The following is a 144,179-nucleotide window of genomic DNA, read 5'->3' as shown; positions in this document are numbered from 1 at the left end:
CAAACAAACTAAAACGTGTGCACCATACTTAGTCCTATTGTTTGTAAATCACTTGAGTACTGGGCTCCTTACTTCTCAACTGACAGAATTTGGAAGACTTCAGGTTGCCGGTACTTTGTGTCTGACTATTGCCACTAATAATAATAAAATAATATCTATATATAAAAGGCAATGTCCTGTCGGACTGACTCACCATCGCCCAGCCCAAAAGCGCTAAGGACAGAAACCTGAAGTTTGCAGAGGAAGTGCATCTTATACCGTAGGTAACGTTTAAGAAGGGATTGTCCGAAATTCCACTCCTAAGGGGACGAAAGGCTTTCTGAAAATATGTCGCTATTAGTAGGTGAAAGCTTTTTTGAAAATAAATAATTACTAAAGAACTACTAAAGGATTTTAAGGCTACCTCTGACAGTTAATATTTGACTTCTCTGTTAGAAATAAAAAAAAATACTTGTTTCAGTGTTTCTGGAAATTCAACCCCTAAGGGAGTGCAATAGAAGTTGAAAATCTTGAAGAAAATATTTCGTAACATTAGCTAAATTTATTAAAACCGGTATTCACTTCTCGGTTAGATGTAAAGAAATGAAAGTTGCTATGGAAATAACTCCACAAGAACGCAAAAAGCGTGATTAACAAATACTATGGACTACGGGTAGCAGAATCGCTTTTTGGGCAGAAGTACTTTCGAAACTGACCATCCTTATATGGCCTTAATTAGCGTGAAAAGGTTAGAAGGTGTTGCAAGTTGTGAAAAACACAAAGATCTGATTAAATAAAAACAGAAAAATCTTTGCAGGCCATACAGTCTACGCGATCGAAGCAGTGGGTGCTAAGCTAGTAATAATAATGTTAATAATACAGTGTAGATCCCAGAGCAGTGTTGTAACCATTGGAAAGTTACCTGCTGTCAGTTAGTTATGAAGTGAAAAGTTGCGAAGTGAAAAATGAAGCAGTTTCTAGTCTATAGAAAGCACTACCTTCATCTCGCAGAAGACATTTTCATGAGATATTTAACCATGTGAGATGAAAGTGTCTCAGTTTTACTGTCAAAAGCGCATGGTATAGAGTACGAAGTATGTGACTAGTAGGTGGAATATCTGAAGGAGATTCGTTTCACAAGCTGTAACCTCCACCCCATAGTGTTACGCATTAATATTAGAATTCGAAAATAAATGTAATTACTGGTAACCTATGTGACGAGTATTAAATCTTACGAAATAGTGGCAGTAATAATACTCTTCTAAAAATAATGTAATTTCGCTACTGAAACACAACTGAACCCTTGCGCTTTTATCCCTCAGAAAACATTTTACCCCTCAGGGGGCGATAATCCTGGGTCTAGAACTACGTTAGTCCTTGCGATGTATCTGATCGCGAAAATAATTTTGCTACATGCGTTATTCACTTGTAAGCTGGGCTGAGAATAGTCAGCGCTACATTAAAAATTTCTGTTAAGTCTCTTTCACCTCTTCGCATCGACAGCATTATTATTTCCCATGACAATGAGTTCTTCAGCTGTGGTTCTATGGCTTCGTTGAGTGCATAGATTGCAATAAAAAACTAAAACATCATCGTCTTTGCATAGTTGGAACTTCTAGGCCTACAGTATTTTGATAACCATCTGTATAAATACATGTATTCCGCGGCAAATGTTTCTTCTAGGATTATAATATCAACTTATACAAACACGTAGTGTCACACTTTGTAGGGAATGCTCGCATAGGATCAGTCGAGGGTAAAACAGGTTTTAGACTTAGGTTTACGTGTAGAATACTGGGGAAGTGCAATCAATCTACAAAGGAGGTTGCTTACAAATCACTCGTGCGACCATTTCTAGAATATTGCTGAAGTGTTTTGGATCTGTACCAAATAGGAATAACAGGGGTTGTTGAACGTATACAGAGAAGGGCAGCACGAATGCTCACAGGTTTTTTTCATCTATGGAAGAATCTCACGGAGATACTGAAGAAACTGAACTGGCAAACTCTTGAAGATAGATGAAAACTATCCCGAGAATTTCTATTAACAAAAGTTCAAGAACCAGTTTTAAATGATGACTCTAGGAATATGCTCTAACCCCTAGGTATCGCTCACCTAGAGATCGTGAGGATAAAATTAGAATAATTGCAACACGTGCAGAGACATTCAAACAATCATTCTTCCCGCGCTCCATACGTGAATGGAACGGGAAGAAACCCTTCGACAGAAGAAGAAACCCTAATAACTGGTGCAGTAGGACGCACACACTGCTAGGCACTTCCCGGTGGTTTGCGGAGTAGAGATGCAGGTATAACACTTTCTGAGACTTGTAACGATTTTTTTTTTCTGTCAATATTTTGGCTGAACTGCGTTTAGTAATCCAGAGGTAAGAAATATTTGATTCTGAAATTGCTAGTTCACGTCGTCTTCTCGTTAACTTCAGTTAGTTAATAAACTTATTCAGAGTCATTATGAGAAATCTTTGTTTGTTATCTTACAGACCACTGGATATTTACTTTAAGTTTCGATAATTCTTGTTTCAAAACTCCTCGTACTTAAGTGGCATTGCGCTCAGTATCTTAAGTGCCAGGCAATTTTTTAAGACATTTGTTTTGAAGATCAACGTTGATAATTCGTGGGTCTCTCAGATAGGTGTCGCTATTGAGTAAACATTTTCGAAGTTGTCAGTAAACGTAATTATATTTTACCAGCGAGTACAGCCGATCTAGATCAAGGCTGTTTGTGATTCAAAGACTTGTCGAGGCGACAGAAGACCCGGTTACGTAAGACTCTTTTGGAGGGAGCCACCTTTCTATCGAACTATTTGAGGCAACCACGGAAAGCGTAAAACTGCATGGCCCAACGAGGATTTGAACCCAACTCTTCGCAAACGTCAGCCCAAAGCCTTAGCCACTGAACCACAGCGTTCGGACCGAACTACAACTACCGATCGTCGAAACTGTCGACATAATAATTTCAAAATCATGTTTCGTTTCGTTCATGTTTTCTGAGAACACATGGAATCGCTAACGAAAAGAGCTTGCGTATTATTTCTGGCAGCTGCTAGGATGATTTCTACATCCCTGTCGCCATTCTCCTCGAACTGAACTGAAACCTTGCTAGGAGTATATTCATTTTTTTTATTTTATTTTATTTTTTTTGGGGGGGGGGGGGGAGATATTGAAGGATAGTAATATATCATTAATCGTTTTACCCATAAAAGTTACAATAAAATTTACAGTTCAGATATTGTGACAGCTAGGGGAGGCATATTTCATCCTTATGCTTCCCAGATGGGGCATTAAATTCGTTGTGGGGAACATTGCTTGCTCTGCTGGATGTGCACAGTCAAATAAACCGTTTTCTTAGACTTTGTGTAATTACGATTCCAAAAACACTGCTAAGTCAGATCGTTTTATTCGTTACATTACGCTTATTTCGGCAAATAGCTGTCGTCAGGTTATGTCAGATGGGTTTGACGTTCATCCGTTATCGTCGTTGGGTGGCAGTCTCTTAGTTTTAATTACACCCCATTAGCGTTCTTGGAGTAACAATCGTTGTCTATACTATATATGAATTGTTATCTAATTTTCAGATTGTCTTCCTTTTCTTTACAACAATAATTATGTGAGATCTTATTTGACGGATGTACCAGGTATCTTGGTTTATAGATATTATTCCTACGGTCTCTCCACGATGTTTCTCTCTCAGAAGATACCCAGAATTGTTGGTTCCCAGTTATTTATCTTATTTTATTCTCTTCATTGGGTTCGTAGGACCATCTGAGTCATAGCTATTCGGTCACAGAAAAATTCACTGCATGTTTAAATCACAGAATCCACACTTTCCCGTCTGATCAGGCCTCAGAAAACCCAACAATACCAACCGACGGCCGTATCACCTCAGCCCATTGGCTTCACTGGATGCAGATATTGAAGGACATGTGGTCAGCACACCGCTCTCTCGGCCGTTATCAGTTTTCGTGACCGCCACTTCTCAGTCAAGTACACTACTGGCCATTAAAATTGCTACACCACGAAGATGACGTGCTACAGACGCGAAAATTAACCACGAAGAAGATACTGTGATATGCAAACGATTAGTTTGTCAGAGCATTCACACAAGGTTGGCGCCAGCGGCGACACCTACAACTTGCTGACATGAGGAAAGTTTCCAACCGATTTCTCATACACAAACAGCGGTTGACCGGTGTTGCCTGGTGAAACGTTGTTGTGATGCCTCGTGTAAGGAGGAGAAATGCGTACCATCACGTTTCCGACTTTGGTAAAGGTCGGATTGTAGCCTATCGTGATTGCGGTTTATCGTATCTACATCTACATTGATACTCCGCAAGCCACCCAACGGTGTGTGGCGGAGGGCACTTTACGTGCCACTGTCATTACCTCCCTTTCCTGTTCCAGTCGCGTATGGTTCGCGGGAAGAACGACTGTCTGAAAGCCTCCGTGCGCGCTCTAATCTCTCTAATTTTACATTCGTGATCTCCTCGGGAAGTATAAGTAGGGGGAAGCAATATACTCGATACCTCATCCAGAAACGCACCCTCTCGAAACCTGGCGAGCAAGCTACACCGCGATGCAGAGCGCCTCTCTTGCAGAGTCTGCCACTTGAGTTTATTAAACATCTCCGTAACGCTATCACGGTTACCAAATAACCCAGTGACGAAACGCGCCGCTCTTCTTTGGATCTTCTCTATCTCCTCCGTCAACCCGACCTGGTACGGATCCCACACTGATGAGCAATACTCAAGTATAGGTCGAACGAGTGTTTTGTAAGCCACCTCCTTTGTTGATGGACTACATTTTCTAAGCACTCTCCCAATGAATCTCAACCTGGTACCCGCCTTACCAACAATTAATTTTATATGATCATTCCACTTCAAATCGTTCCGTACGCATACTCCCAGATATTTTACAGAAGTAACTGCTATCAGTGTTTGTTCCGCTATCATATAATCATGTATCGCGACATTGCTACTCACGTTGGTCGAGATCCAATGACTGTTAGCAGAATATAGAATTGGTGGCTTCAGTAGGGTAATATGGAACGCAGTGCTGGATCCCAACGGCCTCGTGTCACTAGCAGTCGAGATGACAGGCATCTTATCCACATGGCTGTAACGGATCGTGCAGCCACGTCTCGATCCCTGAGTCAACAGCCGGCCGCAGTGGTCTAGCGGTTCTAGGCGCTCAGTCCGGAACCGCGCGACTGCTACGGTCGCAGGTTCGAATCCTGCCTCGGGCATGGATGTGTGTGATGTCCTTAGGTTAGTTAGGTTTCAGTAGTTCTAAGTTCTAGGGGACTGGTAACCACAGATGTTAAGTCCCATAGTGCTCAGAGCCATTTGAACCAACCCTGAGTCAACAGATGGGGACGTTTGCAAGACGACAACCATCTGCACGAACAGTTCGACGACGTTTGCAGCAGCATAGACTATTAGCTCGGAGACCATGGCTGCGGTTACTCTTGACGCTGTATCACAGACAACAGCGCCTGCGATGGTGTACTCAACGACGAACCTGGGTGCACGAATGGCAAAACGTCATTTTTTCGGATGAATCCAGGTTCTGTTTACAACATCATGATGGTCGCATCCGTGTTTGGTGACATCGCGGTGAATGCACATTGGAAGCGTGTATTCGTCATTGCCATACTGGCGTATCACCCTGCGTGATGATACGGGGTGCCATTGGTTGCACGTCTCGGTCACCTCTTGTTCGTATTGACGGCACTTTGAACAGTGGACGTTACATTTCAGATGTGTTACGACCCGTAGCTCTACCCTTTATTCGATCCCTGCGAAACCCTACATTTCAGCAGGATAATGCATGACCGCATGTTGCAGGTCCTGTACGGGCCTTTCTGGATACAGAAAATGTTCGACTGCTGCCCTGGCTAGCACATTCTCCAGATCGCTCGGCCAATTGAAAACGTCTGGTCAATGGGGGCCGAGCAACTGGCTCATCACAATACGGTAGTCACTACTCTTGGTGAACTGTGGTATCGTGTTGAAGCTGCATGGGCAGCTGTACCTGTACGCACCATCCAAGCTCTGTTCGACTCAATGCCCAGGCGTATCAAGGCCGTTATTACGGCCAGAGGTGGTTGCCCTGGGTACTGATTTCCCAGGATCTATGCACCCAAATTGCGTGAAAACGTAATCACATGTCAGTTCTAGTATAACATGTTTGTCCAATTAATATCCGTTTATCATCTGCATTTCTTCTTGGTGAAGCAATTTTAATGGCCAATACCGTAGTTTGCACGGCAAGACAAGTATTACTGTGTACGAGTAATACACCTTGAGGCAGCATAACTCACGGCGGGTAAATTACCCAGATTATATTCACTCAGTATTTGTGAATCTGAGCACTTAGCGACATCCAACAGACTTTGCACGTAACTTCAAATTCTTATGAAATCTTTTCTCGCTGACACTTCCCACCAAACGATGGAAGGAAAAAATGTATCGCTTATTACATTTTTTGCTGTCCATACATTAAGCTTCAGCATCAGGCATAGCGTATTAATTTAGTTATTCTACTACTAATGAAGATTCACACAACACATTTTGCAAACAGTATCCTCGTATAACACTGAAGTTACCTGCAAAATTATGTCATTGTACGACATAGTTAAAGAGATATGACGTCATGAACACTGAGATGCGTGAAAATTGAGCTTTCGCTTAAAATGGAGCACTCATCTGGTGCTTCATAATGAAAGCTCTGCTAACAAACTTTAAACGTGTAATTTCAGATCTGTTCTGAACTTTCTCTCGTTTACATGTTTAACGTCAAATTAATAATCAGACATCTGAAGCTATTTCATAAGTGGGAATTCGATAATTTAAAGAATCGGGTGGTGCTGGTTTGGTTGATTGATTTGGAATAAGACACCAAACAGCGAGTTCATCGGTCCCACTCGGAGTAGGGAAGGATGGGGAAGGAAGTCGGCAGTGCCCTGTCAAAGGAACCATCCCGGCATTTGCCTGAAGCAATTTATGGAAATCACAGAAAACCTGAATCAGGATGGCCGGACAAGGGTGTGAACTGGATGGTGGTTTACTGGTGTGTTGCTGTTAGGTCGTAATAGTACACTACTGGCCATTAAAATTGCTACACCAAGAATAAATGCAGATGATAAACGGGTATTCATTGAACAAATATATTATACTAGAACTGAGATGTGATTACATTTTCACGCAATTTGGGTGCATAGATCCTGAGAAATCAGTACCCAGGGCAACCACCTCTGGCCGTAATAACGGCCTTGATACGCCTGGGCATTGAGTCAAACAGAGCATGGATGGCGTGTACAGGTACAGCTGTCCACGCAGCTTCAACACGGTACCACAGTTCACCAAGAGTAGTGACTACCGTATTGTGACGAGCCAGTTGCTCGGCCACCATTGACCAGACGTTTTCAATTGGTGAGCGATCTGGAGAATGTGCTAGCCAGGGCAGCAGTCGAACATTTTCTGTATCCAGAAAGGCCCGTACAGGAACTGCAACATGCGGTCGTGCATTATTCTGCTGAAATGCAGGGTTTTGCAGGGATCAAATGAAGGGTAGAGCCACGGGTGGTAACACATCGGAAATGTAACGTCCACTGTTCAAAGTGCCGTCAATGCGAACAACAGGTGACCGAGACGTGTAACCAATGGCACCCCATACCATCACGCCGGGTGATACGCCAGTATGGCGACGACGAATACACCCTTGCAATGTGCGTTCACCGTGATGTCGCCAAACACGGATGCGATCATCGTGATGCTGTAAACAGAACCTGGATTCATCCGAAAAAATGACGTTTTGCCATTCGTGCACCCAGGTTCGCGTTGAGTACACCATCGCAGGCGCTCCTGTCTGTGATGCAGCGTCAAGGGTAACCGCAGCCATGGTCTCCGAGCTGATAGTCCATGCTGCTGCAAACGTCGTCGAACTGTTCGTGCAAATGGTTGTTGTCTTGCAAACGTCCCCATCTGTTGACTCAGGGATCGAGACGTGGCTGCACGATCCGTTACAGCCATGCGGATAAGATTCCTGTCACCTCGACTGCTAGTGATACGAGGCCGTTGGGATCCAGCACGGCGTTCCATATTACCCTCCTGAACCCACCGGTACCATATTCTGCTAACAGTCATAGCATCTCGACCAACGCGAGCGGCAATGTCGCAATACGATAAACCGCAATCGCGATAGGCTAGAGTCCGATCTTTATAAAAGTCGGAAACGTGATGGTACGCATTTCTCCTCCTTACATGAGGCATCACAACAACGTTTCACCAGGCAACGCCGGTCAACTGTTGTTTGTGTATGAGAAATCGGTTGGAAACTTTCCTCATGTCATCACGTTGTAGGTGTTGCCACCGGCGCCAACCTTGAGTGAATGCTTTGAAAAGCTAATCATTTGCATACCACAGCATCTTCTTCCTGTCGGTTAAATTTCGCGTCTGTAGCACGTCATCTTCGTGGTGTAGCAATTTTAATGGCCAGTAGTGTATGTTCTCATATGATTGTCCATATTTGTTTTAATATTTTTCCATCGATTGTTTACAATCGATTGCCAACATTTACTGTTGTGGGGATTGATGCATGGCAATAATAAAAAAGATCAGGCTACAGTTCACCACTCTCATTTCAGAAATTACAAAATTCGTTTTCCTACCACGAGCGCTAACTAAAATCACTATTAATAAAACTACTTACCACTGTACCCTGCATCTGAAAGGTTTATTTTTGTTTGGATACAGTAAAACTGTTGTTTTGACATCGAATACGACGCCCTGTAGATTGTTACATGATATTAGTTACGTATCTACAAAGGGGATTGTCGATAACTACATCACAGTTGCACAGTTAACGTATATTTGCCTTACATTTAAATTAATATTTTAATTGTTACAGCAATTGCTTGTGTTAAATCTAGTGGAAAGGACAGTTAGAATGAAATCTTCATTTTTGAGACAACCAGCGACCCGCCAAGCCATACAGTTGTCGCTGTCGTAACACTTGACAAAATAGTGGGCAGTCGGAGATCAGTGGTGCTCCGTGGCCTCCAGCGATTCGTTACAGAGAGAGTAAAGCTCGAACCATCTAGTCTGTTCCCCTGAGGAATGTGTGCTTCTGGTACCGGTCCAGCAAGCTGACTCTTTATGTGATCTGTGGACCGATATATAAATTTTCTCCGGAGAACAGCATGTGTTGAGACATTTCGAAAATTGAGACCCGCAGCTAGGGACACGCGCTAGAGCGGTCCCTTGTTTTAAACAGCTAGTCCGCCAGGTTGGAAAGGCGAAACGTGTGACGAATAGAACTCAAGTGCTGCGATTTGATGATGCCAGCCAGCACAAGTGTGGGTTTTAGATGAGTCCTGTCTTCATCCAAGCGAAGTTTGGGCTGATTGGCGACTTTTGTTTTGGTTAAACTTTTGAAGATTAGGAACAACAGGAAAAATTCAAAAAATGGTTCAAATGGCTCTGAGCACTATGGGACTTAACATCGGAGTTCATCAGTCCCCTAGAACTTAGAACTACTTAAACCTAACTAACCTAAGGATATCACACACATCCATGCCCGAGGCAGGATCCGAACCTGCAACCGTAGCAGTCGTGCGGCTCCAGACTGAAGCGCCTAGAACCGCTCGGCCACCGCGGCTAGCAGGAAAAATTGAACTCGCTCTTAGAGAACGACTTTTAAACACAACACATAACTTGGTGCGCATATACATTTATCTCTCTCTCTCTCTCTCTCTCTCTCTCTCTCTCTCGCTCGCTCGCTCGCTCTCCCTAGTCGTTTAGACGTTACCGACCGTCCGCAATACCAGTCCTGCGCTGTCACCCGCAGCCATTGCTGGTTGGAATCCATTACCTCTGTGATGCCGTGGATCCATCTTATCCTTTGCTGCCCTTTTCTCCTTTTGCCTCCCATGTTCCCCAGCATAAACGTCTGTTCCAGCGAATCGTGTCTTCTCAAGATGTTCCCAAAGTAGTTCATTGTTTAAGTTTCAGACATTCCAAGGAGCACACTGGTTTTATTTACTGTAATACGGACCTATTCATGCTCTTTGCCGTCTGTGGAGCTCTAAGGAGTTTCCTCCAACATCACAACTCGGAACAATGCATACAGACAGAATCATTTTAATACCGATAAAGGAATATGCTAACGCGTTTCTTGTCATCTTCCTCTGAATATATTGTCTTCGGTAGCTTAGCGACGAATTGGATGTCAGTATTCTCTGTTTGACCTGATCAAGGTAACAGAAATTTTGCAGCACTGGTGACTGTCGATAGTTCGCTTACCGTCATCTAATTTACGGAATTCTATGTGATGTAAGCACAGTCTCATTCCATTGTGTTTGGAACGTGCCCAACTGCAACATTTCAAATGCACGCGACGAATTTTGTTATCACTGACTTTGATACCTGTAGATGACTATTTTTCTTCCACGTGCTACAGCAGAAGAAAACTACCCCTTTCGTTAACTTGTTTTTGCTTAAAATACTTTTTATTACCTCCTAACGATGGTCCACTTGCATCACTATTTGATTCTTGTTACGTCAACTTGCGTAATGACAATGTGTTGGTAGCACTGTCTCTCCTTACCTGTTGTGCTGTGCAACGGACAGTCCAGCTTTGCAGATCAGTACTACAAAATGCGAGGAGTTTCACGAACTCTCTCCACGACCGTGCTTCTCTTTTCACGACCATATGGAATTCCTTTAAGAGAAGTCATCATCACATTAGAAAAAATATCACTTACTGCTGTAACTCGATAAATAAATAAGTTTCGAGTATTGTCTTTACGACAAAATATTCACCCCCTTTGCTTTCTTCTATCTGTCAGAAACCATGTTCAGTATCTTAAAAATTTTATGAAATATAACTTAAGCTATCTTTTTCGTGGCGTGAGACAACAGAGGCGCCAAATCGCATCGCTAATTTTAGTTACTCGATATGGGTAAGAGGTATGTATAATCCCGCTGCCTTGTTGAAAAACTTTTTCGATGTGTAATTTCCGTTTCGTACATTGCAATGCATGCCTAAAACAAAGGTGGCCCTGCCCAGGGTTGCAAAAGATTCATGGAATCTGCTACCGGCCCTAGGGGGACGCTAAAAGAGAAGCGCATGTTCCGTCATCAAGCTAATTATTCAATTGTACTCAGGGCTACTACATAACTAAGTCTACATAATGTAAGGAAGGGCGATAGATCCGTTTCCTACGACTGACTGTCTGCTAAAGACTTGTGACACATGCATAATTGTGCCCTTCTTTACGCCGAACCGATAATAGTGACACTACCGTAGGCTTGCGAATAGTGGAGATCAGAAAGTAGTTTCCCTGTAAACATTTTTATTATTTTTAAAATGGAATGACTAATTATATGTTTTAGTGTTGTATCTGTGATAATAAATGGTATCCTACAAAATGCGAATTTGTTTAAACCCTGAAACATAATTAATATTCCAATAAAGGTTTGAACACTATGGCTCGATTAATTATTCAAGCTAACTTCAACAGCAGTCGGGGGCGCTAAAGTAGTGCTCACAGCCCGTCGGTGGCTAGGCTAGTGCCGATTCCGAATTAGGATCACACAAAAGTAGCCAGCGACTTCGTGATTCACAGGAAAATCATAAAATTATGTATGGTGGGTTTCTCAATTTAGAAGCCGGTTCATCGTCAAGCTATGATATGACACTATAAAAAAAAGATCCGAAAGCATTATTTTTTGTAGTGAAAAGTTTTCTTTAAAATGCGTGAGCAAGACGACATAGAAAAACTCGCGAATCCGAAAGCAGAAATAATTCAAGAAGTCGTTAATTTTTTAAACAAAAATAAAAAGGTTTCCCAAAGTACTAACTTCATTTACGGATGTAACTTTATTTACATATAAAAAAAACAATTTTTGGAAATCGTGGTTCATAATATGAGAGCAGTTTTCTGTGTTTCTTCTGCCCAGCCTCAACCATGCTCGTATGGACGAGCCCTTGATCTCTTCTCGGACTGCCTGTTCTCATTTACTAGTTTCGATTACTACCTTCCGTAGTACAGGTAAATTAACGTTTGTTGGTGAAACCGCATCTGTTATTTTATCTAATCTACGGTAATTTCCAATGATTTTCTCGAGTGGCTGTTGACAGTATAATCTGCGAAATATTGCTGGCCATTTCTTATACAAAACTGTCAAGTAAGCTCCAAGTGCTTCCTCACCACCTGAAAGTGTTTTTGGACGACGTCATGATACGTGGTGTCGAAGTAGCGAAATATTCCGCTATTTGATGATATGTCACACACTTGGATCATATTCCGTGTAATTCTGCGCAAAATATGAGGTCGGGCATTTTACAGGACGAAATCCCTTCTCCAAAATTCCTCACGCAATTTGGGTATTGAACTAATCACAGGACAACTGTCTCATAATGCAGGATATGTTACCTTCAAAAACTTTTTAACGCCCAAATAAAACGCAAAGTAGTGGCGCAAAATTCTTCTACATCTACTCCCGAACTCTGCAAACCTCTGTGAAGTGTGTTTACAGTAGTGCGTGCCATTGTACCATATTCCGTTCGTGTAAGGAGTGAGAAATGAATGACTGCTTAAGTGCTTCTAAGTTTGCCGAAATTATTCTAATCTTGAATCCGCGGTCCTTATGGGAGTGACGCATAGGATGCTGTAGCATACAACATGTTTCGTGGCTAATTTTTCGAGGTGGTAGTGCACACCAATTCGAACAAAACATTCCATACAATACATGTCCATTTTTGTTGGTTACGGAGATAAGCAGTTAGAATGGGACCCAAAGAAGTATTCACGAAGGCGTCTACTGACAATGCGACACCCTTGTTGCGCAACGGTCTTACTGTAACTCCCTCATAATTTCTATACTACGGGGTGATTACGAGGTGCGGCTAGAAAAAAACCGGACTGATGCTGGAAAAAAACATTTATTTACAATTATTTACAATTTCATGTTATCTCCTTCAATTTACTCTCCTCCTCGGTCTCTACACCGCTCCATACGAATTTTCCACTGTTCATAGCAATGCTGCAGATCATTTTCGGTAAGTCCACACATTACTTCCGTCGCTTTTTCTTTTACTGCTTCAACAGTCTCAAATCTAGTTCCTTTCAAAGCTGACTTGACTTTAGGGAAAAGAAAAAAGTCACAGGGGGCCAAATCAGGTGAGTAGGGTGGATGATCTAAGATGGGAATGTTGTGTTTTGCCGAAAACGTCTTCACTGACAACGCACTGTGAGCTGGGGCATTGTCTTGGTGAAGGATCCATGGCTTTTTTCTCCACAAATCGTTCCTTTTTCTCCGTACTCGCTCACGTAGGGTAGCCAGGACGCTAATGTAGTAATGCTGATTCACTGTTTGTCCCTCTGGTACCCAATCAATGTGCACAATCCCTTTGATGTCAAAAAAAAAAAAAACAATCATCATTGCCTTGAATTTCGATTTTGACATTCGTGCTTTTTTTTGTCGTGGAGAACCAGGAGTTATCCAATGCATCGATTGGCGTTTAGTTTCGGGATCGTAAGTAAAAAACCACGATTCATCGCAAGTAATAACATTTTGTAAGAAGGTGGGATCACTTTTAATGTTTTCCAGGATGTCAGAACAAATCATTCTTCGGCGTTCCTTCTGTTCAATTGTGAGACACTTTGGAACCATTTTTGAACACACTTTGTTCATGTTGAAACTTTCATGAGGAATCTGCCTAACACTTTCCTTGTCAACTCCTGTTAACTCAGACACTGCTCTGATTGTTAAACGGCGATCTTGTCGAACAAGTTTACCGATTTTTTCAATGTTTGCATCAGTTTTTGCTGACAATGGTCTGCCAGTGCGAGTGTCATCACTGGTGTCTTGGCGGCCATCTTTAAATCGTTTAAACCACTCAAACACTTGTGTTCGCGATAAACAATCATCGCCGTACACTTGTTGTAACATTGCAAACGTTTCACTTGCAGATTTTCCTAGTTTGAAACAAAATTTGATGTTAACACGCTGTTCTTTCTGTACACTCAACATTTTTCCGACGCACAGACAAAACGTCAACTACTTAAAATAGACGCCACGGGCAGACTGAGTGCAGGAGGCAGATGAAACTCGAGCAGTAGGCGGAGCGAGAGTCACGTGATAGGCCACGCGACTTTCAGCCTTATTGCATTCGTTTTATTGTTTCACCAGTACTAGTCCGGTTTTTTTCTAGCCACACCTCGTATAATTAAAGTTCAACTTTCAAAACGTCGTAGAAATAACACCACTGGTCAGAATGACGTCAAATTGCAACGGAATACTATTGGAGTAGAGGGAAAACGTATGGCAAAAGAAAAAAAATAGTGTGAAAATTTTTCAATAGATGTCGCTGTATGTGCCAGAATATGTAAATGAAAGATCTGTCACGCACACGACCCATTGAAGGTGGTATAAACACGCCGGGTACACAACTTTTCCTCGTTTCGCGCCTGCGACGTTCGCCATGACTGTCGGTGCAGGATCGCACTCTGCTTGTAAAGCTGTATTACAAGAATGATGACTGTGCACACGTCGCTCTGCAGAAGTTCCAGACACTGAAAGGGTTTGAAAAAAAAAAAAAAAAAAAGGCGTTGGTCCGATGACTGCCGTGGGTCTGGAGAAAATGATTTGGAAACTCGAGAAGACGGGTTCTTTTGGCGTGCAGCCTGGTAGAGGGAGGAAACGAATTGATTCGACGTCAGTGGAAGCAGTGCAGGAGGAGACGAGTGTTGGCGTGCAAACGTGTGGTGCACGAGAATTATCGGAACATTGGACATAGCATACCCGTGAGCACAGTGCGTAAAATCCTACGAAACATCCTTCTTTGCTACCCATTCAAAATTACCCATGTGCACGAGTTGCTTCCTGTTGACCTACCAGCAAGAGAGACCTTTCCTTCAGAATTTCTTGCTTGCATGGAAGTGGACAATGATTGGCCGTGGAAGATTTTGTGGACGGACGAAGCTCACTTCCATCTGGCAGAATATGTTAATACACAGAATTGTCAAATATGAGCAGCGGAAAATCCACAAGCAATTCAACTAGTACCACTTCATCCTGAAAAGTTCACTGTGTGGTGAGGGTTTACTGGTTCATTTATCGTAGGGTTATATATTTTCAAAGAGACAGGTGCTTCCGGTCGGGTTACCTGTACCGTCACTGGTAAGCGCTATGAGTTTCGTTTGCGCAGCCACGTCATTCCAGCTCTCCAACAGCGTGTGTGTGTGGATGGGATCATTTTTATGCAAGAAGGTGCACCTTCTCACATTGCAAATCCAGTTAAGCAGCTGCCATTTCGGAAATGGTAGAATTATCAGCCGCCATTTCCCTACAGCCTGGCCGTCCCTATCACCTGGTCTTAATCCGTATGACCTTTGGTTATGGGGCTATCTGAAAGATATTGTGTTCAGTGTTCCAATTGCAATGTTAGCTGCATTGAAGGCACGCATTGCGCAACACATTCTGAACGTGACACTTCGGTCAGTTGCGGAACACCTCTCTCTCGATTTCAGATTGTTGCAGAAAACGGTGGACAGGATATTGAACATGTTTTGTCCAAATTAATAATCCAATTTGATTTTGATTGATGCTTTTTATGTGATTTTTGGGCTCAGGACAATTAAAAACCGATTTTTCCCATTCGATGCCGTGGTGGATCGGCTTACGTAACTAACAGCATCACACCTGTACACCCACGCAAACTCAGTAACACAGGTAGCCGGCCGAAGTGGCCGCGCGGTTCTGGCGCTGCAGTCTGGAACCGCGAGACCGCTACGGTCGCAGGTTCGAATCCTGCCTCGGGCATGGATGTGTGTGATGTCCTTAGGTTAGTTAGGTTTAACTAGTTCTAAGTTCTAGGGGACTAATGACCTCAGCAGTTGAGTCCCATAGTGCTCAGAGCCATTTGAACCATTTTTTTTTTTTTGAGTAACACAGATAGTTTAACGTCAAACGTACACCTTAGGCATTGTTGTATGATTCATTTCTCATTTGTCGTCGACCATTATTAAATTGTCTTTTGCTACATTTTTTAACTGTTTATTTTTCTTCTGCTACACGTTTTCCCTCTTACACTATAATATTCCGTTGCAATTTGACGTAATTCTAACCAGTGGTGTTGTTTCTACAGAGGTTTGAAAGTTTAAATATACTCACCCTGTACTTACATCTTTATGTCCATGCAACTATTACACTTGTTGATTATTTCAGTCTGTTCCTCTGTACCGTTTATTGTTGTTATTGTGTTCTTCAGTCCGAAGACTGGTTTGATGCAGCTCTCCAAGCTAGGCTTTCCTGTTATAGGCTCTTTATTTCACTTTAACTATTGCAACCGACATCGATCTGAACCTGCTTAAGTGGCAGCATTGGTCCCCCTCTACAAATTTTAATCTCCACATTTTGCTCCATTACCAAATTAACCATGCCTTGAAGACTGTGGGTGTGTTCTATCAAGTGCTCCTTTCTTCTACTGAAGTTGTGCCAAAAATTCCTTTTCCGCCCGATTCAGTTCAGTGCCATTTCATTAGTTTCCCACCTGCCTGTTTTTATAGTACCACCTTTCAAAACCTGCTAGTCTCTTCTTGTCTCTACTGCTTATCGTCCTCGTTTCGCTTCCCGTATAACGTAAACACCCCAGACAAATACTTTAAGAAAGAGACTGCTAGCTGACTCCCGGCATTTCCTTTGTTCAAAATTGGCTCTGAGCACTATGGGACTTAACATCTGAGGTCATCAGTCCCCTAGAACTTAGAACTACTTAACCTAACTAACCTAAGGACATCACACACATCCATGCAGGATTCGAACCTGTGACCGTAGCGGTCGCACGGTTCCAGATTGAAGCGCCTAGAACCGCTCGGCCACACCGGCCGGCCGTAGTTCCTTTGTCTTCGAGTAAAATCACATAAATTCATTCTGAAAATTTATGTACAAAATCTTTATGTAAAATTTAAAAGTGTTTGGTAAAATTTATACGCCTTTTTCGTACTGATTTTTATCAAAACACAAGCTCTGTGAAACGTCACACCAGATGAGGAAATTGCCCATTACTTGTTTCAGTTGCGCTCCTGTCGTTTGCTGTAAGTCCTCATCCATTTGTTGTGCCATAACCAGCTGGGTTAGATCCGCTCTTACAGAGAGCGTGGTTGATTCTTGAGAAGTTGTCGGCAACTATGTTGTTAGATCCCCGCAGGTGAGGGCAACCGGCAGTGAACTGTGAAATGAATTCCAAGTGGCGAAACTGCCAAGGGGACCAGTAACTGCAAGGATTGTTAAACACCAAACAAACAGATTTATGGTATGTAAAGACAGTGAAATGTCGTGTCTCAGCTTGGATGTCATGATGTGTTGTGTAGTATTAAATCATGAATCTTAAACATAACTAATGCCCTTCAGGAACATGATATATTGCGTAGTTAACTAAACTGTGCTTTTCAAAGATATGAGCGAGCCACAGTATCCTCAATCCTGATCAACAGTTACAAAATTTCATTACATATTTATGTGAAAAACATACATTTTTGAGAAGTTTCGGATACTTGCAAGGATTTTCGTAATTTACGATGCTTTGCACAGTCTTGTCGGAACTATAAACTATAACTGAATACTGATGTAGTAAATATTATAACTTTATTACTTTGATGAAGAGCGAAAATCAAAGAACAAAATACTCTGGAGCGTAAACAGAGAGATCTTAAAAAATTATGGAGAATACTTAAACAAAAATGCTGTTAACTCGTCTGTCACGTAGAAACAAAGATAGTACACACTTTCAGCTACTTGTTCAACTGCTAGTGTCGCCACACAGCCCCCCCCCCCCCCCCCTGTAGTGCAGAATTCCTGAAATGAAAAGATTCTTCTGCTGAATTATCCTGCCCGCTGTTATGCGAACTGCGCTAGCATCGGTTGGTGAGAGTGCTTGTGGAGAAGAGAAGTGCTTGTCGACACGTGAGCGTCTGCAGCGGCTTACTCTATTGACGATGACAGCATGGCGACAGTTGGAATCGGCAGTGTAGGGGCCTCCTCAGTAGGGAAATATCTAAGAGCAGACGTCGGCTGAAGGAGAGCCTGCCGCTGCGGTGTCATCTGACAGAAGGAGGTATGCTGGTTTTATCTGTTCAATGGAAATCCTGTTTGCCTGGTGTTAACTAAGACATCATCGTGTGAGCGTCTGTTTCTAATACTTCCGGGCTGGTGTAAGGTGGTTGCAAATATGCTCTAACTACATCCATATAGAGCATGACTTGGGCACACTGAGTAAGGTCCTTATGCACAAAAATGGGTGGGTTCGTATGGCGAGACATTGTTGAAGGTCGGAAATTTGCAATGCAGTTCTTCATTTGTAGCACTAATGAGTAAAGATCCTGAAGTTGATTTCCTTGTTCCGTGGGGAAAAAAAATCCAACGAAAGTCTCAGAGTTTCGCTGTACATCATTTCTACTGCTGAAGCACCAAAGGTTGGTCTTGAATAATACCAGTGACAATGCTGTCAGCCAGTAAGACTTGTGACACATCAACGGAAATTTGAGTGTTCTGTAGCAGCGGTCCTCCATGCTGTTTGGCAGATAGCAGCTGGCAGGGTGACGGCAAGTGAAAAACGGTTCAAATGGCTCTGAGCACTATGGGACTTAACATCTGAGGTCATCAGTCCCCTAGAACTTAGAACTACTTAAACCTAGCTAACCTAAGGACGACACACACATCCATGCCCAAGGCAGGATTCGAACCTGCGACTGTAGTGGTCGCGCGGTTCCAGACTGAAGCGCCTAGAACTGCTTGGCCACTCTGGCCGGCACGGCAAGTGAACTCACATAAAGCATCTATTCTGTTGAACAGAGAAGGCTCAAGTTGTCAGCCTTGATCTGTTATCAAATCTGTCTTGAAACCCATTTTGTCAAAAAGCCCACGCAATCTCCACTGCAGAAATATCCATAAATAGATGTGGTTTTGAGCCGGCAAATAGACCTGTCAATGATCATGAGAACATATTTGAATCCTTGCATTGGCGCTAGTGGCCTTCTGCAGTCTATGTGGACATGAGAAAAACGGCCTGTTGATTCTTCTTGAAAGAAACTGAGAGACTTTTGGACATGCCGTCGGCCGACTTTGGCTGACTGACAAAGCAAGCACGTCTTATCTCACAAACAACAATCTTGTTGTACTCCAGCCAAAACATATCTGCCTATTACCATGTGAACTGCATCAAACACCTGCTCCCTATAATGGAAGGGAATGAAAGTTCGAAGTCACCTCTGTGAAATGTCACACCAGATGAGGAGGTTGCCCATAGATACTTGTTCCAGTTGAATTCCTATCGTTTGCTTTGAAAGGAACTTCTGTAAATCGTCATTGGTTTGTTGGGCCATAGCCAGCTGGGTTGGATCCATTTTTGCAGGGAGCGCATTGGTAACTATGTAGTCAACTCCTCGCAGGTGAGAGAAATTGGTAGTGAATTGTGTGATAAATTCTAACTGTCGATACTTCCAAGGAGAGCAGCAACTGCAAGGTTTGTTAAACGTCAAAGAAACAGATTTATGGTCTGCTAAGATAGTGAAATGGCGTTCCTCAGCTTCTGGTTGAAAATGTCTAATTGCTTTGTAGACTGCTAACAGTTTGCAGTTGGAGGCACTCCAATTAGTGTGTGCATCAGACAACTTGTGGGGAAAAATACATGGTGTTTGAAAAAATAAAAAAACTCCCTAGTGTTAAGTATAAATCTAATGAGGAAATTATTGAAAAATTTCATCAATGAGTACATATCATGAAAGAGAATACCTTCAAGTTTTGTTTAATGTTAGTAGACGTCAATGTGAGATCCATTTGTGACCCTGCACACGTCGAGATGTTATTTCACTTCTCGCCACGTTTTCACCAACATTTCAGGTGTAACTGACCCAACTGCCACGATGAGTCTTTCCCGTAATGATTGATGTCTCGTCTCCCATGGGGTTAAGTCTGGGCTTGGTGCTGGCCAAGGTATTGGCCAGCCCTGCCTATCCACTTTCCTGGAAAGCAAGTGTCAAGAGCCGCACGCACATGGCTCCTGTAATGAGGTGGTGCGCCTTCTTGTTGGAAGAACACAAGGCCCTTTTCTGCCTCAATATCGCCCATTTGGGGAAAGACGTACTCTGTCCACATGTCACAGTAAACATCCCTGTTTTTTGTACAAAAATGAAAGGACCACTAACACGATCTTCCATCAAACTGCACCAGACGTTAACTTTGGGAGAGTCATGTTGGTGAATAACTTTGTTTGGATGCTCTGCCCCCCAAATTCTGCAGTTGTGATGATTAACTGTTCCACTGACATGAAATATAGCCTCATCAGAAAAGAGAATCTTTCTTAAAAAAAAATTTACATCATCATCAATTCTGTGTAGAAAGTCAACGGCAAACTCATACCTTTCGATTTTAGCGGTAGCTTTTATTTCATGTAACAGCTGCAATTTGGAGGTGCACAACAAAAGTCTTTTACACACAACTTCATACACAGAACCTTTAGGCACTCCTAATTGTTGACTACGTCTGGCCAATGACTTCTTCAGGCTCTGTACACGTGAAACATGGATCTGTTCAACAACACCTTCAGAAGTTGTCGGTCTACCTGGTGATTTTGCTTTTAAAACACTACCAGTCTCCTTGAAAGACATTAACCAATGATGGATAGTTTTTTCTGTAGGTGGTTCACCACCTCACTGATGTCTAAAATTATGCTGCACTGTTATAACTGACTCAATTTTCACAAGCCAAATAACACACTGTGATTTCTGTTGCAGAGTACACATTGTTGCTGAGTTGTTCTGCACTGCACTGCACTGCATGCATGTCTGGACTGAACTGAGAGAACAAAGGAAAAATATAGCGCTGGTGCCATCTCAAGGTCAAGCAGACCTGCCAACTGCAGGGGAGCCAAACTTGGAGAGTTATTGAATCAAACACCATAAACTAGAAAAGTGTGTGTCATTTTGTACAGATTCTAGGACACATTAAAACTAGGGAGTTCTCTTCCAAACACTGTATATCGAGGGACTCCTATGGCCCTTTTACCAGCTGATGCAGCACTGCTCCTATTGCTGTCTGACTAGTGCCTATGGCCACAGCCATTGGCACTGAAGGAAGAGGGTTATCAAAACCATTGCCTCTCACATGGATGATTTCAGTTTGTGGAATTCAGACAACATTTCAAATGTCAACACAATGTGGCATTTTTGTCGTGAAGTGTTGCCGTTAAGCAATGCTGTGAGTGGTGCTTGGACTGCGAGTACTTTTGGTAGACGATGCATGTAGAAATTAGCTGTGTTCAAAAAACAGCGTAATTGCTGGTATGTTTTGGGTAGGGAAACTGGCTGAAACAAATCCACCTTGTTGTTGATATAGTTTAGTATTCTATAATTAACCATCTGGTTTCAGTGTCATGCTTTAAAAAAAGATGATCGTACATCTATCTCTGCTTATACTATTGCTATTCCTTTACTTTCAAACAGTGAATTCTGAGTTCACTAGTCTTCATTGGATGGATTTCACATTAACCACACATACTGAAAAGACCTAGAAGACAAATATTTCTTCTATAGTTAGAGGTTTCCAGTAACGAATACTAGACCCACTTGTCTTTTCACTTAGAAATATATTCCCAGTATTGTCATTCATTCATATCATTATTACAAATCCACAGTGCATCATCTATTAGTAATAGCATAAAGAAATCCATTGGTGTATTGCTAGTAGGATGAATATACAAACTACCTTGTTTTGTAAGTAGATGATACTGCATGTCATGTAGTGCTTTACACCAAATTTCTCATCATTTCTTTACTTCTGTCAGTGAGTATTCTTGATCATTTTCAATTTCATCACCACTACTGCTCATATATTTTGAATTCAAAATCCACAAATGTGTGAAAGTTTTTCTTTCAGTCTATCATTAGTAATCCAAGTTTCACAGCCATCCTCCTCTGATTCATTATCTCTGTAATCTGTCACTGCTCTCTGATACATTCAGTAATTTATAGTCATTAAATTTTTCATTCTTTCTACTGTTTTTAATATTAGAAGGTGCTGGTGTCAGTTTATTAGCTGCTATATGAAACCAAGCACAAGACGAAATTGGACAGAAAAATTTCACCTGAGAGTTTGTTACTTGCACAAATGTGTGCCCTGGTGTAAAACTAGACTGAACAATACACCTGTGCACAAGCATTCTTATAAGTATCTGTCATACTAGGCTCATGACAGTTGTTGATGCTTGTGAGTGTCAGCTGCAGCAAACATGTAAATTTCATCTTCTCATTTGTAGTGCTGTATATCATTATGAATTTGGCTAGGCAAAAAAGTGTTAGTAATAATCTGATAGAACCCTTAATTTTAAATAAAGTTGAATGGCCAGTTTGTCATGTCAGACATTTACAATATTTTGACAATACAGATTTTCAGCTGAGAATATTTTCTTTATTTATTTATTCATTCATTCGTCCAAACAATCTTTCCAGACTGTGAGACACAGAACAAATGCAAAACAAAACAAAACAGTAATAGAATACAACACAGCAAAAATACAATATTATTTAAGCAGATACATAAATCTTAGCTTTATCTACAAAAGAGCTTGCACTACTTACAGTAGCTGCACTATCTTGGTCCAAGTCTCTTGTATCTCAAATGTTCTAAAAATTCTGCCACTGAGTAGAAGCAGTAATCTAATAAGATGATATGATTTTTACTAATGAGGAAGACTGTTGTAAATTTGTATACTATTGTTTATTGTGGAAGTTTTATAGGCTTATGTCCTTACTGAATGGACCTGAAGCTCTTCCTATTGTCTTTCACCAAGCTCACAGATACCAAAATTTTCATTTACGTCCTTAAATTCTTTCTACCATACTTAAAAGTTTCTGTATGTACATACAGTAAGGTGGGAGATATACAGTCAAAATAAGTGAAGAATTGCAAAGTTACATGGTCTTTCTGTGTACAGCCTGATTCAAACTTCCTGGCAGATTAAAACTGTGTGCCCGACCGAGACTCGAACTCCCCCCAGGCTGTGGCTAAGCCATGTCTCCGCAATATCCTTTCTTTCAGGAGTGCTAGTTCTGCAAGGTTCGCAGGAGAGCTTCTGTAGAGTTTGGAAGGTAGGAGATGAGATACTGGCAGAAGTAAAGCTGTGAGTACCGGGCGTGAGTTGTGCTTCGGTAGCTCAGTTGGTAGAGCACTTGCCCGCGAAAGGCGAAGGTCCCGAGTTCGAGTCTTAGTCGGGCACACAGTTTTAATCTGCCAGGAAGTTTCAAATCAGCACACACTCCGCTGCAGAGTGAAAATTTCATTCTGGAAGCATCCCCCAGGCTGTGGCTAAGCCATGTCTCCGCAATATCCTTTCATTCAGGAGTGCTAGTTCTGCAAGGTTTGCAGGAGAGCTTCTGTAAAGTTTGGAAGGTAGGAGACGAGATACTGGCAGAAGTAAAGCTGTGAGTACCGGGCGTGAGTCGTGCTTCGGTAGCTCAGTTGGTAGAGCACTTGCCCGCGAAAGGCAAAGGTCCCGAGTTCGAGTCTCGGTCGGGCACACAGTTTTAATCTGCCAGGAAGTTTCAAATCAGCACACACTCCACTGCAGAGTGAAAATTTCATTCTGGAGCCTGATTCAAATTTGAAATCAGGAGTGTCGCACCAGCCTTAGAAGTGTAGGATGCATAATAATTATGTATAATAATTACATATAATAACTATGAGTTATTTATGATTGTTCAAAGCAGAAAAATACTTAAAGGCTTTCCAAAGGTTAAGTGAACATTTTAGAGACTTTTATACTTTAAGCCACAATATTCAGAAGTGGCATTAGTCGAACAAGGAGAGCCGCCATGTGTGTAGGCAATGGTCACATTTCTGCCCAATGTGAGAAGGCCGATGAACAGTGAAGTTTGTGCAGCACCAGTTAACACTTTCACAGATCAATGACCAAGCAGACAGGCAATGCTTCAAAGGAAAACAAAGACCAGTGCTGTTCACACATCAGTGGCCAATGCTCCAGGAACTGTCAGCATACTGAACTCATGTGTGTGACATATCCAGCAATGTGGAGGAGGATGGCAGGGCAATGCCTGACCACTTCAGTATAGAGGTAAAACAGTGGAAAGCCAGCGCACGTGTCGACATTGGTCATGTTTCAGCCCTACGTGAGAAGCATATATCAAAGACCGAAGAGTCAGTCACCATCCTAAAAACTCTGCAACATTGACAAAAACACAGAATAAATACATCTGATGAAAGGGCGTGAGGTGGTCTTTTGAGAAGGACCTTCAAGGGGAGAAAGAAGACACAAAGCAACATTGCTTGGATGGACAGACCAATGGTTAGGCAGTGGTTGTTATGCTTCACTAAAAAAACTTAGCCGCTATGCTGCTCGACAGAGGATGATGTCGGTACCACGCCAGTAGGTCGTTGCACAAGGTGCCATTCCAGATGTTAGCAGGAAGAAATTCATGTGGTACTTACCCAGGTGAATGGTGAGAACGAAGGGACTGTGGCCTCGCCAAATGGGTCACATGTGAACCTAGAGGTTGATGAACTCCTCCAGAAGATGCTGAACCTGAGAGCTGCATACCATAGCCACTTTTTAATAATGCAGTGAGTGAATTCACAAGGAGAAGACTGCACTGCCATCACAGTGAGTCATGGGTATGGTACTAAATGGAAGATTATGCCGCCGGTGCGCTGATACAACACCATCCATCACTGCATCATCAGTCACCAGAACCTGCATGCTATGACTCTGCTGCTCTGCTGCCGTGACGAATTGAGCAAGTTAAAACATATTGTATTACACTGTTTGTTTAAAGAGTCTTATGTCTCAATAAATGACTGTTAATGGAACCACCAATGTTTCTCTCAAACCTCACCTTCTGAGCCAAGGAAAGAGCCCACTCCACCACCCACAAAGTTTCATTTTCCCTCCCATCATCCCTGACAAAATAGTGAACTTTGTTCCTCTCTGTCGCTGGCACTCACTTTCTAGTGTCACTAAACCCCAACCCACTACAGAAGTGCTCAAAATGTGATTGAATATTTCATTCTGCCACGTGTATTGAAACTTTGTGCCAGATTAAAACTACATGCTGGACAGGGAGCTGATCTCTGAACTTTGCCTCACAGTAGGAGAGGGCGAGATACTGGCTCAATTGAGGCTGTAAGTGTGGGTCATGAGTTGTGCATGAATTGCTCAGTCTTAAGGGCCCTGCTCATAAAAAGGAAAGATTTGAGTTTTGAGTTCAGTTTGGCACACAATTTTGATTTACAAGTAATCTGACAGTCAGTATGTTCAAAGTTAGACTTTTCACTGAAAGGAAATGGGAACCTTACAAAAACATGGAAGTGCAATTTGTATACTGATATACTAAATAGGCCAACAAATTTTCCTATAACAAAAAGATTTGAAGTACTCAGTGATGACAGTGACAATGATGCTCTTTTAGGACACACTGAGCATATCTGAATTGCAATAAGTGCTCTTGGGAATACAACAGTTCTACACATCAACATGAAGATATAAAAATTCTGCATGGTACTGTTCCTGCTCCTGAAAACATCTGCCAGCAGATTCAAGTTGTAATTGCCTGAGAAACCTTGTGATTCGTGCTGATAGCCACAGTTGGGGGATTGCTCCTTCAGTAAATGAAGTGGCAGAAACTGTGAAAGCAACAGGTTTCATCAAGCCTTGGGCATCGCTGTCTCAAGTAACAAAATATGTTCATATGGAGGAAATTAGTAAGCTATTATCAGAGGATTATATTGTACTATTTGGTGGCTCAAACAACATTGTTCCAGAATGAAACTTCAGTAGCCTGAACTACGTTAAGTGCTTGAATTATCTGGGACACACAAATATTGTCATTCTGCACCGATATGATTTACGGCATTGGTCATGTGTGAATAAAGAGATCAGTGATGCAAATGAACAGCTCTCAAACATATGCAGTCAGTTTGAAAATGTGAATGTTCTGGACATCAATAGTATTGACCAGAGATTCCATACCACATATGACCTTCATCTAAATGGCCTTGGGAAAAAGTTCATAACTCAACAAATAGTTGAAACAGTCAAATGTAATTCTTTCATGTAAGATGCAAGAGAAGTTACTAAAAAAATGGATTGGATTGATTTGGAGGAGCCTTTTTTAGGATAGGGAAAAATCACAGTATAAATGTTGTACCCTCTAATAATAATTTAGCTCACGCCAAAATATAAGAAGCCCCTTAAATAAAGAAGAGGAACTTCTGCTTTCTCTTCAAGAAAAAGCTGAGTCTGATGAAACTATTGCGTATATGCTCTGCCTAACTGAATGCCACCTAGAAGCTACAGAAATCAATCAAATACATTTAAATAGTTATTGAATTGTTTCTCACTACTGGAGGACTAACTTAAGGCAAGGTGGGGTAGCAATTTATATGCACAATACTCTTAGATCACAAACCATATACATAACTCAGTACTGTACTGAACAACATTTCGAATGCTGTGCTGTCAAATTAGAACTGGAACTTGCCAGTATAAAAACAGTAAATGATCACATCCAGGTTAAACATATTAGAATAACAAGTACAGAATCCACTACCTTGTTTAGAACCAGTTTACTCCATGAACAATGGGAGGAAGTGTACCAGACAGTTACAATGAATGAGAAATTCAATTCATTCCTTGACTTATTTCCCAAACATTTTGAAGCCTGCTTTCCCAAAAGACAGATTAAAATGAAATCAATCTGTTGTGAAAGGGAAGAGTGGATGACAGCTGGCATCAAAATATCATGAGCTACAAGGAGAGACCTGTATATAGAACAAAGGTCTGGTACAAACCTAGCAGTGAAACTACATTACAAAAAATACTGTAAAATACTGACATGTGTAATCAGAAACACCAAACAAATGCATTATGCAGAAAAACTCAACACATCAAACAATAAAGTAAAAACCATATGGAACACCAGAGAAAGTGATACAAATAGGAACATAAAATCTGAACAAGCAGGGACTTCACAGTCCTCTGGTAGTGGTTCAGACAAGAATAATCAAAAAGTTGCAGCCTCCGATTTTAATAACTCATGTCTCACTGTGGGTGAAAGAATAGGGAACCATAATAAACAGTCCCCCACAGAAGTCATAGAGCTACTAAATCACATACATCACAGCAAATACAGCACTTCATTTCAAAACCACAACTCCTAAAGAGAGTGAAAAAATCATAAAATTACTTAAAAGCACTTGATCTCCTGAATATGATGGAATATCAAGTAGGATTCTAAAATCATGTGCAGACTTAATCAGTTACATATTACACTGTGTATATAACCAGTCGATGAAAGCTTGGATATTTCCAGACAGACTGAAACATGCAATAGTGATGCCCATCTACAAAAGTGGGGCCAGGAATGTACCATCCAATTATCAGCCCATCTCTTAGCTGCCATTGTTCTCAAAGGTATTTTAGAGAGTAATTTATGATAGGATTTATGGCTATGTGACACAAATGGCTTACTGATATCTGCGCAGTTTGGCTTTTGTGGAGGATTCTCCACAGAGAGAGCTATATTTAGTGTGACAGATGAAACTCTATATGAATTAAATCTCAAAATGTATCCAATGGAGATCTTTTGTGACCTTGCTAAAGCTTTTGACTGTGTAGATCACAACACATGGCTAAAAAAGCTACCACACTGTGTTTTCAAAGACAAATCTTTGATGTGACTACAATCTTATCTACTCAACATGAAGCGACGGGTTATCTTAATGGAGGCAGGAGTAACAGTAAACTCATATTGGGGAAATGTAAAATACAGAGTCCCCCAGGACTCGATGCTTGGGCTATTGATTTTCCTGATCTAAATTAATGATCTACCAGTTACAATTAATGACAGAGCAAAATAGTCATGTTTTTTGATGATATGAGTATTCTAATCAAGTTTCTTGACCATGCAATGCAGGATACAGCCCTGATAGTCATTAACTAAGTACACAATAGTTCACTGCAAATAGCCTAACCCCAAATTTTTCAAAAACTGACATTATACAGTTTCAGACAATAAACAAAAAATTTCTCATTCCTCAAATGGAAATTAACAATAAAAAAAAAGGTGAAGCCACACATTCAAAATTCCTAGGCATCCAGATAGACAATCAGTTAAGACAGAAAGAGCAAATTGATCAACTGGTCAAAAAACTTAGCACATTGTTTTTTGCCCTGAGAGCTATTTCTCACCTTGTTGACAGAGAAAAATTGCTTTTGTTACATTTTGCATATTTCCATTCTGTTCTCTCTTATCGATTATCTTCTGGGGAAATGCGACAGGAGCTGAAAAATTCTTCAAAACTACAAAAACGAGCAGTGAGGTTAATATGTGGTGTCACTAACAGAACATCCTGCAGAGGTCTCTTTAAGACTCTCACTATATTTACTGTTAAAAATCAGTGTATGTAGTCACTGATGATGTTTGTAGCCAGCAACAAGGAATTATTCCAGAAAAACTGTGACATTCACAAGCATAACATAAGACAGGGGAAAAATTTCCACCTAGGCTCTGCAACTCTCAAAAAAATCTGTAGAGGAGTAACTGAGACAGAAATAAAAGTATGCAGTCAACTTCCCATCAATATAACAAATGAAATTAATAACATACAGATGTTCAAAAGAAAATTAAAAACATTCATCAGAGGACAAACTCTTTATAAAAAGAATGTATTCCTGGAGTAATAAGGCAACCTTTTGAGTAAAATAGAGAATATCACTTAGATAAAAAAACCATTCTTAAAAGAAAATCTTTATTTACGTTAGGAAGACAAAATTGTGTATTTCTAACATACACTGAAGCACCAAAGAAGCTGGTATAGACATGCAAATTCAAATACAGAGATATGTAAACAGGCAGAATACAGCACTGCGGTCGGCAGTGCCTGTATAAGACAAAAGTGTCTGGTGCAGATGTTAGATTGGTTGTTACTGCTACAATGGCAGGTTATCAAGATTTAAGTGCAACCCTTCCGCAAATTGCTGCAGATTTCAGTGATGGACCATGAACAAGTGTCACCGTGTGAACCATTGAATGAAACATCATCAATATGTCCACTCATGTAGTCTTGGTGACTGCACGACACCAAGCTTTATGCCTTGCCTGGGCCCATCAATGCTGACATTGGACTGTTGATGACTGGAAACATGTGGCCTGGTCGGACGAGTCTCGTTTCAAATTGTGTCAAGCAGATGGACATGTACAGGTTTGGAGACAACCTCATGAATCCATGAACGCTGCATGTCAGCAGGGGACTGTTGAAGCTGGTGAAGGCTATGTAATGGTGTGGGGCACGTGCAGTTGCAGTGGTATGGGGCCCCTAATACATCTAGATATGACTCTGACAGGTGACACATACATACGCATCCTGTCTGATCACCTGTGTCCATTCATGTCCATAGTGCATTCCGATGGACTTGGGCAATTCCAGCAGGACAATGCAACACACCACACGACCAGAATTGCTACAAATTGGATCCAGGAATACTCTTCTTAGTTTAAACACTTCTGCTGCCCACCGAACTCCACAGACATGAACATCATTGAGCATATCTGGGATGCCTTGCGACATGCTGTTCAGAAGATCTCCACCTCCTTGTACCCTTACGGATTTATGGACAGCCCTGCAGGATTCACAGTGTCAGTTCCCTCCAGCACTACTTCAGACATTAGTTGAGTCCATGCCACGTCATGCTGCAGCACTTCTGTGTGCTTGCGGAGGCCCAACACGATATTATGCAGATGTACCAGTTTCTTCGGCTCTTCAGTCTAAATTATAATGATAAAATGTAAATTTATGTGTCTTACAGCTTAAAATATGTAAATACTATTAAGTATTCACTTATCTTACTTATGTGATAAAGATAAAAATTTTGTGTTTTAATTTAAATTATAATGACAAAATGTAAATTTGTTTATTTATTTGTGGTACTGGGATAAAAATGTGTACTTTCATTCATTCTGCTATTTTAAGCGTACACTTCAACTTATACCAGTAAAATGTAGGCTGTAATTTTTACATAACATATTGTTCATAGAAAATAAGTATTTGTAAGGTAAATAAAATACTCACATAATTTTGTATTATTTCACTTGACTTGTTCTGTATTAGAAGTACACCCTTTTTAGGGCTACAATATGTAATTAAAAGGACCAAATAAAAAAATCAAATCAAATCATCTGAAATGCTATAGGCCTTGAAGGAAAGCTCAAGAAGCTGGAAGCAAAGATTAGGCTGCTGTGAACTGTACAGAGGTGCGATGAATTTATCATGCAGCACAGAAGGTGCAATGCAGCTTGACGATGAACTGACTGCAAACTGCATACAACTTTAAGTATCTCACACTTGCTCAGAAGTTAATACCAGTTGTGGAGTAGTCTGAAAGTCTTTTGAAACACTCAGTAGGTATCTTGGACATGTAGTGCCCATGTTAGTAGGTGAAATGATCTTGTTATTGATTAGGTTATCATCTGCTACTGTTGTGGTCACCACCTGTGGGAACTATAATCCACAACTGAATACCTACTTCATAAATATTTTAACTTTATTACTTTAATGAAGAGTGAAAATCACAGAACAAAATACTCTGGAGCAAAAATGTAGAGCTCTTACAAAAGCAAGGAGAATGCATAAACAAAGATGCTGTTAACTCCTCTGTTACATAGACACAATGATAATCCAGCAACAGGCCAACTCTGGTTTACACTAAACCAAGTTAACCCAGTTTAAAGTATGCATCAACCAAGTTCAAACCAAACTGGGACATAAAACCTGAGATAACTTTCAATGCCATTCTCTCTTTCATGTTGGTGCAGATTACCATTCAGTTCAGTTAACTAACATGAGCTTCGTGGTTCCCCAATCAGTGATTACATAATTATGTAGCCATGAGCATGATGAATGCTACATAGGGTGCAATTTTTGGCCTTTCATCTGGAAAGTTTGTTAATGGACTTAGGAAAAACCTGAAACATGCTGTATAGAATTTGAAGGCTATCAGGCAATCTTATGGTAGCCATATGGCTATTCATGATCATTAATGGTTACTGCACTACAGGCCATGATATTGGTTCTATTGGTATGAAACTTTGAAAACAGACTTGTGAAACATCCAAATGCAGTATAAAATTTGACATCCACTGGTCGATTGTAAGGTAGTCATATGGCTGTTCACGAGTTTAACTGTGTACCACGCTATTGCTCTGAAATTTTGAAAATAATCTTGTGAACCACCTGAAACTTGCTGTATAGATTTTAAGTCATCAGACGATCTTCAGATAGCTAAATGGAGTGTCACAAGCATAAATGTATATCATACCATGGAGTGCAATTTTTTTTTATTTTTTATTTTTTTTTTTTTTTAATTTTGGAGAGGGCATCGAAATGTACTGTATCCTCGTCATAACAATGAGTGCCTAACTAGCACAAAACAAAGCATAACTCAATGCCTCCCACCATGCTACACAGCCAGCTCAGGTTAGCAATAATCCAATCCAAGTTAGCCTATCCATAAACTGAGTTGACCCTAAGCTTGTTCAAACCGAGTTGGCAGGAAAAACTAAATTAATATTCAATGTTGTTTGCCACGTACATATCTACTCCGGTTGTAACCGGATATGGTAACCAATGGTGATATTCTGATAGCATTCGTTTCTATCGTTAGAGCCTGCACAGTTTGTGAACCAGTTTCATTGAATTTTGTTTCTTATATCAATTCAGTGATCAAACTGAAAACTCTATTTTTACTGTTTGACATTCAAATATCAAGTGTCAAAGCTATATTTTCCATCTATTGCATTTTTTTTTCTTACAAGCTACATATTCAATATTAACCTTCCAACACATCAGTCAATTTTTTTCTGTGGGCAGTTCATAATCGATGCTTTAGCAGCCAAATGCCTTGGCACAAGCCCGAATGGCTACAGTTCTGCAGGTCCCAGTTTCAAGGCTTTTGAAATTAAATTTTGAAGATAGTGATACAACTGGAATTTGCTGTAATGGTTTGCTGGTGGTATGATGATCTTAAGCTAGCCCAAATGCCTCATCATGAGCATCAATGAGTGCCAGACTACAGGCTGAAATTTGAAAATACACTCATGAGAGACTGAATTTGCTGTAAGATTGGAACAGTGATTGACTGAACATGCAGTCAAATGCCCCATTATGGTTGCCGTGCTATAGGCCTCATTTTGAAAACAGATTCATGAGACACCTTGAATTTACAGTAAGAATTTTGATGACAAATGGATGATCTTAAGGTAGGCGAATGCTATGGCTTGCCATGCTTCATGTATTTTGATCAAACAAAATTAATAATAATAATAAGCTACTGCACCTTAAAAGATCCCAGTCAGTGATGTCTCAATTGGTAAGCACAGACTCAACTTCATTCAACTCAGGTTTGGTCAGGACGACGGCAGTAAACTCAGCCTCGCATGATACCATCATTAATAGGACGGTGCCGCACACCACATAAACACAGTGCACCACGTGAACACAACTTGAGTTAGTGAAGAGTCTAACTCACGTTGACCTAAAATCCCCTCAATCCAAGTTAACCCAGTTTGGTAACTCAACTTGACCTGTAAAACGCTTCAAACAAACAGTAAAACTTGTACCAAGTTTTCTATTGTCATAATTGACATCTCACTTTTGGCTGTAATCATTCAAGTTCCAAGAGGCTACTGATAACATTTGCAGCATATCAAACTCATAAATTAAAAGAGAATCAGCAAGCTTAGTATAAAGTTATTTGTTTACTATTCTGTGCCTAAAGTACTGCACAAGGAATAAGTTATTTGTTTACTGGTTTGGAAAATATTGCACCAGGCATAGTGTGGCCCCACTGTGTTTGCTGCTCTGTGGGAGGGGATGACTTGGCTGCTGTTCATAAGCAACTGGAAATCACTCCGACTACTGTCAAGCAATTAGAAGCTGCTGTGAAGGGTGTCCTGCGAGGGCTGCTAAGTGTCATGACCAAAGATGCCAAAGGTATCTCAGCTACTATCCTTTACTCTGGATACTTGCTCTCCTACAAGAAATACAAGGCCCATCATTACCCGTTCACCAGACTGTGAGTGGCTAGTCAATGGTGGGTCTAAGTGTACTTAACAGGGATGACAGAGATCAGGGAGAACTATGTACGTTGCACCCATCCATCTGATCAACACCTTTGATGTGCTGTCTTCCACTGAAACCAAAACTGAGCTAGTGAGACTCGCTTCATCTGTTGGCAAACCTGATGTGTCCTGTGTCAAGGAGCAGCGAGGAATGGGTAGAAAAACCAGGGGTTCGCAATACATAGACCTGGAGACCTTATTCAGCGTGTTGAAGATACTATCCCAGAAACCATTAAGGGGGTAGTATGCAACTAGGTGCAGGTTGCAGTGCATGTAGGGACAAACAGGGCCTGTCCTCTGGGCTCCAAAGTCATACTTGGGTCATTCCAGCGACTAGCAGAGAGCATTGAAACTACCAGCTATGCTCACAGAATTTCAGTGAAGCTCGTAATCTGCAACATGGACCCCAGGACAGAATGTGGCCTTCAGAGTTAAGTGGAAGTCTTGAACCAGAGACTCCGAAAGTTCTGTGACAAGCTAGGCTGTGAAATCCTGGACTTGCCTCATAAAGTTGAGAGCTGTAGTGTCGCACTAAATGAGTCAGGTGTGCACAACACCTAAGAAGCAATTACCCACGTAGCTGACTGTGTGTGGAGTGCACACAAGGGACTTTTTTAGATTAGGTGACTCCCCATACAATCAAGATAAAGATAGCAGTAAGAAACCCACAAGTATTAATGTAAGATCCATTGTAATGCCTCCCACAGGTGAGAGTATTAAAATCCTAGTGGTTAACTGCCAAAGTATTCGCAACATAGTGCCAAAGTTTGAAATGCTCCTAAAAATTCCTGAAGCTCACATAATACTAAGCACAAAAATCTGGTTAAAACACAAAGTTGACAGCAGTGAGACTTCTGGGGAAAAATTAAGCAAGGATAGGTTAATGGGAAACGGAGATGGTGTATTTGTCACAGTATACAAGAAACTCAGTTCACTGAAATAGAACTTGAAGCTGCATGTGAGATTGTTCAGGCAAGATTCTGGATCAAGGATGGGCATAACATTATAATAGGTTCCTTCCATCAATCACCAGATTCATCTCCTGATGTAATCAAAAACTTCATTGCAATCACTGGAGGAGACCTTAATCATTCAACCATCACCTTGGGTAATTATAGCTTTGTTAGTGATGAGCATGACAAGACATCCTGTACAATGTCAGTAAATGCCTTCTACGAAAACTATATAGAACAGAAAGTTCAGAACCCCACTACTGATGGAAATATGTTATATCTAATGGCAAAAATGGATGAAATTCCTCATATGGCACCTTACCATGACTTGGACGTCATGCCTAGTATGGAGGAGCTTCAACGAGCAATTGCACAGCTTAAATGTGGGAAGTGCCCTGGCAAAGACATCTCCACAGAAACTGTAAAACCTAAGCCAGTTTTTCCGGTGCTTTTCAACCTCTTACTGAAATGTTGGGCTGAGGGTATTATGCTGCAAGACATGTGTGATGTCAATATTGTTACTTTATAAAAAGTAAAGGTGATCACAGTGATTGCAACTGTCATCGTGGAATCTCACTTCTGAGTATATCTGGAAAAAACATTTGCCCATGTGGTGTTGGGCAGACTTCAGAAGCTTGCCAAATGCATATACCCTGAGGGACAATATGGTTTTCATCCCCAACAATCTACAGTTGATATGATCTTCACACTCCAGCAAATTCAGGAAAAGTGCCGTGAGCAGAAAACCCCTCTGTTCATTGCCTTTATTGACTTAAACAAGGCTTTTGACACAGTCAGCAGAGAAGAACTGTATGCAGTACTTTTGAAGATAGGGTGTCCTCCAAAGCTCTTATAGATGACAATCGCTTATCACGAAGATATGGAAGGTGCAAGCTCTTCTGCATCTCTATAAACATAAAGAAGATGGTTCTCATCGCACAAGGATACACAGATCCGCCTGTCATCAAACTGGATGGTTCCTTGTTGAAGGTAGTTGATAAATTCTGCTATCTTGGTTCAATAATGACAGAAGATCTCTCCCTGGATGACGAGATAAATGCATGAATAGGAAAGGCTGCCAGCACTTTTGGAAAGTTCCGCACATGAGCATGGGACAACAAACATCTTACATTGTCAGCAAAAATACTTGCGTATCAATCATGTATGCTAGGTACTCTCCTGTATGGAGCTGAGACTTGGACGTCATATGCCAAACAGGAACAAAAGCTCAATGCCTTTCACCTGCGGTGGTTACAGAGCATTTTGGGAATATCATGGAAGTATCATGTGACAAATGATATGGCTCTGAAAACGACAGAGTATCTCTGCCACACTCAAGCAACACTGTCTGCGGCGGTTAGGACATCTGCATCATATGGACCACTCCCGTCTGCCCCCGGTGCACATCACTCAGTGAAATAGCAGGAGCAAAGACATCTCATGGAAGACCTTCACTTGACTTTAGGGATTGTTCAAAATGGTTCAAATGGCTCTGAGCACTATGGGACTTAACATCTGTGGTCATCAGGCCCCTAGAACTCAGAACTACTTAAACCTAACTAACCTAAGGACATCACACACATCCATGCCTGAGGCAGGATTCGAACCTGCGACCATAGCGGTCACGCGGTTCCAGACTGAAGCGCCTAGAACTGCACAGCCACACCGGCCAGCTTAGGGATTGTGTCAAGCATGATATATCCACATCTAGTATTGACAGTGACAAGCGGGAGCAACTCACTGATGATCGCAGCAAATGGAGGAAACTGACTGCAGGTGGAAGCAAGATGCATGACCAAGTATGGTTTAACAACTTAGCTGCAAAATGATCGCACAGACATGGGCCTATGACTAACTCTCCTGCTGGAGTGACTCATATTTGTCTTGCTTGTGGGCACCATTTCTGAGACACCACCAAAAATGTCTCCAGGATGCCACTTGAAACTTCTGACAGGAAGCACCAGGCCATTATAATGGCAACAAACAGATCTGACCTCTTTGAGGAACTCCACATTGAAACTGAGGCAGTTATAGCAACAATAAATACTAGAGTACCAATGGTAACTAAAACAAGCAGAAGGATTTACATGCTCAGCAAACTAGACAGACAAGCAGCAGTGTCATATCTTAATGAGGAACTTGAAACTTTTAGCTTAGGACATGAGCATCTACAAGGTGTTTCAAAAATGACCGGTATATTTGAAACAGCAATAAAAACTAAACGAGCAGCGATAGAAATACACCGTTTGTTGCAATATGCTTGGGACAACAGTACATTTTCAGGCAGACAAACTTTCGAAATTACAGTAGTTACAATTTTCAACAACAGATGGCGCTGCGGTCTGGGAAACTCTATAGTACGATATTTTCCACATATCCACCATGCGTAGCAATAATATGGCGTAGTCTCTGAATGAAATTACCCGAAACCTTTGACAACGTGTCTGGCGGAATGGCTTCACATGCAGATGAGATGTACTGCTTCAGCTGTTCAATTGTTTCTGGATTCTGGCGGTACACCTGGTCTTTCAAGTGTCCCCACAGAAAGAAGTCACAGAGGTTCATGTCTGGCGAATAGGGAGGCCAATCCACATCGCCTCCTGTATGTTTCGGATAGACCAAAGCAATCACACGATCATCAAAATATTCATTCAGGAAATTAAAGACGTCGGCCGTGCGATGTGGCCGGGCACCATCTTGCATAAACCACGAGGTGTTCGCAGTGTTGTCTAAGGCAGTTTGTACCGCCACAAATTCACGAAGAATGTCCAGATAGCGTGATGCAGTAATCGTTTCGGATCTGAAAAATGGGCCAATGATTCCTTTGGAAGAAATGGCGGCCCAGACCAGTACTTTTTGAGGATGCAGGGACGATGGGACTGCAACATGGGGCTTTTCGGTTCCCCATATGCGCCAGTTCTGTTTATTGACGAAGCCGTCCAGGTAAAAATAAGCTTCGTCAGTAAACCAAATGCTGCCCACATGCATATCGCCGTCATCAATCCTGTGCACTATATCGTTAGCGAATGTCTCTCGTGCAGCAATGGTAGCGGCGCTGAGGGGTTGCCGCGTTTGAATTTTGTATGGATAGAGGTGTAAACTCTGGCGCATGAGACGATACGTGGACGTTGGCGTCATTTGGACCGCAGCTGCAACACGGAGAATGGAAACCCGAGGCCGCTGTTGGATCACCTGCTGCAATAGCTGCGCGTTGCCCTCTGTGGTTGCCGTACGCGGTCGCCCTACCTTTCCAGCACGTTCATCCGTCACGTTCCCAGTCCGTTGAAATTTTTCAAACAGATTTTTGTATTGTATCACTTTTCGGTCCTTTGGTTACATTAAACCTCCGTTGTAAACTTCGTCTTGTTGCAACAACACTGTGTTCTAGGCGGTGGAATTCCAACACCAGAAAAATCCTCTGTTCTAAGGAATAAACCATGTTGTCTACAGCACACTTGCACGTTGTGAACAGCTCACGCTTACAGCATAAAGACGACGTACAGAATGGTGCACCCACAGACTGCGTTGTCTTCTATATCTTTCACATCACTTGCAGCGCCATCTGTTGTTGAAAATTGTAACTACTGTAATTTCGAAAGTTTGTCCGCCTGAAAATGTACTGTTGTCCCAAGCATATTGCAACAAACGGTGTATTTCTATCGCTGCTCATTTAGTTTTTATTGCCGTTTCAAATATACCGGTCATTTTTGAAACACCCTGTAGATGAAATACGGCTCAAATTTTAAAAAAAGTAGTTGACCATGCACTGGATAGATGTGTACCAAGTAGAACAATTTATGATGGGAGAGATCCTTCACGGTATACAGTCAATGTAAATAAACGTCCATAGAAACAAAGCGTAGCACTATAGATAGAGAGATCTGAGGGAAACGCATTTGGAAGTCAAGACAGCAATGCATCAAGTCTTGAATGGCTACAGTAGCAGAGTATTATCAAAAACTCTTTAACAAATCCCACAGAAATTCTGGACATATGTAAAGGCTACATCCAGTTACTCATGGGCAAGACAGGAACTAAAACTGAGGGTAGCGAAGCAAAAGAATATATGCTTAACTCTGTTTTCAAATGCTCCTTTACAAAGGAAAAACCAGGAGCATTCAACCAATTTAATTTGTGTACCACTGAAAACATGAGCCAAATAGGTATTATTGTCAGTAGTGTTGAGAAACAACTGAAATCATTAAAACTGAAGAAAGCCCTAGGGCCTGTATCAATCCCTATCAGATTCTACACAAGTTTTCAGCAGAGTTAGCCCCTCTGTTAACTACTGTTCATCAAATATACCTCAGATGAAAAATAGTGCCCAGTAGCTGGAAGAAACCACAGGTCACACCTGTCTGCACAAATGGCAGCTGAAGGGATCCACAAAACTATAATCCAGTATGCCTGACATCCATTTGCTGTAGAATCTTAGAACATATTCTGAGCTGAAACATAATGAGGTATCACAAACAGAATGACTTCCTTCATGCAGACCAACACAGATTTCGAAAACATATATCATGTGAAAACCAAGTCACACATGTAGATGCAGATGTTATCAGTTTCTGAAAATTATTTGCCCCACTACCACATTTTTGCTTATTATGAAAAGTACAATCATATGCGGTATCAGACAAAATTTGTGACTGGATTGTGGATTTCTTGACAGGTAGGGCGCAGCATGTTATCTTGAATGGCGAGTTGTCGACAGATGTAGAAGTAACTTCTGGTCTACCAGTACTCTAACGTTCTGACAACTTAAAGTGTGAGTGTGGATCTGGGTTATATCAGCTTACTCCCCCAAACCACCTTCCAATTCTTTACGAGGTGACTTACTTGGAATTTGCAGCACTCTTCTTTACTGAATAGCCAGCTGCTGGAAACCCTCTTGACTTCTTCTCCATTGAATAATGCTAGGTACAGGAATTTTTAGACTCTTTCTACTTATGAAATAAGCAGACATACAAACTTCACTTTTCGTCAACTAATGACGTATTTGACCTCCGTACACAATAAAAATTTCACTTTCCACATGAATATGTAACTTCCTGCAAGTCTCTCATACAGTCAGATGTTGGAAACAAAATGAGTTACAGTTGAAAGAAAGTTGGCTTGGATACCATGACCTTTCTTAACATGAATCATAAAAACGAGTCTTGCCTCTAACAAGGTTGCGTCAAGAGTCTACAAGAGTACTTTTTTCAACTGTTCTTGTTTTAATAACAATAGTCAATGACACAATAAGCACAGAGCTGCATATAAACTCCATGGTTCTTCCTTACACATCCACTAAAACATCTATGGATTGCCCAAAAGGTACTTGTTGGTGCCGTCCAACTGGCACGTCTACTTTCTTCCTGCGGCTGATTTTAAACCACCACACACAAACATGTGATGCACAGTAGGTAGGATTCTACCATCCCACAATCATATCCAGAGTATCATGTGTTCGAGATGATAGAAGGCTGAGTGGTTCTAGAATTTACACAGAAATTCTTGAATCACTACAGTACCCCAGGGAAGTGTGTTGGATCCCATGCTGTTCATGTTATATATTAACGATTTTGTGGACAATATTAAAAGTAACCTAAGACTTCCCACAGATAATGCAGTCTGAATGCAGCTACAGAAATATGCGGCCAGTGCTTGATAAGATTTCAAATTGGTGCAAAAGTTGGCAGCTTCCTTTAAATGTTCATAAATGTAAAACTGTGCACTTCAAAAAACGAAAAAACACAGTTTCCTCTGAATACATAAATGTGTATTGAGATGCAATGGTTCAAAAATTTTTATGTGAAAACTCTTCAAGCTTAAAACACACTTTATCAACATTCTACATCCTTATTCTCCATGTTTACACATTTATTTCTCAACCTAGACACACTGGCAGTGAACACACTTCTCCCAGCAAGAAACCAGTTTGTTGATACCATCACTGTAGGCTGTTTGACTTTGTTGATGGAGCCACAGCCTCTCCTCTGCTTGCAATGCTTCACCCCTATCAAAGTGAAATCCTCGGAGGTGTTCTTTAGGTTTTTGAAACAGATGAAAATTGGATGGGGCCAAGGAGGGTGGGGTGGGGCAGAGGGGTGGGAGGGGGGGCTGTATAGAAGAAGATGACTGAAGACAGTGAACCCAAGGCGTCATGCAAATGTTGCAACGCTCATGTGTGGTCTGACATTGCCATGCTGAAGGAAAGGGTGCTCCATCTGTGAACAAAGTTTTCCATGGTTAAAAATGATTACAGCACACCATTACTCATGCAGCAACATAGTTATGTTACACCCTGGCGTATTACCTGCACCAATACAAAACTTCAGGGACCACAAGACAAAGAAAGAAAAAGAGATCAGAATCAATTGTTGTTGTCTTTTATAAATCACCACAAGAAATAATCACATACAGTCAGGTCTGGTTGTGATGTTCTCCTGCTTTATTTCTTCATTGATAGTCCTCAGTGTTGACGTACTGCATTGTTGTACTGGCTGAAAACGGGGAGGGGGAGAGGAAGTTCAACACTGACTACTGTAAATGATGTAGTCAACAGTTGCACAGATGCATTTCACAATTCTTTACTTTCACTGTTCACAACCCCACAATATTACACAGTTATATGGCCAGTTCCCTATTTGTAAATTTTGATAAGCCTCATTAATAGGTTGCAGGCAAACATCAGCACACTGCTACAATAGTTTGCTGTTGAACATCTATGAGCACTAAATACCTAACCACACAGTTCACAGTTCTTGCCCAATAATAAGGTACATGTGACACTATTTCTCAAATAAATTGAACAAACACTGTCATTGTTTTAATCCATGGCCTATTTGTGTTACACTAATTCCACTGTTAAGTTGATGCATTTTTGCTACTTGAAGCAGTACATAATCCCCCCTCTGAAAATTCACCGTGGACTGTCTGTCTTGGGACCAAAAATCAGGCCTTTATATATCCTCACAATAATAGGCACTGCAACTATACATCATTCATTGTTTAATGTACAGAAATTAAAATTAAAACATAACTCATTTAATTAACTGAAAACATCAAAAAATTCCTTCTTTTTAACAGTTTCTTCTACCTCAAAGGTTGGGTCAAATTATTTGTTTAAATAATAAAATTAACAGATATAGTTGCACAAACAATACTTTTGACAAACCTGGTGATTATATTGGAATTAATTAAGGGCTGGCTTTGCTAATATGTTTTAAAATAGAGCCAAATAAATACTTTAAGAATCCTTGCAGTTCTTCTTCCAAATGTTTATAATTATTACAGAATTTATGTTTGTTTATAAGTCAACAATACCATTTAAGTCACGAAACAATTACTGATTTCACCCTATAACAAAAGATATTTACTAGGAATGGTCAAAATAAATTAAGAAATTGACTACATACACAAAACTAAGCACATAATTAGATCTGGTGCCATATTTCTTAAGACTGAGGTGCCAACCTTTCTCTTTTATGAAAATCCAGATTATACTCATGGATGTTAATGGAAATTAGGCAAAAATGAAAATAAAATTAATTTAAGGAGGTGGATGGCAAAACAAGAAAGGAAGTAAAGAGATCCCAGCTTGCTTTGTCACACAGTGACCTTGGAGGCCAGTAATGTAAGGATGAACCATTTGGTCCAGTGTGACTGATCCATTGTTCAGTAATCCTTTAATTTAAAAATTTCCACACTTTCAGATGTACGGTTTCATGTGTAAACTTTGACGCAACACACACCAGATGGACTCTGGGGGAGCATGTTGAGCTGTCAAGCTGCACAGTGAATGGATTTCTGCGGACTCCTTGTGAAACTGGCAGTTGCACTTGGCGATGGCCCGGCAATTTGCCTTTACACAAACAACCTGTTTCTTGGAATTGTTGATGCCATCATCTAATGCTCTGTGGTGCAGAAGGATCCACACCATACCTAGTACAAAAGTCACTCTGAATAGTTATTACCAACCTGCACTGCGCAAAATGCAGAACACAAAACACTTTCTGTTGTGTGGACACCATTTTTACTAGAACTGAAATGGGCACACAGTGCTGCTACCTAGCAGGAACCATGGAAAACTCAAGAGTTTGCTCTTTCCAACAGTACATTGTTCGTGAACATATCTCAAATAACATAATAGTTATGATTTTTTAAAATCAGATGATTCTTTTTTATACACCCTGTATATCAGAAAGTATAATGGCAAGATTATAGAGGGAACAATTGAGAACATATGAAGTATGAAAAGAATGAAATATACAGTTATGCAGGGTGGACATCATACCACATCAGTCAGGGTGTCACATGCCACTGTTATGATGAACCCAGGAGACCGCACTAAGGGTATTCACAGAGGTTTTCAAAATTCTACATAGCACACACAAGAAAATGTCCACTCAGAATGATTTTAGTGAGAATGAATGCGTTTCTTCAGGAAAGAGAGACAGAGAGAGAGAGAGAGAGAGAGAGAGAGAGAGAGAGAGAGAGAGAGAGAGAGAGAGAGACAGGAGTTTCAGTCATACCAATTACATACTAGATTTGTAAAGAAATCCTTAATAAGCATATATAAAATCTTTACACCTTAACCAAGAAGCAGAACAAACTGGCCTTGTAAGTTGTTATAGTGTCACAAACTATCTCCAGGTTGTCGTTTAAGTTACAGAAAGCAACAAAAGAATATCAGTTACCAATATGTAGGGGGTTTATGCACTACCATACAAAAATCTGTGACAGCAGTACTTCAGAGCCAAAGAATATAATCTACCTACAAGATTTTGTTAAAGAATATATACAATGCGGCTGCAGCTTCCATCCGATTCAAAAGAGTGTAAAGTTCAGATTTGATAAAGGAGTTAAGAAAATTGACTCCTTTATATCAAAACCATTTTCTGTAGCCTTGGAAATTTTTTAAACTGGGATGGAGAAGCAATGTACATCAATGATCCTTATCTGCACCAATTTAATTTGCAGATTCCACTGTTTTGTTTGCTTTTGACCCAGAAGTACTTCAGTAAATGAAGAACAGAATAGAGAAAGTATTACTCTAGGACTAAATTAATGTAAACTACGTACACCAACAGGTAAATAGTAAAGATTAATGATTAAATTACTGAAGTTGCACCCTGAATTTGTACCTGCAGGAAAAGCTAAAATGAATGGATGGATTTAAAAAATAATAATAATAATAAACAGGAGGATAAAAATGAGTTGAACTACAGTCAGTAGTAACATGGAAATAGTTCAGCAACTGAGGGTTGGACAAAAAGCAGTGGAAAAACTAAAACAAACGACAGAGGTTAAGGATGTGATAGCGACTTATAAAACGGAAATGGGCATATAACAATACAAAAGGATGGCAAACAGACAAATGACGACCTGTGTTGGATTCCTTGTGATAAGATAAGTATGAAAAGATCACCTACTGAAAAATGGAATGGTGACGTAAAGAAACAGGGAGCACAAACACAGATACAGAAAGCTGAAGCTCACAATGTTACACAAATACCTGAGAGAGGTCTATATTCAGAAGTTGATGATAAATGACTAATGATGATAACAAAGATCACAATGGCTTTCAGTAAATAAATTCCAGTTGCGTGCTGTGAAAATAGCTATATATAAGTATCTTACTTTGCAGATAGTAAGCATGTTTACGAACGGCCCAAAGATTGTGGTCTCAAAAGTGGTAAGAAGCTTTTACAGGAGTATAGAGAATGATGTTTTTCTGCACATCGGTCATAACTAAATAACTACTTTATCTCAGAAGCAAGTGACAAATCGAAAGATATCTGATCCATCAACAAAAATAAAGTTGTACCGGTCAGAAATAATTTAATTGAAACTAGTAGTAAAGGATGAAGCTAGTAAAAATCCCAATCAGATCTGTGAAATATTCAATAAACACATAATTGATTCCAATTGTATAAATTAATTCCGACATCAAACAAGATGGTGGTACTGAATTCAGATTTAAACCTGTGTTCCTTCAAAATGTAGTTAATGTAAAGATAAATCAACACAGGTCACATGTTATTTTATTTATTACTAGTTTCACTCACAAAATGTGGGCATCTTCAGATAGTCATGTTGCTGATCACGGCACTTTTAATGTGTTGCCTTCAAGGTAATGAAGACCTAAAGATGGTCATGCCTGATGAGCAAAACTAGTAATAAATTAAATAATACATGACCCGTGGTAGTTTATCTGCACTGTTCTGTCAAAAAATAATGCCCTTACCATAACCTGATAAAACTGAGATGCTGTCCCTGGCATCCCAAGAAGCCAAGGAAGAGGGTCAAGCCACAACAGCAAAGCAGAATTTCAACAAGGACTGCCCACTGATGTAGCAAGTGTTATGGATGCACCATCAAGGCAATTGCTTCATACTGCAACCAGGTTGACTGGCCAGAGGTGCAGAAGTACTGACACAACAGAAATACTGAGTATCTGGGGCACGGATGGCACAACTACCTCATGCACAGGCTGAGGTTATGTTATGGACTGAGTGGAAGAAACCAGTACTATAGTAGAATAAGCATGGGCCATGCCTGTATAAGTATTCCAACTATACGAGTCTCGGTCTGCCGGAACCCTGCTACAAGGTGGGACCTACAATGGTCCGCAGTTTTTGAATCTACTAATCTACAAATTCCATGGGTCTACAGATCTTCTCCAGTGGACTTAGACACTACTAGGTGCAGCACTGTGTTCATGCAGAGTCTCCCACTGGGCACTTGACAGGTTGCAACTGGAGGCCCTTTGGTGGTCTCTAGTTCATGATGTGGGTTGGGGGGGGGGGGGGGGGGGAGTGGAAAGGGGGGGGGCATGCAGCTGCTAGATTGCTCCCACTTGTGAGGCAAACTACTTGCCATTCACAAGGGCAGTCTCCATCGCTGGGGGGTTCTCCTTCTGCAGGCAACCTACATTTTGGTGATACCCACCCTGGTTGCCTACTCCTGAGGCTGTTAGTGGCCACTGGGTCATGTGAGTGATGCAGCAAATCAGCTCTATGGGGTTGGCGGCCTTGCAGCTCGCTGGTGCCGACACTGCTGCTTCCTGGCTGCAGTCGTGAGCCACATGCTAGTCAGTGGCATTGGTAGAGCACACTGGCTAGCTGTCAGTTGTATCTAGTACTCTAAATGAATACATGTCACAATTCCAATTTGAAGACATGCGTGCTCTACCAATGCCCTGTGAATGCTGTGAGAGAGGAGCAATGCCTCAGCTACTATTGCACTCTGAATAATATATGTTTATATTCTAGATACTGTTTCACTGATGTATAACCAGGTATTGAACAGACATCCACTCACCTCAGCTCTGCGCACCTTTGCGCTGGGGTGCCAATACATTGACCTCCTGACCTAGATCTACAGTTCACCTATGACTATCCTTTGTGCTCCAAGAATACATCTGGGAGTGGGTGGCTGGTGTCACCTGGGCCCATGCAGACTGAATGCACGTGAAATCCACAGAGCAATAGTTCACTAAGTGTGCAGGGCTACCCGGAAAACCACAAGAAGAAATGGGGACCATACAATGCACCATGATCACTCTATGGGGAAACCGTTTGATGACACAGCTATAGCCGTACTTGAAGAGGGGCCAACAATGGGAATGCTACTGTCAATCTTGAGAGATGTGACTATGAACAGAAAATGCTGCAATTACTACATGACCCAGCATATCAGAAAATTAAAACAGATCCAACTAAGAAGATACAACAAAGCATCTCCAACTTGCTGAAAAATGGTACACTCAAGGATAAGGACATCAAGAGACTTCACCAATGCTCAGCAGTAGCACCGAGGATCTATGGCTTTCCAAAGATGGGATGCACCAATAGTTAGCAACATTGGGGCACCAACATACCCTGTGACACAGCTTCTGGCGGGCCTACTATGACCCCTCATGGGCAAGTATGCGCATCACATCCAGAATTCAACAAACTTCATTGGCTGTATAAAGGAGCTGACTTTACAATAATCTGACATCATCATTGCCAGCTTTGATGTCATGTCACTATTTACATGGGTCCCCCTGGAAGATTGTATCAACTTAATCAGTGAGACATTTGGGGCAGAAGTGGCACTGATTTTCAGGCATGTGTTAACATCGACCTACTTTGTCTTTAATGGCCAGTTCTATGAGCAGACTGATGGAGTGGCCATGGGGAGCCCTCTCTCTCCAGTGATAGCCAACCTATTCATGGAGAGTTTTGAAGAAGTAGCTGAACTGAAGACTGTATGTTTCTTCTGATATGTGGACAACAATTTGTAATATGGCCACATGGAAAGGATGAACTATATATCTTTCTACAACATCTAAACTCCATCCATAATAACATACAGTTCACTACGAAAATCCAGAAAGATGGGCAACTACCCTTTCTTGATTTCCTGGTGCAGCACAGGTCAGATGGCTTTGTGGGCCACAGTGTGTACTGCAAGGCCACACACACTGACCTGTATGTAGATGTTTCCCGATGACACCATCTGGCTCAGCTAAACGGAGTGCTTAACACCTTGGTACATAGAGCACACACAATCTTGGATGAACAGGACCTTCAATGGAATTCAAACACCTGGAGACTGTGTTCCACAAGAATAGATATAGCAACCGCCAAATCCAAAGGGTCTTCCTACAACAGAAGCACAGTAAGGACCAAGATGAAGAAGAAATAGAAGATGAGAAAAAGGGCCTGGCATTTCTACCTTTTGCAGGCAACATGCTATCCAAAATAGGGAGACTATTGAGGCAACACAAGATTGACACAGTCTTCCGACAATGGGCTAAGACGCCATTCCTTACTAGGAATGGTGAAAATTGATGTTGGCCTCAAGAAAGTGAGTGTATACAAAATTTTGTGCAGCTGTGGTAAGTCCTATATTGGCCAAACATTTTGTATGATGGAAGCTCGATGCAAAGAACACCAACACTACACCTGCCTAGGTCAACCAAGCCCACCTGCCATAGCAGAACATTGCATAAACAATGGACACACGGTGAATTATGATGAGATAATTTTCAAAGAGGTCATAGAAATTTGCCTAACAGACGACCTCGTCAACAGGGATATTGGTTATCAACTCAGTAAGGCCTTGGAACCAATACTAAGCTCTATCATGGAGCAAAGGTGCAAGTGGACATGAGATCATTCCACCATGTCAGCCAAAGAGATACTGCCCCCCCCCCCCCCCCCCCCACACACACGCACACACTACCACCACCTCCACCACCACCAACAGACACACCATGTACCATCAGCACATGGAATCGCACCTGGACCTGCAAAGGCGTTCGATACAGTTCTGCACTGTCCCCTGATAAACAAAGTAAGAGCCTACGGAATATCAGACCAGCTGTGTGGCTGGATTGAAGACTTTTTTAGCAAACAGAACACAGCATGCTGTTATCAATGGAGAGACGTCTATAGACGTTAAGGTAACCTCTGGCGTGCCACGGGGGAGTGTTATGGGACCATTGCTTTTCACAACATATATAAATGACCTAGTAGATAGTGTCGGAAGTTCCATGTGGCTTTTCGCGGATGATGCTGTAGTATACAGAGAAGTTGCAGCATTAGAAAATTGTAGCGAAATGCAGGAAGATCTGCAGCGGATAGGCACTTGGTGCAGGGAGTGGCAACTGACCCTTAACATAGACAAATGTAATGTATTGCGAATACATAGAAAGAAGGATCCTTTATTGTATGATTATGTGATAGCGGAACAAACACTGGTAGCAGTTACTTCTGTAAAATATCTGGGAGTATGCGTGCGGAACTATTTGAAGTGGAATGATCATATAAAATTAATTGTTGGTAAGGTGAGTACCAGGTTGAGGTTCATTGGGAGGGTCCTTAGAAAATGTAGTCCATCAACAAAGGAGGTGGCTTACAAAACACTCGTTTGACCTATACTTGAGTATTGCTCATCAGTGTGGGATCCGTACCAGATCGGGTTGATGGAGGAGATAGAGAAGATCCAAAGAAGAGCGGCGCGTTTCATCACGGGGTTATTTGGTAACTGTGATAGCGTTACGGAGATGTTTAGCAAACTCAAGTGGCAGACTCTGCAAAAGAGGCGCTCTGCATCGCGGTGTAGCTTGCTCACCAGGTTTTGAGAGGGTGCATTTCTGGATGAGGTATCGAATATATTGCTTCCCCCTACTTATACCTCCTGAGGAGATCACGAATGTAAAATTAGAGAGATTCGAGCGCGCACAGAGGCTTTCTGGCAGTCGTTCTTCCCGCGAACCATACGCGACTGGAACAGAAAAGGAGGTAATGACAGTGGCACATAAAGTGCCCTCCGCCACACACAGTTGGGTGGCTTGCGGAGTATAAATGTAGATGTAGATAAATACTAGCAGCAGAGAGCAGACAGAGCAATGCACCAGCACCACCTGATCTGTTATCTGCTGAAATATCATGGGCATTCAATGATCATATTCAGCTGGACACCTGAGGACCTTTCAAACAGCATATACGTTGGGAAACTCTCTGATCACATAAGCATGAATTAAATTACACAGGTATTAAAAAGGAGTTGCTAGTGATTTTTTGGAATTTACTTAAGTTCCAGACTTTGCTTTGGGAATTTAAAATAATTATTTACACTAACTATCAAGCATTAGCATTCCTAATACAAAATAGGTTACTGTACAACGATTTAATGATGTGAGCTCTGTTACTGCAAGAAATTCAGATAGAAATCAATTATATAAAAGTTTCTCAGAATCAAGATCTGGATGTGTTGACAAGATAACCTTTAGGTATGAATGAAACAAAACAGACTGAGGAACCAACTGTTGTCTTTGCAATAAATTTATTGGAGTTAAGTGATAATAATAATGAAATGCAAAATTTAGCTTTAAGGATACAGCAGACACATTAGCAGATGAATATTTTAGTTCTAAGTCTGAGCAGTGCGAACAAGCATAGTTGCTATCAGAGCAAATGATGTTAAGGATGATAATGGATGGTACATTATTCTGGAAATGAAATGCTATGGCATCAAACTGCAAATTATGCTCACCACAAACTGTTGAAGAGGATACGGTCATTTTAAAGTCCTTAAGTGTGTAAGACACATGTGGTCAAATATTATTTTTTCAAAAGCTTAAGTTGCCAAAATAATAAAACTGCTTTCATAATGTGATGTATGTGGTAAGATTAAAGATGATAACAGTCATTTACAATATAATCTACATACAATAATATCAAAAGGCTGACATGATTTGACTGCTGCTGATTTTTTTGCATGTTTAGCTACTGTTCAAGAAGGGGTAACTTAAATCTTTGTACTAATAGAATGTTGGTTAAAATATATAAAACTTTATCCTATTAAAAACCAACTTAGATACAGTAATAAGAGATTATTTTAAAGAGGCAAGCAAGCCTCGTCGTCTACTCGTGGGTAATGGACCACAGTTGAACAGTAATAATTTTAAAGTGTTTTTAGTATGAGGAGGAGTGAGACATGTAGCCTTTCAAAATATATTATTATTTACAGAATATTCTGTGATTGTGCAATGCTGTAATTAGTTAAGTATGTTGAGCTGCATGACAGCTTTTGTATAAGTGGTGAGATCTGTAGTGTAACATGGGATTCCTTGGAATAATATGTTCCAATCTTATACACTTAGAGTGACGATAGATATTCATGAGAGCTGAAAATGTAGTTTAGGTAGTTTTGAAAGGAAAAAGTCCCACTGGGAGTGCTCTCATATTATGCCTGTGCAGATAAAGTGTAAGTCACATCAGCTTCAGACATTGGCAAGGTGCTACATCAAATAAACCTCCCATCTGCTGTGGCGGAAGTCATGTTCTTTGGACCTCACAGGTTGGCAGAGCCTTGGAAGTCAAGGAACAGAGAGATATGCTCAATATAAATGAGCAGAACCAATGAAATAATATCTTGAGAACTTCACTTACTTGCTATCAGTTGCTAATGTCATAGAAAGATATGTGCCTGTTTCATACAGTCTGTCATGACTTACAAGATCTGTTTACCCATCATTGTAACTGAATCTACATATCAAAATCAGTGGGCACAAAACACAGAGTACATACCAATAACGTGTTTACATCACTTAGTAGCTTGGACAGATTACAGCTCTTGTCCAGCACCCATACATTGCAACATCATGAAGAAGTTCATGAGAAAAGTCATGTTGCCCTGCATAGCAGAACCACGCAGTTAATGAATGCCAAGAACGATGACCAGAAATTACTTATCGGTAAACTGACATTCACATTTTATGGCTGGCAGATAGTGCTTGAAGAGCACAACAACACGAGATAACACCATGAAACACTTCAAAGGCAATGAAAATTTACATCAAAACTGGGATCAAATCTAAAGAATCATGCATATCACAATAGCACTATTTTACTGAAATATTAAATTATCAGAGAACTTATGACTGAAGAGTAGTCATAAATAAAATTGTACCTATTGATGAACTGATGCAATTATTGATGTGTAGTGCACATAAATTATTATAAATCCTACGGTATAAACTGATATTTCTTTTTTTTCTAGCATACATATTATTTAGCCACTAAAACTTTAAAAAGTGACAAATATATCAAGATAATCTTTAACGTTTGTCAGAGATACAATTCATAAATTTGTCTTCAAATTGGAATTGTGACATGTATTCACTTAGAGTACTAGATACAACTGACAGCTAACCATTTGCTTGCATAAAAACAGAAAGTTCATTTCATTAAGAAATATTGATGGCCACTATTCCTGTTAGATTTTTATGCCTTCCTGAGGAATAAATCTGGACGTGGGATCATATGTAGTTCTGGTAGCATTTCCAAGAACAAGTGGCTGGCAGCAACCAAGTCTTGAAAGCTCCTTCGAGAATTGGACTCTGGCTTTCTTATAGCAACCACACTGAAATATGATGTAATTTACATCACTAATTGAGATGTAATCTCACAATGGATGATATTATCTTCCTTCAATGTTTGGACTGTACAAGCCGTGGCTGTCTTGGTACGACAGGCTTCAGACTTCTACATCTACATCTATATGGATATTCTGCAAAATCACATGACAGTTCCTGGCAGAATATTCATTGACTAACCCTCACAATAATTCTCTATTATTCCACTTTTGAACAGCATGGAAAAAACAAACATCTCTATCTTTCTGTGTGAGCTCTGATTTCCCTTATTTTAGTATGACGATAGTTTCTCCCTACGTAGGTTGGCATCAACAAAATATTTTTTGCATTTGGAGGAGAAAGTTTGTAATTGAAATTTCATGAGAAGATCCAACTGCAATAAGAAATGCCTTTGTTTTAATGAGGTCTACCCCAAATCACTTATCATGTCCATGACGCTCTCCCCCCTCCCCTTCCTCGATAATACAAAATGTGCTGCTCTCCTTTGAACTTTCTCGATATACTCCATTAATCCTATCTGGTAAGGATACCACACCATGCAGTAGTACTCTAAGAGAAGATGAACAATCATAGTACAGGCAGTCTCTTTAGTAGATCTTTTGCATCTCCTTAGTGGTCTGCCAATAAGATGCAGTCTTTCGTTTGCCTTTCCCACAACATTTTCTGTGTGTTCTTCCCAAATTAAGTTGTTTGCAATTATAATTCCTAGGTGTTTAGTTAAATTTACCACCTTTAGATGTGACTGAATTATTGTGTAATCAAAATTTAATGGATTCCTTTTAGCACTCATGTGGATAACCTCACACTTTTCATTGTTTATGGTCAACTGCCAATTTTCACACCATACAGATATCTTTTCCAAATCTTTTTGCAATTTGTTTTGATCTTCTGATGACTTTACTACATGATAAATGACATCATCATCAGCAAAAAAAAAAAAAAAAAAAAAAAAAAAAAAAAAAAAAAAAAAAAAAAAAAAAAAAAACCTAGGATGGCTGCTCAGATAATCTCCTGAATTGTTTAGATAGATAAGGAACAGCAGAGGGCCTATAGCACTACCTTGGGGAATGCCAGAAATCATCTCTATTTTACTTGGTGACTTTCTGCCAGTTACCACAAATTGTGATGTTGCATAACTTTTACACTTTCTTTTTTGACTTTTGATCCATTCTTCCTGCCATGAATGAATTGCTTGTCATTTTATTTTCAGGAGCTAGTCTAAGTGTCTTAAGTGTGGGAGTTTTATGTTGACAGGTTCCAATTCCTGTAGTTAATAGATTTCAGAATGCTTATTATTACTGCTGATTATTACTGCTTTGGCAATTTTTAGGGAGCTTGCACATTGTACTGCATGCAGAACTACAAATGTTTCAGCAAGACATATGGAAGCATCGCCTGGTAGTTGAAACTTTCTTTCTTCCACAGTTTGTGAACCAAAGAAGGTGCATCTTGTATGAGGGTTTGTATCTATTTTTGAGCCATCCATTTGCATTTGAGTAAATCCTGGCCACTTCTCTACTGGGTATGATGTAACTGATCACTGGCCATATCCTCTTCTGTTGCTGGAACAATTAACATGTTACAGGAATGTATTGAGAAGATGATAAGAGCAACAGTACTGTAAAATGGGGTGAATAGAAACAGCAGGGTCAATAGAAACAAAATTCCATATACACAATTGCTTTGAGTACTATAAGGTTGTACCGGAAATTAATTTTTACTATTATTGTATTTGGGTTGGCAACACTTCATACTAACACGGAAGTTATGTTTTGTTGGGTTGGCAGCATTGTAGGATGATCTTTATTCTTTTGTCTGTGTCAATAGTTTTTAAGTTGTTTTCCTACCTACTTTGAACTTCTCTGGTAAGTAAACATGTATTCTACATATGACAGTTAATGGCATTGTAACTACTAGGTATAACATCTATATAAAACAGTACGGGCCGGTTTTTGTTTCACTTTCAATGAAACCAGGTCTGTGAATTTTTCAGTTTTTTAGGTTATGTTTATAAACTTTGCGGTGTGAATAGAAACATATGAATTCTGGTGTTCTATACACCCAAAATTAGCAAAATCTAAAAAAAATCTATTCGTATTCCATATTAATACTATATAATTCTCTAGTTATGTTACATGCACAACTAACATATCTTCCTTGTTTCAGAGTTGCTTTTCAAATATGCCATGGAAATACAAACCCATCATAGGAGGTGGTTACAAAAAACACAGACCTAATCGTATAAACAATGCCCTCTCTGACATCAAATTGGGGGTTAGCTTATGGAAAGCAGTTGAAAAACATGGGATTCATTTTAACATACTATACAGACACCTAAAAAGAGGCGGCAACATTAAACCTCAGGGTGGACAAACTGCCTTATCTTTTGAAGAAGAGAAGCTGTTTTCGGATGGATTGAAAATATGCAGCCAATGGGAATATCCTATTGTCTTTACAACCTTAAGAGTTCTAGTAAAGGATTCTCTGGACAGTGAGGGAAGGAAGTGAGAAGGTTTATGAATAATCTCCCTGGTAGTGATATTGTGGAGTCATTTATGAGGTGACACAAAGATCAATTAGCACTGTGAGTGTGCCAAAACATAAAATGCTCCAGAGCTGGCGTTACACTAGAAACTATCAACAGTTACTTCAATGAACTGTCAAAAGAATTGGAAAATGTGCTGCTGTTTAATATAATAAACTATGATGAGACAGACCTTACAGATGATCCAGGTAGTCACACGGAGGAGAACTAAATATCCCAAAAGGGTCATGAACTCCTCAAAGGCTTCAATCTCCATTATGTTTGCAGCTGCTGCAGATGGAACTATACTGTCCCCTTATGTTGTGTATAAGGCTTTGTATTTGTATCGAAGCTGGACTGAAGGTGGGCCAAAATATGCAAGATACAATTGGACAAAATCTGGCTGGTTCGATTCATTCTGCTTCAACAATTGGGTTCTTACAGTTGCTGTCCCATACCTGAAAAAGCTGGAAGGTAAGAAATTTCTCATTGGAGACAATTTATCTTTGCATCTGTCCATAGAATCAGTTAAGTTGTGTCAGGACAATGGCATAAGATTTATATTCCTACCAGCAAATTCAACACACCCTACACAACCACTGGATGTAGCATTTTTTTGGCCTCTTAAAACCATTTGGCGCCAAATATTAGAAGAATGGAAGAAAGGTCCAGGAAGAAATTAGGCTATGGTTCCTAAGGATAAATTTCCTCCACTTTTGAAAAACCTGTGTGACTCCTTGAAGGAAAAAAATGTTACTGCAGGTTTTAGGAAGTGTGGGATTGTGCCTCTAGACTGTAATAAAGTGTTGTTAATGCTCCCACGTACTGGTACTGGTAGACCAGTAAATGAAAACCAGGTTGGATTAATAGAAGAGATAGACATGATCCAGCGAAAAGCAGCGCGATTCGTCATAGGGACATTTAGTCAGCGCGAGAGCGTTACGGAGATGCTGAACAAGCTCCAGTGGCGGACACTTCAAGAAAGGCGTTACGCAATACGGAGAGGTTTATTATCGAAATTACGAGAGAGCACATTCCGGGAAGAGATGGGCAACATATTACTACCGCCCACATATATCTCGCGTAATGATCACAACGAAAAGATCCGAGAAATTAGAGCAAATACGGAGACTTACAAGCAGTCGTTCTTTCCACGCACAATTCGTGAATGGAACAGGGAAGGGGGGATCAGATAGTGGTACAATAAGTACCCTCCGCCACACACCGTAAGGTGGCTCGCGGAGTATAGATGTAGATGTAGATGTAGATAAGAAAAATCTTGAAGAATCCACTAATGCTGTTGACAACAGTTTCAAAGAACTCTTCCAGAGTCTTAGACAAGACCAGACTCCTAAACAAAGGAGAAAAAGGACAAAAGTTAATGTCCAACCTGGCAGAAGTGTTAGTGTTGATGACTTTGAGACATGGATGGGGAAGATGTAACCCCAAATTCAACACTTTACAGTGATCCGAGCCCTTGCACATCCAAACAAGCCAAGACGACAACAAAAATACCAAGAAAAAAAGAAAACATCTTGATTCATCATCAGAGGGTGAAGATGCATACTCAGTGCAGGACAGTGATGAAGATTTGATTTTGCCCTCTTCTGATTTTTCAGATCGAGATGAAAATACTGGTCTCTACATAAGCCAAGGTGAGCATATGGTGGTCAAAGTATATAGTAAAACATCATCTTTTTGATGTTATTTTTGCAAAGATAATTACCTTTTTGACAATGGTTTTGTTGGAACATTTTTAAAGAGAGTTCCTCAAAACAAAAAGTTCACAATTCACTGATGAAGAATTTTTTGTCTCAAGAAACAATGTCGTCCTAAAATTGGCGTTGCCGGTTCTCAGTTCAAGTGCTCGTTTCAAAGACATGCTATATTTTGAGAATGATCTGTCTGATTTAACAATTTATTAACAATACAGTACCAGACTCATGGTAAACAGTTGTATTCTGTTTGTTCACCTTAAGTTTGAATAGATTAGCCATGTGACACAAACATATTTGTATATTTTACTTACTTTAAAAATAAATAAACCATTATCTTTTGAAATAAATGTTTATCTGTTTATTTTATAATGGAAAAAATATAATTCATAGCTTTTATCAACCTCTCTTTGCTTTTAAAAGAAATGAAAATAGTTTTATAACACTGTTTCTATTCATCCTTATCTGCGGGGTGATTGGAAACACCACGATTAAATTTTTTTAACTTATTGAAAGAAAATAATTTGATAATAATATCATAAGCTGATAAGAGCAATACAGATGCATATTTTGGGTAGTATTTTTTTTTTGTTTAAACTTGAGAAACAATAAATAAATTTTTCAAACAAAGTTCAAATTTGTTGCTATTCACCCTATTTTACAGTAGTTATACAGCAACACTGTTAGTACCACTTGTAGAGAAGGAGCTGTGATCTAGTCAGATTTCTATTATTTGCGATTTGAGACAGTGCATCAGATTTCCTAATCAGTGAATGAGTAGTATCTGCTATTCTTTGTAAAATATAATGATAACATAGTATTGTATGTATAAGGCATCTTAGTTGCTTCCAAGAGAAAGTTGTTGGTGAGGAAGGAAAGTATAGCTCTGAGGCAGATGCCTACGAATTTTTTGTGTAGTCTGTCCAGCAGTACTAGAACTTTTTAGCAGCATTGTGATAGAGCATGCATCGGTGATATAAACAAAACCGTATCAACGTACAGTATAAAGTAAGCAAAATGTTGGGGAGAGCCCTCCTATCACACTCTTCTCACCGAGCTGGTGAGGTTCATCGCTTTTTCACCCGTACAGATGACAGTTTGTATACGAGATCTCCAATTTATTCTGGAATGAAAAAGAATGCCAAAAATCTAGCCTTGGATTTTATTCATATTTCATGAGTGGGGAAGTCTTACAGCCAAACAGTCTGGTATAGCTCATTTTGTGAACAGGAAAAATTACAGATTTTTTTTGGAGAGATCTGCCCGAGATCTGCCTAGGTACACACACACACACACACACACACACACACACACACACACACACACACACACACAAAGACATAGGGGAAAACCAAAAATACATTAATTTTCAAAGAAAACTTAGTCCTAGAGTGTATACTGTACATAATTATACAGTCGTATCACTTACTATGAAACATGTCCCTAATTTTTATCTGTCCCAATGACGATTGCATGATGGTGGCATGCTTTATGACACAGCTGCTTTACAAGCATTACATCAGTACTACATGTATCTGGTTGTTGCATAATGTACTCCAGGAAGACCTTGGCAGCTTCAACACCATTAGTGTGAGAAATCTTTATGCTCTCTCCTCCTGTGTCCTCTTCTTCATCACTTCCATAATTATTTTCTTGCACACTTTTGATTATTTCTTCATCTGTTAAAAGTTTGGTGCTTGTCACAGTTTTCCTCATTCAGCCTCTTAGTAACATCTTCATCATCAACTTCTTCTCCTCCTGGAAGGTTGTGGAACACGTCACTGTACAAAGTATTTGATAAATCCGAATTGGCTGGCTCATTGCTATCACTCACTACTGGATCCAACTCAGCATCAAAATTGATGGCGAGCTCTTCATTGTGATAGTGCTCTCCACTTTATCCCATAGTTCGCTTTCAGCGTAGTCTCGATAGAGTTGTTTTCACTTTTGTTCAGCAAAGGAGACGAGAAGTGAATGTCAATAATGACATTTAATTGATTCCAAAAATCACTGGTCCATGGGCTGAATTAGGGCTGTCACCTTGGGTGGGAGAGAGTGCCTGAATACCATAGGACTTTAGAGAAAGATCTGAAGGATGACTGGGAGCATTGCCAATTAGAAGAATAGCTTTCAGTGGAAGCTTTCTCTTCTTTAGCTCTTTTCTCACTGCTGGTACAAACGTTTCATGTAACCACCGAAAGAATATTTGTCTGTCCATCCACGCTTTCTTCTGAGCGCAATACTGCACTGGTAGACTATTTGTCTGTGTGTTTAAAACAACGTGGATGTTGGGATTTTCAAACCAACGTAAGTGGTAGGTAATGATTTCCATTTGCATTAGAACACGCCACACTGTTTTTGCTTCTTGTAACCACGAGCTTCCTTCTCGTTCTTGGCAGCTAACGTTTTTGAAGGAATTCGTTAGCTCAGCGACTTTCCCCGATGACTGTCAGCTGCCGAATGCTATGTCGTTTTTTCCAGTTTGATAGCCAACCTTCGCTTGCTGCCAACAAGTTACTACCGCCAAGTTGTTTGCTAAATGCAGCTGCTTTTTCCTTTATAATCGGGCCACTGACTGGAATTCCTTTACTGCGTTGTTGTATGAACCATCTATAAACAGCTACGTCCAGTTCTTCATTCTCATTCTTTCACATAACCTTTCGTTTTCCCTACTCACTATCCATTTGTGTTGAGTACTGTCGAATAAGATGTTCTTACTTTTTGATGTTATATATAGTTGCTCGTCCAACATTGAACTCAGCAGCAATGGCTTTCTGCGAAGAACCTCGATATAACTTATCTAAAATTTCGAGTCTCTGCTTGAGAACCATGCGAGGTGGCGCAGTGGTTAGCACACTGGATTCGCATCCGGGAGGACGACGGTTTAATCCCGCGTCCGGGCATCCTGGTTAAGGTTTTCCGTGATTTTCCTAAATCGCTCCAGGCAAATGCCGGGCACGGTCGAGTTCCTTCCTCGTCCTTCCCTAATCCGATGAGATCGATGACCTCGCTGTTTGGTCTCTTCCCCTAAACAATCTAATCCAATCTGCTTGAGATCTAGCGTAACGTGTTTCCATTTAGAAGACATGATTCCGAACTGTTAAGAAAGCTACAATTTGAAATACAGTATATGAAGAACTGTTTAACTAAGCATTGTTGTGCACGATAATTCATTGTGTTAGTGTTTTGTGATGTGCGCCGTGTTATTGAGGGGGCGGACTACTGAGGACCAGATTAGCGACAACCTAGTGTAATTCCGTAATTCTTAAGTGAACTCCACTTAGTCAGAGATTGCGAGTAAAATGAATTTCACATTTAGTTTTACCATGCTACGAAACGCTTTTACACAATACCGTAATAGACAGACTAGTTAGCCCATTTATAGCTTGTGAAATGTTCTGTTGTCTATTTTCACTCCATTCAAGTATTTACTTTTTTATGTTTGGTGTAGTCATTACCTCAAATTTTTGTATTATCTTTTTCACTTACATCTACACAATAATAAGAACTCTCTTGTTAAAAACAAGTACAATAATATTGCTTGATATAAGACATAATTGTGAAATTAACTGTCTGGAAGCTTAAAAAGGGTAGGGTCAATATCTCTGTGTGTGTTGACGGCGTGTACCACTGAACAACAGACACGTAGCTTTGGAAGTGTCAAGTTGGACGGTGTATCAGTGCGTAAGTTTGTTGATTTCTAATAAATTACTTAGAGATAGTGTGTTCAACCGTGTACTTTTGCGACATGTGCACAAAATTAACTCATGAAACGTTGTTTAAAGAGTGTATTCATGTATTGACGTAAAGAGAGCTAAAAAAATTGTTAATCTCTTATTAGCTATATTTTGTGCGTGTAATTATTTTGTCATGCTATTTTTACCTGCAAATTTGTTTATAGTACCGTGTGCAGAACTAATACACGAAGTCCAAAAGAACTGAACTGAAGCTTTGTCTCCGTCCCAATCTCACCGACAAAATGTCGAAGAAAGTGCTCAGATTGTTTATATTTGTCTCTCGAAAATGCCGCATGAATAGTGTGAATATGCGATACAGGTGATGTCCGTTAATTAAAAAAACATACCGGTGTACGAGCGAATTAGCAAAAATGAAAGAAAATAGTTTGGGGGGACGATATTCGAACCAGCCAGCTGGCAACTGTATTCAGCATGATTAGCAGAATATTCCGCATCTATATAACATCTCGGTGTGACCAGAATAAGTGAAACTTGTGGACTTAGTGTTCAATATGAAAATGGGGCAACACACAAATCACCCACGAAATCCTATGAAGAGTCTTTGAAATACGTTTGTAGGTTGAGCCACCAAAATAATTACACTTAAACTGTCAGATATTGGCATAATTATAAATACTAAAGTATTTCAATATACAATGAATACCCTGACAATTATATTTTTATACTGTTATATTTTTGCCCACAAAACTGTTGGAGATTTTGAGCGTCTTTATTTTTTTGTGTAAGGGCTTCCTAATTTACTTTAGATCTAGTGCTATGGGATTTACAATTCTATTCACCACACATTTTGGAGTGGTTTTGATAGAGTTAGTATATTCAGGGAACGATACTCATCCATGAGGAATGTCTATTTTATTGCGTACATTTTTCACATGTTATTGATCTAAAGAATATTGGTACGAAACAACCTATATGGAATATAACTGGAAAAGCCCAAATATGACAGCCTAAGATAACAGGCGTAAACCATATTATAGCATAGTCATGAACTACCAGAATAGTAGTAAGGTACTGTCATCCGTAAGTTACATTTATTTCAAGTGTCTGTGAATTTCGCAAAGATTGCCCATATGTTATTCATAGACAGTGTATTGTTTCTGTTCTACAAAAGCAGAATAGGTTTCCTGTTGAGTAGTGAACTGAAATTTCTGAAGTTACCAAACTGCTGCCAAATATTGCGTATACACGTAGCAAGTGAGCTAGAGACGGAAGTACTTGTTTGATAGCAATAGTGAAACACTACATTGGCCTCACTGAGAATAAACTAGTATGAAAAACAGATGTTAACTGACTTCAACTGAAGGTCTGTATTTGTGACAAAAATAATGAATCTGCTCAAATAAGTCATCATTTAAAATCCACTACTAAATTGATTTCCAATTTTTTTTTTTTCCTCTCTCTATGTATAACCTTCCTTTTTCTAAGATGCTGGAATTGTTGCTTATTTTGCTCATATATCATATCTCCAAATCTAAAATAAAATTTCATGATCTGTATTTCTGTGTGTTAATAAATCTGTTTCCTTCTAGCTTTCTTTATATTTTACTGCTACTCTTAAGGTCTATCGTTCTTGGCAATTCGAGAGAGATTTAGGTTTGTCATAAGGTGAATATTTTCATTATTGTTTGATAACTTTATCTGTTTCAGTTTGGCCCTTGTATGACTACATTTTCTGTTTTAACTTTATTTTTATTTGTTTATTTGTTTTCTTCTGAAACAATGTGTTCTTTCCATCTGCACTGTGTGGTGGCTTGCAGAGAGTGTGTGTTGTTCAAACTTTTTGTTGACATACTTGTTATTGTCAGCAACTTGTGCTAAATAATTACATCTGTCATTCCTGGTATTATAGGCAAATTTCACATAGAATTTTTTGTTTAGATTTTATGTTATTAAAATCCCCTATTACCATCTTTTCATGCAATGTGCTTTATCAGTTGCCAAGATTATAAATATCATTCACATAGTTCATTAGTATTCAGCTGTTTTGGAAAACTGCCATGTTCAACACCAAGTAGGTGGGCTTTCTAATTCAAGTTTATTTTCAAGTATTGTCAGTCAACAGGATATGCATCTCCACTGAGGTTTTTTTTATGGATGTAGACTAAATGATATCATTTTATATGTGCTGGTAGACATAATGGTCAAGAAGCTTAGGCTTTTGAAACAATTGAAATGGCCATTTTCATAAATGAATTAATTGCTTTTTTGTATAAACTACTTTTGTTGCTATAAGGTTTCTAATATACTTTTTACAGAAGCTGTTTGTCTGCACAATGTAATAACTGCTTCATAACGAATATGCGTCAGCTTGGTTTTCAGCAGACTGTGTAAATACATTATTTCCATTTCATTTATACTGTTGGCGCTTTGTAATCCAGTAGCTTGTACTTCCTTCAGCCTTGTGAAAAAAAGTGGGGTGGGGGTGTGGTAGGGACACACTATGTAACTCTTACTAGTAACCATAATTGCATTTAATGTATATTTCATGTTGTGCGGAAATAAATTATGTTGAGATGTTTAAAGACAGTCAGCAGGGGTCCACACAACTCTCTCATGTGTACATGTGTTATAAATGTGGGGTACCAAGGTTAGTTTCTTGGACTTCATTTCCAGTCTTTCGGACTCTTATTTAGCCAGTGTTATGTCTATGCTGACCTGGCTGTTTTTTTGAAAACTGTGATAGTAATAATGTGAGTCATTTGAAGAAAGATCCTTAGAAGGCACTATATCCTTGATGTATGATAACAAACTAGTAAAATAAATTGACAATTACTCCTGCCAAACAGCCAAAGCAGTATCCAATCCATTGTGGTTCATCATATATACTCTTCACCTTAGCCCTCTGACAATGCACAAAATAGGTGGAACCATAGAAAATACATCACAAGGAAAAATGATTAAACCAAGCAATGGCAATTTAGAACTGGCTGTACCAATGCTTGGAAGAAGGAAAAAAAGTTAATGCCAAGACTGATAATGTCTCAGCCACTCCTTGGCATAAGGGAAAGGCTGGGAAAGAAGGAATCAAACAATTTACCCAGTACTTAGTTTGCACTAGGACAGATAGTAGTTCCTTCACAACTATGAAACCTATATTTTTTGTTCTGCACTTTCAATATAAGCGTAGCACCCTACCCTGAAAAAAATATGAAATGAACTCTTATTAATTAAAGCAGTAGCTGAAACATGATCTCAAGCACTCTGAGCCTGTAACTAGCTAGACAATATCCCCATCATTAATACCCCAAACAAAAGCTTTAATATGAAACAGGGCATTATCTTTCACAGAGATGTAAAACTCCAATCTGAGAAAGATATCAGAGTGAATGTGGATGTTTTTGGCATTAATTTTGTATGAGGCATGCAGAAAGGGTCAAAGGAAAACAAAGGTGACAGGTGGCTTCATAATGACACTCGGAGCACATGTGTTACTGAAAAAAGTAAGTCGTGGTATATGAATGTGACATTAAACCTTACTTTCCCTGCACCCATAAACTGTATCCTATACTTCCGCTTTGGTTGCATATCATCCTATCATATTTCAGTAGCCATCTGTGAAACTGTGATGGAACTCCACTAAAAGATCACTCTTTTGAACAATCTACACTGAGCTTAAGCTGCTAGGACGGTTGCCCTCTGTGGTGGCAAGATCCGCCAGTTAAAGAAATGAAAAGATGTCACTGATATAAGACATTCAATGAAGTACGATACTTCAAAACGTGAAAAAAAATATGAATGACTCCGTGCAGTGGATGTGGCCACAAATTTTGCTAGGACCTCCTCTGTTCAAGGTTATTATCAACTTCCTAAATTAGTAAACAGTTAAAGTGCGAAGTTACACCTTCCCTTGAATGCCGCCCGTATAGTGTCAGTGGATACCTTCCTGCTGATACAGCCAGAGGCACTCCATCCTTTTCTTGCATCCCTGGAGGGGAGGTTTGCTGCCCCCCCCCCTTTCCCGCCCCCTTCCCCAAGGACATGCTCCTGTATTTTAACTGACCCACAGGCAAATAATGATCAGTGGGACGAAACAGTAAGAGCATCAGACTGTAGAATGGTCAGAGCATCCTCTTGCCCTGATGTAGAACATGGAGAAACCCCAACAACATTAAAATCTTCTAAAAAAGGAACAAGAAAATATTTAAATAAAAAGCTCTTTGTTGGTACTGCTTGATCCTGATTCTTCCGCTGCAGCATAACTACATACTGAAATGGATATTACACCATAGAGGAAGCTGGAAAGGACCAGTGACAAGCAGCCTTTAAGTTCTACTGCCCAGCACCTCCAATTTTAATGTGTGAACAACAGAATTTTATGATTATTGCCGACACCTGACTCAGTTCAAGCAGTTGATGTCCCTCTCCACCACAGTATGTGTTGCACTGCGGGACTCGTAGTTGTTGGGAGGTCACCTGCCCAGTCAGAAACTCCTACATTTTTAGGAACAGTCAAACCCAAGCAAGGCATTTGCACAGTGGTACAATTGTCCACATTTAGCAAACAAGTGATACCATATACAACACTCAAAGCTGTACCCATTAGCATTCAGTTGTCCACCCTGTTAATGAATTTTTTCAACCTATTCCTCCTCCTAGGTCAAGAGATATCCTATCAGGAAATGAAAGAACTATTATATAAGTCACCCCTCCCCTTCATCCCATTGGGCAATTTCAATTGTGTCAATTATCTGTGAGCTAGAGAATGAACAAATAATAGAGGTCAACTAGTCAGAGTTCCTTGTGAATTTTAATCTTTGTCTAATGAGTACAGGGACCCCAGTACACTTTATAACACCCAAAGTACCTTTTCTACTATCAGCTTAATGATCTGAAGTCCTAGTCCTGCATCTAGGATGTAATGACAATTCCACACTTGTTTATGAAACATAGATTGTTATCAGTTATTTTATTGGTAGCGCATTCGGGACCCATGACGATCTACCAAGATGCTCCATATGAAAAGCCAATTGGGAAGCATACTCCTCTGAGGCATATGACACACACACTTCCCAAGGAAAGGTCAGGGACAGGTTACTGCAAGAAACAACACATGAGACTGCCTACACAGCATGTAATGCGATTTCCTGCTCTTCCAGACAATCTTGATGCAAGTCCATACCATGACGATATCAAGAAATAGTGCAGGCTGTCAGAAAGCAGTGAAGGGCCTCACAGTGATATTCCTGTGCTAATCATCTACTTTTATATAAATGACTAGGAGCAAAGTCATGTTGTTTAAACAAATAATGGAGGGGTATTGTTGGGAATAAAATTGCTTCCACAAATGCACTTACAACAGATGCCCAGGTGTGGGCAAAAGTTTGATATGTCAACAGATATGCATTCCTAGCTGGAATAACTGAAGTCTTTGACAATTACTTCATACCTATTCTTCTTACTTAGCCACATTACTGATTATACATTAAGCTGAAATATCAGCCACAAACACTTTTGACCCAGCCTGTCTCCCATACGGGTCCAAGGGTAAGAATAGGCCCGAGGTATTCCTGCCTGTTGTAAGAGGCGACTAAAAGGAATCTCACATGTTGTGGCCTTTATGTGATGGTCCCCTGTAGGGTTTGACCTCCATTTTTCAAAATTTTCCTGAAGAGCAAACCAGTTGGGGAAGGGTGCCTTACATGATGCATTGTGTCCATTGTGCATTGAGATCTTTAACCCACTTTCTCGTCGTCGTATTGCAGTCCCGCCCATTCTCCATCTCTTGGGCAAGGACACCTTCCTGGGTGCAATTTCCACCATGCACTATGCAGTGTCACTCTCTGTGCCGACGATGACCTTGTATCCAGCACAGTAGCCAGTCCGTTGTGGTGGGGCTGCCATGTACCCTGTTGGTTGTAGCACCCTGACAACACAGGGATCACTCTGCTGATGCCTGCACCGTTAACTCCCCACGTGTGCCAAGGAGTAGATGCCCGTCTCCCTGGGGCATTGGGACTCCTGGCAATGGCCATCCTGCCAGGTGGCCTTTGCTGCGGTTGGGTGGTGCCCGCAGGGAGGGCCCCTGGTCGGAATGGGTGGCATCAGGGTGGGTGACATGCCATGAAGCGTACTATGTCATTTCTTGCTGGTGGTCCACTGCCAGCATTCTCTAAGTGAGCAAAGTCTAACTTTAATGCTAAGAAATATGACCCCAAGTAGTTCCCCTCCCTGGCCACACCATGGGAGGAATGCCAGGCTAAGGATGACAGTGAAGCTTATTCGCCCCGGTACCTCGTATGTACAAGAGTTGATGGGATTCTTTCACATCCATGAAGCCTCAGTTTTTTGTGGAGAATTTGGAGGACGAGTTTGGGAAGGTGGAGGGCTTGTTCAAAATGCGCTCTGTGTCAGTTTTGATAAAAACAGCATCCTCTGCCCAGTCACGGGCATTACTTGCTTGTGGCAAGTTGGGGGATGTTTCTGTTCTCTTACCGTCACACCTCATAAGAGCTTAAATATGGTCCAGGATATTATATTCCACAGGGACCTTCTTCTGCAGTCTGACGACGAGCTGTGCACCAATTTAGAGCAACGAGGTGTTCATTTCATGTGGCGCGTCCATCGGGGATAACCAGGTTGCCACCGGTGCCTTCATCTTGGCCTTCGAGAGTGACACATTGCCCAAGAAGGTCAAGGTGATGGTCTGCCGCTGTGACGTCAAGCCATATATCCCTCCCCTGGTGTGGTGCTTTAAGTGCTGGAAAATTGGCCATATGTCTTCCCACTGTTCTTCCAGTCACACCTGTCGAGATTGTGGACGTCCATTGCATCCCAATACTCCATGCGCCCCACCTCCCATCTGTGTCAGCTGTGGAGAGCATCATCCACCTTGCTCGCCAGACTGCAGGATTTTACAGTAAGAGAGGAAAACCATAGAATATAAGACCCTGGACCGACTGACCTACACTGAGGCTCAGAGGAAATTTGAGTGCCTACGTCCTCATACGCCACTGCTACAAGAACAGTTCTCGCACCCATCAGTTCCTGAAATTCCTTTCGCCTCTCAGAACTGGGAGACTACACCTGCCACCTTGATGGTGGGGTCCTCTTCCCTCTCTGTTGCTCCTGCACCACCTACTTTGGGAGCAACACCCCCCCCCCCCCCCCTCCTCCTCCCCAACCATCAGGGATTTCAGTTCTCACTTCTGAGCCAGAGAAGCGTGAGGCTTCTTCAGTTCCTCTTGCTAGGAAGGGGTCCCTTGGATCACTCCCTTCCCAGGTTTCTGCTAGTGGGAAAGATGACACCTGCCAGTGGCTGAAGAGCCCAGAAGCAGCTGGTCATTCTCAGCCTTGGAGACTGATTAGTGATTCAGTGAAGTTGTCCCAGCCAGGGAAACACAAGGAACAGCGCGAGAAATTGAAAAAGAAGACCCCCTAAGAACAAGGAACTTGTGGTGGCACCCACACCACTGCTACATAAAAGTTCTGCATCTGAGGATGGGGTGAAGATTATGGCGTCCCCTGAGGATCTTGCTGGACCCTCAGACACAACAGATATAGACTGCTCAGGCAAAACGTTGGTGGCAGCAGGTGACTCTGAGGTGTAAAACTGCCTCATTGAATGTTCCGTCCCTTTCCAGTCTCACAATGTCATCCTCCAGTGGAATTGCGGCAGTTTATTCCACCATCTGGTTGAGCTACGGCAGCTGTTAAGCTTTACACCTGACTTCTGCATTGCCCTCCAGTAAACCTGGTTTTGGCAGTGCAGACCCCTGCCGTCCGCAGCTATAAGGGATATCACAGGAACCGTAGCGACTGTAATCGAGTGTCAGGTGGATTTTGTGTTTATGTGCTAAACTCAGTCTGTAGGGAACCTGTGCCCCTTCAAACCCCTCTTGAAGCTGTGGCTGTTAGAATACGAACGACTCAGGAAATAATTGTCTGCAGTGTATATCTTCCTGCAGGTGGTGCAGTACCCCTGAATGTATTAGCTGCACTGACTGATCAGCCCCCTAAACCTTTCCTACTTTTCAGAGATTTTAACGCACATAACCCCTTGTGGGGTGACGCTGTGCTTACTGGCCAAGGCAAAGATGTCGAAACTTTACTGTCTCAGTTCGACCTCTACTTCTTAAATACTGGGGCCGCCACACATTTCAGTGTTGCCCGAGGTAGTTACTCAGCCATAGATTTATCAATTTGCAGCCAAGGATTTCTCCCATCTATCCACTGGAGATCACATGACGACCTGTGTGGTAGTGACCACTTCCCCATCTTCCTGTCACTGCCCTGGCGTCAGGCCCATGGAGGCCTGCCCAGATGGGCTTTAAACAAGGCAGACTGGAAAACTTTCACCTCTGATGTCACCGTTGACTCTGCCCCTCATGGTAACATCAATGTGATGGTTGAGCAGGTGACTACCACAATCGTTTCTGCAGCAGAAAGCACGATCCCTTGCTCTTTAGGGTGCCCCCGGCGAAAGATAGTTCCTTGGTGGTTGCGGAAGTCGCTGAGGCAATAATAGAGCGATGGCGAGCTCTACAGCAGCATAAGCGACACCTTTCCTAGAGCATCTGGTAGTCTTTTAGCGGCTCCGTGCCCATGTAAGCCAGCTTATAAAACAACGGAAACAGGAGTGTTGGGAGAGGTACGTGTCAACCATTGGGTGCCATACATCACCTTCCCAAGTCGGGATGAAGTTCAGACGTCTTTTTGGGTATCAGACCCCAACTGGTGTCCCTGGCATTTCCATCAATGGCGTGGTATGTACCGATGCAAACACGATTGCCGAGCACTGTGCTGAGCATTATGCTCTAGCCTCTGCGTTGGAGAAATACCCCCAAGACTTTCACGCCCACAGACGGGAGAAGGAAAGGAAATTCCTCTCGTTGACTACCCACCACAGTGAACTCCATAACGTCCCATTTATGGAGTGGGAGCTCCTCAGCGCATTTGTACATTGCCCTGACACAGCTCCTGGGCCGGATCAGATCCACAGTCAGATGATTAAACATCTCTCGTCTGACTACAAGTGCCATCTCCTCGTCATCTTCAACCAGATTCGGTGCGATGACGTCTTTCCATCTCAATGGTGGGAGAGCACTATTGTTCTGGTGCTCAAACCTGGCAAAAACCCACTTGATGTGGATAGCTATCGGCCCATGAGCCTCACCAACGTTGTTTATAAGCTGCTGGAACATATGGTGTGCCGACGGTTGGGAGTCACGTGGCCTACTGGCTCCATGTCAGGGTGGCTTCTGCCAGGGGCGCTCTACCACTGTCCCTCGAGTCTGCCATCCGAACAGCCTTTTCCAGGTGCCAACACCTCATTGCCGTCTTTTCTGATCCATGCAAAGCATATGACATGACCTGGTGACATCGTGTCCTTGCCACATTATACGGGTGGGGTCTCAGAGGCCTGCTCCAGATTTTGATACAGAATTTCCTGTTGCTCCGTACTTTCTGTGTCCCAAGTTGGTGCCTCCCATTCCCATCCCTCCCCCATCCCCCCCATATCCAGGAGAATGGGGTCCTGCACGGATTTGTATTGAGTGTGTCACTATTTTTAGTGGCCATTAATGGTCTAGCAGCAGCTGTAGGGCTGTCCGTCTCACTCTCTACGTATGCAGACGACTTCTGCATTTCGTACTGCTCCACCAGCACTGGTGCTGCTGAGTGGCACATACAGGGAGCCATGCACAAGACACAGTTGTGGGCTGTCGCCAACAGCTCCCAGTATGCAGCCGCTAAGTCACGTGTTATGCACTTCTGTCGGAGTCATACCATTCATAGTTCTCCTCAGCACCTGAACTACTGTTGCCTTTTTCCAACTGCGGCTGTTCATCTCTCGCATCAGTGGCCCAGGTCAGGGCTAACAAATGTGGTTCACGTGCAATCCCCTCTGTCTGCACTGGAGACCTTCTCTTTACCACCTCCCATCCAGGTCCATCCGCACACACTTCCGTGGTGTACACCTAGGCCGCAGATTCGTCTGGACCTTTCGCATGACCCTAAGCAGCAGCTCAGTTACTCCTGCCACTCTTCACTGTCGCTTTCTCTCGATTCTTGATGTTTTCCGGAGCTCTGAAGTGGTTTACACCGACGGCTCGATGGCTGATGGTCATGTTGGCTTTGCCTACATCCACAAAGACCATTTTGAACAACAGTCCTTGCCCAATGGCTGCAGTGTATTCACTGCAGAGCTGGTGGCAATCTCTCATGCGCTTCAGTATATCCATTCATGCCCCGGGAAATCGTTTCTTCTGTGTACTGAGCAGCCTACAAGCTATCGACCAGTGCTACCCTCACAATCCTTTGGAAGCTTCCATCCAGGAGTCCATCTGTGCGCTGGACCGGTCCCGTCATTCTGTAGTGTTTGTGTGGACCCCAGGACACATTGGCATCACAGGCAATGAACTTGCTGACAGGCTTGCCAAACAGGCTACACGGAAACCTCTTCTGGAGATGGGCATCTCTGAACCTGACCTGCGTTCTGACTTACGCCATAGTGTTTTGCGGCTTTGGGAGATGGAATGGCATAAACAGTACCCTGTTAATTAAGGAGACTGTCCCACTTTGACTGCCCAGCGATGAAATCTTAGGTTACCGAACTCGTTGCCGCTAATTTTGTCTGACAACGCCTCATCGGCTGATTTAGATCTACATTTTATTTGTGAGGGTGGGTTTTGTCATTTAATCTAAGTTTTAGCACGTGTCCTTTGTCCCTCTTTGTCCTCCACCCCCACATTTGTTGCCCTTCATCATTCTTGTGATTTTTCCTTTCATTCCGTTTTGAGTTGCCAGTCTCATTTGTTTTATTCTCACACTTGTGACATTGTTTTATTCAGAACAAGGGACTGATGAGCTCATAGTTTGGTCCCTTTCCCTCTCTTTTACTGCAACCAACCAACCAACCCACCCTGTACATAACATCAAATTTTTACTTGCATACCTTTCAACATCTGACATACAGACACATGTAATGTTGCTTTTACAAACTGGAAATTCAACAGTGTACTAGAATAATGTAAAAACACCTCCCAAGATTCAGATGGCACCCTAGTAATTACAGCCAACGAAGTATACTGATGTTAGACGAAAATTTTGTGGGAACAAGTTTTTCCCATCCAGTGGACAGAAAGTATCATTTTACCAGTATTGAAACCTGATAAAACTCCCACACTTTAGGCAGCTACAAACCAAGAACTTTAACAGCGATGCTATGCAAACTCCTGGAACAGATGGTAAGTTGCAGTCTCTGCTTGTGCCTGGAAACAATAAATTTGCTTTCACTGCTGACTTCAAAAGCCAGATCCACAACCAACCACCTGAATATGCTGACAAGGAGGCAGTCTAACTTCGGCACGTGGTCACAGTCGCCATGTACATACAGGAGGTATATGACACAATGTAGCAACAGCACATCTTAGCTACATTACATAGGTGAGGCTACTGAGGCTACCTACTAACGGTCATTAAAAATTTTTATCCCACCAGCATTTCTGAGTTAGAGTTGGTACGATCTGTAGTGAAGATTTTGTCGTGAGGGCTAGCCTGTTTGCAGTTGCCATAAGCAGAACTGCTGCTATCGTGAGAGCGAACATATTGTTTGTCTTGTATGTAGATGACTTCCACTCTGTGTCATCACCAGCAGAACATCACTTCAAATGACCATTTGGAAGACAAAATTATTGAGGCTTTCATGGCTACTTATTGACATGTTGCGTGATATTGCCTGTTGGATTTAATCTTGGGATCTTTGGAATCTTCGTCCAACATGTGGTTAATGATTTGTTCTGGAATTTTGCAACATTCCATTACGGTGGTGGTTCATACCAGTTTCTGTGCTATGTTCATTTCAGATAATAACAAGAACACATGGAAAGACAAAGTCAATTTTTATTCGATGATATACAGGGTGGTCCATTGATCATGACCGGGCCAAATATCTCACGAAATACGCATCAAACGAAAAAACTACAAAGAACGAAACTTGTCTAGCTTGGAGGGGGAAACCAGATGGTGCTATGGTTGGCCCGCTAGATGGCGCTGCCATAGGTCAAACAGATATCAACTGCGTTTTTTTTAATAGGAACCCTCATTTTTATTACATATTCGTGTAGTACGTAAAGAAATATGAATGTTTTAGTTGGACCACTTTTTTCGCTTTGTGATAAATGGCGCTGTAATAGTCACAAACATATGGCTCACAATTTTAGACGAACGGTTGGTAACAGGTAGGTTTTTTAAATTAAAATACAGAACGTAGGTATGTTTGAACATTTTATTTCGGTTGATCCAATGTGAGCAATGAGAACGCATGCTGTTACAGTGTGATTACCTGTAAATCCCACATTAATGCAATAAATGCTCAAATGATGTCCGTCAGCCTCAATGCATTTGGCAATACGTGTAACAACATTCCTCTCAACAGCGAGTAGTTCGCCTTCTGTAATGTTCGCACATTGTCAGGCGTTGTCAGCGGGTCACAATAGCAAATATCCTTCAACTTTCCCCTCGGAAAGAAATCTGGGGACGTCAGATCCGGTGAACGTGCGGGCCATGGTATGGTGCTTAAACGTCAATCCACCTGTCTTGAAATATGCTATTCAATACCACTTCAACCGCACGCGAGCTATGTGCCGGACATCCATCATATTGGAAGTACAACGCCATTCTGTCATGCAGTGAAACATCCTGTAGTAACATCGGTAGAACATTACATAGGAAATCAGCATACATTGCACCACTTAGATTGCCATTGATAAAATGGGGTCCAATTATCCTTCCTCCCATAATGCTGCACCATACATTAACCCGTCAAGGTCGCTGATGTTCCACTTGTCACAGCCATCGTGGATTTTCCGTTGCCCAATAGTGCATATTATGCCGATTTACGTTACCGCTGTTGGTGAATGCCGCTTCGACGCTAAATAGAATGCGTGCAAAAAATCTGTCATTGTCTCGTAATTTCTCTTGTGCCTAGTGGCAGAACTGTACATGACATTCAAAGTCTTCACCATGCAATTCCTGGTGCATAGAAATACGGTACGGGAGCTATCGATGTTGATGTAGCATCCTCAATGCCGACGTTTTTGAAATTCCTGATTCTCGCGCAATTTTTCTGCTACTGATGTGCAGATTAGCCGCGACAGCAGCTAAAACACCTACGTGGGCATCATCATTTTTTTGCAAGTCGTGGTTGACGTTTTCTTAAATAACATAACTATCCGGCGAACAGTCCGGACACTTGGTTGATGTCATCCAGGATACTGAGCAGCATACATAGCACACGCCTGTTGGGCATTTTGATCACAGTAGTCTCACATCAACGTGATATCGACCTTTTCCGCAATTGGTAAACGGTCCATTTTAACACGGGTAATGTATCGCGAAGCAAATACCCTCTGCACTGGTGGAATGTTACGTGATACCACGTACTTATACGTTTGTGACTATTACAGCACCATCTATCACAAAACGAAAAAAGTGGTCCAATTTAAACATTCGTATTTCTTTATGTACTACACGAATATGTAATAAAAAATTGGGGTTCGTATTTAAAAAAAACGCAGTTGATTTCCGTTTGATCTATGGCAGCGCCATCTAGCGGGCCAACCATAGTGCCATCTGGTTTCCCCCTTTAAACTAGATGAGTTTCGTTCTTTGTAGTTTTTTCGTTTGACGCTTATTTCGTGAGATATTTTACCCGGTCACTATCAGTGTACCACCCTGTATACCATCTGGGGGACAGTAGGTGTTGTCTGCCAACAGGGACCATGGTGACATAGCTTCCAGGGTGCCAACTGTGTCTACCCTTTAATAGGGAATGCTCACTTTCAGAAGAAAGCATGGTGCAAATGGGTGAAGCAATCAGGCAACCATGCCACAGAGACGCACTCGTGCTTCCTACAGCGAACTGAGCAAGTTTGAAAGGGGTCAAATTGTGGCCTTCTAAGTGGTGGTGGGAGGGTCCTTTTGGAGAATTGCCTTGCAATTTGTATGTGCTGCATCAGTTGTGTAATATTGCTGGTATCAGTGGCCACTTGAACATTCTCACCCCTATAGACAAGGTTCTGGACTCCATGCAGCACAGATGCCAGGATCATTGTAAGGGCAATAGTGGAAAATCGTAACAACTACCACAGCGCACATGAGAGGGTGTGTGAGCCCAGATATGTCAACATGAACTCTTGCAAACTGGTAATTAGCAGTGAGACTACAGGCGCACACACACCCCTAGTCCGTCTTCCAGTCCCACCACAGCATCGAAGTGCATGGCTCGGCTGGTGCTGTCGGAGGATCACTTGGAAGCTGGAATGGTGCGCTGTGGTCTTCAGCGATGAAAGCAGATTCTGCCTGTATGCAAGTGATGATTGTTTGCACATAAGACACAGACCTGGTGAGTGCTGCCTCATTGAGTGCATTGTCGCAATTCACACTGACCCCACCCCAGGCCTTATGGGCTGCGGTGCGATAAGCTACAACTCTCATTCACCTTTGGTGTTTCTTCAGAGGATGCTAACCCGCTCTTGGTACATGCAGAACATTGTTAGACCTGTCTCTTGCCGTTATTGCAACAGGGACATGATGTGTTGTTCCAACAGGATTATGCTCACCTATAAATTGCCTGTGAAACTCATCATGCTTTTCAATACGTGCAGTTATTTCCCTGATCAGCACGATCTCTGGATTTGTCTCCAAATGAGCATGTGTGGGTTACGATGGGATGAGAAATGACTCATGACTTGTCAACCAACAACTCACAGAACTATGCGAACACGTCAAGCAGACATAGCAACTGGATTTCAAGGTACATAATCAAGATTTAAGATATTGACAGGGAAAAATAGCAATTAAGCAGAAATTACTGAAACAGAAAAATCAAACACACATTCACACAAGCAAGCACACCTAATTCGCACATGATAACTGTCACTGGCTGCTGTGGCCATAATACAACTGTCGCATTAAATGAAAATAGTAATCTGGAGTGGAGTGAGGAAGGGGCATGGATAGCAGTGTAAGGGTGGGAGGAGAGAAAAGTGCTGTCTATGTAGTGTGCACGGACTATATGGTGGGAGGACAAGGCTTCCAGGTGCAGCATTAGGAGGCAGTGGGAGAGGGTGGGGGTGGGGAATGGTAAAGAAGAAGAACAGAATAGGAGGAAAGACTGGTGTGTGCATTGGCACAGATGTGCACATAAGTGAAGTGATGTATATAGGGAGGAGATGAATTGTCAGAGATGGTGGAAAGGATGAGGGCGGGGAAATTTCGTGAGCAGGGATTGTGTTGTACAGACAACTCCCATCTGCTCAGTTCAGAAAAATCTGGTGGTGGATGGGCGGATCCTTATAGCTCAAGTTGTGAAGCAGCCACTGAAATCAAGCATGTTATGTTCAGCTGCATGTTGTACCACAGGATGGTCCACTTTGCTCGTGGCTGCAGTTTGGTGGTGGCTATTCTTCCTGATGGACAGCTAGTTGGTAGACACATAAATATAAAAAACTGTGCATTGACTGCAGCAGAGCTGGTATATGATAGGGCTGCTTTCACAGGTGGCTTGGATTCTGATGGGGTAGGATAAGCCTGTGACAGGACTGGAATAGGAAGTATTGGATGAGTGGACTAGGCAGGTATTGCACATGGGTTTTCTACAGGGATATGATTCCTGTGGCTTGGTTTGTTATTCTCAGAGGTGTAGGGATGAACTAGGACGTTGTGGAGGCCTTTAGGAGGCTCGGGTAGGATATTGGGTAGGATGTCTCTTGTTTCAGGGTATGATGATAGATAAACAAAGTCCTGAGGAAGGATGTGGTTCATTAGTTCCAGTCCAGGCTTTTATTGGGTGACATAGGGGCACTCCATTATAACTACTTCTTGGCAGTGGTGGGAGGATTGGGGCTGTGTGGGGATATGCCACAGGAAGTCTGTTTGTGGACTAGGTCTGGGGGATAGTGCCTGAATGTAAAGACCTTTGTGAGGCCTTCGGCATAATGGACAAGGTAGTTCTTGACACTGCAGGTATGCTATCCCCAGGTGGGCAGGCTGTATGAGAGGGATTCTTTGGTGTAGAAATGATGGCAGCTATCGAAATGCATTAGAGAAGAGGTGGTCAACATCCAGGACGGTGGTGGCATGCTGGGTTCATGAGAACCAGGTGATGGAGATGGGAGAGAAGGTATTGAGGTTGTGAAGGAATGAGGATAGGATAGGATGTCTTGGCACTGAATCCAGATCATGCAAGATATCATCAGTGAACTTGACCTAGACCAGGGTTTGAGGTTTCGGGAGGCGAGGAATGTTTCCTTAAATAGCCCATAAACAGGTTGGCATGGGAAGGTGTCATGCAGGTGCCCACAGCTGTGATGTAAATTTGAGTGTATACTTTCCTTTCAGAAGAGAAGTAGTTATGAGTTAGGATAAAATTGGTAAGGTGTATGAGGAATGAGGTAGAGGGTTTTGAGCCTGAAGGACACTTGGGAAGATAATGTTATGGAATGGCAAGATGTTAGGCATGAGGAATGTTGCTGTATAGGGAAGTGGCTTCAACAGTGACAAGTAGGAATCCAGGAAGTAAAAGGGTGGGGATTGTGGAGAGTACCTCTATTTTGACAGCTACCATACCTTACACACTAAAAAGTTCTTCCATACAGCCTGGCAACGGCGTGTAGTCATCCAATACCATTCTGGACTGGAAAATCTGAACCACTTCTCGTTAGGGCTTTATCTATCATCATCGCTGAAATGGAGACATCCTACCCAAGATCTTTCCCATCCTTTCTAAAGTGGTGTTCATTGCCCACCCAACCTTCACAACATCCTAATCCATCCCTATGCCACTCACAATCTCAACTCCTTGCCACAGGCATCATATCCTGTGGAGACCTAGGTGCAAGACCCGCCCAATCCACCCACCCAGCACTTCCTATTCCAGTCCCATCACAGGCTTACCTAACTCCATAAGAAGCCATGCCACCTGTGAAAGCAGCCATCATGAGATGGTACCACATGCAGCTGAACGTAACATGCTTGATTTCACTTGTTTCACTACCCGGGGCACCTGGATCCTCCCCTTCACCAGCAACTTGTCTGAACTGCACAGGTTGGAGTTATCCTTACAACACATTGTTCGCTCTCGAAATTATCCCAGTCTCAACCTACTGTCCCCACAGACTCCACCGAAGAGTTGCCACCCCCTCTGTCCTGTCACCTCTTCCCAATTCACATCCATTCATTCTCATTGTGTGCCACTCTCTGCCACTGTGTCTATTGGTCTTTCCCCCTCATTCTCTTCTCACCTTTCCCAATCATTCTCCCCCCCCCTCACTGCCCCCCCTCCCCCTCACTGCCCCCCCTCCCCCCCAACCCCACTCCCCCACAGCCTCCTGACACTGCACATGGCAGCCTCGTCCTGCTGCCATCTAGTTTCTGCACACTCCTCCTGGCAGCGCTCCTCTCTCCCCTTGCCTGCACCCAGTAATCTGTCCCCCTTTCTCACCCCCACTCCAGCTTTTTGCTTTTGTTCGATGCAACAGTTGCATTCTGGCTGTAGTGGCCAGAAATAGTGTCATGTATGCATGACATGTGCTTGCTTGCTTCTGTGCTGTGTGTGTGTGTGTGTGTGTGTGTGTGTGTGTGTGTGTGTGTTTCTTTTCTGTAAAAGGCTTTGGCTGAAAGCTCATTGTTTAAGAGTCTTTGCATTGTGCCTGTCTGCACTTCAACGTGTGAACATTATGATGGTTTGTGCCGTGAAATGTAAAGGAACAGTTTCGTATTGTAGAATAGGCTTCTTTTTACAGTCAGGCTTCTTGTTGCAATCACATTCCTAAATTCAAAGAAGAATAACTGTTGACACGACGACAGATCAATTCTTCATCAGTACACAGGGGAGCTTTGCTATTGGCTGTGAGAGTAATAATGTAAGCAGCAGTGATATATCATATGACACCGAGTCCTGTCAACAGCAGCATTTCTAAATGACTGGCCTTAGTCTTCTGTTACATTTGTGGTGCGTGCAGTTTAACATCTAGATTTTTTAATGTAAGTAGTAGCAGGGACATGTACATGGAGCTGCTTTCTTCACCTTACAGTTAGCTCACAGCTTGTGCTAAACATTGCTGACTATTTTTACAGGACGAGAACTATGGTACTCAAAGCCACCTTTTAGTTGTTACTTTCTTAATTTGGGACGCTATATTTTAACTCACATATAATAAGAATGGCTCTGAGCACTATGCGACTTAACTTCTGAGGTCATCAGTCGCCTAGAACTTAGAACTAATTAAACCTAACTAACCTAAGGACATCACACACATCCATGCCCGAGGCGGGATTCGAACCTGCGACCTTTGCGGTCGCTCGGTTCCAGACTGTAGCGCCCAGAACCGCACGGCCACTCCAGCCGGCTCACATATAATACATATAATTTATTTTAGTATGTGTCTTGTGGTTGTCCTTCAAAGTGTTCAGTGTAAGGTGCTTTGTTACATGCTATAGTTCTTGTAGATGAATGTGAATATAAAGTAACTGAAACATTATCCTAATTATTGACTGCTGTGAGATAAGGATATAACGATTAATGAGTAATATTGCTTGGTTTTTTATCAAATATTTGGCACCCTAACTTAAAGCTGTGCACATACTGATTTTATCTAGTGGATTCTTAACAAAGCTAAAGCTCTGTGTGTTGCACTTTTTTTTCCTTCTACTGGTGTTAGTTGTTATATTATCTCAGATAACACAGCTAGATTATTTTAAAAAAAATATATTTTAAATATATTTGAACAGTTGAGTTTATATACATAATACAATTAATAACATTTCTTTGCAGATATCATCTTTTGCTGACTGTTTCTGCTGACAGGAAATTCTAGAATCCTTCTGAGGATTTCATTACTGTTCAGACTGATAAAATGCCTGGAAAAAAACTAAATCTGCGTGATCGGTTGGAAGATGACCAGTTGGACCTTAGTATGTCTGATTTAGACGAAGTACCAGTCCGTGAAATAGTAAGTGAGGGCAATCTGTATAACCATTGACGACTTGTTAATAGCTTATTTTTAATTTGTAAATCCATTCATAGCTATTTGTATTTGCCCTGCGTAGTATATTACTGCTGCAGCAGTAGGTCACTCATTTTTAAATGAAACAATAAAACTTACATGATTTATAGCCTCTCATGCCTACTAGATGATTTCAATGGTGCTGCCAGAAGTGGAGAAAATCGGCACTAGTTGAAAGTTAGTCATTTGTCTCCAAGCACGGTCAAAGTCAGGCTGCCCCTAGATGCAAAGTATTACTGTAAACATTGTTAGTGGTGATGGTGCCAACATTGTGGGAAGCAGCTGATGCTACCCCTCCCCGCCAGAGGGTCCACAACTGTTTTGTGGATACGTGCGTGGCGTGCGCAGTACCCCGAGCTCGTGCAGCTGTTTTTCCTCCTGGGCTGCATACCTTCCTTTTCCACATTCCTCCCCGTCCCCGATCCTTCCCTCCCCCCTTCCCCTTCCCCTTCCCCTTCTGTCTCCCTTTGGGAGTATGTTTTTGTGCCTACATCCAGAGACGGGCACTTGTGAATGAATGAAGTGGTTTCTATTCTTTTATCTCTACAGTTTAAATTATCTGTCCTTACTTTGTCCTTCTCTTTTCGTGATTTTTCTCTTTACCTTCTTCGCTGCGGTGTTTGAGAATTCTTCTTTTCTTTCCCTTCCTTTGTTCCTCCCTTTTTCTTTCTTTCCTCTGTGTGTGTGTGTGTGTGTGTGTGTGTGTGTGTGTGTGTGTCTGAAGGCCGACCCGTGTGTTCCCACGTGTAACTCGTGACGGCGTAACACGTAATTCCCCATTTTGGGTAGTCAAGTAAGACACGTACGTACCCCCTGGTAAAGGCCAGGCCCAGGGAGAGGTGATTACCCGAGCTGGTACCTTCCAAACATGCCGATTGGTTCCTTCGTTCGTTTCTTGAGAGTTGTGATCTGAGGTGTGGACAATCACCTAAGGTAGGAGTGCCCTCAGAGGTGGCACCCACTAGGAAGGAGTGCACCATCGGAGACGCCGGTAATCATGGGAGATACTTGCGCAATGGTTTCTTCTGCTTCTACAACTTCTGCCCACCAGAGAAAGCTAGACGACTCTCAGCCACAGAAAATTCTTCCATCAGTGACAAATTTCCTAGTTGTTCCTTGGTCTGACGAAGGTCAAGACTTCTCAACAGTAAACCCTTTCATTATTCAGAAAGGCATCAACGCAATTGCAGGTCCTGTAAAGTCTTGTTCCCGGTTACGGAATGGTATCTTGTTATTAGAAAGACATTGCCCTCCACGCACAGAAATGGCTTTGAACTACACTGCTACACACCTTCCTGTAGCACACCATACTTTAAACTCATCGCGTATTTTATACAAGATCACTCGACGGAGTATCAAATGAGGGCATTCAAATTACCTGTCTGATCAGGGAGTAATGGCTGTACATCGCATAATGAAAAGGGTTGAAAAGGAATTGGTACCGACATGCGTTCTCTCCTTGATGTTTGACAAAGTTCAACTTCCATAGAACATTAAAGTCGGATATGAGATAATTTCAGTTCGCCTTACATCCACAACTCTACATGTTGCTATCAGTGTCAGAGGTTTAATCGTACCAGCCAGTCATGTTCCAGTACGGCCAAATGCGTTACCTGTGGCACGCCCGTGAGGGTGATAGTTCACCCCCATCCCCCTGTTGCATCAACTGTAGGAGTGACCATGCTGCTTCCTCTAGAGATTGCTCTATTTTTAAAGATGAAGGAATTATTCAGGAAATCCTTTGCTGTTTGTAAGTTATTCGCCAGTAGAAAGCCCACTGTTTTCCCAGCAGGTAAATATAGCGCTGTCCTCACCTCTCCTCGACCTACTAAGGAGGTATTCACACGGACTAGCTATCTCACCCTTAACACCATGGTCGTTAGATCGCCTAGCCCAAAGATCACCAGTTCAGCCTCCCCACTATCACCCGCTCTCTCTAAGGCTCAACCTTCATCGGCTCCTGCGAAATCACGGGCCCCAAAATCGGACACCCTGATTTCCACAAAAGAGCCTACTCGTGAAGATTTCTTACGTACCCGGACCTCACAATCCTCAACTCCTGCATGTCAACATCCTGCTTCCAAGAAGGCTCATAAAAAAAAAAAAAAAAAAAAAAAAAAAAAAAAAACACAGTTCCTCTCCTTCAACGCCACAGCATGCCTCTTCTACAGCGCCATCCAGTGGTAACCCCCCTCGGCTGTCTTCTGCGTCATCGAGACACGCCACTGGTGGCAGGAGCTGCCCCCGAACACACCACTGGTGGTAGGAGCTACCCCCGAACAACTGTTGGATCAGGATTTTCTGCCTTTGGCTGAATGCCATTCCTTGGCGCTGGCCACCGGCTTTCAGCGGTCGCTGAGTTGACGGCAACTGTGGTGAGATTTTTCCTTTTTTTGTCCACCTTAAGTGATTATCCATTAGAATATCTGCAGAATTTGCTCCAATCGGAATGAACTGTCGGTCCTCTTATGATTCTACTCCCCGGTCATCTTCTGTCTTCAGGAAACATAGCTACATCCCTGTGATCGCTTTGTCTTCCCTCATTTCCAATCAGTCTGGTTTTATCTCCCCTCTGTTGCTGGCACTCCGGCACATGGGGACTTATGATTCTTCTCCTTGATACTATCCATTATCACCCACTCCACTTACACAGTTCCTTCCAAGCTGTCGCTGTACATCTTTCCCTTTCCGGATTCACTTTCTCTCTTTGTACCATATACGTTCCATCGTCCACACCAATGGCAACAGCCGATCTCCTTCGCCTCCGTGGTCAGCTCTCGCTCCTCTATTTGTTGGTTGGGGACCTAAACGCCCACCACCTGCTTTGGGGACCTCCACGTCCTTGCCCAAAAGGCTCTCTATTGATTAACCTCTTCCACCAAGTGGACCTTGTTTGCCTCAACTCTGGGGAATCTACAATTTTGTGTGCCTCCACGTCAACCTACTCTCATTTGCACCTTTCAGTCAGTACTGTTCGGTTAGCTTGGCGCTTTGAATGGTTTGCTCTTGCTGATATACACTTGAGTGACCATTTTCCATGTGTCCTTCGATTACAGCCACAACTGCCATCTGTGCGCCCAAGACACTGGAAATTTTCCTGAGCCAATTGGACACTTTTCTCCTCTCTAGCAACATTTGATGACCATCAATTTCCTCGCATTGACAATCGGGTCACTCAAGCTACGGAAGATATTCCTACAGCCGTGGAACGTTCAATACCTTGTACCTCCCCTTTGCCCCGGTGCTCCCCCATTTCCTTGGTGGAACGAGATGTGGCGTGACGCAATACGCGAGCGGAGACATGCTCTTCACATTTTCCGCCACCATCCTACGTTGGACAACTGTATTTTACGTGCGTGATGCCATCGCATCATATGTGATAGCAAGAAGGAAAACTGGGACTTCTTTACCAGTTCCTTTTATACCTTCACTCCCTCATTAGTTGTTTGGAGTCAAATTCGACAGATGTCCAGCACATTCAGTTTTTCCCCGACATCTGGGCTAACTGTTACGCAGGATACCTTAGTGGACCCAGTCACCATCTGTAACTCATTGGATCGACATGTTGCTGTGATTCCAAGCTCTTCAAGTTACCCACCCGCCTCTCTCCTGAAGAAACGGGAAGTGGAAGACCGACCTCTTGCTTTTTTGTCTCAAAATCCTGAAAGCTGTAATGCCGTTTTTTCTAAGCAGGAACTCAGACATGCATTCTCCTCCTCTCGCTCTTCTGCTCCGGGATCGGGTGGTATACATGTCCAAATGTGGCTGCATCTCTCATACCCTAGCCTGTGCTACCATCTTTGACTTTATAATTGACTGTGGGTCGCCAGTACCTTCCCCAGAAGGTGTCGGGAAGCTAACGTCATTCCTGTTCCAAAACCTGGGAAGGACAAACATTTCCCCTGCAGCTATCACCCAATCTCTCTCACAAGTAGTGTTTGTAATGTTTTGGAGTATATGGTAAATTGCCGTTTAGGCTGGTGGCTGGAGTCCCGAAACCTTTTAACAACTACCCAATGCAGTTTCTAAAAGCATTGTTCTGCAGTTGACCATCTAGTTGCTCTCTCCACTTATATCATGGATAATTTTCTCAGGAAATGCCAAATGGTAACTATATTTTTTGCCCTGGAGAGGGCATACGATACCTGTTGGAGGACAGGCACCCTCTGCTCTCTGTTCCCTTGGGGCTTTTGAGGTTGGCTACCCCTTTTTGTCCATGAATTTATGTGTGGGCGAACACTAGTCTATCCCGTACTTTCTCCCAAGGAAACGGGATGCCCCAGGTATCCGTGCTAAGTGTTGCACTGTTTGACATTGCCATAAATCCAGTTATAGATTATCTCCTTCCCGAATGCCTCAGGCTCCCTTTTTGTCGATGATTCTGCAATCTTCTACAGCTCTCAACGGACCAGCCTTCCTGAACATTGTCATCAAGGACGTCTCGATCGCCTCCACTCATAGAGCATCAAAACCGGCTTCTGATTTTCTCACAGTAAGACCATCTGTGTAAATTTTTACTGTCGTACAGAGTTTTTTCCACCTTCCCTACTTCTAGGCCATTCGCGGATGTCGCCAAATTTTTGGGACTAATGTTTGACAAAAAACTGTGCTGGTCTTCCCACGTTTCATATCTTTTGGTTTGCTGTCTGCGATCCCTCAACACCCACCATGTTTTGAGTGGTACCTCCTGGAGAGTGGACCGAGTGGTCCTGCTCCACATATGTCACACCTTAGTGCGCTCGAAATTGGACTATGGAAGCATAGTTCACTCCTCTGAACAACTGTCTATTCTTCAGTGTCTAGATTCTGTCCACCACCATGGATTGCGTTTAGCATCTGGAGCTTTTTACACTAGCCCTATGGAGAGCCTTTATGCTGAGACTGCTGAACCTGTGCTGTCCAATCGGTGAGCTGGCCTTCTGAGTCCTTACCTAGTCATCTGTCTTTCATGCCTGCTCATCTGACCCAAGCCAACCAAGCCCCTTCTTTTTATGCCTCCTTTGATGTAGGGTATGCAGGGAGCCCTTCCTCTGTACTAACACTGGGAGTCCACTTCCATCAACGGCTACATTCACTTTCCTTCCAATTTCCTAATATAGTCTTGACAAATGGGGCTACAACGCCATCTTGGTTTCGCCATGGGACGTGCCTTCTCCGTGACCTTTGTCAGCTTCTCAAGGATAGTACCCTACCTCCATGCCACTATAGTTTATCATCGGGCTTTTGCTGCTCTCTGCTCTATGTGCACAAATGGAGGATGCCACCTTTATTTACATTGACAGCTCCAAGACAGTCTTTGCTGTCAGGAGGGTCTGTATTATTGACAACACCCCTATTAGGTTTTGGCTTCCTGACCAGTGTTATGTTTTTACTGCAGAGCTTTACGCTGTTCTCCAGGCTGTCCAATGCATCCATCACCATCAGCGGATGAAGTATGTTATATGCTCGGACTTGCTCAGCTCTCTTTTCAACCTCCAAGCTCTTTATCCTGTCCCCCATCTGGTCCACTTGGAGGGCACCTCTGTGGCATTCCTCTGGATCCCAGGGCATATTGGTATACGCAGAAATGAGGCAGCCAGTATAGCGGCAAAGGCTGCTGTCTCTCTTTTCTTGGCCCGCTGTTCGCATGGTTTCCTTTGTGATCTACAGAGTGTTTCATGTCGTTGTGTTGCTCTATTATGGCACACACATTAGTCTGCACTTCAGGATGATAAATTATGGAACATAAAACCGCTTCCTCCCAGCTTTGACTTCGGGAGGAGGTAATTTTAACTAGACTCCAGATCGGGCACTGTCTTTTTAGCCATTGACATCCTTTGACGATCCTCCCCTGCTTTGTCCCCGTCTGCTCTTAATCATGGATGGTGAGACACCTTTTACTTCAGTGGCCCTATTTTAATCCGCTACACTCCCATTTACAGCTGTCGCCTGATATATCTTTCCTTTTAGCAGATGATGTGCTCTCAGCCGATTGCGTCTTTGAATTTATAAGTGTTAGTGGGATGACATCGGTCATTTGAAGCTCTTTTTGGAGAAACAACCCCCCTTCAATAGCACTTTTCTAAGATTTCCTTCTGTTTTTAGTTTCCCTCTTCCTGGAGTTTCAATCCCGTTGCTACTGATTTAAATTCTTGTTTTTACCGTTCACTAAACCACAGAATGGACACTTATGACCCCCCCCCCCCCCCCCCCCCACTGCTCCTCTCCCCTTGGCAGTCCTGATGCAGGGGCATGGTACCCCTCCTGCCTTTCCCAACAACCACCACTTGAACTTGAATCATCAACTTATTGTGGACAATCAGTACTGTTACATTAAGTGTAAGGGCTGTGGCTGCAAACAAACTGTTTCCATTTAATTTACTAATTTTAAATGTCACACACATGACTTGTCACCTTGTGAAACAAATTTTGTCAAGATTCAATTGCTTTATGTGTTTCAAAGTTATTATTGTTTGTGTGGTTCCATTATTTATGAAAAGAGGTGTGTGCACTTCCTGTAGTGGTGATATTTAGTGTAGGTTAACTGGCATTGAGGCCTGAACAGATGGTAGTATAGTAATTGTTTTTCTACATACAAACTGTTTTAAAATGTCCTCTTTTCCAGGCACAAATCAAGAAGGCAACATCATTGGACCTTTCCAATAATAGGATTACAACACTGGGAGTAAGTGCTTCATACATAGTGTAATATTAGATTAATAATCAGTACTTGAATGTGATTTACTGTTTTCTTGTAAATTGCGTTTATTTAAGAAGCTTTGCAATTATATAAGATGCCATGTTTCTGATACATTAATCATAATTTCATACACACTAATTACAGTGAAACATCTATTTTATGTTTTCACGGGATCCAGACTTAAAAATCGTAAAATTGAGGAAAATGTAGAATTGAGGAAAATGTCAAAACCCCCAAAACATGAGCAGAAACATATATAATTGACATATATGATTAAAAATTGTAATCCTCACCAATACATTGTATAAAACCTGTATAAGTGAAGGAAAGTAAATGCACAATACAACGTTTATACAATAATTTTTGGTAATGAATTTCATCAGTCCTTTTAAAAAAATGCAGATGTGTAACAGCAAGTAAAAACTCATCAAAAAATTGAAATGGGTATCTGGGTACAGACATGCTATGACAGCAAATTATACATAAAAACATGTGTTTTTGCTCCTTTGTGTTAACCCAGAAAAAAAAAGCAAAAATTGATGAACATGGTGAGTTAAACCGAAAGCTATGAAGTACAGCGAGAGGCTTCAAAATCTAACATGTACGGGTGTGTGTTTTCTTACTGCAGCCAGTGGCGGTTAAATAGCATCTTGCAGACGTAAAGCCGCATACACACTAAGCTTGAAACATGTTTTTCAAAACATGTGTCCAGCTACTTGATGTGAACACTGTTTGGAAACATCTTTTGAAGCAAGGTGCAGTGTCATCAACAGTTAGTGGTAACTATAGCTGCTTGCAATCCATCAGAGGGCAGTGCACAACCTGTTAATGGGTCATCTGCACTGGAGTTTTATTGCACACCGCTGCTTTATGCCCTTTCATAAACGACTCTGCATAAAACTGCAGCTACATTTGGCAGATTATTGAGAAAGACTGCGTAGAAAAAGGAAATAAGGTTGTTTGTCGTAGCTCATTTCAAAATGTGAAATAATACTCAAGGTTCTGGAGTGAATCTCCTATTGACAAAAAATTAACATCATGTCTCGTTGTAATTGCTTTCCTGATTAATTTTTTTTTTAAAAAAAAGGTAATGATGATACCATATTTGCCAGAAATTCAAGATTGTTAGGTGATATCCAGGTGAAATTATGAAAACTAGAGCTGTCTTCCATATTTAGTTCCCATATGTAGCAAGTTTTTCCCACCAGTTGTTCTGTAATGTTTTTGCTAACCAAAGATGATGACTGTATGCAAACCAACAAATTGATTTCAAATGACAACTAATTTTATCTACCAACTGCTATACAAACTAATTTAGCTACCAACTACAGTACAAACTCTCCATCAAAATAATATCATAGTTAAAAACTAATTACAAAATTCTTTAATAGATGTAACCTTATTCTGTAAAACTATGTTACACTGAGAGATGCTTATCGTCTTCAGATCACAAGTCACAATAAATAAATAAAAAAAGGATGAATGATGGTGATATCTTTCATTTTGTTTCCATGAACCTTCGAGTATTAATAATGCAGCAGCACATATTGAAGTTCCTTGTCTCTAGACATGACGTGGCAGACAACACGAAAACAATACAAGAAATAGCATTGCAGATGATGCGAATACACTGAGAAATCTTTGCTGCAAGTTTGAACACAAACAGAGACAAGAAACAAAGATGGAAACAGATGTGAAACAGTGTAGGAAATAATATTCTTAAGAGAAACATGTTTCCAGTGGAAGTGTGGACGCAGCTTTACACTACTTATTGCACTGGTGGGCTTTCAACTATCGGCTATTATGAGCACCTGTGAACAAACTGTCTGAACCGTGGGCATTTCGATTATTCATTTCCATCGAAGTGTGTGACGTATGTGTGCAGTATGCCTTCTCAAACCAATGCTGTATTGAAAGCCATATTACAAATTCCTTGCACTTATCATTAAATGCCAGTTAATAAAGCATCAACGATTTAAGGCTTCAAAAAATTTTATAACAACTAATTGACAATACAAAATACAGATGAGCAAACTGTAGCATAATGGATAAAGTCACAGCTACCAGAATTAGAGGTTATAAGTTCACAACTCACTACATGCCAGTATTATTATTATTATTATTATTATTATTATTATTATTATTTCTTTCTTGTCTCAGACGTTATGTCTGGTTAAAAATGGAAGGTGACGCGGACCTTGATCAAGCGTGACTTCCTTTTAACTGTACGGTATATGTTACATTGCATTTAGGAACTTTCGGGTAATTGAACAAGTGTCAATAATTACAGATTTCTGTAGTTGTATATACAAGTTTGGATGTAGCTGTATTGCATGCATTGATGTACTGGTGGATATTGTGTGGTATGACTCCTGTAGTTGATAGTATAATTGGTATAATGTCAACTTTATCCTGATGCCACATGTCCTTGACTTCCTCAGCCAGTTGGATGTATTTTTCAATTTTTTCTCCTGTTTTCTTTTGTATATTTGTTGTATTGGGTGTGGATATTTCGATTAGTTGTGTTAATTTCTTCTTTTTATTGGTGAGTATGATGTCAGGTTTGTTATGTGGTGTTGTTTTATCTGTTATAATGGTTCTGTTCCAGTATAATTTGTATTCATCATTCTCCAGTACATTTTGTGGTGCATACTTGTATGTGGGAACGTGTTGTTTTATGAGTTTATGGTGTAAGGCAAGCTGTTGATGTATTATTTTTGCTAAATTGTCATGTCTTCTGGGGTATTCTGTATTTGCTAGTATTGTACACCCGCTTGTGATGTGATCTACTGTTTCTATTTGTTGTTTGCAAAGTCTGCATTTATCTGTTGTGGTATTGGGATCTTTAATAATATGCTTGCTGTAATATCTGGTGTTTATTGTTTGATCCTGTATTGCAATCATGAAGCCTTCCGTCTCACTGTATATATTGCCTTTTCTTCTTCTTCTTCTTCTTCTTCTTCTTCTTCTTCTTATTATTATTATTATTATTATTATTATTATTTTCTTTTTTTCAACTTAGCAATGTTATCACGTTCATTATGATTGTAATACAATAAGTTCTGCAATATTCAATGATGTTCAACATTTCTGTCTGGGTAGAGAACGAAGGATGAAATAAATATTTGCCTGTTTATTTGCGAATGTGTGATGATTTCAGAGTGTGTGGTTAGACAGGAGCCTAAGAGGATAGCTTAAATTGCTGCAAGTGAAACAATGAGCAGTAATATTCATATTCTTCCTTGTCACAAATACACTCCTGGAAATGGAAAAAAGAACACATTGACACCGGTGTGTCAGACCCACCATACTTGCTCCGGACACTGTGAGAGGGCTGTACAAGCAATGATCACACGCACGGCACAGCGGACACACCAGGAACCGCGGTGTTGGCCGTCGAATGGCGCTAGCTGGGCAGCATTTGTGCACCGCCGCCGTCAGTGTCAGCCAGTTTGCCGTGGCATACGGAGCTCCATCGCAGTCTTTAACACTGGTAGCATGCCGCGACAGCGTGGACGTGAACCGTATGTGCAGTTGACGGACTTTGAGCGAGGGCGTATAGTGGGCATGCGGGAGGCCGGGTGGACGTACTGCCGAATTGCTCAACACGTGGGGCGTGAGGTCTCCACAGTACATCGATGTTGTCGCCAGTGGTCGGCGGAAGGTGCACGTGCCCGTCGACCTGGGACCGGACCGCAGCGACGCACGGATGCACGCCAAGACCGTAGGATCCTACGCAGTGCCGTAGGGGACCGCACCGCCACTTCCCAGCAAATTAGGGACACTGTTGCTCCTGGGGTATCGGCGAGGACCATTCGCAACCGTCTCCATGAAGCTGGGCTACGGTCCCGCACACCATTAGGCCGTCTTCCGCTCACGCCCCAACATCGTGCAGCCCGCCTCCAGTGGTGTCGCGACAGGCGTGAATGGAGGGACGAATGGAGACGTGTCGTCTTCAGCGATGAGAGTCGCTTCTGCCTTGGTGCCAATGATGGTCGTATGCGTGTTTGGCGCCGTGCAGGTGAGCGCCACAATCAGGACTGCATACGACCGAGGCACACAGGGCCAACACCCAGCTTCATGGTGTGGGGAGCGATCTCCTACACTGGCCGTACACCACTGGTGATCGTCGAGGGGACACTGAATAGTGCACGGTACATCCAAACCGTCATCGAACCCATCGTTCTACCATTCCTAGACCGGCAAGGGAACTTCCTGTTCCAACAGGACAATGCACGTTCGCATGTATCCCGTGCCACCCAACGTGCTCTAGAGGGTGTAAGTCAACTACCCTGGCCAGCAAGATCTCCGGATCTGTCCCCCATTGAGCATGTTTGGGACTGGATGAAGCGTCGTCTCACGCGGTCTGCACGTCCAGCATGAACGCTGGTCCAACTGAGGCGCCAGGTGGAAATGGCATGGCAAGCCGTTCCACAGGACTCCATCCAGCATCTCTACGATCGTCTCCATGGGAGAATAGCAGCCTGCATTGCTGCGAAAGGTGGATATACACTGTACTAGTGCCAACATTGTGCATGCTCTGTTGCCTGTGTCTATGTGCCTGTGGTTCTCAGTGTGATCATGTGATGTATCTGACCCCAGGAATGTGTCAATAAAGTTTCCCCTTCCTGGGACAATGAATTCACGGTGTTCTTATTTCAATTTCCAGGAGTGTATTTCACATGTTGCACAATCTCAAACATATTCTCCTAAAGAGTTCTTGCTACAACTGAGATTCTCCTGTTACTAACACGTCCATAAACATGTGAAGCTAAACGCTGCAAGTTGTGTTGTTAACGCTAATCGTGGATCACATCAGCATATGCTCTCTCTCACATCTCCCTTCTCCGCAACAGCCTAAAATTTTACCTAACTCCACCGCCACCCACAATGTGAATCGTCTGTCTTTTGTGTCGCTTATAAATCGTTCAGCTACATCAAATGTCAATAGGAAGAAAATTTGACGGAGTCTAATGAGAAGTTGAGCAAGAATGTAAAATTGAGTAAATTTTACTAGGAAGAAACATAAAAATTGGAAATGTTTACCATTAATCTTACGGGTTTTTCACAGGGATGACAAATTTATGGCTTACAATCGCGAAAAAAGTGAAATCGGAGAACGTAAACTCAAAGTTCCGCGCTCTACTAGATTACAGTATAGAAAAGGGTTAAAAGATTGCTGTAAATGGTTAGACTTACCTTTAAGGTAGTAATAATTTACCTGTAGGTATTAAGTGTTGGTTTATACAGTTATTACTCTACAACATTATACCTTTATTGTTAAAGGAGCAACTGCCTTTTGAAATCAAAATAGCATAGTGGGCAAGTTGTGAACAAAATTGTAGAATGGTAGAATGAGTACAAAATACCTCTTTATTTGAAACTTGTGTATTTTGAAAAAATTGACTATGTTTCAACTAATTGCCCTTGGGAAATAGGTATTTATTTGTTGTATGTTGGAAGGAAGGAAGATTGTTTTAACCTCTCATTGAGAATGAGGTCCTTAGAGGTGGAACCCAGATTTGGGATTCAAGATTGGCAGGGAATGATATCGGCTGTGCCCTTTCAAAGTAACAATCCTGATATTTGCCTGTAGCAATTTAGGAAAATTACGGAAATTTTAAATCTCACAGCTTCCATTACACTTCATCAGAGTAATGATAAATTCAGAGCTGAAAGAGATTGATTTCTCAGCAGTGCTAGTGGAAGTTTCCAGATCTTTAAAGTGGGAAAACAAGAGTACTAATGTGTGTTAATGGAATATATCAAGTCCACCTTCAGTTCTATTATTTGAAAATCAATTACTGTGTCAATTTTATATTTCACTAAGTTAGTGTGGCAGTACAACATGGAAATTTATTCAGCATTCTTTATCAGCCAAGTCAGTCTATGGCATGAGAAAGTTTTCCAGCACACTATGATGCACTAATTATTACTCATATACTTACATACATAGAAAGTATGGATAAACTGTAATCATTTCATAGTTCACAATTCCAGTCCACACCAAGCCATGGTAAATTGTAGAACACACCAAGAGAATTATCTGTATAGTCCATGGTTAAGTAAACCCATCAATAATTTGAAGAACAGCAATCCAAAATGTGGAAATCCAGTAACCAGCTAGGTCACAAAATTGCAGTGTGAGCAAGGAAGAGACCTAAGGACAGCACAATTTGAAGTTCCTTACAGTGGATTGACATCAATGGCCAGGCCCATGTGATAGCTCACTGGCTTCTCTTACAGGAGGCCAGAGGAGTTTCTGATGGAATATTGACATCTGCCAGGTGACGTAGGTATAGCATCTCTCCACCCTTTAATCACTCTGTAGGATTGGAAGTGTCCTTGTCGATATTGTGGTTGGTGTGTGAGTTTGATTGTGTCTCGGCACACAATGTTTTTGTATCCTTTAATTTTGTTGATGACAGGATGCTGATGCCAGAGTTAGGTGGAGCTGGGGTAGGTTTGTCTGTCTGTTCTGGAAGTCAGTGGTACTGGAGTAGGAAAGGGTTCCATTCCATGGGGAACAGTTCTACAGTGCTGAACCTGGGGATGTGAATCCACCAGAAATACGAAGTTGTATCGAGCTGGCTCCAAGGGGCCATTTGTCATCTCCAGATGGTTCTGATAAAACCTGGTACCTTCCCAAAAGTGAGAGTCCAAACCCCTGTGCCCAGCATGTAACAGGGGCAGTGGGTGGAATGGCATGGGTTTGTTGAAGGTCTCAGGAGTTCCCAGAGGGCCCAGTGTTGCAGCCATGCAACAGTGAGGCCGGCCGAAGTGGCCGTGCGGTTAAAGGTGCTGCAGTCTGGAACCGCAAGACCACTACGGTCGCAGGTTCGAATCCTGCCTCGGGCATGGATGTTTGTGATGTCCTTAGGTTAGTTAGGTTTAACTAGTTCTAAGTTCTAGGGGACTAATGACCTCAGCAGTTGAGTCCCATAGTGCTCAGAGCCATTTGAACCATTTTTTTGCAACAGTGATGCCAGAGTATGCCCCTGCATCAGTGTTGCTCTGTAGTGTCCAGGAAGTGGGTCCTGTTCCACATCTGTACCTTGCCATTGCAACAGTAGAGCACTTGCCCGCGAAAGGCAAAGGTCCCGAGTTCGAGTCTTGGTCCGGCACACAGTTTTAATCTGCCAGGAAGTTTCAAAGTCCTGGTTGCATTCCCATGGGTGTTGCGGCATTGGCAAAGCATGGAACTGTTACGGCCATGCTGACTGGGTTGATACGCCAGTCTCGCAGGAGCGGGCTGTCAACTTGATGTTCTGTGTGATGCCAGACCAATAGGCTTGCCGCAATGTACATGCTTTCATATGTGCCATTCCCCAGTTTTCGACGTGCAGCAGATTTACTACTTGCTGATACAATGGGGCAAGATAATGACACGGCTATTGTCATTGTCCACTGTTAGCATCAGTACACCCAGTGACATCTGGACCCTGTTTCTAGATGAAGACAAGTGCAATACTCTGGAAGGGAATGGGTGTGTTGTGTTCTGGCCAACCTTGACGAATGTATTTTTGATCCTCAGATCTGTCCTTCACAATTACAGATGCAGTGACAGGGTCTAGTGTTGTAGATGTTGTGCTATTGTTTTCAGGAAGGTGGTTCTTAGTACCGAAAAAGGAGATTAATAGTGTGCGGTCTTTTATAAGATGGAATTTTCTGCTGTAAAGGAGAGCATGGAATTTTTAGATGCCAAATACGATAGCCAGTGCTTCTTTTTTGATGTGTGAGTAATTTATCTGGGGTGAAGTGAGTGTTTTAGATGCATGTGTGATGGTGCTAAGTTTGGCCAGGTCATTTACTACTCAGTTTTGGCCTAAGCACTCCACTTCCTCTGGAAATAATTTGCATTTTAGTCAATTTTGTTGTAGCATGTAAAGCAGTAAACATAAGTAGGCAAGATGTTGCTCTCTTGTTGCACCACTTACTAATATATCGTCCAGATAATTGACTGTACCCAGTATGTTTTGAGTTGGCTATTCCAAAAAGGTTTGGAAAATTTCTGGTGCTATGGCAATTCTAAAAGCAGCCTGTTGTAGCTGTACAATCCAAATAGAGTGTTGGTGACTATGAATCCACCTAATAGTCTTGACGTGATCTCCTCTAGCCTTGGAACAGGATAGATGTCAATCTCTGATCGTCCTTTTATAGTTGATTTACAGTCACTACGAACATGGAGAGAGCCATTTGATTTTTGTAACACTATCAGTATTGTTGACTGGATGCAACAGGTGTGAGGATGTCTTGTTGCACTTGACAGTCTAATTTGGGCTTGAGGCCATCTTGCAGTGCTACTGGCATTGGTCTAGCTCTAAAGTAGCAAGGTACTGCAGAAGACTGGAAAATCCGCTCATGGTATTAAAGCTCCATAAAAGTTTATCAGTCTAGCCACAAGTTCACAGAAATTGTTATAGGTGACATACTTATCATCCCTTCCCACTTGAGACTGAAAAAGTAAAGTTAACTGTTTCCTCGATCAACTTACAAATTGACACACAGAATTCCTCCCTAAATGTTTTGTGCCTTTCTGTCTCTGACGTAGTCCCATGAAGTAGTTCTTATAATACTATTGTATATAAAAACAAAGATGAGGTGACTTACCGAACGAAAGCGCTGGCAGGTCGATAGACACACAAACAAACACAAACATACACACACAATTCAAGCTTTCGCAACAAACTGTTGCCTCATCAGGAAAGAGGGAAGGAGAGGGGAAGACGAAAGGAAGTGGGTTTTAAGGGAGAGGGTAAGGAGTCATTCCAATCCCGGGAGCGGAAAGACTTACCTTAGGGGGAAAAAAGGACAGGTATACACTCGCACTCGCGCACATATCCATCCACACATACAGACACAAGCAGACATATTTGGTCTTTTAAATATGTCTGCTTGTGTCTGTATGTGTGGATGGATATGTGCGTGAGTGCGAGTGTATACCTGTCCTTTTTTCCCCCTAAGGTAAGTCTTTCCACTCCCGGGATTGGAATGACTCCTTACCCTCTCCCTTAAAACCCACTTCCTTTCGTCTTCCCCTCTCCTTCCCTCTTTCCTGATGAGGCAACAGTTTGTTGCGTAAGCTTGAATTTTGTGTGTATGTTTGTGTTTGTTTGTGTGTCTATTGACCTGCCAGCGCTTTCGTTCGGTAAGTCATCTCATCTTTGTTTTTATATATAATTTTTCCCACGTGGAATGTTTCCCTCTATTATAATTATAACACTATTGGATTTATTTGGAGATACAGTATATCTGTGTGGATGTAAGTGCAAATGGGGCAGCTGATTTACTTTAAATATATCTTGAGATGCATTAAGGCGAATGTATTGACAAACAAGATGAAGCAGTGTAGAGGCACACATTTAGACACAAGTAATGTCAAAATTATGGAAAACTGAGAATGCCAAGAGGTTGGATCAGGATTGCATCTTTATGCCGACTGAAGAGATTGGACCCCAAAAGAAATACTTAGTAAACTCTGTATAACTTAGGAACAGACTAATAATTTTCATTCGTTTCCTGATGTAAATAGTTTACTGCACAATGATGTGGTAATAGCAAAGCTTTTTAATGACACAGGCTTCCTCTGTCATTTTTTTATGCTCAAGGTGGCATTTAATGATTAATATTTGATAAAGGTAATTTCTTAGTTTCATGACGGATGTGGTGCAACAGTTAGCAATTGAAATCGTACTTTGCAATAACAGCAGTTGTTTATCAACCTTTGAACTGAATCAGTATAGCTGTAGAGAACCAGTGTCCACACTTGCATAACTGAGAAGTCCATCTTGACAATGTGTAGCAGGTACCCACTACGACAAAGTACACGATCACTGGAAGTGGTGATGAACTCTTAAGTTATCGTGGATAATCAGCAGCACTGTATCATGAGGCTGTGAGCTCATGGGCTGTCAAGATGCAAGTCCAGGCATGGGAAAGGCTGACGGACATCTAGCGACTGATGTGATCCTGGCAAAAGTGTGGTGATATACAATGTCTCATAAATAGCAGCAGCGACACACATTGTTGTCCGAAGCGTTGGCTCAAGGACAACTGGCAGTCAGTCTGGAGCATAACTATAGCAGCTGGTGGTCGGTCTGTAGTTTGGAGCATAACTCACTGTTGAGAGGCTGAGCGGCAATCTAAGTACCACGGGCACAATGTTGTGTGACCTTGCGGATGCAAATAGGTGCCTGCAAATGCAGTGCTGTTTACCATGACCTGTGTGCCACATATTGATGCGGCTTGTGCCCCCAGACGCTGTGGTAGCTGCAGGAGACTCCCAAAAGTACAGCAGGAGCCATACCTGGCCTGTGAAGCACATCCATGAGTGTAGTATCACCATGTGTTACTATAGTTGGTAGATCCCTGTCATTAGAATTGCCAAGTAGGGTTCACTCTCACAACTTACTCATAGTTCCCAAAACCACTGGTGTACTTCAGTGCCATATTGCATTGACAGTCTCACTGCCTGTGTTCTGAATGTGGGGAAAACCTGTCACTCGTCTCTGAAGCATTCTGTACTGCTGCTCAAGAAGTGAGTTATGCTTCTTAACTGCAGTGTGCCAATACAGTTGTAAAATGAAAAATAACAAGTTGTCCAAAAATAAGAGGAACGTGACAAGACTTCATCTGAATGTGAGCTACATGATTTTCACACACTAAACACAGTGAAAAAGATCTCAAAATTTTAAGCGTAGTGAATTAAGATGATTAGATGGTACCACTACTGTTGATGTCGTTTGGTATTTTAAAACAGAAAGATGAAAAAAATGACCATCCCAAAAAGTTTTATGCTTAACTTGATGGCACAACAAAGAAAGTACTCAGAGGGCCGACTTTTTTTTACAATGCTGTTATTGTGCAAAAGTACGTGGTGCTTTCCGTAGGATTGTAACCTTTGTGATATCAACTATAGAGACAAAGAATCAATAAGGGCATAGGTTTTTTCATTTGCCACTGAATTGGTACCAGCAAGAAGTTTTATTGAATTGTTGTTTATCATTATTGGGGGAGAGAGGTTTTGTGGTTGCTGTGTGTAGGTCTTCAAATGTGGCTGTAACATCTGTACACTGCTGTACCATTGGTGGCATGACATTGTGCTGCTTTTGCAAACTTCTACTGCATGTCCTTGTTTACAGCTCTTCGCATTCTGCATTTCCTTATGCGGGCACTGAGTGGGCATATGCTTAGCGAACAACCTGACGTGGACATCCTGGATACCACTTCCTATTATTGTTGGTAGCAGGTTTGGGCAGCAGGGGGACTAATGAGAAGACAACGAGTCAGATACATGCAACTGCTGATTCGTTGTTTGGGCTTTTTAAATGGAGGTCACAGTTTCAATCTGTGGGATGCATACGTAATTATTGCATCACACACTAATGATTCAGTGCAACATTGTTTACAATTTTGATTTTCACACAATAATCAACTCTCAATATTCTGCTCTCTGAAATTAGTTTCCTATGCAGCATATAATTGATGCCTGAACCAATGCTAGTCTAGCTGCTAAAATGTGTTCATTTCTCATAATGCTTAGAGAACAAAGTATGGATTTCAGACTGTGGTCATGTTATTTACCTGAAAGTGGAGCTGCAGATGTCTTTAGTATGACTCATCATTCTATGTGGATGAAATTGTGTGAATAATGGTAGTGAATGCTGTTCTGGCTTGATGAATTGCTCTTGCATAAGCTGTTGCTGCTCCAGAATGTGCTGCTGTTGTACCTGCTGTCGCATCTGAAGTTGCAGCAACAGCAACAATGTCATGAATTGATGAATTCCATATGCATGATCACTGAACTTAGTTTGTTGTGTTCGCACACACATGCATATGCCCACATGTGCACATGCGTAAAAACACACACACACACACACACACACACACACACACACACACACACACAGAAGTTGAGTCCTCATTGTCATGAAAGTACAGTGTAAGTAAGGTAGAGAAATAAGCACAGCATGATATGAAATGTCTTGCAGGAGCCAGGTTTTATCTCTGGCTTGGCATCAATGGCCAGCCTGTGTGACATCCCAGTGGCATCTCTTACCGGTTGCCAGAGGAATCAGTGATAGTGGACATTGCAGGGTATTGTCATTGCTGTTGAATGACTGAGATATAGCACAAATCTGTTTAGTTTTGATTAATAACAAAGGACACTGAAGTTAATAACCAAGGGCACTAAAGTTAGCACTTAAAGCACAAAGAACACTCAAAAATATTTGAAAAATGCCAATTTCAAAACTGCCAAAAGCTGCTGCTGAAATAATTAAGTTCTTTATTTACTACATTTACTAGGATGGCATGTTTGGCTTAGCTGGGCAAATACCAAAATATTTTGTTTGGATGGTGCACCGTAACTCATAAGTATTTGATGAACCATGTTTAAGAATCCTCAAGAGTTGCTGATAAAATAATTATTTACTAACACTTCATATAATAAAGAATTACTTTAACAGCAGCTCTTGGCAGTTACGAAATATCTTTTTTTTCCAAGTACTTAGAAACCATAGGGCACCACTTACACAAAGTATATTGTCATAAATATAATAAAGGTTTCCATATACTTTTCACTCCTACAAATCTGACTTCTATGTACTCTTTTTTTCTGGTCAACTTCTTGTCCTAATCCAAATGGTTTAACACTTCATCATGAAACTCCATATGAAACATTTTACCCGTACTTTATTTTAATACTGTGTATATTAGCATGCAAACTTTTTCTCACTCACACCAGGCACTGCATCTGCTTGGTGGAGCTAAAGCAGAATCATATTGTAATCACTTGTAGTGACACCATGTAATGCTTGCCATTCTAAGACACATCAAACTGCACTATTATTGGTCAGTGTAACAACTGTGCCCATTTATAATTCTGCTTTTCCCTGAGTTTTATTTGTAAATCCAGGTCCATTCACTTTGTGAGCTTAGGTCTAGTATTAGATCTGCTAGTATGGTTTTCTGTTGGATATTTTGTCTACTATGTCACAGTAGACAAAATATCCAACAGAAAACCATACTAGCAGATCTAATACTAGACCTAAGCTCATAGAAAGTGAAAGTATTTGTGTGGAGTGTAGCTATGTATGGAAGTGAAACATGGACAATAACTAGTTTGGACAAGAAGAGAATAGAAGCTTTCGAAATGTGGTGTTACAGAAGAATGCTGAAGATTAGATGGGTAGATCATATAACTAATGAGGAGGTATTGAATAGGATTGGGGAGAAGAGAAATTTGTGGCACAACTTGACTAGAAGAAGGGATCGGTTGGTAGGACATGTTCTGAGGCATCAAGGGATCACCAATTTAGTATTGGAGGGCAGCGTGGAGGGTAAAAATCGTAGAGGGAGACCAAGAGATGAATATACTAAACAGATTCAGAAGGATGTAGGTTGCAGTAGGTACTAGGAGATGAAAAAGCTTGCACAGGATAGAGTAGCATGGAGAGCTGCATCAACCCAGTCTCTGGACTGAAGATAACAACAACAACAACAACAAAAACAACATGTCACAGTATGGATTTTGCATCTGCATTGTACTCGGAGAAAAGGCATGGCAACCGGTTATCCAAATAGCAGTAATTGTTTTCAGTCCATCTCAATATGAGGCTCTCTCATGACTGTGTTGAATGTATTGCTTGTCAGCAAACATCAGATACTAAAGTGTGTGTCTCCTAGGTTAATGTTTGCTCATTGCAAACCTCACTAAGTTCTGTCTCTGTGACCTCTCTTTACCAAACAGTGTCATCCATTGGCCTGGAGGTTGTCATTGTTACACGGGTTGCTGCAAGAACCCCAAAGATTCATCATTTCCGTTGTACATTTCTTGGATGGATACTATAGCCATGTCCAACTATTTGACATAACACAGGCATCCATGACATATTACTAAATCCCAATACAATTCCTCGGAGTTCAGAGATTTCTTACAACAGTGTAGTTCACATAGTTCTAACATTTGAGTGCACATTCTCTCTCTCTCTCTCTCTCTCTCTCTCTCTCTCTATCTATCTATCTATCTATCTCTCTATCTTGGCTGTTGCATTTTGTAAACTGGATCATTCTTAACTTGACAGAGCTGCCATGCAGAGGAGTTATGGATTTGGATCATAACTTCTGCTGTAGTTGCATTCTGGGACTCCATGAACATTTTCTGCCAAGCAGTGGTTCACTTATAGTTGTATGTTAAAATGGAAGGCAATTTATTCTTCCTTTGTATGTTGTCTGAAACACTCACTTCAATCTGGCATTCACTGGTCATAAAATTTTTGTTTTATTTCTGCCCTAAGAAGTGTTTAGTAGGTCAGACATCCTGTTTCTGAATTTTGTCAGGTCTTCCATCTGAATGCATATGGGATACATACTTGCTGACAATTAGATTTTGGACAGTTTTTTCGGGTGAATTTTGGACAGTTTTTTCGGATGATTGTGCACCTCACAGTGTGTTTATAGCACTTTTTCAATGCTGATCATTCCCTAATGTCTAAAATTCTGAGAGCTGAAAGATTTGTAAACCTTGACTTCGTCTTTTCTGAAATTATTTGAAAACTAGTACATATTCTTGTGACACTAAATATTCCCTTCTCAAAGAACTGACTTCTATCACAATGTGAACAATTTCTTTATAGCATAGTCCCAATCTGTAATGCTGTTTTGACTTCAGTCTATCTATCTTGGGATCTAGTAAATAACGAAATAACAAAGATATTCTGTGTAGCGTTTCCTTTATCATCACATTCCAATGTACTGAATATCATATTCCAGATTTCAGCCAGTTACCCTTCTCTTTTGTTGCTGCCCTGCCAGGACTGTGCTGGTTAATCTTGGCTTATCCTATTTGGCAAGGGCACTTTAGTTTCTTGACATCTTTTTCTATTTCTTTGTTCTCAGGTAGAAAGTTTTCCCTTAACATTTTGGTCTTTTTGTAACTCTTTTTTGGTCTCTATATTTTCACTTGATACTTAAATTGAGAGAGAGAGAGAGAGAGAGAGAGAGAGAGAGAGAGAGAGAGAGAGAGATTTCTTTCCAATTCTGTGGCTTTTTGCACTGGAAGTTTCTGCGGCTAAGTTAAAAATAATCGAAGAATCTCTTCATAGCTGTTGAGTCCTCAACCTCACTAACCTGCCATTGCTTATTTGTGTTCCTTTATGCTTAGATGTTGATTTATTGTTTTCATCTTCTGTTGTCATTAGTAACATCGCCAGTGCTGCATCACTGGTATTGGATGCTGTGTGCTGCTTGTGCCACTCTGTCATTCACTGACACTGCCTCTGGGACCTTAACAGCGGCACCAGTTGACCATTGCCAGGGACCTGAGGATATCTCATTTTGAGTTATAAGGCATTGGTATCACTGATTGTTACCGTCAGGGGGAATTGCAGTTCCACGCAGAGTAAAATGTCTTATCAGGTGATGCAAAGCCAGTGGGTACCAAATTGCATCAGTAAGTGCCTTCTGATGTAAAATTTCTCTCTGGTCATTCCATGTTGCCAGATCAGTTCTGGCTCTCACGCGCGCGCTAGTCGGTGAACCTTGATAATCAGTAAGTAAGTTGATGTTTGAAAATCATGTGCTCCCTCTGGTTACCTCTAGTACTACTGCTAGTGGCCATGCACAAGTTGGAGGGCAGCCAGAGGAAAATGTAGAAGCTGTCATTTGACCAGAGTTGAGCTGGGAAATGGATGCAAAGTTATCAAGTGGTCCATCCTGAACAAGTATTTCTGGTACTGTTACAAGCACTAATTAGGAAATGGAAGAGGCACTTTCTTGACAAAAAAGTGTGAAAGGACATTCACTTTATAGTCCTGCCATATTTTATGTGCTACGTAAAGAACCATTAGCTCTGAAAACACAGTTACATTTGTAACCAGAAAATTAGTTATATACATTTCATCGGCATACATACTTTGCAGGCTACCACATGGTGCATGGCGGAAGGTACCTAGCACCACTACTAATCATTTCATTTCCTGTTCCACTTGCAAATAGAAAAACAACTGTCTACAGGCCCCTGTACGAGTCCTAATTTCTTTTATCTTTGTGACACTTATACACAGTTATGTTGGTGGCAGTAGAATTTTTCTGTAGTTAACTTCAAATGACAGTTCTCTAAATTTTTTCAATAGTGTTTCTTGAAAAGAATGTTGCCTTCCCACCAAGGATTGCCATTTGTAGTATCTCTCTAGTACTTGCACATTGATTGAACCTACCGGTAACAAATCTAGCACCTCACCTCTGAATTGCTTCAATGGGTCCTTTAATGTGACATGATGGGGGTCGCCAAAGCTTGAATAGTACTCAAAAGTGGGTCACATTAGTGGTCCATATGCAGTCTTCCTTACCAATGACCCACACTTTCCTAAAATTCTGCCAATAAACCAAAGTCAACCAATTGCCTTCCTTACTGCAGTTCTTACAAGTTTGTTCCATTTCATATCGCTTTGCAACATTATGCCTAGATATTTAATCAATGTGACTGTATCGAGCAGCACAGTACTAATATTATATTAAAATATTATGGGATTGTTTTTCCCGCTAATTTGCACTAAATTACTTTTTTCTGCATTTAGAGCTAACTGTCATTCATCAAACCAACTAGAAATTTTGTCTAAGTTTTCTTGTATCCTCCTACAACCACTCACTGCAAATGGCTGCCCACACTGTCTATCAGGTCAGTTATGTATATACAGAATGATAGCAGTCCTACGACACTTCCCTGGGGCATTCCTGATGATACCGTTGTTGCTGATGAACACTCGCCATCAATGCCAACATACTATGTTCTACTACTCAAGAAGTCTTCAAGACACTCTCATATCTGGGAACCTACTCTGCATGCTCATGCTTTTGTCAACAGTCTGCAGTGGGGCACTGTGTCAGATGCTTTTTGGAAATTTAGAAATATGGAGTTTTCTTGTTGTCCTTCATCCATGGTTCACTGGATGTCATGTAAGAAAAGAGCAAGCTGAGTTTCATAAGAGTGATGCTTACTAAATCTGGGCTAATTTGTGGAAAGAAGCTCTTCTGTCCAAAAAAATTTGTTTTATTCGAATTGAGAATATGCTCAAGAATTCTGCAGCAAACTGACATTAAGGATATTGGTCTGTAATTTTGTGCGTCTGTTCTCTTAGCCATCCTATATACAGGAGTCACCTGCCCTTTTTCCCAGTCACTTGTGAATTTGTGCTGGGTGAGAGATTCACGATACGTGCAAGCTAAGTAAGGGACTGATGCCATAGAGCACAGTTTGTAAAACCGAATTGGGATTCCATCAGGACGTGGTGACTTATTTGCTTTCAGTTCTTTCATTTGTTTCTGTATGCCAAGCTTATTACTGTGCCCTTTATACAGGAGTCTGTGTAATTGTCCAAACGACAATACAAGGGCCGTGTGAAAAGTCCGTGCAAAAATAAAAACTACTTACGTGTTTGGGGTAAACGATTTTTATTTTTCGACATAGTCTCCTTTTAGACTTATATACTTCGTCCAATGCTGTTCTAATTTGTTGATCCCTTCCAAATAATACGAATTGTCCATTTCTGCAAAATAGCTATTAGTTGCTGCAACCACCTCCTCGTTTGAATAAAATCTTTGTCCCGCCAACCATTTCTTCAAATTGGGGAACAAGTAGTAGTCCAAGGGAGCCAAGTCTGGAGAATAGGGGGGATGTGGAACGAGTTAGAATCCTATTTCCAATGATTTTGCGACCACATCTGCTGAGGTGTGTGCTGGTGCATTTTTGTAATGGAAAAGGACTTTTTTGCGGTCCAATTGCTGGCATTTTTCTTGCAGCTCGATTTTCAAATGGTCCAATAACGATGAATAATATGCACCTGTAATAGTTTTACTCTTTTTCCAGATTGTCGATGAGGATTATCCCTCATGAATCCCAAAAGACAGTTGCCATAACCTTTCCAGCCGAAGGAATGGTCTTCGCCTTTTTTGGTGCAAATTCTGCCTCGGTAACCCATTGTTTAGATTGTTGTTTGGTCTCAGGAGTATAGTTATGTATCCATGTTTCATCCACAGTAAGGAAACGACACTTTAAGTCCTGTGGATTCTTCCTGAAGAGCTGCAAACCATCCTTGCAACACTTCACACGATTCCATTTTTGAACAAGCGTGAGCAAGCACAGAACCCATCTTGCAGATAGCTTTCTCATGTCCAAATGTTTATGCAAAATATTATGTACCCATTCATTCGAGATGCCCACAGCATTAGCAATCTCACGCACCTTAACTCTTCTGTCATCCATCACCATATCATGGATTTTATCAATGATTTCTGGAGTCGTAACCTCCACAGGGCGTCCAGAACGTTCAGCATCACTAGTGCCCATATGGCCGCTCCAAAAATTTTGAAACCACTAATAAACTGTTCTAATCGAAGGAGCAGAGTCACTGTAATGTTTATCAAGCTTCTCTTTAGTCTCCTGAGGCGTTTTGCCTTTCACAAAGTAATGTTTAATCACCACACGAAATTCTTTTTCGTCCATTTTTTGACAATCACTAGACTTCCTTGATTCACACCAATGCCAGACACAAAGAAAAGACCAATATGGCTTAAACTTGGTATGCGTTCATTCCGAAGATGCTACTAACTAAACATGACCTCGATATGCACCAGTGGTGCCATCTCTCGGACTTCTCACAGTCTTTTCAAACGCCCCTCGTATGTTTGTGCAATCCTCCTAAGTGAATGATTTCTTAAAACTGAAATTTGTAACTTCAACTTTCATTTTTCTGTCGTCTGTTGTCACACAAGACTGGTCAGTGAGCGACTGGATAGAAGCCTGTGAGCCACTTAGTGATTTTACGTAAGACCAGAATTTCCTCAGGATCTCAGCAAGGTTTTTTTGTTAAGGTAGTTGCTGTATGCTTTGTGCATCACTCTGTTTAAAGATGCACAGATCTCTAACAACTTTTGCCTGTCATCATTTGCACATTCTGAGAGTGCAACAGTGTTTGCTTCCTCAGTATTTTCTTAATTTTGTTACTAAACCACGAAGGGTCTTTTTTGTCCTTAATCCACTTACTCGGCACATACGTAATTACTCTAGAACGCAATTTACAGGCTGTTTAAACTTTGCTCATAATTCCTTTATGTCCATCATACCAGAACTAAATTATGTTCATTCATTGTGTAAGTGGGACCCAAACAACTGCTTATCTGCTCTTTCGAGCGGAAATTCTCTCTTTAATTTATTAACTTCAGTAGCTAAAGTCACTTTAATGACATTGTGGTCACTAATCCCAGTCTCTATACTGACAAAGTCGATAAGGTCTGGCATTTTTGTAGCTACAAGTGGTCTAAAATGTTTCCATTGTCTGTGAGTTGTCTAACTATCTGTTCAAGAGAGTTTTTCGAAAATATGTCCCGAACTACTTCACAAGACTCCCTTTCAGAACCCCCTGCAATTGTATTCATAGACAACCCAGTCTAAAGCTCAGTAGGTTAAAGTTGACTCCAGCTAATATTGCACGATCTAGCTATTTCTGTGCGACTGAGCGTGGACTTTCTTTGAATGATTCTAAAACAGTCACTGTGGAATCAGGTGGCCAATGATTAGCTTGATTTCACATAGACCTGTTACACACGTTCAGATAGCTTCACAGTCACATTCAAATTTGATCTCGGTAGAGATGGTTGAGACCATGAGGCTAGAAAAGTGAGAGACTACAAATGTAAAGATATGAGGTGTCACTTCATTCCTTTAGTTAACGGTAAATACTTTTCAATGAACAAACTGCCAAGTTAACCCTTTCATTTCCTGTGGCTAATGTTGTGTACATTAAATTTACTTTGTCTTAGCTGCAACAGAAGTGTTTTTCCCAACGGAGACCTGAGGTACACATTTGTGAATATTCAACATTTTCATCATGTGGAAGTACCTCTGAACATTTGGTATCACTATGAAAATATCAGCAAGTCAATATAGCAATTCACAGAAGCTTGTGACTACCAGAATACACAGGTGTGGTTGGTTTGCGGTATTCCACTGTATAATTGAATATATTTATTACAATAGTGAATATTTTGTAATAAGTTATTTTAGTCAATCAAATGAAACCACGTGTACAAAGTAATTTTAAAAACAGATACATATTTTTGTATAAATCTTGCATCCAAAATCATTAAAAAACCACATAAGCACATTACCACGTAAAGAAAAATTTTCCTTTTTCCAGAAAAAATTTGGATCTGGAAGGGTTAAACTGCAATATGGAAATTATGTTAAACTGTAGATCCTCCTATAAGTGGCTGAGTCAGTCCGTTTTAGAGGACCATACCTAGTAGTAAAGAATTGTGGTGTCCAGACTTTCAGGAGAGGGACAACTACATTTTTAAATGTCAAAAGAAAGGTCATTTATTTCGCAGTTGTTTTAAAAAGAAGAATCAAAAAGTGTTGATACTTCATAAGTCACTGAAAATTTCATCTCTGTAAAAGGAAAAATATATCTAAAAACAAAGATGATGTGACTTACCAAATGAAAGTGCTGGCAGGTCGACAGACACACAAACAAACACAAACATACACACAAAATTCAAGCTTTCGCAACAAACTGTTGCCTCATCAGGAAAGAAGGAAGGAGAGGGAAAGACGAAAGGATGTGGGTTTTAAGGGAGAGGGGAAGGAGTCATTCCAATCCCGGGAGCGGAAAGACTTACCTTAGGGGGAAAAAAGGACGGGTATACACTCGCGCGCGCACACACACACACACACACACACACACATATACCCATCCACACATATACAGACACAAGCAGACATCTGTAAAATTAATTGTTATAGTCAAAGTTTTCCACTCCTTCAAACTGTTTCAAACTCATAGAAAATAAAATCTGCTTTTATGCTACTAAACACTATACCAATTTTACACCCAATTTACTATTTTGAGTTTGAACATTCACATGCATTCAAGAGGTAGTAGATTTCAGACAGTTTTCTTCTTCTAATTTCTGCATTTCTAATACCTGTGAAGTGCAAACATAAACACAATAATTCCTGAAGATTTTGATATTGTAGTGCATCAAAATCTTCTGACAGAAACAAATCCAACCAGATGAAGTTGAGGCACTCCATGAAATGGTGCAAAAGCTTCACTCTGAAAAACCAGTTACCTGACAAGTACAACTTACTTTCTGGTTACTAATGGCTGTAACCTATTCAGTGCAGACCCAGTGGATGTCAGTTTTTTCTTCCAATCAAACTACTATTTCCCCAGGGAGCTCTTATTATCTTCTTTATGCCAGAGCTCCCAATAGTGTAAATCCTTGATCCCTGTGCCAATTTAGGCATTCCAAGAACATTGAACTTAGCCTCAAGAAATGAGATGCCTTATGTTGGCTGAAACATATGCCCCAAAAGAGACAGCATTTCTTCTGTGGTTATATCATGAAATGACTGCTATCCCTCTATCACGCAAGAGCTTTTCCCTAGAATAACTTGATCTGGGAACAGTTGTCAAATCACCCTCAGGAGGTGATGAGCTGGTTTTGTGAGCTACATTAATGGTGTAGTAGCATCAAAAATCCCAGGGACATCAGGGTTACTTAGTATTAGAGTGCTCATTCCAGATGTTTCCTGGTGCAGAGTTTTGTGGCGGTGTTCGTAGCGACAAACAATTCGCTGTAGAAACGGCTTACGAAGTCACCGCCACACTTTGGCCGACCGGTCCGCTGGAACAGTGAACAGAAAGATGAAAACCCAAACACTCTGATTAAATAAAAGTTGGTACTTATCTTTATTAACGATGATACAGTAACACAGTAGTGAACTCCGTGTCTACAGAGATCTATCTAGTTCGAGTCGGAGCGGCTAGGTCAGCGTCGGCTGACGACAAACTACTACTCTGCTGCGATGAACACACAACTGACTAGCAAGTACACAATTCGGTGGCGAGTATACAACTGAGCGGCGAATACAGAACTGTCCTAGCGCGCGCAGACTTGCGGCGATTTCCTGTATCGCTGGCGCTGCTTATGCGGACGGCGTCCGAACTTTGATGCTGCCAACCTTTTGGCAGTGGGCTCGGGTGGCATTACTGGTTAGGATATAACACTCCTCCCCCCCCCCAAATCGCTGCACCGTCGTTGAATAATGACGTGGCGAGCGTCGACGGCGGGGGAGGGGTCTGGCCGCAGGCGTAGCAGAAGAGACCGGGGCGGAGACTGTTGTCGGTGGCAGTCCCCGGTCCGCACCCCAGCATTGGCTGCGCGGGGCCTCGGGAAACACCGACTGAAAACCGAGGTCAGGGTGCACGCCTGTGACCACGGGCGCAGCTTCTGGTACTGGACGCGACGGGGCGTCGGGAACCACGAAGAGAGGCAGCGTCTCCTGACGCTGCGTCGACGGCTGCTGAGTGGGCGCCGGACAAGGCGCTGCGGTGTCAGACTCCTTGGGGGTGCCCAAGGAAAACGGCTGCAGGACAGGCTGCACAGCCACCGCTTGGGAAGGCGGCCCGGCTGAGGGGTCGACATCCATCAGCTCCGAAGGCGGTGGCGACTGAAGAGGGACCGCAGGCGCTGGAGCGATCACCTGGGGTGCTCCTGGATGAAGCTGCGCGGGAGGCATCAACGGGACGGGCTGTCGGCGTGGTAGCGGCGACGGCTGATGCTGCTGCCCTGGGGGCGGCAGCGAAGTCGGAAGGCGCGGCTGGAACCCGCCGCGGACCAAATCTGTGGACAAAGAACGAGCGGCAGAATCCGGGCGGCCAGTGCGGCGCAACTGGTTCTGATGCCTCCTGTGCACCCCAGTAGCACCTTGAACAGTATAAAAACCGCGACCCTGGACACTTATCATGGTACCACGTTCCCAACGACAGCGACCGTGATAAACTCTGAAAAAAACGGCGTCGTTGCGCTGAAAACGCGTGCGATGCTCAGAAGCGGCGGGTCGATCCGGGGGGGTGCAACAACCGTAGTAGGGTGCGATGACGACGGCCGTGGAGAAGCTCCGCAGGCGAAGGGCCGTCGCGTGGCGTGGTCCAGTACGACGACAGGAACGTGATGAGGGCCTGCTGACAAGAGTGCGTAGCACGAAGGCGGTCCATATGATCCTTGAATGTGCGTACAAAACGTTCCGCTGCACCATTCGATTGAGGGTGGAACGGCGGAGTAAGAACATGGCGAATGCCATTGGCAGAACAAAAACTGTCAAATTCAGCAGAGGTAAATTGTGGACCATTGTCAGACACTAAAACTTCTGGAAGACCCTCAATACAAAAAATTGAAGTCAACGCCTGTATAGTTTGTGCAGACGTTGTAGACTGCATGGGCACAACAAACGGAAAATTACTAAATGCATCTATCACGATGAGCCAACGAGAATTCCAATATGGACCAGCGAAATCAATATGTACTCGCTGCCAGGGACCGGCAGGGCGTGCCCACTCAAAATAGCGTTGAGGCGGAGCAGCTTGGTGTTCGGCAGACGTCGAACAATCTGTAGACATCTGCGTAATCTGCTTATCAATGCCGATCCATGTACAATGACGGCGGGCAAGCTGCTTGGTGCAGACCACTCCCCAATGACCTTGATGCAACAAGTCAAGGACCTTGGATTGGAGCACTTGGGGAACCACTACACGAAGCTGGTCATTCTCGGTGCGTAACAGCAAAACTCCGTGCGAAACAGACAACAGATGACGTTGCGGATAATAGCGACGAACCACAGGATCCGATATGTCCTTTGCCTTGGACGGCCAACCACGTCGAACAGAACGTAATAGTAAACTCAGATGAGGATCCGTAGCTGTCTCACGTGCCACCTGACGATAATCAGTCGGAAAATCCCGGAGGGATTGATGCTCATCGGCGTCAATCTGATGGCAAGAGTCGTCAGAGGAATCGAAGACATCATCCGCAGCAATCGGCAATCTAGAAAGCGCGTCAGCGTTTGCATGCTAAGCTGTAGGGCGATACAGTATCTCATACTGGTATTGTGATAACAAAAGAGCCCAACGTTGTAGTCTCTGAGCTGTCCGCTGAGGAACTGGTTTAGACGGATGAAACAGTGACGTCAGGGGCTTGTGATCTGTTACTAAATAGAATGGTCTACCATAGAGGTAGTGATGGAATTTTGTGACACTGAACACAATAGCCAACGCTTCCTTGTCCAATTGGCTATAATTACACTGAGCTTTGTTTAGCAATTTAGATGCGAACGCAATAGGACGTTCGGTGTTACCGACTCGGTGAGCCAACACAGCACCGAGGCCGAAAGAAGAGGCATCACAAGCTAACACCAGAGGCTTGTTAGGGTCGTAATGGACCAGACAACGATCATTCAATAAAGCCTCTTTAAGCCGCTGAAAGGCTGATTGGCAGTCAGCTGACCACACAAACGGAACATTCTTACGGCGGAGACGATGCAACGGTGCAGCAATCTGTGATGCATTAGGTATAAACCTAATATGTCAATTTGCCAAGAACTGCTTGCAATTCATGCAGATTGCGAGGGGCGGGCAAATCACGAATAGCTGCTAAATGTGACTGGGAGGGATGAATGCCTTGAGCATTAATAACATGTCCCAGATACTCCAGCTCCGTAAGGAAAAATGAACATTTATCGATATTGCAACGTAGGCCTGCCTGAGACAACACTTTAAACAAACACTTCAAATTACGGAAATGTTCAGCAGGCGTCCGACCGGACACAACAATATCGTCTAAATAGTTGCAACACGATGGCACATTAGCCAGAAGTTGTGACAAAAACGCTGAAAAACAGCTGGAGCTGACGCACAACCAAAAGGCAAACGCAGAAAACGGAACAACCCCAACGACGTGTTTATGACAAAATACTGTTGTGATTGCTCGTCGAGGGGCAATTGCAAATATGCTTCACGGAGATCAATTTTGGAAAAGAAACGAGCTTCCCCTAACTTATCCATCAGCTCGTCCGGTCTAGGCAAAGGAAAAGAATCAATGACAGTCTGAGGATTAACTGTCGACTTAAAATCAGCACACAAACGTAACTTGCCAGACGGTTTCTTTATAATAACTAAGGGAGAAGCCCACTGGCTCGCTGAAACGGGTTGAATAACACCGTTGTTTTGCCAACGACGAAGTTCATCTGCTACAGGTGCCCGGAGGGCGTGAGGCACTGGACGAGCACGACAAAATTGAGGCTGAGCATCATCTTTTAACGTAATATGAGCGGCAAAGTTCGCAGCACAACCTAGTTCGTCTTTAAATATGTCACTGTATCGTTTACACAAATCGGTTATGCTGTCTTGAGGAACAACAACAGAATTAATTTGCAACACATTTTCTTGGATAGACAGGCCAAACAAGTCAAAACAGTCTAATCCGAAAATGTTTACACTGTCTGTAGTGCGGAGCACTGTGAATGAAACTGTTTTTGTATTGCCACGGAATGTGGCTGGCACGCTACATACACCTAACACAGGAATTTGTTCTCCACTATAAGTAGCCAAAGAATGTTTTGCCGCTGAAAGTTTAGGGCGGCCGATAGCCGCATACGTAGCACTATTTATGAGAGTCACAGACGCACCAGTGTCTAATTGAAAATTGAAGGTCTTATCCTGGATGCGTAGCTTCACAAATAGTTTATTACACTGTCTCTGGATCGGTGCAGTGGAGGCGGAAGACGCAAAATCAGCGCGTTTAGCGCGTGTTCGCTGCTTACGACAACTCGTGGGTTGGGCGGGTGGAACAACAACTCCCGCTTCACTTGCAGTCTGTACATTACTTTTTACAGCATTTGAATTACGCTGGGGTTGCATAGCAGAGGGCTGGGTGGGTGGCTTATTGCGAACAAGTTTATTACCCACACGAACCGTGGAAGAGGCTTTAAACGCGACCTTCTGGGCGGGCTGGCTTTGAAGAACATGAATATCCATGGGCTGGGCAGCACTAGAATTGTTCTTGCGTTTACGCAAACAAACAGTCTGGATGTGTCCTTTCCTTTGACAAAAGTGACAAACCGCGTTTCTTAACGGGCAACGTTCACGAGGATGAGCAAGAACACACTTAGGGCAAGACTTAACTCGATCATTTTGCACACGCGGCTGATGAATGTGTTTAACATGACGCGGCCGGCTAGTGTTTACAGTCTGACTCTGCCGGTGGGGCCGCGGGCGTGACATGACTTGCTTAGCACAGGCAATTTGAGAAATACATGGCTGATCTAACTCACACTCAGCATAGTCAAAAGTATCTTGGGCTTCAATGATGTTCATCACAGTCTCTAATGGCGGGTCAGGCAACTTTAAGATAGCAGCACGAATACGAGAATCTGCAATGTTTTAAGTAATAGCGTCTCGTAACATGACATCACTGTAGGAAGCTCCACACACACAATTAAATCGGCACTGACGGGTGAGGCCCCGTAAATCTGTTAACCACTGTTTATTAGATTGATGTGGCAGTTTCTTTAATCTGAAGAACTTGAATCTGGCTGCTGCCACATGAACTCGCGACTCGAAATACTCAGCAAGCTTGTTAACAACAACGTCATAGTCTAAAGCTTCTGGCTTGGATTCCGGGAACAACTTACAAAGTAGTCGATAGACTTCCACGCCTGCAGTGGAAATTAAATAAAGCTGCCGCTCAGTACCTGTGATTTTGTAGACTGTCATGTGCGCCTGCAACTGCACGAAATATTCTCGCCATTCTTCTCGTGATGCATCAAAAGCACGGAAAGGTGGTGCTGCCTGTGCTTGTTCCTTTTGTGTTGGAGGATTACCCGCTCGTTTGGCGATTGCTTCCACCAGACTTTGTATTTGCTGACTCTGTAACAAGATCAACTGTTGTAAGTCGGCAGACATAGTGAACACAAATTAAACCAGCCCCCAAAATTTTATCGCTATAATTAGTATAACCAGAAACAAGTTGAACCAGCCCTGCACACGAGTTCGGAAGTCCTCGTCGCCAGTTTTGTGGCGGTGTTCGTAGCGACAAACAATTCGCTGTAGAAACGGCTTACGAAGTCACCGCCACACTTTTAATAGCGGGCCGACCGGTCCGCTGGAACAGTGAACAGAAAGATGAAAACCCAAACACTCTGATTAAATAAAAGTCGGTACTTATCTTTATTAACGATGATACAGTAACACAGTAGTGAACTCCGTGTCTACAGAGATCTGTCTAGTTCGAGCCGGAGCGGCTAGGTCAGCGTCGGCTGACGACAAACAACAACTCTGCTGCGATGAACACACAACTGACTAGCAAGTACACAATTCGGTGGCGAGTATACAACTGAGCGGCGAATACAGAACTGTCCTAGCGCTCGCGACTCCAGCGCTTAAGAAGCCAGAAGCCAGCGGTGGTGCGCGCAGACTTGCGGCGATTTCCTGTATCGCTGGCGCTGCTTATGCGGACGGCGTCCGAACTTTGATGCTGCCAACCTTTTGGCAGTGGGCTCGGGTGGCATTACTGGCTAGGATATAACACAGAGACTCAGGGAAATTGTTGACAGTAGTCACTGTATCTTCCCTCTGTATTCAAAGAGTGGCCAATTACTCCCTATCAAAATAAATTCGAAAAGCTCTGAAGCTGATTAACCTGAGCTGAAAAAATATCAAGGAAGATTCAAAAACAAGAACCAAGTTAAAAGAAGTTCACTGCTGTTATCCCATAGAAAAGCTGTAACTAAAGGAGACTTCAGAGCGTACTGTTGTGCAATGATTTATCTCTCATAATTCTGCAATTTTTCATTTTCTTTTGATATTTCAGGGCATTCTTTGATGTTTTAGTTAATTTCCTGTAAAAAATACTCTTAAATGTGTGTCCCTATGGTGCTTCTTGTGGTAATTGTTGGCTTGATTAATAACTGATTTCTCTCTGTAAGCCCGTCCCTTTGTTTATCAGTGGTTTATCGTGCCCTGTTCTTGAGTGACTTTTCATTTCACTGTTTGCTTCCTAATTGTATTGTAATAGTTGTTAATAGAAAATATTTTTATTTGCAGAAGAATTTTGCTTCATTGGTTCATCTTGTTAAAATTGATTTGAGCAACAACTTTCTGACAGAGCTACCTGAAAACTTTGGTGAACTGGTACAATTAAAGCATCTGGATCTTTATAATAATAAAGTAAGTATATGATTTTTTCCTAAAAAATATTTGGCGTATAAAGTACTTTGCGGATGGATAAACATTTTGATTTTTACTTCTATTACAAGTCTTGACATACTAATTGAAATTGAGGTCATTGTTCTGAGCATTTTCATTTATGATGTGAATGTTAGATGTTGACTGTGATATGCAGTATGACTAATATGCTACAAAAGACACTTAAAAAAAAAAAAAAAAAAAAAAAAAAACAACCTTGATTTAGGTTTGATAAACAAGAGAGATTTTTGATGATATTGCTGTCTGCGGCGAAAGTGAAGAAGAATAACAGGATGTGTTGAATGGAATGGTCAGTCTAATGAGTACAGAATATGGATTGAGAGTAAACCAAAGAAAGATGGAAGTAATGAGACGTAGTAGAAAGAGAATAACGAGAAATGTTGATTTGTGATAATGAAGTAGATGAAGTTAAGGAATTCTGCTACATAGGTAGAAAAATAAATTGTGATGGACAGAACAAGGAGGACATAAAAATCAGACTAGCACTGGCAAAAAGGGCATTCGTGACCACAGGAAGTCTACTACTGTCAAACATAGATTTTAATTTGAGGAAGAAATTTCTGAGAATGTGCATTTGGAGCACAGCATTGTATGGCAGTGAAACACGGATTGTGGGAAAACTGGAGAAGAAGAGACTTGAAGCGTTTGAGATGTGGTGCTACTGAAGAATGTTGAAAATTAGATGGACTGGTAAGGTAAAAAATGAGGAGGTTCTCTGCAGAATTGGCATGGAAAAGCATATATGGAGAATTCTGACAGGAAGAATGAACAGGATGGAAGGATATCTGTTAAGACGTCACAAAATAACTTCCTTGTTACTAGAGAGAGCTGTAGAGAGTAAAAACTATAGATAATAAAAGATTGGAATACATCCACCAAATAATTGAGAATGTAGGTTGCATGTGCTACTCTGAGATGAGGAGGTTGCCTCAGGAGTGGAAGAATCATTCATTACCTCTATACGACTACTTTACAGGGTTTCTATTCAGAGTGAGAGCTAGATTTCATTATTGTGTTGCAATAAACACAAGAGCAGTTGGCTGCCTCGTAAATCAGTGAACAATCTGACATTATATCTCTGATTGCCATGAAACTCATATTTGGATGTATAGTTTTTAACAGCTTATGTCCACTTCATCATATGGGCCTGTCTGGGGTTCATCAGTGAAATATATTTGGTATGCTATTATTTTTATGCCTGGAAATGTGTTTTTATTCCACTACATGAATGGCCATGTGCATATTTGTTATGGTGGTGGTTTATAATGTGTGACACATTACTGTTCCATGTTACCTGTTAGTGTACCTATATTTGATATGTGCAAATGAAAGTTGTGATGTTGGCTATAATAATGTTAAAAATTTTACTCTATGGTAATTATAAAAGTAAATATATCTAAGCTCTGTAAAGAACATAGCACTCTTTCAGGTATTGTTTGGTTATAAAAGTTCTTTCTTTCAACATAGCTGCAACACCTCCCATTAAGCATTGGACAGTTGAGGAACCTGCGTTGGCTTGATCTGAAAAACAACCCACTTGTGCCAGCTCTTGCTGAAGTGGTTGGCCCATGCTTGGATGCAGCTCAGTGCCAGAAAGCTGCTCGCACAGTGGTGCCCTTTTTACAGAATATGCAGGTGCAGATTGCTGAAGAACGTGAGCGTAGGCAACAGCAGAGAAGGAGACAGCGTGGTAAGTTTTATTTATTTATAAATCTATTTATTTAATCAAAGGATCATCTCACAGTGATATAGAAGTTGTCATGGTAATACAATAAAAATCAATTGATCAAAGTATATACACAGAATACTGAAGTATGCTCTGTAAGAGTAGGATGGCCTTGATGAAGGAATTGTCCCAGTATTTGCCTGAAGTTACCGAGGAAAACCACAAAAAACCCAAATCAGGATGGCTGGGCAGAGTGAACCCCACCCTCCAAAACATGAGGTCAGCGCCTTAACAGCTGCACCGCCTCTTTCAGTTGTTCCCTATTACACAACATTGTTTGATTCACTCGCCAATATCTTCTAATAACTAATAATATAAACACACAGTTGTGCTGTTCATCACTGCACACACTAGGAACACCTGATGATGACTTCTGGACCATGACGATGGTGCTATGGCCCTTGCAGTAACTACAGCCTGTTCGAACAACCAATTCTTTGACCACCAGTGTTCAGGTATGCTCCATGTTTCCTTCCTGTCCTTCTCTCTGTCCACCTGAAAAAAACTGTGTCAGCAAGACATTACTGTCTTGCACTTTAGATCCTGATGCATTACTTTTTTGCAAAAGCAGTAAACTGTGATCATGAATTGAAATGCAACAGGGTGTCATAGTTAACCTATTATTATTACCTGCTACTCTGAATCCTCCAAGTAATCTCAATTGTGTGGTATGCATTAGTTATAATGAATGTTTTAGCTGCCTTTCTGAACAGATGTCTTTCATTTCATTGGTCAGTTTATTATAAAATTTTATTTGTGATAGAAAATACTGTTTTGAGATCTTTGCTTTTTTTTCCTTGGTAAGTGTAGGACCATACTGGCACTTGTTCCATGAATATGTATAGAAATATTGTGATGCTGTCCCTTCTCCTCTGTGCATTAACTTTACTCGAGATATGTTGTTTTACCAACCAATCGGCGCGTAAGGAACCTGTGCGCAGCTAGGTTATGTCATCGACCTAGGGATACTCCACATGAATCCGCAGCTTGTGTAACTACCCCCATAATTATCCACAATCTCATGATAGTGTTCCATCCGTATTCCACCCCTACTTTACTATGTGTGATTACACAGAGATGCTGAGGGCGAACTTGAATGTTCCAAATTTGGTGTAAAATAACTGCTTCCTGTGACTCTGATAAACAAAATGTTATTTATGAAAGTACAACACTTGTTCTCCAGCCAGAAATAACTCTAATCAATAAAATATTAAAATTCAGTGCTAGGTCCTCACTATCATTCCATAGTATAAACCAGTAAAATGCAAAATGCTAAATCACTTGCAACAGCATTTAAAATGTACATCTCTGTATTTTGCTACAACATATAGTGACAAGTGCCATTTCATGTCACCGATGAGCTGTTATAGTGATTCAGTGCACTCACAAAAACTGATCTAGATTATTCAGCCTGGAATACATCTATAGCAATGCACATATATGTTATTACAGGACAGTAGTTTCATCTGCACCTGGGTTCTTTGTGGCTACACACTCCCACCTGACCATCGGCTGTCCACTGCTACCGACCAACTACTCAGTTCTCTGATCATTTAGCTGCAGTGTCACCTCTTAACTTGTACTAATCTTTCTGTAACAGTTTACAGTTCCTATTAATGCAAGAACACCCCCTTGTTTCAGTTAGTGATTTCCGCTACTCAGCTGTCCTTACAATTTCTTATTCCCACCTGCTGACTCCACATGAACTGACAGCTGATATAGCTTGACCTTCACGCTATTTGTGGAATAAGTAACAATGTTATCCCTGATATGCACTACAGATTGGTAGACGTACTCACTTGCTGCAGTAAGGATACCCCATTTTCTGAGTAGCCCTTTACAGTGAGCCCAACTATGACTTATAGTTATTATTCTTATGGCCTTTTCTACAGTTGAAAAACTGTGTCCATGTTTCGTGCCTTCAGTTGACAAAAAAGAATCATGTATCTTAAGAACGGGATGTATGTAGGAATAGTATGTCACCACAAAGACATTTGCTGTTACAAATTGTAACAAAGAACCCTAAGAGCTTAACATACTGATGGTGTTCTTCTTACAGGTATCTTTGTGTGCTCATTCCACATTAACTGATAATCAGTATTAAGCCATAAAAACTTTGTGCTTGTTACACAATCTATAGATTTATCATCTACACCTAATGTGAAAAGTTGTTTTGTCTCTTTGTGCCAAAGTGCATACTGTTCATTTTTTTTACTTCAGTATAAATTTATTATCTACTGCCCAACTGAAAACATTCCTGAGGGTTTCATTTGCTTTCTCTAATAGGAGCTCTGTTGTTGCTATCATCAGCGTAGAGAACTTTTTCTCCATGTCTGATACTATCTGCAAATGATATAAAGAACATAACTGGACTCAATACACTACACTGAAGAACACATATGTTTATGTATTTCTTGTCTCACAGTTGTTTCACTTAAAAACTTATCATCAGATTTTGTACCCTGTTTCCCAGAGAAGACTGGAACCACTTGTTCGCTGTTCCTCTTGCACCTCATGCTTATAACTTGTTTGGCAGTATTTTATGGTCAGCAGTGTCAAAAGCCTTGGACAAGTCTAAGAATGTGCCTGAAATACACTCATCCCTGTTGAGAGCTTGAAGTACACTTTTGTGAACTCAGTAATGGCCAATATTAAACTTTTTGCTAATTTGAAGCAAAACTGTGCTTTCCCTCTTAAAGAGGTTATATTTATTCATGTAACTCATTAGTCTATCGCTCATAATGCATTTGAGAAATATGGCTGTAATGAAACTGGCTAGTAGTTTTCAATACTTTCTGCATTACCATTCATTAGTAAGGGAGCAACTCATGGATGCTTTACGAACTCTGGAAAAATATCTGAACTGAAGGACTCATTTATCATTTGTTAATTGGGCATCAATGCTGTCTCTGTACTGATAGGGTTTTCCTGACTTTAAGCTCTGTTATGGAAAACATAATAACTGAGCTTGCTGTGTAGGATGTTGTGGGTGCTACAAGTGCTTCAGTAAGACTTAACTGCAACTCCTGTGCAATACATCATCTGCAAAATTTGCCTGTTCTTGAGGATGTTCTGTTATTCTACCTCCATCTTTGATGTGTATGTTAACAACTTGTGCTTGCCTTTTCTATTTTCTTGTCTACAACACCCCACGCTACTTTGTATTTACACTCCTGGAAATTGAAATAAGAACACCGTGAATTCATTGTCCCAGGAAGGGGAAGCTTTATTGACACATTCCTGGGGTCAGATACATCACATGATCACACTGACAGAACCACAGGCACATAGACACAGGCAACAGAGCATGCGCAATGTCGGCACTAGTACAGTGTATATCCACCTTTCGCAGCAATGCAGGCTGCTATTCTCCCATGGAGACGATCGTAGAGATGCTGGATGTAGTCCTGAGGAACGGCTTGCCATGCCATTTCCACCTGGCGCCTCAGTTGGACCAGCGTTCGTGCTGGACGTGCAGACCGCGTGAGATGACGCTTCATCCAGTCCCAAACATGCTCAATGGGGGACAGACCCGGAGATCTTGCTGGCCAGGGTAGTTGACTTACACCTTCTAGAGCACGTTGGGTGGCACGGGATACATGCGGACGTGCATTGTCCTGTTGGAACAGCAAGTTCCCTTGCCAGTCTAGGAATGGTAGAACGATGGGTTCGATGACGGTTTGGTTGTACCATGCACTATTCAGTGTCCCCTCGACAATCACCAGTGGTGTACGGCCAGTGTAGGAGATCGCTCCCCACACCATGATGCCGGGTGTTGGCCCTGTGTGCCTCGATCGTATGCAGTCCTGATTGTGGCGCTCACCTGCACGGCGCCAAACACGCATACGACCACCATTGGCACCAAGGCAGAAGCGACTCTCATCGCTGAAGACGACACGTCTCCATTCGTCCCTCCATTCACGCCTATCGCGACACCACTGGAGGCGGGCTGCACGATGTTGGGGCGTGAGCGGAAGACGGCCTAACGGTGTGCGGGACCGTAGCCCAGCTTCATGGAGACGGTTGCGAATGGTCCTCGCCGATACCCCAGGAGCAACAGTGTCCTTAATTTGCTGGGAAGTGGCGGTGCGTGCCCTGCGGCACTGCGTAGGATCCTACGGTCTTGGCGTGCATCCGTGCGTCGCTGCGGTCCGGTCCCAGGTCGACGGGCACATGCACCTTCCGCCGACCACTGGCGACAACATCGATGTACTGTGGAGACCTCACGTGTTGAGCAATTCGGCGGTACGTCCACCCGGCCTCCCGCATGCCCACTATACGCCCTCGCTCAAAGTCCGTCAACTGCACATACGGTTCACGTCCACGCTGTCGCGGCATGCTACCAGTGTTAAAGACTGCGATGGAGCTCCGTATGCCACGGCAAACTGGCTGACACTGACGGCGGCGGTGCACAAATGCTGCGCAGCTAGCGCCATTCGACGGCCAACACCGCGGTTCCTGGTGTGTCCGCTGTGCCGTGCGTGTGATCATTGCTTGTACAGCCCTCTCACAGTGTCCGGAGCAAGTATGGTGGGTCTGACACACCGGTGTCAATGTGTTCTTTTTTCCATTTCCAGGAGTGTATTTTCCCTTGTAAATATTATTTTGTCATTGAAAGGTCTTTGTGTGGTATATTTTTTATATTTGTGATACAAGGGTGCTCGTATAATAGTTTGCAGGAGGAGAGGACAAAGACCCTGGGGTATGGAGTATTTTTAATATTTTGGAATACGAATAGCAATTTGTAAGAAGCCATAAAAAAGTTTCAGTTCCAACCCTGTTAAAAACTTGCATAATACTAATGTCTCAGTCATTTTCTGGAAATAAAAACATTTGTCTACACTATATTTTTACCTTTCCCTGAGAGCTAGCGGGTGGCCAGTTCCCTGTTGCCCCTGGTATTGGTACCGTTGCTGTGGTGATAATCTGGGAGCTGTGGAGTAGTGCAGTGCTTTTTCAAAGAACTGAGGAATTTAAGTGCATGGAGGACATGTAGCTTAACTGTTTCTTCTGCTCAGTTAGCCTTTTTTTTAAAAATGGCTGAAAAGTTTGTTGTGGGAATAATCTACTGCCAATAATGTAGTCTACACCAAAACTGCAGTTCACAAACATTTGTTGCAGTTAGGTGGTGCATAAACTGCTGTTTATGGCCAGTTCAGGTTCCATCCACTTCAGTTATGCACAGATAAATGAGTAACCGCATATACACTTGGTTGATGTCCTACAGTATTGTTGTAATGCACTAAGTAATTTAACCCTAATGTAATAAATGACAACTGTTGATGTGTGGCAAGTAAATCATTAACACAGTCACTGTATTAATCAATCATTACACTATCCTTCTGAGCAGATAATCATATCAGAATGAATAAAATATGCACATTAAATATCAGTTTCGAAAACGGTACTTTTCATGACCTCACTTTGTTGTCACAGTTGGTGATATTGGTTGCAGAATTTTAAGATGAACTTCCAAATACAGTAATAATCTCGATAGAATTACATGGTTATCTTGTGTAAACTTGTGATTCTATTTCAGTAACAATGTTTTGCCCAAAGATGTTACTTACTTCAAAATTAAATGAGTGTAGATGTTGCTAACATATTTTTGTCATTGGTTGCATGAATACTTTATTTCTGCAGATTTTTCTTTTGCTTTATTAGGAAGTCAATAATTGTGTATATGTTTGTGCATGAACAATGATAAAAAAAACTTAAAATTACTGGTATTTGGCAATTAACATGGTCTTCAGCCAAATTTATTATACCAGTGGATTCAGAATAACCAGAAGAATGCACTGAATAATTGATGTCAGTTGAATTGGGCTTAGTTACAGATATGCAGTTTTCATGTCCTTACCACGTATTATGCCCATACTTATCGGATATATAAGAAATTTGGAAAAAAATTGTTATTTTTGGGAGGAAGAAAACATAGTAGATGAGTACAGATGCCCAGCTTGCTAAGTCTCAGACTTTCTGATACCTGCAATTATCCATTTATTTTCTTTAGCTGCTACTGTATAAGTGGCTACTTTAGAAAATGTCTCCTCAAAAATTAGTTTAAGCAATGTGGAGACTCTAGAGAATTTAGCTTCTACATTGTTTTCCATATACACGTCATTCCAATGTCCTAGAAAAAGTATGTATTCTATGTATGTTCTGAGAAAATCCTTTTGTAGGTCTGCAGTTATGTAAGCTTTACCAAGCCCATGTTAAGCATTATTATCTAACAGTATTGATCAGAAAGGCCAATGTCTCCTATAAAAAATTTAAAATGTTCCCCCTCAGAATCTTTAAGTACATGTTCTAAGACTGATGCTGAACTTGTTGATACCCTAGTAGCAATTTTATCATTTGTGCCACGCCGAAAGTGCTTACTTGATATCTTTGTGAATATTCACATCTCTAAATATTATGATGATAGTTTTGGGAGCTGAGACTCTTCCCAGGACTTCGTTTAATTTGTTAAAGAAAATGGTCACACAACCACAAGATGAGCAGAAAACACAAATAATAATTAACTTCTTATAGGTGTCTAGCTTCATTAGTTTAACAGCTGCGATTCAAAGTGGCAATCTGCTCTAATTGCGATCAGATCCTATCTACATTTAAAATATATGCCACCTGTGATTCAATAAGTGATCCACCTCCTGTTAATGTAGTGCTACAGTAGCAAGTAGCACATTCATGTGATGATAACACTGTATGTTGCAATTCATTATCTCTGCATCAGTGGTCTGTAACACATACTACCACACTGTTCAAAGACTGTAATTCAACTTCAATTTGTGTTTGTTATTTTTAATGGACTGTACATTTTGATGAAAACTAGATCATTCCAAGAAAATTTCTTTTGTGTTTGTGCACTCCAATGTGGAATGCTCTATCTTCTGGGTACATGATGAAGAAACCTCTAAACTGGTAGATACAACAGAGGTGAAAAATTGGATTGTCCTCCTACTCATGGTAGCAGGTATTTGACCATCTGTGGTCCCACACCCACCTGATATACTCTCACTAATTACCTCCACCAGCTTTCCTCTCCCAGTCTTGTTGAGATTACAGACCAAGTATGACAAAACACAAGTTTTTCAGTGCAATACCATTGCTTTTTCAGAACTGGATATTAAGGAAAAAAAATTAACTGCAGATGGTACTGTACTTACTATAATTTGTTTTTCTTTTCTTTTCTCTGTTTCTACCCAAAATTCCAAATAGAATTGAAGAGTTTATTGTTTGAATACAACAGGAATTTTTCTTATCGATATTCTGAGACTGAAGTGATAAAACCAACAAGTTGTTTTGGTTTTGTTGAGGTATGAGACCTTAAGAGGGGTAGGACGTCAAACAGGCCGATTCGGACAGGAGAGGCACTACAGGACATTTTAATTTCCACTGTCTATACTTTCACAAATAAATTCATAAAACTTTGTCAGCATGACCAGGAAGGTTTTAGGATTCACACTAATAGCAGTGGAAGTTCAAAAACATAACAAAATAATTTTTTTTTACATGCGAAATTTCATCATTTTTCATTTACTGTTGGCTGCATTTGTTGCTATAGGTATACTTTTTTTCATAAGTAAGAGAGATTCTTCGATGAATTTTGCACAGCATACAATCCATACTTACAGGTGTATGCAACTCTAGAATTTTCCAAATCTTTCAAAAACTCTGATAAAACCTGAGATAAATAACTATAAAATTTTAGTTTTTCTAAATATGAAGTTTAAGATGTGACAGGTGATTCATTTTTTCATAAATTAAATAAATTGTAGTGTGTCATACACCTGTAAGTATGGTTTGTATACTTGCAAAATTCATTGAAGAATTTCTCTTACTTATGAAGAGAGCATAAGGGAACAACTGACAGGAATGGGGCAAAGAAATACAGTAGAAGAAGAATGGGTAGCTCTGAAGGATGAAGTAGTGAAGGCAGCAGAGGATCAAGTAGGTATAAAGACAAACACTATTAGAACTCCTTGGGTGACAGAAGAAATATTGAATTTAAGTGATGAAAGGAGAAAATATAAAAATGCAGTAAATGAAGCAGGCAAAAAGGAATACAGACGTCTCAAAAATGAGATCGACAGGAAGTGCAGAATGGCTAAGCAGTGATGGCTAGAGGACAAATGTAAGGATGTAGAAGCATGTATCACTAGGGTAAGATAGATACTGCCTACAGGAAAATTAAAGAGACCTTTGGAGAAAAGAGAACCACTTATATGAATATCAAGAGCTCAGATGCAAACCCAGTTCTAAGCAAAGAAGGGAAAGCAGACAGGTGGAAGGAGTATATAGAGGGTCTATACGAGGGCAATATTATGGAAATGGAAGAGGATGTAGATGAAGATGAAATGGGAGATGCGATACTGCGTGAAAAGTTTGACAGAGCACTGAAAGACCTGAGTCGAAACAAGGCCCCGGCAGTAGATAACATTCCATTAGAACTACTGACAGCCTTGGGAGAGCCAGTCCTGACAAAACTCTACCATCTGGTGAGCAAGATGTATGAGACAGGCGAAATACCCCCAGACTTCAAGAAGAACGTAATAATTCCAATCCCAAAGAAAACAGGTGTTGACAGATGTGAAAATTACTGAACTATCAGTTTAATAAGTAACAGCTGCAAAATACTAATGCGAATTCTTTACAGATGAATGGAAAAACTGGTAGAAGCTACCTCGGGGAAGATCAGTTTGGATTCCATAGAAATGTTGGAACATGTGAGGCAATACTGACCCTACGACTTATCTTAGAAGAAAGATTAAGGAAAGACAAACCTACGTTTCTAGCATTTGTAGACTTATAGAAAGCTTTTGACAATGTTGACTGGAATATTCTCTTTCAAATTCTGAAGGTGGCAGGGGTAAAATACAGGGAGCGAAAGGCTATTTACAATTTGTACAGAAACCAGATGGCAGTTACAAGAGTCGAGGGACATGAAAGGGAAGCAGTGGTTGGGGAGGGAGTGAGACAGGGTTGTAGCCTCTCCCCAATGTTATTCAATCTGTATGTTGAGCAAGCAGTAAAGGAAATAAAAGAAAAATTCGGAGTAGGTATTAAAATCCATGGAGAAGAAATAAAAACTTTGAGGTTCGCCGATGACATTGTAATTCTATCAGAGACAGCAAATGACTTGGAAGAGCAGTTGAACGGAATGGACAGTGTCTTGAAAGGGGGATATAAGATGAACATCAACAAAGCAAAACGAGGATAATGGAATGTAGTCGAATTAAGTCGGGTGATGCTGAGCGAATTAGATTAGGAAATGAGACACTTAAAGTAGTAAAGGAGTTTTGCTATTTGGGGAGCAAAATAACTGATGATGGTCGAAGTAGAGAGGATATAAAATGTAGACTGGCAATGGCAAGGAAAGCGTTTCTGAAGAAGAGAAATTTGTTAACATCAAGTATAGATTTAAGTGTCAGGAAGTTGTTTCTGAAAGTATTTGTATGGAGTGTAGCCATGTATGGAAGTGAAACATGGATGATAAATAGTTTGGACAAGAAGAGAATAGAAGCTTTCGAAATGTGGTGCTACAGAAGACTGCTGAAGATTAGATGGGTAGATCACATAACTAATGAAGAAGTATTGAATAGAATTGGGGAGAAGAGTAGTATGTGGCACAACTTGACAAAAAGAAGGGACCGGTTAGTAGGACATGTTCTGAGGCATCAAGGGATCACAAATTTAGCATTGGAGGGCAGCGTGGAGGGTAAAAATCGTAGAGGGAGACCAAGAGATGATTACACTAAGCAGATTCAGGAGGAGGTGGGTTGCAGTAGGTACTGGGAGATGAAGAAGTTTGCACAGGATAGGGTAGCATGGAGAGCTGCATCAAACCAGTCTCAGGACGGAAGACCACAACAACAATGAAGAAAAGTGTACCTATAGCAACAAATGCAGCCAATAGTAAGTGAATAAATGATGCCATTTCACATGTAAAAAAATTTATTTTGTTGTGTTTTTGAACTTCCACTGCTATGAGTGTGAATCCTGAATCCTTCCTGGTCATGCTGATAAAGTTTTACAAATTTATTTGTGAAAAGTATATAGACAGCGGAAATTAAAATGTCCAGTGGTGCTTCTCCTGCTCAGTCGGCCCATTTGATTTCTTACACTTACAGCAGTTATCAATATATCTATTTCACTGTGACTTACCTTTCACAATAGTGTGTGTGTGTGTGGGGGGGGGGGGGGGGGGTTACTTGCAAATGATGTGGACAATTTGCAACTGCAAATCTAGTCATAGTGGACTCTCTTGTTACTAAAATATCTTTTAAAGCTAATATTCTAAACATTGGTACTTGTTATTGATTCCTCTTGCAGAAAGTAAAAGTAACAACACTGTTAAAAATCTGAATGTAATTTAGTATCAGATGCAACCTAAACAAAGCAAGGGACTTACTATTGCACAAGAAACTTCCTGTTGCTCAAGTAATGAATTCCCAGTAACAGTTCACTTCTTTCTGTTATTTAATTCAGCGTCTCACATGTAAAACCAGATTGGAAAATATGATATCAGAAAAAGTTTTATTTACTGTCTTGAATTTAATAAACAGTTAAAAGTCAAAGTACATGTTTACAAATAACAGAAAAATGTATTAGAAAGTTTGTAAAACAAATATCTCCAATTTTTTTTAAAAAAAAAAATCGCAAACTGAATTAAATGACGGAACTAAGGATTGGAAAATACATTATAAATTGCAGACTAGTGGTGTTACTAGATACAGATTTTTTTTTCTTTTATTAAAAAAAATCGCAAATGACAATGTTTCTAGTTCATATGCATTTAACATGAATTTCTGTTGTACTGACAAAAGTGCAATTCCAAAAGTAGTTTCAAAACATTTTTTATTCAAAATGAGAAAATTTAAAGCAGGGCTGAAATTACAGCCATACCTTGTAAGTGAATATCAGTTACAACAAATATTTTTAACATTATATGATTTTGCACATCCATATCCTGTGCATATAACAATTGTCTAATTTGCAGAATTAGATGAACTAGCTGCGCAGGAGAAAAAGAAAGAGCTTCAACAGCAGCAGCAACAACAGAAGAAGAAAAAGAAAGCTTCTAAATCAGCTGAAAAAATACAGGCAAAAACAGAAAATGGAGTAAAACATAACTCACGTTCTAGCCAATCCATTGTAGATGAAGAAATATCACAGGATCCCTCCACTGTGCCAAGGGGTAAAATACAAAGCAAACATTCCAACACAAAAAAAGCTGGTAAGCACTCTCTCTCTCTCTCTCTCTCTCTCTCTCTCTCTCTCTCTCTCTCTCTCTCTCTCTCTCTCGTGTGTGTGTGTGTGTGTGTGTGTGTGTGTGTGCTGAATCAATTGATGCATATAACTGCTACAGCTGCATTACAGTAGCATTGTTAACAGTTACCTAATCATTTGTGAAATTTACATTAATAAGTTGTGCATAACATTGTGTTATACACAACATTTCTAGTTATTAAGTCTTTGTAATGTAGTGGACATTTTCTCAAGTTACAAAGTTATGATCTTTGTTTGCTTGTCTTAATGTAATTGCTAAAACATGCTCTTACTATGATTACTGCACTGGAAGTTATATCGTATTATAAGCAGTTACTTCTTTTTGTAGTTGCCCTTTTCAATCTGAAGATTTGCTGCTGTTCTTCATACTAGTCTGTCATATGCAAGCATCTTTATTTCTGCACAACTACTGCAGCTAGATCCATTTAAACCTGTTTACTGTTGACAAGCCTTGCTTTCACTCTGCAATGTTTACCCCACACACTTTCCTCCATTACCACATTGACTATTTTTAGATGTTTTATATCAGCCAATCTTTTCTATTAGTCAAATTGTGCCACAAATTTATTTTTTTCTCAATTTGATTCAGTACCTTTTCATTAGCTATTCAATCTAGCCATCTAATCTTCAGCATTCTTCTGTAGCATTATATTTCAAAAGCTTCTGAACTGTTTACTGTCCACATTTCACATCCGTACAGTACTACACTCAAGATGAGGCTGTTCCAGCACTGCTGCATGGGAGACGACATTCTTGGGTGCTTCTCTGTGTACCCTCGGAGAGATGCAGCCAGAATATGCTAACCATCAGGCAACTCAATTGCACACATTCTGCACATCCGAGAAGCACTTGGCCACCCCTTTCCACGTGTGCCTGGCCCATGCAGTAAGGTCACATAGACTACAAACTGGCTGCCTGATTACCCACACATCAGCTGTTCGGTCATCCTTGGCCACATTTGCCTCCAGCCACCCAGCTGCTGCTGGCTAGTACACAAGATGGAACAGCCTGATCTAGAAAAATATTTTCAGAAAAGACCACCTAACACTAAATTTATATTCAGTGTTAACAAATTTCTCATTTTCACAGTTGCTTTTCTTGTTACTGTCCGTGTGTAAAGTTGTCTGTATTTTACCCATCGTAAGTTGTTTTGTTGCCCAAACAGCAGAACTCATCTACTATCTTTAGTGTCTCATTTCTCTTTGTAAAAAATGAGATGCGTTCCACATCGCCTAATTTAATTTGATTACACTACATTATCTTTGTTTTGCTTTTGTTGATGTTAATCTACTCATCTCATTTTTTGACACTTATCTGTTCTGTTCAGCTGACATAAGTCCTGTGCTGTCTCCGACAGAATTAAAACATAACACGAAATCCCAGAGTTTTAATTTTGTCAACCTTAACTTTACTTACATTTCCAGATTTCTGTTAAATTCCCTTTACTGCTTGCAGATTGTACAGATTGCCCATTGGGAATGGGCTACAGTTCTCTCTGTGCCCCTTCTCAATTCCTGCATTCTTTTCATCTCCTTTAATTTTTGGCTGCAGGCTGGTCTCTGTACAATTTGTGGATAACATTGAAACTGTATTTTTCCCTCCTACCATCATCCTTTCAAAGAGTGTAATTCAGACAACATTGCCCAAAGCTTTCTCTAAATCTACAAATGCTGTACACACAGGTTTATCTTCTGCAAGATCAGCTTCTACCAGTTCTTACATTATTCTGTAAATAATTTGTGTCACTGTTGTAACCTTGACTCATTAAATTTATGTTCTGCTAATATTCACCTGTCAGCTCATGGCTTCTTTGGAACTGGAATTATTACAGATTCCTTGAAGTCTGAGGGTATTTCACTTCTTTCAAACATCTTGCATACCTGATGAAACAGTTTTGCCTCTGAGTTTTGCCACTGTTTTTCTTCCACTACTCTAGTTCTCCACGCAATGTCACGACTCCCATCTTGTGTCTGCAGCTCGTGGTCTCGCGGTCATGTTCTCCCTTCCCAAGCACGGGGTCCTGGGTCGATTCCTGGCGGGGTCAGGGATTTTCACCTGCCTCGAGATGACTGGGTATTTGTGTTGTCCTCATAATTTCATCATCATTCATGAATGTGGCGAGATTGGGATGAGAAAATTTGGGAATTTGTATGGGCACTGATAACCACAGTTGAGTGCCCCACAATCAATCAATCATCATCATCATCATCATCATCATCATCATCATCATCATCCCATCTTGTATTCATCTGCTTCCTGTTCTCTTTCCATAATATTGTCTGAAAGTTTACTTCCTTTTTATAGCCCTTCTATATACACTATCTGATCAAAAATATCCTGACAGCTGTTAAGAGACGTTAATATGGGGTGTATCTGCACTTCACCTCTACGACAGCTTGAACTCGGCTGGGGACACTTTGAGTGATGTTTCTGAATGTCTGTGCAGGAATAGTAGCACATTCTTTCTCAAGAGCAAACAACTCTGTTGTTGTGCTATCTAGACTGCAGGTAGCGGTTTGGGAGTCGTGACTGATGTCTTATTCTGCGATTTCATGTAATTCTTTCCCCCACTCCATCCCCTCACCCCCTCCCTCACACCACAATGCTTGACTTTCCCTGTCCTTCAATACACAATGTCTGCCTGATCTCGGTTTAGCTGTGGTTGTTCCTTCGTATTTCTACTTCACAATCCTGTCACCAACAGTTGAGACTTGGGTACCTTTAGAAGAGTTGATGGCCTTGATGGATTTGTTATTCAGGTAATATCCAGTGACTAGTCCACATTCAAAGTCACTGAGCTCTCCCGACTGATGCATTCTGCTGTTACTGCTTCTGTGCAGACAGCACAGTACTCCCCACTTCATATTATAATGGCAGTCTGACTCTTGTAACATACAGTGGTAAGGTGTTATTTTTTATTTTTGACTTGGTCACTTTTTTTATACAATCATAACTGCTTTTGGCCTTCAGAAGCCATCTTCAGATGCTATGTGTGGCATTTGATGAATAAATGATTGTACGTCGACAGTGCGTGAACACTTGTTCATCAGATGTCGCCCATAGCATCTGAAGATGGCTTTTGAAGGCTGAAACCAGTTATGATTTCATCAAAAAAAAGAGAAGAAAAGAGAAGTGACTGAGTCAAAAATCAAAAAATATCATCTTAACAATAAGTCAATCACCTTCTCTGCTAGTGTAATGTCATTTTTTCTAACATCTAGTGGTCAGTTCAGCATTACATAAAAGTGTCCACATACATTTGATCTGATAGTGTATTTATTCCACCTTTCATTCTGTGCAAAGCACTTGCTTGGTTTCTGAGCTCTTGTGTAAATACGCTTCTCTTTTCTCCTAAGATTTATTTAATTCATGTGTACATGATACCTGCTTTTCCCATACTTTTACATGTTTCAACAACTCTGCATTTCTCCTTTAGCCTATCCTGCATTGCACTTTCTGTCACTTGCATTTTTTGGATATTTGTACTCCCATTTTCCTGCTTAGTTTCCTCAATTTTTATATTTTCTTTTTTTGTGATTAAATTCAATTTTTAGGGTGTTACCAAGGATTTCTACTAGACATTGTGTTTTTGTCTGCTACTTCCTTCAAAATTTAATCAGTCAAAGTTACTTATATGCCTTTGACGTCCACATGCACAAATGCAGACCACTGGGAAATGCATAGCACACGATGCTTAGCCGTGGTACAGTATGTTAGGCTTTCTTCCGATTGCAGTCGTTTATGGAGCATGGGAAGGAGGACTTGTTAAATGCCTCTGTACATGCTGTAATTAGTGTGTAATCTTGTCACAGACTGTACAGGAGTGGCATGGGAGGCAGAAGAATATTTCTAGATTCGTCACTTAATACTGGTTCTTGAAACTTTGGAAGTGGGATTTCACATGATAATTGATGTCTATTTTTAAGATTGGTATGCCTTTCATGTGGCACCCTGTACACACTGAAAAGCCAAAATTGCAAATATCTTCTGAAACTCCAGAGAAAATGTGCCTGACTACTCTTAGGAGACACAATACGTGTACTTTTACTATTATGGTTGGTGTTGGCTTTGTATCTTTCTTGGTTATGATAATTGATGGTTATGCTGTTCATAATAGCTTATTCTCATTCCTGTTTTCCAATTTGTTGTTAGACCTAATCCTGTGTTACTTCTGTTTGAATTTGTGCTCATAATCCTGTACCCATTTTGTGTGACTACAAGAACACACAGATAATAAGACACAACACTTTATTATGACTAAAATGCTTATACAAGAAGACACTTGCCGTGGAATGGCTGCACTTCCAGTCCCATAAACGTAGGTCGAATGTCAACATATGATTGAGAATAAGGCTGCCTGGGCGCCTCTCTATAATCTTTCGGCTGGCCAGGAGAGTGCACTGTGGAGAGGCTGCATATGCATCCAAGTGTGGTGGTCTCTGCTGATGTTAGCGTCTTCTGGCTTCTGTGGCACACTGTACAACTGTGTGCCTGGATTGTGGCCATGGAAACTATGCAGGTCACTCCACACCTTCCCCCCCTTGGGGGCGGAGTGTCGCTGAATCCTCGGGCACGGGAATAGGGCATTAGTGGCTGGCATGTGAAGCACCCCAAAGCCCCATTGGTGGAGCAAGAGCTGATAAGGTGGGCAATGGGCAATCCAAGCAGGGAGCCTTGGCAATGACCAGTGACAGTTGAAAGTGGAGGCAACTCTGCTTCAGACAGAGGCTGTGCAGGAGTCATCGAACCGGCTAGGTGCATGTCCACTGACTGGAGGTTCACCAGAGCTGCTGCCAGAGGCTGTGAAGTTTCAAACTTATCAGATAGAGGCACTGACGCAAGCAGAAGAGGAGGCTAGAACACCAGCGGATAGGTGGCATCTAGTGATGGGGGCACCAGCAAAGACGGTGGTGTGGCTGTGGCTGCTCTGGTGGGGGCACTGACCAAAACCACTTGTCCAAACTGTCATCCCTGGTGGGAAACAGTACAGCGGAACACGACAGCAGGTGGGAGTAGGTGGAGCAGCGTCCACAGCTGGCACTCATGGAGAATCTTGACAGGGCTACGGGAGCCAGTATGAGTCATCCAGTAGTCTGTCAGAAAAATCTGTAACATCTCCTTGGTGGGAAAGTCCTGCAGATATTTTTTCATCTGGTTATATTAAGGGTGCAAATCATGCAGTTGGCCTCCACATCACATTGGGAGTGAAAGGAAGAGGAGCAAACATGGCGAATGCCTGACCACTTACAGAAATCATGAAATGCCTGAGCCAGGAACTGAGGTCCGTTGTCAAACACGAGAGTAACTTGGAGACTTTCCACAGAAAAAAATTTGAGTGAGCCTGCATAATGACTTTGGTAGCGGCCAAAGAGCAAGAAAACATATATGGAAAAGGCAATAGTGTGTCAATGACAATCAGCCGAAACACAATCAGAAATGGACCTGCAGATTCCGCTTGGATGCGTCCCCAAAGCTGGGTTGCTGGAGGCTATGGGGAGAATGAAGTGTTGGGAGCAGCATGTTGACAAGCACATTTGGGACATGCAGCAGCTAAATGCTGCAGCTCCCAATCAATGCTGAGCCAGTACACACGTCAGCAAGCCAAGAAACAGCCAGGAAACACCCCAGTAACTCTCATGTAACAGCAAACTCCCAGGAACAACCATCCTGGGAGCTGCATTGTCCATGGAGAGGAGGATGACCCCATCTAAGACTGAGAGATGATGGTACCAGACAAAGTAGTGTCAAAGCAGATCGGAAGTGTGGGCCAGAGGACTAGACAACGCTGGATGAGGCAGGTGAATCGGGAAACCTGTCTGCCACGTGGTGGGATATGATATCCAAATGAAAACACACAAACTCCTCTCTATCAAACTTGAGGAAAATAGCTGTCATAGTGGTATTTGAAAAGGAACAAGGCTCAGTACTGCAATCGGTGGGCCATCTTATCTGGGACCTGGGCGGACAAACTGAGTAACAAAACTATTGGCCTGTGATCCATAATGGGTTGGAATTTGCTGCCATGCAAGAAAACATGAAATTTGGTGACTGCATACACAGTGGCCAAAGCTGCCTCCTCGACCTGAGTGTTGTCGACCTGTGCTGGAGTGAGAGTTTTGGATGCAAATGTCAGTGGCTGCTCAGAGTCGTCTGCATTCCGAAGGGCGAGGACTGCCCCCACACTGTACTGCAAGGTGGCAATAGCCAAAACCAGTGGTTCATTGGAATCAATAGTAGTTAGTCACTGTGTTGACCTGAGTTGGTCATTCAGCAAGGTTAATGCCTTTTCACACGCTGGAGACCAGATACAGGAAGCACCCTTCTGAAGGAGGAGGCAGAGAGGGTGTACAATGTTGGACCCCCTGGGGATGAACCAGTGGTAATAGGAAATTTTTCCCAGTAAAGCCTGCAGTTCTTGCAATGATGAGGGATGCGGGCAGATCTGTAATGGCCCTGAAAAGACTTGCCAGGTGTTGGATGCCCTGAAACAATATAGTGTGGACCAGATACTCAAGAGATAGTTGGAAAAATTTGTACTTCTGTAGATTGTGACACAGACCCACAGCCCAGAGCTTTTCAAAAAGGATCCAGAGATTGTGCAGGTGGTTGCTCGTAGCACATCCAGTAATGATGTCATCCAGGTTGTTGAAACAGAGTGAAATAGTGGACATGACCTGTTCCAGATAGCACTGAAAAATTTGTGGGGGCACTTGCCAACCCAAACATCAACATCAGCATTGATACAGGCTGAAAGGTGAATTAAGAACCATGATTGGACTCCTCACACTATGGTAACTAGTGATATGCTTTGGAAAGATAAAGTTTGGAGAAAAATTAGCCCCCTTCTAAGCTCGTGAACAGCTGGTCTGGAGGTGGCGCCTTGCATATTTGTTAGCCATGGACTTAAAACTGCTGCAAAATTACAATTTACCATATGGTTTCTTCATAGTGACAAAGGGTGTGACCCATTCATTGGAGGAAATGGGAACCACAACCCTGAGAGGTGCAAGCTGGTCCAATTCCTCCTTGAATCCTACGGGTGTTGGAATCTGCCCAGCACGGAAAAATCTGGGTAGAGCTGACTGCTTCAAGTTTATGTGAGCTTGGAAGTCTCTGGCACACCTTAGGCCCTCTGCAAATATATCGTAAAATTCTGTGTACAGAGGTTCCAATGATTGATAGGGAACCTTGGCAGAAGGCATCAAACCCAAAGGGTTCCTGAACCAACGTTATGGACAATGATAAAGATCATAGGCTGAATCACTGATCTATAGGTAACATCAGATTTGAATTGGCCAAACAAGGGGATTTACTGTTTACCATATCGCCATATGTGTCTGTTTACCGTTGAAAGTTCTGGAGAGCCGAGCTCTGAATATGTTTGGGGATGAAGCCAGGAAACTGCCACACCAGTGCCCAAAAAAAAATTGTTGGAATCCTGGTTGGCAACCAGTTCTGATGATGACACTTCCTGGACATCCGTATCCATGTTCTCTGATGTTGCATTCTGGGCTGTTAAGAAACAGACTACCTCAATGTGCTTTTATTTTTTCCCCCTCAACACTTACAACAACAGATAGCGAACGCTGGGGACACTCTGATCTGTCTGGTTGGGAGTAGCAAGCTGCACTTGATGGCAACAGGGAGCGGCAGCTGGTATGCTCTTTAAGTTCCGTGCGGAAGCAGCCACATCAACCGGTTTAAACCGCCACGATTTCATCCTACTCACATGCAGTGGAAGCAGCTGGACAATGCTGCGACATTACACCACGCTTCCAGCTGCTGGCCAGCAGCATGAGACACCTCATACAACAGGTCAATGGACAAAACACCTGTGAGGGAGGGGTGTTATAATTGCAGGGCCCATTGCCAGACTCCCTTATCCGGGGCAGAGCGGATTATAACATCGCGAACCATGATGTCCACATACAATTCTTTTGACCTGGCCGTGACAAAATGGTGCTTGCAACTAAGGCTGTGGAGGGTTGGAGTCCACGCGTGATAAGACTGATGGGGCTGCTTGTTACATTAGTAGAATTCAACCTAGCGGCCATGATGTGCATGTGGCAGTGATAATAGGAAGACAACAAGCATAAATTGTCAGATGACAGTGAGGAGGGTTCCTGCAACACCGTCAACTGTTGTAATGCCTGATAAAAAGGTGGGAGAAATCCACAACAAAAACGGTGCACAACATACTTCTGCATCCGTAACATGGAATGCGTGGAAATGTTGCTGTCGGTGGTGTTCTTATGTTTTCCAATCTTCTGCCGTCTCATCAAACGGTGGGAATGGAGGAGGAATCTTTGTCAGAGACAAATTTTTGGAGAGCAATATTGACACAGCCTGTTGCATGACCATAAGAAGTTCTGTCTGTTGTTGCACCATCATTTGAAACAGATACTCCATGTCACAACAAAGTGCAAAAAGCAGCTGCACAACAAAACACATGAAAAACTTACCCTACTTGTTGCCAATGTATTCTGATCACAAGAACACACAGATAAAAACAGACACAATGCTTTATTACATCTAGAATGCTTGCACAAGAAGACAGAAGACACTTGTCATGGAGTGCATGCACTACTAGTCCAATAAACAGAGGCTGAATATCAACATGTGACTGAGAGCGAGGCTGGCCAGGACCAACTCTGTAAGCCATCGGCCAGTGAGTGGAGTGCACTGCAAAGAGGCTGTGTGCACATCCAAGTGTGGTGGCTTCTGCCAACACTAGAGTGTTCTCCAACTTCTGTGGCACGCCATACAACTGCGCACCTGGATCGCGGGCATGGAATCTACATGGGTCTCTACACACTTGGTCAGAAATCCAGTTCTTCTTGCCACCTCAGTTCTCTAACCCCCATGAAACAGTCGGCAATGTAGCTATTGAAAAGGTTGCTGCCCCTCAACAGAAACAATATGTTAGTGTGGCCTCTCCATAGATACTTCTCTGAAGTGTTATGACCATCTGTGCAGGAAATGGCTAGTTAATTGGCATGGGGTGGATCCTCATTCGTAGCAGACACAATTTTGTCTGTTGTGAGTGGAAAATCTTCCAAGAAATTTTGCAAGAAATTGTCAATGTTGAAGCACACTATTTCGTGAAAGAGAAATATCGAGTCCGAACCCATAAGAAGTAGGGCTAGGCATAGACATTCTCAAGTTAATTGCCATGAATTGACATGGCTGTTCATCTAGCGAGAAGTGCAGATATGTTCTGACTATGTCCATCTTGGCCACCAGATAGTTTTTATGTTATTTCTTGTGACCATTGATGGACAGACATCAATTTCCAATTGTACATTTATGATTGCTTTGAAATTACCACAAGCTATCTTTTTTCACTAAGCAGTTTAACACACTGTTGATATCCTCTCTAATTGCAGTTAGGATGAGTCAGGCTCAGAAGTAAGAAGGTGTAGCTGAAGATCTTAATCAAATATGAGCTACACAATTGTTGGCACACAGTAATTCCAGAGAAAGGCAGTTAGAAGTCTTTTATTTTAAATCCAAAACCTGTGGAAATGTCCACCCCAGAAATGTTTTGTGCATTTCGTAAGGGTACAGCAAAAAATGTAAGTGAATGTCTGCCTTTTTTGTACGATGCTGTTACACTTACTGCACAATGAGATGGAGGTGTTTGCTACAGAATTTTAATCTTTCATGTGCGAGTTGAAACTGCTGTGAACCAATCTGGTCATAGGTCACCTCATTTGTAGTAGAGGTTGGTGCTTCAGTATTGACAAGAAAATTAATGGAAGATAAAGCTGTTGCGGTCATACCATTAAAGGATTCAGCTGTCTTTGAAGTGCATTCATGCTGCTTTGGTGTTGTCATGACTTAGCTTGCAGGGCTGACTCAGTGCAGCTGCAGGAGACTACTGCCAGATGTCCCAGTATATAACACCATGGACAGAGTGTTTCCTAAGACGGATACTCGGCATGAGGGTCCTTTTAAAAGTAGTCTGGACAACCAAGATACTGATCCTTTCTGTTATAGTGAGGATGACCAGGAGAGGGTTTCATGAAGGCTTCGATGCTTGGCACAATGTACGGGTGCTGCGGATTTTTAAAATTATTTTTACAGCAGAGTTTGAACCTCAAATCCAGTGATGATGATGTACTTGACATGTTCCAATCATGCTTAGTGTTGCTTGGATGGGAAGGCTGTTTTATAGTCAGGTTCGTCAAAATATTTCTGTAATACAGCTGACATTTTGAAAGTTTTTGCAATTTGTAACACTTCCTCAATAGTAGGATTTGCTAGATTCTCTGCACAAACTTTTTTGTGTGCATTTCTAATTATCATGTTTCATACTAACAGTTTACCATATGATTGTTTACAAGTTCCACTTTTACATGTGAATTGATACGTGTGAATGAAACCTTGAGCTCAGCTGCCTATGATTTAATTTCTTACAACAATGAAGGAATGTGAACCTGGATGCTAAAACATAAGTTTACAACTTATAATGCTAAGAGAGCATTTTACGGATTTCCGATAATTCTATATACTCACAGCTACTGAAAGAGCACAATCCCGTTGGAAGTCACATTAACAGCAGTTTATTAGATAACAAAAATTTATGACACAGAAACGTGTGTGTCACTACTAGCCTGGAAGTGAATCTTGGACATTTGTAGTCATAGTTGCAGTCTTCATGTTCTGGATAAAGTGATGTTAACTGTGGTGGCATGTACTGTACTGGCATTTTCAGTAACTGCAACATGAGCTGCTGTTGTGCAGCTTGGTTGCCTTGTTGTCCAAGGATGGCCTCTTGAGCTTATTGTGAAGTGTACTGCTCAACCTGCTGTTGCACTTCTTTTGCTTCCTTTTGTGCTTACTGTCACAGCTAATGTGCTTGTTGTGCCTGTTGTTGTGTTTGAAGATGCAGCTGTTAAGAGTGACATTTTTATGAATTTCGGATCCTTATCAAATGAAACATCCTCTGCTTTGCTAACACATGCACTAAACTCAATACCTCATCACCAGTGTGACATCTGATATTGGTGAAATCTATACGTGCATTGACATTGTAAACGTGATTGATAGCCAGCCTAAGGTGTGGCCGAGTGGTTCTAGGTGCTTCAGTCTGGAACCGTGCGACTGCTACGGTCGCAAGTTCGAGTCCTGCCTCAGGCATGGATGTGTGTGATGTCCTTAGGTTTGTTAGGTTTAAGCAGTTCTAAGTTCTAGGGGACTGATCACCTCAGATGTCAAGTCCCATAGTGCTCAGAGCCATTTGAACCATTTTGATAGCCAGGCCTAAAGTTTACCAGCAATCCCCATAGTTATGCCAGAGTCCAAAGAGTTGCCAACCGGAACAGTACAGAATAATGACACAGTCATGGCCCAGTAGAATGGACTATAATGTTAATGATAGTTGTCTGCATAGCATAGCATTATTCAAAGTGCATGTTTTCTGTTGGGATGGTGAGTTAAATTAGCTGTGTAACGTCAGTGGTTCCATCCATGCGGATAGCCTTCTTTCACCATCTTGCAGTGCTTGGTGCAGCCTGTGGCAGTGATAATCTTAAGTTGTCAACCCAAGTGTCCTAAAAATAGAAGTTAGTGTACACTACTTAAAACTTCTTCGAACATAGTTGTATTTTCCCCTTTGTCCTATGGTACTGTTTTGTGCGATTTAGGTAAAGCTACATTCTTGATATTTCTGTGCCAAGAGTATTGTGCTTAAAGTTGTGGCCAATAGTAGATTTGACAATTTTCTGATCACATTTCCTGAATGACAATGCTGCCATTGATGTGTTTAAAAAGCTTTCTGACTGATACTCATTGATACTTTTACAACAGTGTGTTTATTTGCTCTAGCCTGGAGTTGAGATTAGCAGTTGCTACTTGTTTATGGTTTGCTAGTTGTTGCTGGTATGCTTTGAGGAACTATCACAAAGTGCCAGTCTGATGCGAGCAAAATTTTCTGTTTGATCTTTTCCCGAATTTCACTTTGCCTCCATTAAACATTAATATACCAAAAGATCTGTTCTTAGCAGCATAATATCTGATAAGTCTTGCGACACATATTGTTTAGGAAATCACCGTTAGCTCATGCTGGCCTCCTGACAATAATACCTCTCATACCGGCCTGGTGGCACATCTGTCTCCTGTCATCACAAATATATTAATGGAAACCATATCAAAATCCATATAGTAGTTCCTAAGATTAGTTCAAATACATAGGCAGAAACTGCAGTGGGGGACTTCAAATTAGCTTAGTGGATGTAGGGCAAGTATTAAATGTGAATGCTACAGAAAAGGCCTTATAATAGGTGTATAACGTGAATTTTTGACATCACATAGCATTGTGTTTAGCAGACTGATGTGGGGCCATGCGTACACATAATAGAAGACTGTATTAATTAGCATTTGAACCCTCACTCTTCTTCTGGTACAGATTTCACATGTTCATGCACACTATTGTGTCTGTGATGACACTGATTATTAGAGAGCTGTTGCTTGGGATAATGGCTGCAGGGGGGGGGGGGGGGGGTAGGAAAAGATGTTCAAGGGAAGGAGAGGATAGGGGGATAGGGTGAGGTAAGACAGGTGGACTCAGTAGCTGCACTACAAGACGAAAGGAGTTCTCTGAGGGGACAGAGTGTTTGGATATGTAGAAAGAGAGGAAGGTGGACAGAGACCAGGGGAGAGAAGGGGGAAGGGGAGATGGATAGAAAATGGTTGAGGAGCGGGGGGGGGGGGGGGGGGGGAGAGACCACATGGGGTGGGGGGAGTGTGGTGGGAAAAGGCATTAAACATCCAAATGGAAAGAAGCTGTGTGTACAGTGATAGAAGAGGAAACAGAAATGGTAAGGTGAGGCAGTGGGAAACAGGATTTAGTAGCAGAGGCTTAGGCCAGGGGGATCGCAAGAATGCAAGATATGCTGGAAAGGCAATTCCCACCTTTGTAGTTCAGGTAGACTTGTGACGGAAGGGAGTATCGAAATGGCTTGCGTAGTGAAGCAGCTGTTGGTCATTTGTGTTGTGGTGCACAACATGTTGAGCATTTGGATGGTGAAGTTTGTGGTTTGCCATAGTGTGGTGATGACCATTCATTCAAGTAGGTAGTTTTTTACTTATCATGCCCACCTAGAATGCTTTCACACATAGCTCTGCCTTTCAGTGGGTAGAAAATGCCTGTGACTCGACTGTGGTAGGAGACAGAGGGTGGATGTAGGTCTTGCTTCTGGGTGGTCCACAAGGGGATGATCCATGGATTGCAGGATTGAAATACGGATGGACAGGTATACTGTGTAGGTTAGGTCGGTGCCAGAATACAACTTTGAGTGATTTGGGTAGTATTTTGGGTAGTATTATGTGAAGAGATTATCCCTCATTCAAGATGTGAAGAGAGGTAGTCAAAGCCCTGGTGAAGGATGTGGTTGAGCTTTTCGAAGGCTATTGGTGGGTGGCTGGTTAACTTATTTACTGGTGTCAGAGGATGGATGAGTTGGATATTGTCTGTCAGTAAATGCTCTGCTAAGGTTACTTGCATATTTCGCCAACTTCTTTTCACTGCCTGTGTGGCATCCACAGGTGGCAAGGCTGTAAGGAAGAGTTCTTGACACAGAATAGGTTTGACACATAATAGGTGACAGTTGTGAAAGTGTAGGTACAATGGAGCCATCTGAGAGGTGGATGTCGAATCCTTTGAAGGTGGCTGAGTGAGTTGAGGAAAGACCAGGTGAAGTGGATTTAGGAGGAAAGATCAAAAGTTATACTTGCCAAGTGTTCTGACCATGAAATGTTATCAGTGACTCTGAATCAGGCAAGGGGTTTTAAATGCTGACCGGATAAAAAAGATTTCTTCAGATGGCCCATAAATAAGTTACCATGTGATGGTGTCATATACCAATGATTTGTTTATAGATTTGGCTTTCAAAAGTGGAATAATTGTGGGTCAAGATATAGTTGGCCAGGGGAACTGGAAAAGAGGTGGTGTGTTTGGTATCAGGACAACGCTGGCATGTTGGTGTATGAGAGTGTTGCATACACAGTGATTGACAAGAAGTCTGTTGGTAACAGGACAGGAACTTTGGAAAGGAAGTGAGCTGTACCTTGGGTGTAGGATGGGAGGCTGCAGACAGTAGTTTGGAGGTGGTGTTCAAAAGGGGCAGTTGTTCTGTAGAAGCATTGTAATCAGTCACAACAGGACAACCAGTAGGGAGACCTGTGGAGGAGGGGGGTTGTAGAGCTTGGGGAATATATACAAGGTAGGAGGGTGGGGGATCGTCAGTTTGAAGGAGGGACACGGGTTTAAGTTTCAGGTTTTGGGTTGGCCTTAAGGACCTGCTGGAGATCTTATTGGACTTATGCTATTATTGTTATACAAAGCATTGTTTGCAATTTGCTTTTGTACACTTATTCCACATATTGGCTTGTAATCATACATCGCTTGATGTTTCTTTTGCAGTGTTTTGATTCAGATGTTGGTCTGTCATGGAAACATGATTCTGCATAAAGTCACTAGCATTCAATTTCAGAAAGTACACTTGTTCAAATCTGCAGTGTTTCTTATTAAATTTTTCACAGCTTTTATTATTGTACCCAACATAGAAACTACCCCTGCTTCAGCTGTAATGTACTAATGTGTATTCTACTGAGACTAGATCTTCAGATAACAGGAAGCTAAAACATTGTATTTATTTCTTGTGTGTTTTTAAACTGTTTCAGGTAATGGGTATGTTCGTCTCATTTGGACCCCTATCCTGTTGGTTGTGAGCTGCTTGTTAGGACTCAGTCTGGTTTCTCTGCTGAGCCCTGAACGATATTTGTTGTTTCAACAGTCTGTAAAGAACATCTTACATCCACCAGCAGCAGAGTTGCTTTGGCAGTTAACTGACTACATCAGTCATGGAATTTTGCAGTGCAGTACTTATGTCATGGAATTTTGGGTATGGCTGAAGGAGGAAGAAAAGATCCAGGAGGCGGCTGCATACTTAATCAGTGTCTGGCATTTGTTGTGTCTTAAGGTGGAAGTAGTATACAGGACGCTCAGTGATCAGTTGCCTTTGTACATAGATATGGTCAAGAAAAAAATATCATAGTTTTCCTCTGAAAAATTGTGCATCAAAATTTTTTGATACCTTTATTCATTGTGAGAATACAGTGTGAATCTATTTCCTTTAATTTTTATTGTGTTCACTCATTTGTAATTTATAGAACACAACACACATCTCAAGTACATTTTCTCTTTGGTAACTGTGCAATGCATTTACATAGTTCATATATATTCTAGTTCATCTATTCAAACAAAATACTGATATTAGAACTTTGTAAAAAGAACACTGTATAGCGGAAATTTTGATACATTCCATTCTACCTGTATGTTACAACATATTTGAGTTAAATGGGGTTTTGAGTAAGTTTGACACACGTTTTGCACAACCTCTCTCCTATTCTGCGCTGTTATGGATACATATAAGCATAAACACAGGCATGCATGTGTGTTTTGCATACATTCATATGAAATGATGGGTAAAGTTTAAAACATTTTTTGTGCTGTTTGTCCCCAGGGCAGCAACATTGAGATTTTCATGTAGACCCATTTCGTAATGTTTTTACGAAGAGAAACTGCATATTACTTCACTGTCCTGTGCATTGAATTTCTGTGACTTGGCCTGTGGGAATTATAGCTGTAAAATAAAGTGTGATATTTGCAAGAAATATTTTAGGAGACACTTTAATTACAGTTCAGAAATTGGCTTCCATGCACAAAGTGAGTGGACAGTGCACATACTGCAATTTGATAATCTGTAATGAATTTATAGATGTTTTGAGGAATAACACTGTTCTTCATACCAAAGAATAAATGCACTGATTTTTACTAAGACGTTTTTCATGTTTATTAATGCCAGCTATTACCTGAATAATAATAATAATAATAATAATAATAATAATAATATATTTTAGGATTTAATACATAATTCAGGACTTTAGAATAAACATTAAATCGTGCTTCATTCCTATAGCCAAATGAAGTTGCTCAGTGGTTGTAGTGCTTCAAGAGTTTCCGCATAAATTGTAGAGCCACTCGTCCTTCTACCATCTCGAACACACAATATTTTAAAAACAAGTGTGAGAGAACGTACATACTGCGCGACACAGGTTTGTGTGTGCAGGCGGGAAAGGAGTCACAAGCACAAGGCAGATGCGATGGTCAAACTGCATCGACAAGTATTTGCCGCTCGCACCACAGAAGTTGTATTGGAAGAACAAGGAGTGTTCATGTATCTTATGGTGTTTTATGTCATTGATTATTGTAACGAGAAAAAAGAAGAACAGTTGAAAAATTATTAATGATACTTTATGCGTTGGACTTGCTAGAAGCAAGACATGTTCGTAAATTATGTGGCTGTAAAAACTACACTATTGCAAATGTACTTAATTGGGTCTGACGTGAGACAAGTCAGCTGACTTGTATGAGTATGAATATTTATGTGGGAAATATTGAATTTGTTCTCTGTGAAAGCTGAAATTTACTATGACTGAGTTAAAAGTATTCTTAAAGTACTAAATTATTTCAAAACTAGAGAGAGAGTCTTACAAATCCCCATAACAAGCATTATTCTTCAGAGAAGAAGGTTTTGGAGATCGACGGAGCCGGCAATCCAGAGAAGAAGATCGGCTGTGCTTACCATGTGGTCAACTGATTGGAGAGAGGTGTGAATTTTGCAATCCAACTTCACATCGCTTCAGGTCATCTAAAGTGTTCGATGGTTAAGACTTGAAAGTAGCAGAGCTCAAATCCATGACACTTATTAAAAGTAGTAGTTGTAAATCCTGAAGATCTTCAACTTCACCAGGGTATGACATTGTTGGGGCACAAATTTGCACTTTTTTGACTGAGCATATTGTATTTATTATAAATAGTATTACAGTTCTGTTTGAAATTTCTTCAACATCATCAGTTTAGTTTGGAATTTTTTTATTTATTTTATTAAACCTATTTCCAAATACGAGCCTAGGTCTCTACATCAGTAGTAAAAGACATTCCTTGACTGCAGCTCTATCTGACAACCTTCCTTTCTTCACATCTCTGACACCCCAGTGCTGTCCCATTTAATATTATTTAGTTCCACATTATTTCATTAGTCTGTCTTATAAGTTACATGCAGCTTTGGTCCCTACATGTAAAGTAATAGAAGCAGCCAAGTCTTTGAATCAGTATATTTTGTTTTAACTAAACTATGAGGTTATATGAATAGTGCAAAGGTTACAAGTAATGCCTTGTGTTATGAAATCACTGTCCAAGTTAACTGAATTCGTTGCTTCCAATACACTTTAAGCTGAACTGAGAGACTGACATACCAGGAACTCCACTTAGCAATAAGGCCACCAACAATCCTGTCTGTGGGGTACAAGCCTGCCAGCTCCAACAAGAGACAAGCCAGTGGTGAACTGTCATCAGAGCAGGGCTCACAGAAGTATCAGCTCATCTCGAATTGCTTATATGTATGCTGAGGATGGAGAAATACATACCATGAGATCATACGTTGAAAATATGCTACCAAAGCATCATCTTGCTTTGGTTGGTCAGTGCCAATCAGTAGTTTTCTACTGCAGAAAATAATGTGCTTTATCTGGAAGATTGTTTCATATATTGGCAGATATGCACACTGATCCCAACAAAGAGAATTCTTGTAGTTGGCAGATAGATAATTTATTGATGCCAGAACCAGGGAACGTCAGTTTCCATGTCTTTGTTCCTTGTAAACCTTTCCAACAGTTTTTCACCTCTTCTGTCACCTGGAAGATAGTCAACAACCCTTACTTTTTTCTACAAATGTTACGTCCAGCACATTGAGTTCATGCATAAAGTCAGAATGAAGTTTGAAATTCCAACGGTAGTTTGGCCAGTTCATTGTTTACCAATTTTTCTGGCTTATAAATCTGCCAGTTCTTTGTCACTGACTGATGATATTTCTGCCACAAGTTCCAGTGTATCATTTGCACCATCACATTGTGTCTATGATTATAATTTGTCCCTGTGATCTTTTTACAACAGCACAGCATGTTGTTGGCTGTCTTATCAGATGGTATGCAAAGTCAGGTCTTCTGATGATTTATCAATCCTGGCTTAGACAGTATCTGTTTGATGCCTGTCCCCTTTGCTGCCAAAATCAGTTCTTCTGTTTCCTGGTTCAGTGTTCCATTGGTCACCCGTAACTATTTCTGCTACCAACAAAAAGTTTTCAGTTTTGTTCTCAGCTAGTAAGTCTTACTTCTTCTACAACTCACTTTTTATTTATTTATTTTAGAATTATGAATGGTTCTAGGAAGTATCATTGGATGTAGAAGAAT

General features: G+C 41.5%; 1 protein-coding gene across 2 annotated transcripts; it reads left to right on the top strand.

Moving 5' to 3' along the window:
- Positions 1 to 58,833: 58,833 nt before the first annotated feature.
- On the top strand, positions 58,834 to 141,706 carry LOC124612905 (leucine-rich repeat-containing protein 59-like). Of its 2 annotated transcripts, none has more exons than XM_047141377.1 (7): positions 58,834 to 58,986; positions 77,833 to 78,010; positions 84,669 to 84,728; positions 112,685 to 112,807; positions 114,314 to 114,536; positions 125,575 to 125,811; positions 140,550 to 141,706. In XM_047141377.1, exons 2-7 carry the CDS (start codon positions 77,915 to 77,917, stop codon positions 140,921 to 140,923), a joined length of 1,113 nt encoding a protein of 370 aa, XP_046997333.1. In that variant the 5' UTR covers positions 58,834 to 58,986; positions 77,833 to 77,914; the 3' UTR covers positions 140,924 to 141,706. The 2 variants fall into 2 exon arrangements, with proteins under 2 accessions (XP_046997333.1, XP_046997334.1); XM_047141378.1 differs by lacking the exon at positions 58,834 to 58,986 and adding an exon at positions 59,340 to 59,358.
- Positions 141,707 to 144,179: the final 2,473 nt, after the last annotated feature.

Source organism: Schistocerca americana, chromosome 4, assembly GCF_021461395.2.
Source record: "Schistocerca americana isolate TAMUIC-IGC-003095 chromosome 4, iqSchAmer2.1, whole genome shotgun sequence".
Taxonomy (NCBI): Eukaryota; Metazoa; Arthropoda; class Insecta; order Orthoptera; family Acrididae; genus Schistocerca; species Schistocerca americana.
Note: the sequence above shows the minus strand (reverse complement) of the source record. Positions and strands in the feature narration are given on the sequence as shown.

Excerpts from the sequence above, each read along its gene's own strand:
- LOC124612905 (XM_047141377.1), top strand. The coding sequence starts at position 77,915 with ATGCCTGGAAAAAAACTAAATCTGCGTGATCGGTTGGAAGATGACCAG. Across the intron at positions 78,011-84,668 it reads AAGTACCAGTCCGTGAAATA|GCACAAATCAAGAAGGCAAC; the intron begins GTAAGTGAGGGC and ends CCTCTTTTCCAG. Across the intron at positions 84,729-112,684 it reads ATAGGATTACAACACTGGGA|AAGAATTTTGCTTCATTGGT; the intron begins GTAAGTGCTTCA and ends TTTTATTTGCAG.